Raw genomic sequence first — 144,179 nt, 5'->3', positions numbered from 1 at the left:
GTGGGGGTGAAAGGGGAGTTTCTGTAGGTGTCTTGCTGGCTGGACTCCGGCTGGGGTGATTGCCTATGCTGCTGGGATTGCATTTACCGAATTGTTAGTGATTGGTTAGGGCACCTAGCGGCTTGGATAGGCCGTATATTTTGTATTCTTTCCCATCAAAATAAATAAATAAAGTACACTGATTGATACTGCGGCCCTGTGCCAACGTGTCTCGGCTTGTGAAAAGAGGCCTTGTTGCCAGGGGCTGAGTGCGCTGAAAGTCCATCTCTGAGGGCGCCTGGATGCTGCATTGTTGGGAGCTGAAAGAAGGTGGCCTGTGTTCTCTGGGTAACCATTCCAGCCGTGCTCTCATTCTGAGTGAGGCGCTCAAATTTGTAAACATTAATAACCATTATTATTATTAAAAAGGAAAGAAAGTGAGTATCCCTGTAACTAATTACTTTAAGTGTTTTCAATGAGCCACAGTTCAACTCCTTTATAAAATCTCCTGCTGTGAAGACCAGATTGTCATTATGATCAGATCTTTCCTTAGACCTATTAATTTTATCCAGAATAACAGCAGAACAGATGCAGGGAGAAGGCTAGTCTGATTAACATAATTCTTTTCAAAGACCATTTCCTCCCTAAAGGCCACCGTACCGACTCTTCTATCGGGTCTCGGATCTAATTACATTCAGGAGAATTCAGACTCTGATCGGCGATCTCAGCAGATGTCACTTCTCCGATATGAAGCCCCCTTCAGGATATGAAACCTTATCAGAAAATCAATTGAAATTAACAATCCTATCACTTCCCCCCCACCCTCTTTTCTGTGGCCAGATTAAAGTTGTTTCTACAAAGCGACCTTTCTCAGGTGGAGGAGCTGAATTTTCAGAAATTCATTAAGTTTGAAACTTGATACTTTAATTCACTTTTTGAAGTATTTTGCTCCTTGTGCTTTCTCTGTGCTTCGGTCTATCGATCGATCTATCTATTGATCTAAAACACTTTGCTCTACATACATCAGCAGCTATAATAAACAAAATGAATAACTCCCATGAAATGTTTTAGATCTGAACAAAGCCACCATACTGTCTTATTACTATAGGGCCTGACTTACAGATATATTTAGGCAGTAAAAATGCATGTGGGTATTTACATATCTTTGGTAATCTGACCCATAAGCCTTATCTTCCCATTCTCTTGCCCCCTATTGATAGAGCTCAATGTCATTTTTGGCACAACTCTCAAACAGAGTTTGTCTCATGGGCTACTCCCCCTCCTTTCTGTGGTCGTTTAACCTCCCTGTGGCAACAACAGCAATTGCTTATGTGAGTAACATTAGCAAGGGTTTTGAAATCAGTTTACCAACTGGAAATACAGAGGAGCCATCACCATGTAGTGGGCTGTGCTATGCAAGAGGTCAGGCTAGATGATCTGATGGGACCTTCTGGCCTTAGACTCCATGTCCATATGACCAGCCAGTTCTCCAAAGACCATCATCAAGTGCTCTGTAGACCATCAGTGGTCCATGGACTACAGTTTAAAAACCTGTGTTAGGTGCTGTGCACACAAGGGAAGATACGCCCCCCTGCCCCGAGGAGATTAAACTCTGAAAGGAGCATTTACAATCTCCCCTAACATAGCTAAGATTACTATTATTATGTGGCAAAATACATTCATGCCCCTGTGTGTATATGTGTATTTGCCATTTAAATGAAGCTTTTAACTGAACATTGCATTGGCATTTCACATGGGGAAACTGCTTCAGTATTTACTGCTATTAAATTAATTTCTCAGCAGAGGATTTTAGACTTATAATTCATGAGGATATTTTAGGTCCTGTTGACTGTCTAGTGCTTAAAAAAATTGTCTCGAGCATTTGTTTGCTGAATATAATGTTATTACATTAACTTTCCCTCACAGGAGAGACGAAGGTTCATTACTGCTGATGCTGGGCTCATTGTATTGCTGAGGTCTCTGAACAGCGGGTAATTTTTCATGCCATATGTGCTGCAATATGGAGGCACATTGGGATGAGCTAAAGATAGGGTTGCCTTAAATCAGTGGCCGTACAGACCCTGAAGGGGTGGAGCTGGGACTGGCGCATGTGGGAAATGCCTTGGAGCGACTGCAGGCTCCCTTGTGTGCTAGGGAGGAGGAGGAACTGGATTACGGGGTTTTCCAGGCATGGCCCCTTCCTGCTAATTCACTTTGGTTTTTGCACGTTGATTTCAAAAGGAAAATAATAATGATGATGCCGGCCTGGGTGGATCGGCTCTGGCCCAGCTAATTTGTGGCACTCAGAGCCCAGCAGGCTGCATGCTGGTGATCTCTGATGGGGTTGGGGTAAGGGGCATGGAATCCTCCCCCCTAGGCTGCTGAAGCATGGTTCCATCACCCCTAAATGCAGCTCTGAAGTTTCAAGACCCCTTAGGCTGTTCCAGTAGATCCACTGAGCCCCCAATGTCCACCCCACAACCCAGCTCACGCACTGGACCTGCTCTGGTTCTGGAGGACAAGGGCGTGAATGAGACGCGAGATGGGGCTGCCCCTTGACTGTGCAGATACACATTCAGGCCATTTTTGAAATCCACGTCGTCATTTACTCAGTAGACCCAAGCAATAGCTGTGCCTGAGTTTTCATAGGGTCTCGACTGACTACTCACTGTACATTTATGAGCATCCCCTGGAAGAGCCCTCAGGAAAAGGGAAATTGCTGTCTTGCACGGATTAATCACTCACCAGAGCATGTGTCTCAACAAGAAGTTGCTTTGTAGAGGCTTGAATGCATGGAGGCGGCTTTAAGACAGGTGGCATCTATTTTGGAGACACAGAGGTGAAGTGATCCAGCCTCACCCATACTGCATGAGCGTCTGTGCTCTTACGCAGAAACCCAGCTGTCATTCTCAGCTGTCAATGTGTCTCCTGTCAGTGACAGCTTCCAGTTACTTCAGCTGCTGGCGCTGCACAGTGCACAGATGCACACGAGGCGCCTGGAAGCAGTCAGCATGCAAGAGAAAATGCAGTTACAGTGATGGGCTATTTAAGAGACCATGCATGAAAGGAACTGTGATCTGCTGGCTAGGACACTGGGCTGGTATTCAAGAGATGTGAGTTTTAGCCCCAGCTCTATTTAACTTATTATATGATTTCAGGCAAATCACTTCACCTCTGTTTCTCCTCTCACCAGTGGCTTTTCTTTCTTTTTCTTCTTCTTGAGTTCTTTATTCAGATTGTAAACTCTTTGGGTCAGGGACTGTCTCTGTCTGTGTCCTGCACCTTGGGAGCTCCATTTCTACTGGGGCCTCTAGACAGTACTGTAATAAAAGGAAGTAGAAGAACTGAGATGGCCTTAATAGAATTTTCCAAAATTACAAATGGGATGAAGAAATCTGATAGATAGAAATTGTTCCTAGAGGGACAGAGTTGGACTACATGCTTCATCTGTGTATTCCCACAAAGGTTGTTGAGTATCTGGATTAAATGACCAGGTAAAGCAATTGAAGCAATGAAAATAACTGAGTTTAAGAAACGCCAAGATTTTTTTTTTCATAGGATTGAGGCGTAAGGGTGCCAGTGCCGTGGAGTGGAAAGTGCAGACGAGATAAGCCACTGGGGAAATGTTGGAAGCTTGCAATGATGAGATCATTAATAAAATTGCTGAACTCTTCAACAAAGTATGGGACCAAGAAAAGCCTCCAGAACAATGGAAATATGGCATCATTTTCAAAACACCAAAGAAAGTTGACATATATGAATGTAACAACTGGCAAAGTGTTCTCCTTCAGTGATAGGTGTCTTCTACAGTATCTTCTTAAATAGAAAAAAAGAAAACAGTTGAGGAAAAGCTTAAAAAAAAAGAGCAAGCTGAATTTCAACACAGAAGACTTTGTGTTGACCAAAATAATCTTTGAAGCAAGCACTGAATGGCAAAAACCTCATCGATTTCAAGAAAGCATTTGGCATCTTCCATTGTAATTCATGTTGGAACATCTTGAAGTGTCATGGTATGCTATTAAAAATACATAATCAAGGCCTTATTATCAAGGTCCAACGTGTACAGTTAAAGTAAATGCAGACTCAAGCAAATGGTTCAATATAGACGCTAGTGTCGAACAAAGATGCATTCTCTCACCTCTACTGTTTGGCCATTAACTTCATTAGGAGAAAAAGTGTAGACAGATGCAGCACAGTAATTGTGTAGCTCAACAAAAATAGGCTAGAAGATCTAGATTTTGTTGATGGCACAGCACTTCTAAGTGACAGATCAACCAATTGCAATTCAAGGCCAAAAGACCACCCAGCATTACAAAAAATACAGGGTTAATAATCATTTATGAAAAATACAAATCTAATGACAACCTCAGCAACTCCCAACTCAATCATTACTTTGGAAGGCAAAGGAATACAAGTAGTGAGTCAATTCAGATTCCTTGGCAGTAAAGGGCAAGTCAATGGGGATGTCCAGAAGGGAATAATGCCCCCAAACGGCAAGGCAGCACATGTGTTACCTGAGTGAACAAGAGTTGATAAACAAAAATCTACAACTTAAAGACCGTACTTTGAATCTTCAACTCAAATGTTATTTCCATCTTAACGTACAGATGTGAAAGCTGGAAATCCACCAAGGGTATAGACCAGGAGTCGACAACCTTTGAGAAGAGGTGTGCCAAGTCTTCATTTATTTACTGTAATGTAAGATTTCACATGCCAGTAATACATTTTACATTTACAGGGGCCGGCGGATGGAACACCAGACTGGCAGCGGGTTGAGCGGGGCTGGCGGCCGGGACCCCAGCTGGCAGGGACCGGTGGCCAGAACCCCAGACCGGCAGTGGAGTTGGCAGACAGAACCCCACACCGGCAGCGGGCTAAGCAGGGCTGGCATCCCAGCTGGCAAGGTACCGGCGGCTGGAACCCCAAACTGGTAGCAGGCTGAGCGGCTCAGCCCTTCTGTCCGCTGGCTCCACTCAACCCGCTGCCAGTCTGGGGTTCTGTCCACCGGCTCCTGCCAGCCGGGGTCCTGGCCACTGGCTTCACTCAGCCTGCTGCCGGCTGGGGGTTCCATTAATCCAGGCTGGCAGTGGCCTGAGTGGGGCCAGCGGCCGGGACCCCGGCTGGCAGCAGAGTTCCACTAAAAATCAGCTTGTGCGCCACCTTTGGCACGTGTGCCGCAGGTTGCCGGCCCCTGGTAGACAGACATCTAAAAGCAGATTAATTATGATTCTTGTTCCTCCCTGCCACACCTTGAAAAAAACAAGCTTAAGAACCTAATGGCCAACACAACCGAAGTGTCAGCAGTGCTACTGAGTACCACAGCAATAAGTCCACTGACCTTTATATCACCATCCTTTCCCGATGCCTTCCAAAAGTCAGCTCATTGGCTGGTATCCAGGGGTCGGTTCACAGGAATGAAAGAGATGTACATAGCCCAGTAAGACTTCCTCCCTCTCCTACTAAAGCCAATGGCAAAACCCCCATTGACTTGAATGGTGCAGGCTGAAGGTCTAAAGGAGTGGGTGGCATATTAACCTTCCTAGTCTGCAGCAGGAGGAGGGCTTTGCCAGTGCTGTTGTGTTGTCGTGGGGAGGCAGAACAGCAGATTATACAGGATTTGAATGCGACAAGGAATTTCATTAAAAAGCCTGGGCATATCTGGCTCCTAACAGATGTGTTATCTACCAACTTCCTGATTATCTGAAAACTCTCATTTCCCTTCTGTCCAGAATGTTATTTCATTTCTAAAAATGGCTGGCCGGCAGGATTACTGGATATCCAGAAATGCAGGGAAAAGCTCCCCTTTTTGGAAGCTAAGGGTTAAAACCATAAAGGTCTCAGCTTCCCAGTTCCCAGAGAGGAGCAGGAAGTGCTTGGTGGCAAGGCTTTATAAACCAGGAGAACTTCCTCTTTACATATAGACATAGTGCATGAGCTTTGCCTGGAGCAAAGCACAACTCACTCTCATGGACCCCAGCACAGATCTGAAGTCAATAGCAAGCGGCTGAAATAATTGAGAAGATTGCCTAGCTCACAGGGATATGTCTGTCAGTCCAGTTCAAAAAGAAGATTGCTCATTTTTTCCTCACTCCCCACATTATTCCATTTATTGTTGCCTCGAAGTTGATCTATAGCAACCTCCTCTAACAGTGAATGGGGAATTGAGTCTCCATAGACAACTGTGGTGGTATTTTTCTGTGATGTGGGCATTTGTCCACTGGGTACAGGAAAATGAGGCCCAGCAAATTGGTTTCACACCAGCCATCTGATGGTAGCAACTTTCAGTCCCTTGAAAACATTCCGGTCAACAGAGCACAGCCTAGAGCAGGGGTAGGCAACCTATGGCACGCGTGCCGAAGGCAGCACACGAGCTGATTTTCAGTGGCACTCACACTGCCCGGGTCCTGGCCACCAGTCCAGGGGGCTCTGCATTTTAATTTAAATTTAAAAGAAGCTTCTTAAACATTTTAAAAACCTTATTTACTTTACATACAACAATAGTTTAGTTATATATTATAGACTAATAGAAAGAGACCTTCTAAAAACGTTAAAATGTATGACTGGCACGCGGAACCTTAAATCAGAGTGAATAAATGAAGACTCGGCACCCCACTTCTGAAAAACCCCTGGCCTAGAGGGTGCAGGCTCAGCGTTATTGCTTCCAGTTTGCAAGTGGAGTCAGGTATCTGGAAGGTGGTAGCAGGGGAACGAGTTCCAGAAATGTACAAACATATTTTTAAATAACAAAAGGAGCAAAGCATTGACCACATGGCACTAGAAGTCCCATAAACGAGTCTAATGCTTTGTACCTGCCCTGGCCAACAGCTCTTTCCCAGGCAGCATTTACTTAAAGGCCAAAGAAGAAATGGCTGTTGGTTCCTATCCCTGTGTTTCCTGTGGCTCTGATCTTTGGAGGAAATTATTTTCCCTTTGTTCTGCTTTTAAAGTTGAAACAGTCAAGTAGGAATGCGCAGCACTCACAATATGAAAAGCAAACCTATCCAGGCTGGAAAGTTAGCTCATCCTTTTGAGCACAAAAGCATTCATCACTGCTTTCATGTCTGGGCAGGAGGAATGTAAAAAACTGAGCTCAAACAGAGAAATATATATATACTTTCCCAAAGAACTGATCACAATCCACTGAAAAATACACAGCCTAGGGTGGGATGGAAAAAAAGTGCTCCATTTAAAATGTTATGAGTATCTTTTAGTTACTAATGCCTTTGCCTCCAAATGTCTATGTTTCTGCAGCTGAAATTGACAACAATCAGACTTACAAGTGTTGGGGAAAGATTTACTTGGACATATGAAAGAAAACCATTTCCTTCTAAATGCTGTGCCCAGAGCCAGATCATATGGCTTTCTCTAGCTATGCATGAGGGCGGATATGTTCAAAGGGCTTGTTTTGTCATAAAATATAGTTATTGAGATGTGGGAACAAAACAAAACAAAATCTAACCACTGTGGGTTTGCTTGGTTAAAATGCTATTGTTCAGGTAACAGTGTTTACATAGGGTGGTGATTAAAAAAAAGAAGGAAAGATTAAAAACATATCAAGGATGTGAGAGGTGGATAAATACACATTGCTGAGCAGTGGGGGGGGGGAATTACTGTCTATGACAGCTTTTCTGTGTCTCCTGAGTGCGCCTCTGCCCCTTTGCACGCCTCGTGAAGTTGTAAGTTGAAAGGGCGAGAACTCTGTGATGAACGGGACAGACTGAATGGCAGAACCTCGGGGGTGGGGTGGGGAAGGAGGGCATTTAATGATTAAAACTTCTGCCTCAGCAGTCTCCAACACATCCCTTTCACTTGCCATCAGCAGCGACTGCTCAAAGCCCCTCTCAGGTGCTATGCAAGAAGGGAAAGCTAACAAGGAGGGACAATCATAGGACTGGGATGAGTGAATGCATTGCCACACAGGATGAGGTGAACAAAACCAATGGGCCAGATCCTCAGCGGCTGTAGATCTGTGCATCTTAGCTAACACCAGCTGAGGAGCAAGAAGATGGACAATTCTTGTTGCTTGCAAGGCTCTTGCATGCTTCAGAATTTGTTTTGGAACACTCGGGGGAAAAAATCCAGAGCTAGCCCAGTTCAAGCCCTGGTAGGGGCATGCAGCAGGAGCAGGTGCTTAATTGTGGCACAAAGATCCATGCACGCACCAGTGGCGTAGCCAGCTTCTCAGTGCAGGGGGAGCAACCATAAAAAAGGCGCCCCCCCCTTGGCTCCTCCTCTGGCCACGCCCCTCCTTGGCTCCTCCTCCGGCCGCTCCGCGCCCTCCTCTTGGCTCCTCCGGCCACGCTGTGCCCCCCCCCGGAGGGGCTCGGTGGGGGGGGCGGGCGTGGAGGCAGGGGTGGCGGGCGGGCGCTGCTCGCTTCTCCTGGGGGTTGGGGGGAGCGGAGCAGTGGGGCGGGCATCAGCTGGTGGGCAGATAATCCCCCTCTCCCTGGCAGCTTCCTGATTCCCTTGCCCGGGCAGCCCAGCATTTTTTTTTTCCAAAAGCAGCGCCTGTGGGCCGCTGCTGGGGTCCTGCAGGCAGGGGGGGGAGGAGGCAGCACGGCCAGACTCCGGAGGAGCCATGGAGGAAGGTGGGGGCGGCGGGCACGGCCGGAGGAGCGAAGGGGCTGGCTCCTCGGCCATCGCGCCCCATGCTCAGCACGGCCACCTCCTGCAGCGGCTCAGGGCTCGGCAGCCGAGCGCTCCGCAGCTGGCGGGCAGATCCCCTCTCCCCAGCAGCTACCTGCAGGCGCCGCTTTTGAAAAATGAACTGAGGGGAAGCGGCTGCTTCCCCCTGAACCCGCTTAGCTACACTACCGGCACGCACCCCTAGTACCATAACCAGGGAGAAGGAGATGCAGAGGACAGTGTTCAGAGGCAGAACTGTGTCTGGATGGGCTGCTTTTCAAAGTAGCTTGAGACATCTAGTATCAGAGGGGTAGCCGTTTTAGTCTGGATCTGTAAAAAGCAACAAAGAGTCCTGTGGCACCTTAGAGACTAACAGATGTATTGGAGCATAAGCTTTCGTGGGTGAATGCCCACTTCGTCAGACGCATCTGTGGATTAACAAACAATGCTCAGCAGGACCCTGATCCAACTCCAATGAGCTTTGGTTCGTGCCCCCGGTGAGAAAAAGAGCCTAGATTATCACTGACTTCTGCAAAACTGCTTCTTCCATAACAGCAGGTAGAACCCAGCTAAATGTTGTTCTTGAAAGATGGTCCATGAGTGCTTAAATCCCCTGTTGAATCTGCCTGGATGATCACTTGTAAGATGCTGGGAGCAATCTTCTCTCTCCTTCACAACCCCAAAAGGTGCCCCCGAGCAGCTTGAAAGAGCAGCAGGGACTTTCTCTCAATGCATGAAGCTGTTGGTCTCTATAATGAAGATCCTAATTCTAAATTTCCATATGCACTTATCCATAGCGCAAGGTGTGCTGGAGAGGTGAAAATCTCCCTCCCCCATTCCGTCAGATGTGGATTCAGACTGTTTGCATACTGAGCACCCTGGAAGAACACCAGCTCCAAACAACCCATGTTTTGATACCTGCTGTATTCAGCCCCTCCAGCCTTTGCTTCAGAGACCTGCGCTAGGTGTTCTTTTCATCTAGTGATAATGAACAGCTCAACCGTGATTTCTTTGTCTGAGCCGTTATTTATCCCTGGTGTTTTGATCAACAAAAATGATACGATTCTGAACTACCCTTTTTTTTTTGGAAGTAAAATTATAACTAAGTAGGGGGGAGGGAAGCAAAAGCCTGTGAAAGATCAAAGGGGCTTCATAAAGGGGGAATAAAAACCCTTATTCCCCCCAAAAAGAGAACTTTTCTGTGAGCTCTATCAAAGCCGCACTGCATCCTTCGGATGAAAGTCCTCCCTGTTTAATTCACTCCTCTTAACACCTCGTTTGTTTTTAAACGCTGTGGTACCTTAATGAACAAACAACATAAGTCCATAGCATGGGAAAAAAAGATCTGCAGCATTCTCTTTGCTGGATTCCCTGTGGTCTTTGAGTTGCCTTACTGGAGAATTAAATCCAGCAAAAATAGACTTGGGAGCACTCTTTGATATTTGACTTATTTTTCAGTTTATAAACACTCAAGGCACTGCAACGAGTCTAAACACCTAGCTCACTGAGCGCAAAGCCCTCTTATCCCACTGAAAAACTACCAACACCATCTTCTAAGCTCCAAGAGCTGGGCCTGCACCTCAACCAGTTACCAAGAGTCACAGAGGGAAGGGTTTTGATCGCTGGTGAATAAATTAATTGTTGCCAGTCCCGGAAGCTCGTTCCTTAGTCATAAACCAGAGATTCTTGGAGGTCTGGGGACTGTCTCTGTCCAGTCAGAAGGCAGCCAGCTGTGATGATGGGTTCGGTGATGTGTGGACATTTGCCCATTAAGAACCAGATTGAGAGCACTCCTTGGCTAGTAAACAAACCTAACCAGCTTTGTTTAATAGACACTTCCTCCTTTGATGCTTAGAGCAGATTCCATACCTGAGTGATGGGAGGAAGCAGCTTCCTTTAAACAAATATGGCTCATTAGTTTTTGCAGAAGCTTCTTCTATTTCAAAGCTTCTCAAGGTCCCAGTTCCCAGAAGCTCTGGAGCAGACACCTTTAGGACCCGATTTGCTGTCGTCTTGCACCTTATGTCATCCTTTACATCAGTGCAAAATGGGTACAAAACCCAATAGATCTTACCCACTCTTGGTATCTACTTTCAGGCCTTGTTACAGTCTGTAGCGAGGCGGTGGGATACCCCACAGCCCCGCTGACGGCCGAACCTCCCCTAATACCAACGTGGGCGGAGCCACCAGGTCCGGCGCCTGCCCCTCCGAGGTCACAGCCCTGGCCCGGAAGTATAAAAGCCCGCCTGCAGAGCTCAGTGGATCCCAGGCTGGCAGAGAGAGCAGACGTCCGTGGCCGAGCTCCCGCTTGGGAAACAGCCGCAGGCCGCAACCGGCCTGCTGACTCACCGGGCCGGTCGAGCCTACCCCTCGCCCGGTACCCTGAGCAGGACTGGCCAAGCCTGCCCCGTGCCAGATACCCCAAGGAGGAGCCGAGCCTGCCCCGTGCCAGGTACCCCTGGCAAAACTACTACATGGTCATTCATATTTACATCAAAGGTGCTTTCCATTTCTCTGGCAGAGTGTTGCTCATTCTCATGGTTTTATTGCAAGTCTCTCTATAGTGGATGTTTTTCTTATAGCCTCAGCTTTAGGTCAGGTGATTACATGTGAATCAATAGCTTTGATTTAAAAACAAAGTACGTTTCTAGCCCTCGTGGTTAGGGAGAAAAGCCTGCAAACATGGCCTAAGTGTATCCTTCAGGCTCAGAAACCTGATGGCACAGAAAAATACCCCAAAATGTATTTTTAATTTTTTTTGTCTTTTAAAAAATCACCATCTTATTTTGGGGACCTAACTCGTGATTTATTAATGTTTGGGGCTGGTGATACTGTATTCTGATCCAGCAGCAAGTTACTCCCGTTTTGCACTCTGTTTGCACTGGTGCAAATCACCACAGAAAGTGCAAGGCAGTTGTGAATCAGGCCAGCAGCCTGCTGCAGGTGCTGGGGAGGGTGGGGTGGTGGTAAAGACTATAGCATTTCAATATTAACATACAAACAGTTTAAAAGGACAAGAAAGCTGCAAACAGATTTGAGAACCACTGAATCCCTTTTAAATAGGGTTACCATATTTTGTGCCTCCAAAAGGAGGACACTCCACGGGGCCCTGGCCCCGCCCCAGCCCCGCCCCAACTCCGCCCCCTCCCCAAAGTCTCCGCCCCCTCCCCTGCTTCCCGCGAACATTTAATTCGCGGGAAGCCTGGGCAGGTAAGGGGGGGGGTGTGGGGGGAGGAGGCGCGGCCCAGGCTGGTCCCCCCGGCGGCTCCAGCCTGGGTCGGCTCGGGCCCTGGGGTGCCGGCCCTGGCCGACCACCCCCGGCCCGCCCAGCACTGCCGGCCGGCCCCCGGCGGCCCAGCACACCCCCCCGGCTCCCGGCCCCAGCGGCCCAGCGCACCCCCCCGGCTCCCGGCCCCGGCGGCCCAGCGCACCCCCCCGGCGGCCCGGCTCCCGGCCCGACCCCCCGGCTCCCAGCCCCGCGGCCCAACGCAACCCCCCCCCGGCGGCCCGGCTCCCGGCCCGACCTCCCGGCCCCGCGGCCCAGCGCACCCCCCCGGCGGCCCGACCCCGCTGCCCAGCGCACCCCCCCGGCGGCCCGGCTCCCGGCCCGACCCCCCGGCTCCCGGCCCCGCGGACCCCCCCGGCCCCGCGGCCCAGCGCACCCCCCCGGTGGCCCGGCCCCGCGGCCCCGGCCCGGCTCCCGGCCCGGCCCCGCGGCCCAGCGCACCCCCCCGGCGGCCCGGCTCCCAGCCTGACCCCCCGGCTCCCGGCCCCGCGGCCCAGCGCACCCCCTCGGCGGCCCGACCCCGCGGCCCCGGCCCGGCTCCCGGCCCGGCACTGCGCGCCCGGCCCCGCGACCCCGGCCCAGCCCTCCCTCCCGATTTTCCCGGACATGCCCGGCTTTTGGGGGATTTCCCCCCGGACGGGGATTTGAGCCCCCAAAAGCCGGACATGTCCGGGAAAATCCGGACGTATGGTAACCCTATTTTAAACATCCAGTTCTGCAAAAAAAGGGACCGGTTACGGTGCATTAAGGGTATATGCTTTGGTGGTTCCTGCTGTATTTTCTCCACCAGTTGATCAAGATCGTCAGTTTCTTCCAGCCAGTTCAGCAATTCCAGATGGCAAAAATTCAGTGTATTCCAATTTTTTAAAATAGAAATAATAAAACAAATGGTAGCAACTAGCAGATGTTGCAAAATGTAATTACCAGCTAATCAGTTCTGGCCGTTTTTTTTTTTTTATATAATTTAAAATAGCTCCCAGATTTAGTAAACTGCAGTGCTGTAGGGTCGGCTCTGCCTCGTTACAAGAGAACACACGACACAGATCGAGGTGCCTGGGGAGCAGTGCAGCTGTTACAGCAGGGTGCAATGTCTATTGGGGTGTACAGTCCTACAGCCCAAAATGTAGCTACAGGGTGTTCATGAAGAGGGATTGTAGATCCAATAGATACAAGTGGGATCCCGGTGTAGAGTGTGGGTTAAAGATACAGATTCCAGATGGAATGGGCAAAAGTGCTGCAGATACTATAAATAGTGTGTTAATGGATTGTAGGTGCAGCATGCGTGTGTGGGTGTCCATAGAAATTGTGGGGTGCATGGGGGGGCATTGCAACAGCTCCTGGAGACTGGCTGGCTGGTTGGTTACCCTCCAACAGAGGGAGCCTTTCAGGAGTCCACCCGCGCTGTGCTTTCTCAGGTAGCTATAAGCAAGTATTGTATATCACCAGCAGGCTGAAACAAATGCCCCTGATTCGCTCAAGCCCCTGCTTTGATGTTAATCCCAGATGCTCACATTTAAAATGAGGCCTTAATGCTTCATTCTCCCCAAAATCAATACTTATCTTCTCTCTTTGCTGGTCTCTTAAATGAACTGTGTCACAGAGCAGAGAAGGTCAGAGGAGGCAGCATTGATGGAGGCTGGTGAATTGCTACATCTGTTTGCTATGAAGCTGAGCAAAATGACATGGGTTCACTCCTTATTCCATATGTATGTTGCATGCACACATTTGCCAAGGAGACTCAGTACATTTTCTTTCTTTCTTTCTTTCTTTCTTTCTTTCTTTCTTTCTTTCTTTCTTTCTTTCTTTCAGAATATTTTTGGGAGGACTTAAAGGGAGGAGAGAATTGGACAAAACACACACATTTATGTAAACAGCAAACTGGCTGCAGCTTTGCGGTGTAGAATACAGTGGACTACTGGAATGCCTCCAGAATAGTTCGCCCAGACCTTCATTCTTCAATGTAATGGATTAGAAAGTCACACTACACCATTATTCTAAGCAGCATGAGGACTGAAAGCAAGACAAAAAAGAGAAAAAACCCTCTCTTCTACACCTCCACTCTCCCTCCCTCTTCCAAACCTGTACAACGAGGCGCCAATTAAAGCAGAAATGGCAGTTCGGCATCCGAGCTGACATCTCTGGAATTGATGCATCTTTAGCACTTGACAGAAATCCTGGCTTTCTTACCTCTGATGTGGTGTTTGGAAGAAGGGGAAAAAATCACTAACCCCTGCCAGGGAAATACAAAGCCCCCTCTCCCCACATGCACAGCAATATTTTTCTTTTTAAGGATAGTTTTTTAATAAAACAAGCAGCATTTAAATGTGTTTCATTTATTTATTTTGTTATTCTGAGCAAACAGTGAGGGCTTATCTCTCATTCTCCTGTTAGAGAGAGGGAAGGAGCCTTTCAAGACGTGTTTCAATTAAGATTTTGAAGCTAAGAGATCCGAGTTAGATGAGAGTGGAGTCTGATCTCAGGAACTCCCCTCCATTCCCTGTTTGATATTCAGAAATGTCATGTTTTGTAATTTGGCATCTTTGACACCGTTCACTAATGATTACATTTTTGTGAATATTACCTGGAAAGATCTAACCTGTTTTCCTCCAAATGGCTTACTCTCTGTGAATGGGAGGTAGGAGAGGGTTTGTTAGAGAATAAATACAGATCCATGAAATTAGTCATTCAATTCCTATATATTTCTGTATAATTCTGAGAGGTGGGGATAGGGGAAAGGTCTCATCCTGTGACAATAGAGGTATGCTTTCTATAATTTATTTTTAACTTTAACATTTTTTGGAAGTTTTTTTGATACCAGATGTGAAACAGACAATAGTAATTAAGCCACATAAAATGTCCTTTTAAAAACAGCTGCAAGGTCTGAGTGAACTACAAGGAAGCCAGGACATTCAGGAAAGAAAGGCAGTCTCATTGCCTAAGCACAGGGCTAGAAGCTAGGAATTCTGGAGCTCTCACCCCCTCTTTGGGTTTGTCTTCACTTCAAAATTACGTTGTTACAACATGACCTCAAGGAGTTAATAACTAATGCAACGTTATATGCTCCAAGCCCGAATCTTGGTTGCCCTCCACCTTGTTCAGTTAGTTACACATAACATGATGCCCCGGGTAGATTGTCAGCAGCAAGGAATGAGCCCAAGACCTCTGCATCTAAAAGCTGGAACTTCTACTGTCTGAGTTAAAAGCTCCAGTTGTGTTAGCTCAAAGACGGTACCAACTCAGAAACCTCTGTGCAGTTCAGCCACTAGATAGGTACAGAGGCACACCGAGTAAACTGGGGTTGCGTATGAATTTAAAACATTAGGGTTCTGATCTGGTAAAACTTTGCACTCACTTTACACGGGTGTCAGTGATGACACAGAGTGCAGGGCAGTGAGGAATCAAACCTTCAATATGGACAGGAAATGCCAAGAAGCCTAGGGGTAAGCACAGCATTGCGAGTCTAGGCTGAGTGTAAAGTCAGGCTTAACATCATGGCTCCTCGAGGTCCTGTTTTAACACAATATTCCTTTCCAGCACAGACACAACACACGTAACATGATGGCCCTGGGCAAGTCATATAAATTCTTTATGGCTCCATTTTCTGGGCTTCTGTGGCCCATTTGTAAAGGAGGTGAAATGGCACTTGCCTATGACTCAGGGGAGTTGGAAGGAATAATTAGTGCATGAAGCACTTGGAAGATAATTGTACATTCTATTATTATCATCTTCATTAATTTATTCCATGGTGCCCAGTTACTGCAGCAAATGACGATAAGCTCGATAGATGGACCTTCATTTTGAGGAAGCTAGCCAAAACCACAGAACAAGCACAAAAGGACCAGAGGTTTTATTCTGATAAACATCCTGATGCCTACAAAACACCTGACAATGGCTATACATCCGGTGTGTTGTGGCCACTCCTTATTACAATAATCATAACTGTCTCACCATAACCTTGTCCACCCTCGTATGTTTGTTGTATTCACCTGTTGATCTCTTGTCTGATATTTAGATTGTAAGCATTTTGGGGCAAGTGTGTGTGTGTACGTGTGTGTGTGTGTGCAGTGCCTACAACAATGGGGTCCTGTATGTTACCGCTAGAGCTCAGCAGGAACCAGATTTTCCATTTCATGGGCAATTCCACAATTTAAAAAAAAATTCCAAACCACTTCTAAATTTCCCATAAAAACGGAATTGCAATAACATTTTTGTTTTGGGTGAATCAAAACATTTCATTTTGACCTCTTATCAAAAAGACCTCCTAAAACATTTCAAAACAATGATCGAAAAACAATGAATTTTGTTCCAAAATGTTTCAAAACAAAAACTCAAAATGTTATGAGTTGATTTCAATGAAAACTTTGTTTGTTGAAAAATTTCCAGCAAGGTCTAGTTATCACAATACAAAGGATAAATAACAGACTTTCAGAGCTTCATCTGATCCTCATCCAAACTGTATAAGCCTTTTGCTTGCAGAACTCTCATATACAGAGGCCTTGAATGATTGGGCCCTTGGGGTGGAAGTCTCATGAGAACAAGCTTTCTTCCTTCGTGTTTCTTGCTTGCAGTTTCACTTACCATATTTCAGTGCTTCTGCTCTTATCTGGAATCTGAAGGCACAGAGGCCACTATATAGATGTGTGAAATATATATTAAGTTATCCAAACAGTTTTGAACTTTTGCAAATGATTTGGTTCAGGGTGGACCTTGGTTTGAGTTTCAGGTGAAAGTTCCGGTCATTTCTCACTTCATTTATGTAAATGTTTATATTTTTTTATTCAGATGTAGTAATGATTTTTAAAAGGCTACAAAAATCTCTAAAGGCCCTAACAGTTGCTTAGTCTTACAATTGCAAATGATGATGATGGAGCAACAAACAGGGCCGGCCTTAGCAAGAGCAAGGCCTGATTCCTGGGGGCGGGGCTTGCCGCTGGCAAGCCCCGCCCCCAGGAATCGGGCCCCGCTCGGGCTGGGGTCGCGGGGTTTGGGTCCGGGCCGGAGTCGCTCGGCCCGGGGCCGAGCCGGCGCGCCGGGGCCCGAGCCAGAGCCGCCGGGGCCCAAGGGGCTCGGGTCGGGGCCGCTCGGGCCAGCGCCCCAGGGCCCGAGCCGGGCCGGGGGTACTCGGCCGGGGACGGAGCCGTGGGGCCCGAGCCGGGCCGGGAGTGCGCCCTGGGGCCTGAGCCAGAGCCAGAGCCGCCGGGGCCTGAGCCAGAGGTGTTCGGGCTGGGGCCGGGCCGGCGCCCCGGGTGCTCGGCTGGGGCCAGAGCCGTGGGGCCGTGCTGGGTGTGCTCGGCCGGAACTGGGGCCGCTGTCCCGGGGCCCATGCTGGGCTGGAGCCAGAGCCGCCAGGGCCGCTCGGCCAGGGCCGGACTGGGCGCGCCTCCCAGGAGCCCTCCTCGCGCCCGCCCCCCCTTACCTGTTGCTGCCGCCGCCTGCCCCTTTTCAGACTTCCCACGAACATCTGATTCGCGGGAAGCAGGGGAGGGGGAGGAATAGGGGGCGGAGCATTCAGGGGAGGGGAGGAGGGGGAAGTGAGCTGGGGGCGGAGTGGACAGCTGCGGGGCCCTCTTAGGCGCGGGGCCCAATTCAGCCAAATCGGCTGAATCCGCTTAAAGCCGGCCCTGGCAACAAAAACTAAACACACACAAATAACATTAACTCAGCCAGCCAATAAATCGACAGGTTAGTAGGCTTCATTTAATTGAAAAGTGGTTCTTGGTTTTACATGCAAACCATTCTACAAATGCTATGGTAGTGACCCAAAACACTGTGTGAACATTGCTGTGCGCTCTAAGCTCCTGGACTACTTCAGCTGGATACTGTAGGGCAGTGATACTCAGACCGAGGCTTGCAAGCTGCAAGTGGCTCTTTAACGTGTCTCCTGTGGCTCTTTGCAGCACATGATATTAAAACGCTGTATGATTTAATTATTAACCAATCAGGATACTTTTACTATATTAACTGACTGTAACTGATAAAATAATAATACTTGGTCCGTCATTTTGCTGTGAGAACATATATATATATATATATATATATATAGTTCATATATATTTAGTTCATATATAATATATATAGTTTATATATATATGAACTAAATATTCCCCTGTTGTACAGTTTAAATATGAATAGTACTATAGTAAATGAAACAATGAATTCCCACCACTGTGGCTCTTTTGGGTAATGTTGATCTCTAATTTGGCTCCTGAACCACTGAGGTCTGATTATTACTGCTGTAGAGTATTGCTTTAAAAAGGGAAAGGACTAGAGAGACTTCCTTTATGGGACACTACATCCTAGGGGATAGCATGAAAATGCTGTACTCTGCTTAGCGGGGAAATCTTTCTTTGCAGATGATGCATCTCAAGGGACAGCATGAATGTGTAGTACTGTGCTTAAGTAGGAATTAATCTGGATGGGGCCAATTCATCTCAAGGATGATATGAATGTGCTGTGTTTCTGTTTAGCTGGGAGTGCTATCCTTCGGGGCTGGGTATCCCAGGGGATAACACAAATATGCCTAAGTATGCTTATCTAAGAATCCCACTTTAGGGGAACAATTCTTCTCAAGGGATAGCACAAATGTACTGGATTCTGCTTAGCTGGGCCATCTCCATTTGTGATAGTCTCTCTCCAGTGATGACATCAAGTGCTGTTATCCACTTAGTACAGTGTAAATCACGCATGTTTACTGATTTGGAATCTTTGTTTGCCATCAGAACCTGCCCATTTCCTCTTGGCCCTTAGTTTGAGGCAGGCTTGAACTACAGAACCAATGTACCAGCAGGAACCTGGAGCTAGAGATTCTAATCTGAGCCTTGAATGAACATCTTTCAAAAATTACTGCACCGCCGCTGGGCGTCCCTGGCGGATAACAGATGAAACCTGTGATTACACCTCTTTGATTCTAACCATCAGGTTGATACAGTTGCTTTCTAAGGTATACATTATTCTTCCTGGCATGCCTTTCTTTGTGATGAGCATAGAAATTACCATGGAGCAGAGTGGGAATGAGGATCAGAGGATTCCATGGTCTCTAAATCCTCCCTTAATGATTGCTAGGAGATGGCGAAGTAGCCCGAAGAGCCTTTTCACAACAACATTGCCAGCAATGGGTGGGCGCCAGCACTTAGCACTCTGTTACTTTTAGTCTCCACACTGATATTTTAGATGATTACCTTTCAAATTTTAAATATGAGATCTACTTTATTGACATAGCATGGTACAAACTAATTGCAGGTTTCATTGTGCGTGTGTGTGTGTGACATAAAAAGCACACTGACTGGAAACCTGATGGTTTGAGAGAGATGCTTCCAGAATATCACACTAGAAATTGTAAGAGACCTGTGAAAATATATGGTTATATTTACAAAACCCCAAACAATGTAATTGGATGCTGCTGCCAAGAATGTTGAAAACTCCTCAGATCTTTTCTGTGAGGCTGAAACTTTCTTTGTCCTGGACGACAGATACGCTCAAGGAGAGAAGAGGTGTGGGGCTTCCCATCAGGGAGACCTTTGTCTCAGATTGAAGCTTGGGAAGCACAGTAGCACAGATAAAAAGGATAGTGTTGCAATTAAAACTCTAGACTGTGGCTCAGGGTTCAATTCACAGTTTGGCCACAGGAATTAGGCAAATCATTTAATCTCTCTGGGCCTGACCTCTGTCAGAATAGGTGATGATAATATTCCCTTTCTTCCACCATTTGTCTGTTTAGACTGGATGCTCTTTGAGGCCAGGATAGTGTCTTACCATGAGTAAGTTAGTGTTTGTATATTTTTATAGCACGGAAACATGAGATCCCTTTTTCTAACTTTGGTACCTTCAAATTAATTGCCTAAAACTCTCATCAAAAGGTCCTCAAATCAGCATGTCTGTCTCCTAAAAATTGGACCTATCTGTACTCTTAGGCCCTTTCATCTGCATTTTATGATACCTACCTTTAAACACCCATATTTGAATACTGAAGAAAACAAACAGAGCAAGTTAATGTCAAGCCTCACTAAAAAGTGTGGGGGAGAGTGGAAATCAATGCTCCCCAGATGAAAAAGGACATGGGGAGGGAGAATGTGATTTTCCAGTTTCTAAGAGGCTGTCTTTGTTACAGACAATAGAGAGTGAACCTGCAAAAAGAGCAGCGCTTAAAAATGTCCTGCTAATCCCCAGGGTGCTCATTGTGTTTCAGAACTTAATTGTAGGAACACATGAAACTCAGCGATGAAGATTGTTCTCATCATTACAATCGACTCCCGTTTTACGTGCTGCAAGGTTGCAGCCAAAAGATTTGTTGCTGTTTGCTGTAACCCAGCAGAAAAATCCAACAGAGATATATTTGATCTTTGTTGTGGGCATCTAAGCATGAGTATAACAGACGGAGAAATGATCTAGACTCAGAGGGATTCCTCTTCCTTTAGGATGTCTTAAAGGATCACTTTCTTTGTCATAAGGGTAATAGAAAGTAAATGGAGGATACTTGCCAAGTGCCAACGAGTGACATTTTTATTCTGCTCTAGAGGAAGGTGGAGTCACTCTAAAATCCTTGATGGATGAGCATGTTATCAATTCCTTCCTCAGAAGTGGAATAAAGAGCAGAATTCTATAGAGGGACGATTCCGTTGTTGACTGGAAAGTGTCTTTGTTCAGTCCTTTTAGAAGAAAAAAAAAGACAAGGGAAAGAAATCCTAGTCCCCTAGTGTTGAAAAGAGGCTTGAAAACAAAGGCAGCTAGAGTAGATTACAATGACATTTAATAGCCAAGTCACAAAGACCCTGGACTTTTATTCTATTTTCAATACGAGGGATATTATAGAACATATTGGCAGTAAACAATTATTTCCTATTAGCCCAATGGCTGGTGACTCACCTGTTTGCCCATTTATGTCACTCAGCAAAAGCTGATCCCAGTTTTTTCAAGGAGTGACTTGTAAGTGAGTATATGTTACTTGTATTACCGTAGCCACCAGACCCCCCGAATCAGTATCAGAACCTCATTGTACCACAAACATTCTTTGTCTTGTAGAGGCCTCTCCTGGGCTGTGGGGACTACTTGAAAGGTGCCAGGTGATCCATGGACATTTGGAGACAATATGGAGATGGAGCAAGTTAGGACCAGTTGAGTCATGGTTCTCATCAAACCTTTGAAAAGGACCTTGTGTTCATGTTATGGATGGGCAGTATTTCAGCACATTTCTTCTCCCAAGTACATTTACCCTTTTCTACTGGAGACCAGCATCTCATCTGTCTTCAGTATCACACTGACCCTGCGTTATTAGTGTTTTCTTTTGTCTTAGCAAAGACTGCATTGAATGGGTGCCTGGGAGGGGAATTTATTGGCCAATGAAGCTCTTGAATATCTCACTTCTCTTACCCACCCCACTTTGCCTTCATTCCTTTTGAGCCTTTGGATGGGGCAAGTGATTATACCCATCCTTAGTGATTTGCACTGAGCTCCTGGCAATGTGTGTACGCAAAGCTGCTGTTAGCTCCCATTGCCTATTGCAAATCACACTGGAAATACTCTCTATGCACTTATTTGTATTTCTCTTACCTGCATATTTAATCTCTTGGGTAAGAAGTTCAACTTCTTGTGCAGTCCATACTCGAGAGCAAGTAGACTCACTAACAGCCTTCCTACCCACCTTACTTTCTTTTCTTTATTCATTCCTAGCTGCAGGATGTCTATGTCTAAAATGTTGGCTCAGTCGTGATTTAGTGTGGAAAGCCAACCCACAGATCAAACAGGCATAGTCCATCTCAATTTTTGTCTGCCCAGCTTGGATGATGGTCTGCTTTTTCAAAAGTATTGAGTGCCTGCCCTCTGAATCTGCCTCCTATAGGGTCTCAGGTTGGGCATCCAAAATTTTAGTGATTGAAAACAAATGGTATAGGGTTTTTGTTTTGGCTGGGGAGGGTGGGGGAGGAATCTAGATTCATGGTGGGGGTTAGAGAATGTGACTATTTGGGGATGAACCTGTCACCTGGTCCTAAATAAAACAATATTTGTGTTTGGTTTGACACTCATCATATGTGGCTCTAATACTATTACAAAGTAATAATCCTCTCATTTGAAATTTATCTGAATGGTAGAAATTTAATAGTTTCTTTGGAATGTGCTATTCACATTTGTCATACCACATGAATATTTAAGATGAATTCGGAGGCTGTTTAATTAGCAACGTTGTTTGGATTTGTTTTTGCTAACGTTATATAGTTTGTTTCAAAGGAGAAATGTGTTCCCTTTGTTGTGGATAATAAATAGAGAGGATTCAAAAACCATTAGTTACTTTAGCCTAATATGACAAGAGAACAGGAGGTCATTGATAGCTTTATTAAACTGACACTTTCTATACCAGCCTCAAAAATAAATAAATACACAGAAGTCTGTTTCCTTACATCTCTGACAGCTTATGGAATCCCAGGTGTCAGATGGTTCTGTTCTATTCTGTGTAGGTTCTTATATTGTTTCCTACATAATAATATCTGAGCACTTTCCAATTTCCATTAAACAACATGACTCACATTACCAAGGGTCATGGTGGATTCTCCATCACTGACATGTTTTTAAATCAAGATTGGATGTTTTTCTAAAAGATCTGCTGTAGGAATTATTTTGGGGAAGTTCTATGGCTGTATTATGTAGGAGGTCAGACTAGATGATCACAGTGGTCCCTTCTGGCCTTGGAACCTATGAATGTATGAAACATCTGTCACATGTGGTTTGTTCTTTCTCTCCTCAGAGAGACAACTGTGTGAATTTCACATCATCTGATTGGATAAAGCTGGATGTCATGGTACCAAAGGGCAACATGATTTAATAAATGAATACTTAGACATGCTCTGAGCCTTTTCATATCTTCAGCGATGGTTCGGTTGGAGTTGCTTGAGGCTGCTTTGAGTTGGTTTGTGCTTTATCCAAAGTGGGTAGCTGCCTTCTTAAAATACAGATTCCCCCACCTCTTTGAAAGCACTCTGCCCACTTACATGAAAATTAGCCAAGACTGTCTTTCTGTGTATCCATCTGTCTGTGATATTTCTTAGGAACCTATCACAGTGGTAGCTAAGCACCTGGCCCGAAGCCCAGAGGAGTCAGTGGAAAGACTTCCCACTGGAATCAATCTGCTTTGGATCAGGCCTGAAGTGCTGGAAGTTTAGTAAAGTGGCCGCTCACTCCCGTTTTGACCTGCAATAGGAGACCAGCCGTCACCGATGCTCCCATCTCTGAACTGCCATTTAAACCTCATTTAAACCTTTCCTAAAGACTCTGTCGCTTTCTGGTTCTTAGGAGGAATTGGTCAATAATATAAAGAGGTTGAAATAAACAATCCCCCAGGCTACCCCATGCATCCTTTTTCCTCCATATCTGCTTAGTTTAGATTACATGCTATGTGGGGCAGGCACTGTCTGCATTTGTGTCTTGATCTACATTGGTCACACTGTCTGTGGCTGACAAATAAATAACAATAAACCATCCCTGTGAAAGGCAGATGGACTGCAGAGGTGAACAGAGCTACTCGGCTGCAGGGAGCCAGCTATGGGCAAAAACTTATTAACTTTCCCATTCAATCGCTCTGGCTCTGTGCGCTTAAGAGTGAAAAATACCATTGATTACAGCTCTATCAAATTAAAGCTGCTGGTAAGGCCGTGAGTGGTCAATTATTATCAACAACAAAATGCTGGAAATTGGTTATTAGCTGGCACCTCTTTGTTTCCTCTGACAGCTTCCTATTTGTCTCGCTCTGAACTATGGTACCCATACAGGGGGGGAATTCCCAAGGAGATACAATTGATTCAGCATCTCATGATGGGATGCAGCATGGAAGAGGAAATACTACTTATTTGTCATTCACATCACATACTCACCCACATGTGTCCTTTTTGTTTTGCTTCTAGGCCTGGCTCATTTGTGCCAACTTTGCGTGCTGCTACTAGCACAAACAACCTGCAATATGGCATCACATTGCTCTGGGGAGGCACAGGCCTGTGGGTGACCTTGGGCAAGTGACTTTCTCTCTCAGCCTTTTTATCCCCATTTTACAGATGGGAAAGTAAAAGTACAAACAGCATAGACTCATAGACTCATAGACTTTAAGGTCAGAAGGGACCATTATGATCATCTGGTCTGACCCCCTGCATGCTGCAGGCCACAAGACCCTTCCCTGGACTCTGCCGTTGAAGTCCCCAATCCTGTGTTTTAGTGACTTCAATCGGCAGAGACCCTCCTGCTGGTGATCCCTGCCCCATGCTGCGGAGGAAGGCGAAAAACCTCCAGAGGCTCAGCCAATCTACCCTGGAGGAAAATTCCTTCCCGACCCCAAATATGGCGATCAGTAATACCCCGAGCATGTAGGCAAGAGTCTCTAGCCTGACCCTTGTTGGCCATTATGCTATTTACCTACCATTGCTTGGTTTTCCTTGGCTACTGTGTTTTACCATTAAACCATTCCCTCCATAAACTTATCTAACTTAATCTTAAAACCAGACAGGTCCGTCGCCCCCACCGTTTCCCTCGGAATGCCGTTCCAATATTTCACCCCTCTGACGGTCAGAAACCTTTGTCTAATTTCAAGCCTGAACTTCCCCACGGCCAGTTTATATCCATTCGTTCTCGTGTCCACATTAGTACTAAGCTGGAATAATTCCTCTCCCTCCCTTGTATTTATCCCTCTGATATATTTAAAGATAGCAATCATATCCCCCCTCAGCCTTCGTTTTGTCAGACTAAACAACCCAAGCTCCTCTAATCTCTTTTCATACGACAGGTTTTCCATTCCTCTGATCATCCTGGTCGCCCTTCTCTGCACCCGTTCCAGTTTGAGTTCATCTTTTTTAAACATGGGAGACCAGAACTGCACACAGTACTCCAAATGAGGTCTCACCAGCGCCTTATACAATGGAAGCAGGACCTCCTTATCCCTACTAGATATGCCTCGCCTAATACATCCCAAGACCGCATTGGCTTTTTTCACCGCCACGTCACATTGTCGACTCATAGTCATCCTTAGGAATGTTAGCATGTTAGGAACTGTTAGGAGAGGGATAGAAAATAAGACAGAAAATGTCATCATGCCACTGTATACATCCATGGTGCATGTACACCTTGAATACTGTGTCCAGTTCTGTTCGCCCCATCTTAGAAAGGATATAGCAGACTGGGAAAGGTTCAGAGAAGGCCACAAAGATGATCAAGGGTATGGAACGGCTTCCATACAAGGAGAGACTAACAAGATTCGGGCTGCTCATTTTAGAAAAGAGAGGACTAAGGGGAGATATGACAGAGGTCTGTAAAATTATGAATGGTTTGGAAAATGTGACTAGAGAAGTGTTATTTACCCGCTCCCAAAATACAGGGGTCTTCTGATGAAATTAACAGGCAGCAGGTTTAATACAAACAAGAGGAAGTACTTTTTCACGCAATGTACAACTAACCTGTGGGATTCATTGCCATGGGAAGTTGTGATAGCCCAAAAGTATAACTGGGTTCAAAAAAGAACTGGATAAGTTAATGGAGAATGGGTCCATAAATGGCTATTAGCCAAGGTGGTCAAGGATGCAGCACCATGCTCGGGGCGACCCTAAACCTCTGATTACCAGAAGCTGTGAGTGGAAGATTGGTGGGTCACTCCATAATAGGTCTGTTCTGTACACTCTCCATGAAGCTCTGGTATGGGCCACTGTCAGAGACAAGATACTGCAAGATGGACCGTGGTCTGACCCAGTAGGGCTCTTACATTCTTATGCATACCTCTTTTGTAAAGCTTTTTGAGATGAAAAGCACTATATGAGAGAGATATTTGCTGTCATTTTCTGTGACATCACTGTACAACAGCACATATGATGATGGGGCCTCCCCCCCGCTTGGCTCAAGAAGTACAGCTTTTAAAAGTACAAAAATAGGAGTTTTCACTTCACTTATTCTCCTGTCTCTTTTGGGGGCTACTGGGCTACCTCTTGCTATATCGGATCAGACCATTGGTCTAGATCAGCGGTTCTCCAACGGTGGGTTGGGACCCCAAAGTGGGTCATGACACCATTTTAATGGGGTCACCAAGGCTGGCATTAGACTTACTGGGGATGAAGCCAAAGCCTGAGCCCCACCACCCAGGGCTGAAGCCAAAGCCTGAGGGCTTCAGTGCTGGGGAGGTTCAGGTTACAGGCCCCCTACCTGGGGCTGAAGCCCTTGTGCTTTGGCTTTGGCCCCCCTGCAAGGGGTGGTGGGGATCGGGCTTGGGCTTTGGCAGGGCTTAGGTGGGCTCAGGCTTCGGTCCCCCCTCCTGGGGTCATGTAGTAATTTTTGTTGTCAGAAGAGGGTCACGGTGCAATGAAGTTTGAGAACCCCTGGTCTAGATAATCCTGTGTCCTGCCTCCTGCCATGTCAAATCAAACTATTGGTCCAGCTATAATCCAGTACCAGGCCTCCTGTGCTACCATAACGGTTGTCTGGTCCGTCTATTCTGTTACTTTTGGGCTCAGTGTCTTGGGATACGTTAGTCAGGTGCGATACAGAATAAAGTTGCATTGTGTAACCAAGACACAGCACAACCTCCAAAACAGCTGGTTGTTTCCAGACTGCAGGGAATGCACAAGCACCGCAGAATGTTCAAGGCCCAGTCGGATCCCCAGCTCTCTGGGTGCCGTACTCTAATGCCAGCCGTCGGCGGGGACGTGAAGAAACTTACACCCTGTGCCAGAAAAGCATCCAAGCAGCTGTACAATTGCAGCAATGCCACGCATTAGCTGTCTTTGAAGGAGAGAGGCTGCCAATCAACAATCATCAGGTATCTCTCCACTATGTTGTCTTCCCCCCCATACACTTATCTCTCCCTAGCTAGCCTCTGTGTGAAAGGAGTTATTCAGTTAAGGAGACTGAGTGATCTGAAGATTCTCAGCTTCCTGTTGTACAAAGACTCAGGTCAAGAACCAAGTTGTCAAACTAAACAAAGAGAGGAGGGGGAGAAGAAAGGCAAGGAAAAAGCAAAGCCCCCAAAGTTCGGTAACAGCTCAGAGATTAGAATCACACAGCACAGACTGATGGAGTCTCTTTGGGGTAAAGTCTTGGCAGGAGTGAGAGCAGCTGTACCACTGGCTGGCAGGGTTTGCAGCGACATCACCTGAAAGACAGCTCAGGGCATCGGGGGTGAGAGAGAACATTGGAAGTGTGTCTGACACAAGGCTTCTGAAATGGGGCTGGGCAGGGGGACTGAGAAAATAAAGCAAGTTGAGTCTTTTCTACAAAAAAACGTGCATGCTCCCTTGCTGGTATATCCTTTGCCTTCCTTGCTTGACTATCGTGGAGATCATCAGAGCAGAATTGGCTGGCTGGAAAAGTCCGCTGTGGATACAGGAGTTATCCAATCCTGCCCTGTCAACAAAAAGAGAAAAAAATGCAGAGGCAGGATGTGCATGTCGAGGGGAGCCCCCAGGTGGAAGGCGGATTTGATGAGAGACACTAGCCTGAATGCACTGAAGCCAGATGGCTGGTAGTCACCCACTTCCTTATTTCACTGAATTGACAGAGAAGCTTTCTTTTCCTCGGCTGGGCTTCAAACACCTATTGCAGCACTAACCAGAGCAAAAGAGCAGTCTGGCTACCGCTCAGGAAGACATTTGGTATTCAAAGGAAAACTGCATCAAACAACCACACAAGGGGTGTGGAGCTCTGAGACATGATGCCAGGCTGGTCTAGTAGGCAAACTTGAGTGAACCCAGGCCAATTCAGGTTCCTGTTAAAATCATGCCAAATCCAGTGTGTTCCAGTGGGTTCATTCCAACCGGAGATGTGAGGAATGGAACCTGGATTGGTCAGAAAAAGGAGAAAACACCCCACCAAACTGCAGGAGTTTGCCCCAGACAGCTCTGCTTTCAATTCAATTACTTCCTCTTGGAGTTAGTTGACTTGAAAAGCACGTCTTGAAGCTGCCCCTCCATCCGCAGGACTCGTATTCAATTCAAGAGCAGGAAACTGAAAAGTCTTTTAAAAGAGTGAAAACCCAAAGCCTCTGTTTTCTTAGTGAAATCCAGCTGCCATTAATAAAAGTTGAATTAGGGAGGGTTATTTTTTTAAGTAAAATCATTCTGTTATCTGCGTTAGCAAAAGTTAGTCATATTTGACTGGAGACGTAATATGACAAGACATGTCCTAGCTGTCAGTCAAATCACAAGGATCTAGCACATGGCATATGCACAACCTGCTAGTGTCTGCCAATGCCATCTCTTGTTTATGTGAAACTGTCACCAGCCTAGCTTCATTCCCCTACCAAAAAAAAAGAAAAAGTATCCCGGTTCTGAAGGGCATATTTCAAAGATTGCAGGGAGACATTTAGTTCATTTAGTTATGTAGAAATAAAATATGAATTTTAATGAGAAACATTAACATGAGCTCTTTAGGAATAACTACAGGACTTTATGATGAACGTATTAGAGTACTGTTCTGCCATAGGTGCCTGCCAGTCTTCATAAATCAGCTCAAACAAGTTAATTCTTCATAAAGGAAGATGAATCTGAATTTCAGGCATGGATGAATGGCTACATAATAGAGGGAAGATAATTTAGTGCACACAGGCCTGGGCAGATGGGGGGAGTAGGACGATGTAGGACATATTGATCCCTGGAATAACCCAAAGGAAGTCAGCAAGCCAGCTCCTCAGTTGATGTAACTCGGTGGTCAATGGAGCGATGCTGATTTACACCAGCTAAGAACCTGGCCCAGCAGTGAAGCTATACTGATTTACCCCAACTGAGCCTCTATTTTACTAATGGCGTTACAACACAAGCGATGCATTTGGCCCTTTATGTCTACACTTCACAGGGAGACCACCCACATATTTCCTTAGCTCCGGATTCCTGCTGGTTTGCACTCACCCACCATTTTGCTTTGAATTGGAAGGTTTCCTTAATCTCCAAGTGAAGCTCGGTTGCAGCCACTGAGTTTCATGCGGAGGCCATGAATTTTCTAGAATTTCAGTGAGAAACCACAATTCAGCCCAAGGTTTGCTCCAGAACTGGGCATAGGTTTGTTTGAAAGCTTTCTGAACCTTAACAAATCCTTTGCCAAAGCAACTCGCACTGGGGTTTGAGTTTGCAATAAAACTTGACGTCGGGCACGTGTCCCGTGATTCTGGATTTTCACTGTGAGGAACTCGTGCAGCTTTGCTTGTGCTACTCTTGAGTAATCCCTTCCTGTTTCTGAAAGTCAGGGAATCAGAGAATTCAGACGCTTATTAGATCATATCTGGACCTTCTCCCTGAGAGTGCATGATTGTTCCTTACTATGTATTTATCAGTACAGGTGGGCACAATAGCTTCTTCACCAAAAAATGCAGTTTCAGGTCAACAGAATCTGTTTGCACCACCCCAGGAGGTGCTGTGAGTCAGAGACGCCCCCTTCCCCACACCCCCAAGTAAGAATTCCTGTCCTGCTTCCCCTTTTCTGCAGGGTGATAGTAATTGGCTGAGGATTTATACCAGCACCCTCCTGGCCCCCATTCTGGTTCAGCTTTGCAGGCCAGCACGATGTAAAGGTGAGACAGAGCCAATGTTCTGCCATTCTCTGACCTTCTTTGTCCCTTTCCTTCTAGCTGCTCTGAATGGGGAGGGATGTAAGCAGATGTTGTAAGCCCAGCCCAAGCTCCAACCAGGTCCAGGTCTGTCTCGACTGTCCTGCAGTTACACTCTAGCCCTTATGCTTTATATCAGGTTTTGACAGGACTTTGTCCTAATGTCCATATTTTACATTAAAGCCAAATGCTATTAATCTGCACAAGCCAAAGAGGTGTGTGTCTGAGCGGCCCCAGACCACGCTTTGATAGGACAGTCTTGTTAGAAACCCGTGGGACATTCAGGAGCTTGACTTTTCCCTGTCTCGAGACACAGCTTGTTGCTCTCTGTGCTTCCTTGGGACCTTGTTTCCTAAGTCTTTTGCAGAGACTTTTGATGAATGTCTTTATTACAGATCGAGTTATTGTAGCGTGTTGGTCCCAAGACATGAGACAGACAAGGTGGGTGAGGAAATATCTTTTATTGCACCAACTTGTGTTGGTGAGAGAGACAAGCTTTTGAGCTACACAGAGCTAACTACTTATGCTAAACAATCTCTTCCACCTCGTATTTAGCTGTGACACTGAGTACCTTTCTCAGACCTGAAGAAGAGATCTGTGTAGCTCTAAAGCTTGTCTCTTTCACCAGCAAAGCTTGGTCCAACAAAAGATATCACCTCACCCATTTGATCTGTTTATTACAAGGAGACCTGATGACTGCAATGGTCTCTAAACTGGACATCCTGCTATGACCAAACCTCCTGAGACCCTAGAAACTAGTCTTCATACAGGGGCCAGGTTAGTCAGTCCTGCCACTGCTGCATTATGCTCTTTACATATGCTAGTAATTCAGCTTCAAGACTGTGGGCCACACCAACCACCTTTGGGCTGGTCCCATTCTATTTGTCTGAGACTCTTACGTGAGTCATCCCTTCCCCTCGCCAGCCGCATCCTTGAGACTCTCTGATTCTGGTCTTCTTTTTAGTTCCGAAGAGCAGATGTAAATCTGTTAACGCTGGATCCAGTACCCATTGCAGTCAATGGGAAATTATTTCAGTGAATATTGGATCAGCCCTTGAGAGACAAGGGGTAATATTTTCAAAAGCTCTTACGTGACTTGGACTCCGAAGTCCCATTTTCAAAAGCGACTTGGACACCTAGAAGCCAGAGATCCATTGACTTTCATACTTGGGCTCCTGAGTGGCTAAGTTGCTTTTTGGAAATGGGACTTAGGCTCCTAAATTACTTAGACACGTCTGAAAATGTTACCCCAGGCCCCTATTCATTATTATTATTATTTAATATTAATACATAGATGTGAATGGCCATTTATCTAAGGTCTGTTCCAGTGCCCGTTGATATCAGTGGAAGGAGTCTCATTGATTTCCTTTGAATCAGAGAAGTAGTGAATGATGACAGAGTCCTGGTCCCACAGAGCTTGCAGTCTAAAATGAGAACACTGCAGAGATATAATATATGGGAAGTAAACATCAGGTAAGGGGGAAAGATGGAGGAAAGGAACTTAAAAAAAAAATCCTACACAATAACTGAGAGATTAGGGATGAAACCAATAGGATTGCATACAAATTATTCAAAAAACTATAGAATTTAATAGCTAAAGAGACACTTTCTACAGAATTTTTGAAACATCCTATAGAATTGAGTAGATGGTAATACTTCTTGTTATTTATCACCTGTCTTACTCTAATACCCAGAGGCTCCGGCCAGCAGCAAGACTCCACTGTGCTAGCTGCTGTATACACAATGTGAAGGACAGTCTTTGCCTCAGAGAGCTTGCAGTTGACCCAGACATGATGGACTAAGGGTGGGAGGGGAAACTGAGGCACCGAAGAGTGAAGGTGTCACAGCAGGTCAGTGGAAAACCAGAAATAAACCCCAAGTCTCCTGTCTCCCAGTCCAGTGCCAAGGCCTTTAGGCAATGCTGTCCCCTACCCTTAGAATTCCATAGTATGGTTAATAAGAAACTCCTATAGAAATGTTATCATACTCTGTCCAACTCCATAGGCGTTTAAGAGTCACAGGTCTGGGTGCTTTCGATTGACTTCAATGGACTTTGGATAGGCTTGTCAGTTTCCCAAGTGTGTGTGTGTGTGTGTGTGTAAAGTGCCTACCACAACCCTGCTGACTGGGGCCTCTGGACACGACTGCGGTATTGAATACTGCTCTCAATAAGGCTCTGAGTTGGCTAAGGTGGTGCAGTGTGAAGCTTCGTGTTGATTGTGGTAGCAGTGGGTGGCTGATATTCTTTTTTATGATTCGGATGATTTTCTGTATCTATTTATTTTCATTGCATTATGCTCCTCCTGGCCGTCAGCACATGCGCCACTAGCTCCTGGGGATGCTCCGTCACTAAAGCCTGTTTAAGAGGCAGCTTAAATGTTTCCTTTAGAACGTAGCTTGCTGCCAAGCTGTGCTGCAGTTTCTGTTGTTGATTTTATTGATATTATTGACTTTTTCATGGGGCACGTTGGGATGTTTGCATGATAATGTGCCCGCGCTTTATACAGTGCTTTGTGTTGCACAGTGTTTAACTCACACCCACCTCCAGCCAGAACACCACATTTTATTAGGGCATTTTTGTCGTAGCTGTTGCTCTTTGCTTTTATGATAAAATATATAATACAATCATCACCCTTGCCTCCCCACTGAGTTTTACAGTGGCTACCAAGTTAGGGAAAATAATGATGCATCATCTGAGCACTTCAGGTTAGTAACAGAACGTGTATAGGACAAAAAGGCACCGCCCCATTTTATAATGCCATTGCACAGGATGGACACCATAAGGTTGCATGACCCAGAGGCGATGCAATGACGCCCCATGAACATAGGGGCACCTAAAAGTTGATTATTCCTGGATCAGGCCTTTATGTGCCAGCTTGTGTCTTGCATGAGGGAAGGTGATTAAAAAGAGATTGGGAAATCAGATTAAAAAAAATTATAACATCAGGTTTAAGATTTCAGTGGTTTCGGAGTGCCTAAAGTAAACTTTACTGAACCCAGATCAGAGACTATCTTTGGATTTGCTCACCTCTTGGTCATGTAATTGAATTTATTTGTGTATCGGCACATCTATTGTTAAATGATGGAGCACGTGAGAGTCATCTCTGCAACATGAAAGCAGAAATACTAAACAAAGGCCAGCCTATCCTTCTAGATTAACTAACTACATCTTCAGTGACTAGCATTTTTACACAGCCCCTGTGCTGGGCCCAGAATAAGGGACATGACTCTTGCTGTGTGGTGTTGGCACTGTGTCACACCCCAGTGAACATGGGCAGGGAGACGACGAGAGGCATCATTCACCGATGCTGCCCAGGAGCCTTTTGAATGGGATAATTCACTGATCATCATGTGAAGACTGACATTTGTTTACACCGACACTAGCTGGTCTATACACCCCATCACAACCAGAGCAGTCAGCATAAAATAGTGACCACCAGAGCCCATACAAATCACTGATGCCAGGCCAGCTGGTATAAAACTATGACATCAACCAGTCCATCTAAAACACTGACATAAGCCTGGTATTTAAACATGCACTAATACCAAGCTAGTCTGTATACAACTGTTCTTTAACCAACAGGCTGGTCTATATAAAGCATTGATATTAGGCTGGCTGATATAAACTACCGAAACCAGACCAGTCAACGTAAAGCAGTGACATCAGGCCAACAACATGCTGGACAAAGGTTTAGTTGGGAGTGTGAGTGTAGTTTCGCTGTGTGGGTGGGTGAGTGAAGGTTCAGTTCATTAGAGTTCTAATTTTTTCCCTGAAACATTTCTCGTCCACCTATACTTCTTGAGTGTCACTTTTAACATAACGTTACAGTAGTGTCCAACTTAGAGCTTTGTAATGTTAATAACACAGCAAACTCTCTCTCTCTCACACACACACACACAATATTTCCATGTGGGGTGAGTAGTGGCATGCTACTTTCTGTAAATACAACAGGATCGATTGTTTTCTATACTCACACTTAGACCCCATCCTAGGCAGTAATATTTTAAAGTTGATTGGATCTTAAAATTGCAAAAGGCCTCTGGTGGCATGACTTTAGCTGGCATTATCAGCTCAGCCCTTGTCTTACAAAGCAATCTCCTACTGAATCGCTCAGCATTCTCTCATCCTTCAAAAACTTGCAGCAAGAAAATCGCTGAGTTCTTAGCAGCTCACTAAGACTCAGGTGATGGTGAAGAATGAGGCTGCATATCATCACACGTGTGACCTTGGGAGAACTGAACATTGTCCTTGGGGCTCAGAGCACCTACCTGGTGGGTTTTTATTTTTTATCCAGGCTGGTTGACAGTGTCATTCTTCAATATGAAAAACACTTCAATGGAAAAGAATTGGGGAAGTGTGACACAGAGGATGAAATAATTGCCGAGCACATCCGGACCGGGAGGCGGTAACAGGCAAGCCTGTGTTGCAGAGGGTTTCGGGGCGCTGCGGTATTAACCAGATGCTTCGGGGATGTTGTTGACATATTGTGGCACTTCTAGTCATTGAGGCCACCTTGCCAAGGCCCCAGAGGTGAAGCGAAGGCCCAAACTGAGAGAGAGATGGAGCCTGAGCCCAAGCCCACTAAAGCCAGCAGAATGACTCTCATCGACTCCGAATCAGGCCCAAAGTGAGCGAAGGAGACCACTCCCCCCCACCTTCATTTTCTTAGGCTAAACAAGCCAAGGTCTCTTAGTCATCTTCATAAAATAGAACCTCTATTTCTCGGATCATCCTAGTAGCCTTTCTCTGTACCTGTTCCATGTGAATTGCACATACTATCCCAGATGAGGTCTTTCCAGTGCTTTGTACAATGGCATTAATACTTCCCTATCTTGACTGGAAATACCTGGCTTGATACATCCAAGGATTGCATTTGCCTTTTTCACAGCCACATCATATCGGTGGCTCATAGTCTTCCTGTGATTGACCAACTTGGCCAGATCTTTTTCTTCTTCTGTTTCCAACATGATGAATCGCCAGCTTATAGCACAAATTCTTGTTAATAGTCCCTACGTGCATGACCTTGCCTTTTGTATTATTAAATGTTGCCCCATTTCTGTTACTCCAATCCTCAAAGTTAGCCAATTCTTCCCATACAATATTCTGATCCTCCTTTGTATTGACGATGCCTCCCAGTTTTGTGTCATCAGCAAATTTCACTAGCACACTCCTAATTTTTGTGCCAGCATCATTAATGAAAATGTTAAATAAAATCAGTCCCACCATCAGTCCTTGAAGAACTGCACTAGTAACCTCCCTGCAGCCCTACAGTTCTCCTTTCAGCACAACCCACTGCCAATCTCCCCTTTAGCTAGATCCTTACATACCTTACAATTCCTGCACTAATCCCAACTTCTCCAATTTAACTAACAATTTCCCATATGGTACCACATCAAATGCTTTACTCAAATCCATATAGATTAGATTGACTGCATTTTCCTTGTCTAAAAAATCAGTTAGCTTATCAAAGAAAGTTATAAGATTAGTGTGGCGCTATTTACTGTTGGTAAATCATTGGTGCATTTTATCCCATTTTCCATTTACTTCCATGTTTTTAATTAGTCTTTCCTTCAAAATTCGTTCTAATGCCTTGCATGCTAGTGCAGTCTGACTAATGGATCTACAGTTGTTTGGATTAGTTTTTCTGCTATCTTTCTTAAATACAGGTATTCCATTTGCTATTCTCTGGTCATACAGTAGCACCCCCAATTTGATAGATTTATTATAAATCTTTGATACTGGACCTGTAATTTCATGTGCCAGTTCTTTCAATATTCCCCTTTACTTGAATACATTAAGCTCTTTGAATTTTGCTTCCACCTCAGATGTGGTCATTTCCATTTCTATACACTCAGTCCCATTAGCCATCCTGCCTTTGCCTGCATGCTCTACATTATCATCCTTATCAAAAACTGAGGCATGAGACAACAACCATTAGAGATTCTAAAATGTTACTCTGTAGGTGGAAGCTGGTAATGATGTGAAATAGCTTTATATAACAAGGAAGCTGTTTGCCAAAGAATTTGTTCCTTGATTCAGCAGTTTGGTACCTGCAGAGTCAGACTCAGGCTTATCATGTCTAATTATGGAAGCTAAGTTTATGTGTGCACTATTGTCTATCTCTCTATTCCTTTTTCGAACAGATACACAGGCATTTTGCTACATTGCCAATTCAGATCTGCCTTTTTGCTGCTCCAAATCTTTGTCACATTTTATTCACAAGCAATTTTGCCATCCTGTTGGACCAAACTCCAGCCGAGTCAGCAAGAAAATGGGACAGAGGCACAGAAGATGTCCCCAGTGAAGTGGGACAGGTACAAGTTTTTCTGAACCTCTGACAACATGCCGATGTGGGGCGGCAGCTACATCCTCGGAAGAAAGATCTTGAAATCCCACTTCCCATGTGCTGTGTTTCCTATTTCCAGAAAGCAATGATCAGCAAATCCTGGAGAGTTTAATTGCTGATATTTATCTGAACCTCTCTGCTCTAGAAATGAGAGTTTTCTATCCTCTAACAATGAGGCATTAGAAAGAAACTTTGCCTATGGGCAGGTTAGTCCATAGTTGTCCAATTGGAGAACACTTTCACTTTTTACATGAAGAAGAGATTTCTGAGAGCAGATGGATCATTACGGTAGCAGAAGTCGTCCGAATGAGAGTTTATGGTTGGAATCTTGACAAATTCAGACTAGAAATAAAGTGCATATTCTTTAACGAGGGTACCATTTACCTAGCCACGTGGTAGATTCTCATCTCTTGATGCAGAAATTATTGACTGAGGTTCTCTGGCCTGTGTGTGGTACAAGAGGTCAGATTAGATGATCATCGTGTTTTTTTTTTTTTTTTTTTTTTTTTTTTTTACACCAAAAAGAACTATGCATCTTCCTCTGAAGCATCTGGTGATGGCTGGTATTAGGCACAGGGTACACAGCTGCTATGATGCACTGTGGCTATCCCTATGTTTCAGAAATCTCTGGAGCTGGGCATAAAAAATACTAGTGACTCCTTTAAAAACCATTATTTGAGAAAAAAATCATGGCTATACACAAATATTCACCAGTTATTTTCTCAGCTCTGCCAACTGGGTAATAACTGAAGGATTTAAAAAATTAAAACGAACTCAAATTTTGTGAATTTTTATTGCCCAGCTCTAGGAATCTCAACCAAATTCCCCATATTCCAGGTTCTAACATGGGTCAAAATGAGGAAGTAGAAAGGGAGGGGAAAATGTAAAGTGGAAAGAAAAGGTAAACCAAGCGCTTTAGAACATTCACAAAGCCCCTGGGCTTTGGTTGGGGGGCTTGAGGCAGACCCCATTTGTTATAAAAGACAGGGAATGGCTAACATACACACATATGAGGCCTGATCAGAAAACCCTGTGTGCACTGCATGACATGCCCACAAGGGACTGACAGATCCCGGATGACGGTGTTGGGCCTTTCATGGAGTTTGTGTGTGCCCAAGATATGATCCACATGTAAGAAACAGAATGAATGCAATTTAGTTTTAATATCACGGAGTAACTTCCTAATTAAAGGTGAGGACAAAGCATGGTCCTTGGGCCAGCCCTTTAAATTCTTTTCATATGACCTGTAGAGCCAACTTTAATATGATCAGACAGTCAGAGTAATTGTCCCAATGCTTCATCTGGATCTGTGAGGGCTCCAGCATTCTGGAACATGCTCCCTCACCTCCTTGGTCCAATGTAGCTTGAATAGCTAGGGCACACTGCAAAAGATAGGGTGTGATAGGATTTTCAGAGAGGGCTGACGGTATATCCCCAGACAACGAAGGGCTGGAAGGGAGTTTTTAAGTGGCAGGCTGGCTGAGTTTGTTTTGAAATGATTACTTTAAAGCTGCTGGGATTTTATTCCATTATTAATAATGTTAAGGCACCTGGAGCCATGGAGCGGCATCTTCTTTTATTATTATTTAAATCTAAATAAATAAATCAGTTCAGACTGAGGTTTGCGTCTGTTCTTATTGCATCAGAACTGGTTCATTCATTCCCAGTGGAAGAAGGTGTTCTGGATTTCACATGCAGTAAGCCCTTTCTCGCCAAATAAACATCAGTCCACATTGTCCACGTGCCAGGCTAAGAGTCCATGTGCGAGTTCTCAGTAGATTGATTTTAATGTTGGCGTATTTAATGTGATTTTATAAAATCAGGTAATAAATATTGTGCAATAATAGATCTGCTTTTGCAACATCCTTTACTTATGCTTTTCACTTAAACCCTGTGAGATTGGAATTGCATGTCTGAATCTTTACCCCTTGGTTTGTAAGAATCCCCTCCCTCTCCGCACATAGTCCTAGAATATAAAATTGGGGCCATTGCTGAAGTGTCTGTGGTATCCAGGAGACTGTCAGACACCTGTGCACCGTGTGATTATCCAAAGCAGTTGTCATACCATTCTGGTTATTAATTATATGTAATTATGTATTAAGACTCACACCAGGTAGAGCATCTCAGGGCAATTAGAACACACCTCGAATGGTGTGATAAAGAAACAAGACCAAGTGATTTTGTCTACCTGGGAAGTGAAATATTTGCCCCAAAATATACCTTCTGGATCATGCTATTTGTACTATAATAGGAAGGATGAAAATTCCAGTTTGTCATTGAGAGAGAAGCTGCTTCCTGGGGGAAATTTTCCTCATGTTGTTTTTAAACCTACTCAGATGCCGCCAGCTCCCACAATTGTGTTTGTGAGTGAGAAGCAGAAGTCATGAAAAGCCATTTGATCTTTAGGGAAAGTGCACCCTGAACTGGCCATTGGGCACCAGCTTTCTGATGGGTAGGATCTTTGCTTGGGGCAGCCATGCAGTTGAGGCAATGGCAGGGTTGTCGACATGCTTTGGTTCACTAGACAAGGTTGGCACAGTCAGTGGGCCCTCTTATTTTCATTCAGAAAAAAAGAAGTAATGCATTTGTTTCATTCTTTGGGGAATCCCCAATGAGAGATGCAAAGAAATATGACCTCATGGCCGGGAGAGGGGATCTATGCTATGACATTCTGGGGTGCAAACCTGGTCAGTGAGGGGCTGTCTCACCACCTGCCCTGTAACTTTGGGTGCCTCACAATGCTTTGCTGTTGTAGCTTCCAACTTGGATCACTCACAATCAGCCTGCCAGCACGCAGGTCACACCCTGAATATCTGTGTATAGCCACGGCCCTGGTCCAACAACTCTGATCCCAGCACACACCAGCCACACACTGGCTTCCAGCAGCCTTGGCTGCTACTTGCAGGGTGACCCCAACACACTCCAAGTCTCAAACCTTCCTCCAAAAACTTGTGTTCTGCATTGTCCAGCCCCTTCCTGGACAGTTCAGATAACTTAGATCCGTTGCCCTTCTAAGAGAATCAATAAACATGACGAAATGCCTAACACTGTTCCAAGCAACATTGCTGCCCAAATTTTAGGGCAGAATCTCTCCCCAAAGTCAAATGATTTGTTCCTTTTGTCTTCTTAGGTCAAGGATGGATAGGGAGAGCTGGAAAGAATGAATATCTGGGGTGTTTTGCCCCTCACTTTTATAGTCCAGTCTCCCTTTGAAGTGGATCCTTCTGAGGGTTACCCCTCCAAGCAAAGTTTATTCAAACAGTAAAGAAAGTGGCCCCATGCTATTTGTCCTCCCCTGTGTATGCAGAAATGCAGGTTTGCCTCCTTGCTGTCTCAAGGACCTTGTTTACTACTTGTATGTAAATTGAGATAAATACACTTTCCTTTGTTTAAGATAAACCTTCTTAACCGTTCCTGCCTAATTGGGGCTATATGGGTTTGAACATGTGCTACCAACATCATTGAGGAGGAATTTGTAACTTTACATATAATGTTGCTACATACATTTCACTATGATATTATTGACCAGTGAGTTTAGTTTTCAAATGATACCTCACAAGGCTTAGGTTGTACAAAGATTATTACAATAGTGTGTAGGGTGTGAATACAGGGGTGCATTCAGTCATATATGCACAGAAACGAGATCACCAAAGGAACCCCCAAGTGACCCACTGAGAACAATTGTCTTTGGCAAGATCAACTACAGGCAGGGTATAGTATGATCAGACCAATGATCCATCTAGGATAATATTGTTTCTTCCACAGTGACCAGTACATACCTTGAGGCTTCATAGGAAGGCAAACAAATACATAATGCCCCTTGCTAATTGTGCAATGCTGGGAACACATTGCTTGCCATCCTTCATACAGATAACCTTGTGTCCTGAAGTGGGTGATTTGATAGGCTGATAAAGTAGGGCCAATCTATTCATATTAATGGTTATAACATTAGCCAGTCCTTTTAAAAGCTGCCTGAAATATTTGATTCTGTGGATTCCCATGGCAGTAAATTCACAGGATTATTATACACTAAGCAAAGTTGAGCTGGTGAGATCGTTGAGGAGATGCTTGGTCTGGCTGCAGATGGCATGCTAAACTGCACTGGCCATGCATGGTATCCCGATTTTTAAACCCTAGTGACAGCTGTCCAAAGAACAAACCCCACCATTACACTCAAGAGTTCTCAGGAGGGAGTCCAAGAACTGAACAGACCCTGGAGACTGAACTCCCCTACTAGAATGGGGGTTCTTTCAGGCCAGAGAAGTTGGCGCATGGGGAAAGCGTGTGTTTTTTGCTGGCCATGCTGTACCTGCTCTGGGGTTATATAGGTTCTTTCTCCAGGACTGCTGTGGCTGAGAGAGAAAGAAACCCAAAGTGTTCTGTAAAACCATGGCCTCTCCTGTGTCGGAGATCGCTGTGATTCCTGCAAATAGAATAAGATCAAAACACGCAGTCCTTTTGCCCCCAAGGCAGTTCCCTGCTGTCTGAGAGGGAGGACAGGAGTGCAGAGAGGAGACGAGACACAGACGCCGGTTAAGCACCGTGCTGGAGGAGAGGGGTGAAAGTCAGAGGTGATGTATTCATTTTTAAAAAGCTTGGAGATAAATCATGACAGTCTGAAATAATTCCTTAAACAAATGGTTTGAGCTTAGCTTTTTCTCTTGCTAAGCCCTTTCCAGTTTGTCATCTCTTAGCTGAAGGGGGAATGCAGAAGAAGCTCCTACTAGCTCACAGATAGTATCTGTGCTACTGCCTCTAGTGGCTGTAATGTTTGCACACTTGATCTACAGTGGAACCCGCTTACATAGTCAGCTGAAACTGACACTGTCAGAACAAGACAACCGGGCTTCCCTTCACCTCAGCATGGTCATTGCTAACAGCTGCCGTGGAATGGGTTTGATTCAGAATGTTCCAAGGATTGTGGTTTGCTCCACCATCACGTTCCGGCAAAGTATTTTAGCCAAAAGCACGTCCCACAAAACTGTTACTCTGCCCCGTACAAGCTGATACACACACAGGCGGGGAAGCATGGTCTAGCCTATTCAATAGGAGACCCAGTTCAAATCCTGTTCTGCTACAGACATCCCGGAGTGACCCTGGGCAAGTCACTGAGCCGTTCTGAGCCTCAGTGCCCCTCTGTAAATGGGGATAATAGCCATGCCCTGTCTCACAAGGTTGTGAGGATAACTACATCAGGTACTACAGTAATGGGGGCTCCCTCGGTAGCTAGGACATACAGATGTAAAGACTGGCCAAGGTGTTACTCGCCTCCTCTGTGCCCGAGCCACAGGGATGTGGGTCTGTTACAGCGCTCAGCTCGAGATCCTGGATCTTTAGCTCAAGCTGTAGGCACTCGGGCTATTAGCCCTGTGGATTCCCAGTGTTTGCAATGACGGCAGCTGTCTCTCACTCCACACCAGAAAACCCCAGGGTCCTAGGTGACACGTCCACATGAGAGAAACAGACGACTTTGCTGAGGTTCTTTTGGGGTTTGTGTCTAGCTGAGATAAGATCCACATGCAAGAAGAGCGAATGCATATTTATTTTTAATATCACAAAGTAACTTCCTAATTAAAGGAGAGACCAAAGCAAGGTCCTTGAGACAGCTCTTTAAGTGTTGCAACGGGGCCTGTGGAGCCACTTTTAATATGGCCAGGCAGCCATCAGCGACAAAAGCAGGCAATGCTCCATTCGGATCTGAGCTGCTCATGTGAGGTCCTCTGACCTTCGCACAGCTCATGTGCTTCGTGTCCTCTGTCCTCAATAGCCAATCGGCAGCCAGTATTACACCAATGTTCTGAAAGCCCCTCCTTTTACCGAGAACGTTGTCACTTAGTGCAGCTCTCAAGATGGAAGCGGGGGGAATTCTGATTGGCTGGGGAGGAGTTTGCCACCTGGTGGTGGGGTATTCCCTTGCAATGGAGCCATGTAGAGGAGAGGTTTTGTCCGTCTGAATTTCCTGGTCAAAGAGCTTCAGATATGGCTAGATCCCGAGCCCCTTTAACTCCCACTGTCTTCAGTGAGGGTTCAGGATGCTTAGTGACTCGCAGGAATTCCCAGCCTGTTGGAGGATGGAGCCCATGAGCAGAGGCTAGAGATTGAGTAGACAGTGGATACTGAAATTCCCTAGTGGGGTGAGGCCTGGTGGACAGAAACCTGTACTGCCAGTACCCAGGCTGTGCCATTCTCCAAGAATGTTTCAGGTCACCCCCTTCCACAAGCTAGGCAGTCACTTCATTTTCTTTGTAATGGTTGTAAAGGGAAGCAGTGGAAGTAGCTTTGTTTGTGCTGTTCGTCCTCTGCAAACCTCCTGGGCACGCGCACGAAGCAGGGGCCCTGAACTCCTTTCATGAATGCCAACAGTGGAGCAGCTCTCCCCGGCACAGAACTGAGGGAAGCTTGTTCTTCACGTACAGAGCGTATCCTGGAACAAACACAGATGGCTGAGGGGGACTGTTCAGCAAACCAGCCATTGGTGGAGATGTGTAAGAAAGAGCTAAGAACAGGTCCTGGAGGTGCTGTTTTGAATCTACAGTGCTAGGAAACTCTGTGTAAACATGCTTCCCATCCATTATTAAGTGCCTGGGCTTCATTAAATATTGAAGGTGCGTGCTTGTGAAGATGGGGGAGATAAAGAGAAGTGGGGTTTTTTTTATTGTCCATCACATTCTGATTACGATGGGTGTGAGAACAAATTCTGAGCCTTTCCAGAGGAACTGGAGACTTTCCTGCTCTCACCATCTCCAGCGAGGTGGGAGACACATGGAAAAAGCTTGAGCCAAACACTGGCCTGCAAAGGGATTCTTACTAAAGAGTTTGAAACATAGGGCAAAACCAGGATCTGGCTGAGGGTCTGTCCCCACTAGGAAAGGGTCGGTGTGAACGTGTGAAGCTTGCACTGCTGCTGCCGTGCTGGGGATACAGATATCTATCCAGAACCTTGCACTCAATAAAAGGACAAGAGAGCCTTGTAAAGGATCACTAAGGGTTTCTGTCTCCCTCTGGCAGTTTCCAGGTATAGTAGGGACCATCCTCTTTCACCTTCTACAGGCCCTACGCTGGTCTTAGCCTCACCTTAACACGTTTGCACAAACACGCTACTCACTCCAAAGAGGCATCAAGAGCAGCAGAAATGGAGAGCGTCTGGTGGCGAGGTGACTCAATATGGGCTGAGGATCTAGTCCGTTCAAGAGTCTGCTCTTGAACCGGCACACAGAGTTGCAAAGCTCACATGCAGAGGGAACAATGCGCCATGTCTGTCACTCTCAGGTGGAGTTCTGCTGTTCTGCTAGTGCAAATTGAGCACGAGGATTTCATCCCTCAGTGCCAATCCATTCTATTGGCTTTTATGCACATTTTGTTCCATGGTTCAGGATTTAGAGAGCAAGATCTGGATACAGCATCGCTCTAGTAACTGGGAAAGATCCTAGCTCTGACCAAAAGCACTTCACATGGACACCCCGATTGCAGCCCAGAAGAATAGTAAGTCTGCATTACACCTCCAGACAAAAAAGTTGTTAGCTGAATAGTCAATCCTTGCATATTAATTCCAGCCACGCAATTCTCTGGGGCACCATAATCTCATTCTAAACATCCATCTCTTCACAGGCCCGTGGGCTGGGAGTGATGCATCTTTCCCCAGAAGCTCATTGATCCAATTTTCTTGGTTCTTCCCCCCCGCCTCATCTCTTCCTGATGTTATAAGACTCGCCACAAAGCTGACCCCCACATGGAATAGATGTTATGATCGTGTAAAGATGGGGGTGGGGGGTGCAGAGACCAAAGGTCAGGACTGTAGGATCCTGCTCTGGGATTGGGGCTCCTAGGTGTGATTGTAATATAAATAAATAACAATAATCTTCCATTTAGGCAACAGACGCCCTGGACTGCAGGCTGTGGTCAGCATCAGTCTCTGTTACTGTTGTGCTAAAGCTCTGTAATGTTCAAATAAATCTAAAGTAACTGTTAATCACATGCTCCCCATGCCTAAATAAGGAGACCAACATGACCTCTTACTGGCCAAAGAGCACTGATCCATCTCCCAAGCTCCAAGGGGCTTGATTCCCACTATGGCTGCTCAGGTGTTGTGCTGCAGTTAACTCTTGAAACTACAGTGACCGCAGACCGTGCTTGGAGATGCCATGGCAATAAGCGCTGTATAAATGTATTGTTGTTATTTACTATTGTCATTGCGCGAATGTCCAGAGGACACTGGTCAGTGATCACCTGGCTCCTTTGTGCTGGGCGCTGTACACCTGGATGATGAAAGGAGAGTCGAAGATGGTATGAAAACTGTAGATACATGCATGAAAGGCAGCACAGCAAGGGTGGGAGAGCTGAGCAGAAATGGAATTTTGCACAAGCAGCATCAGGAAACAAACGCTGAGACATCTGTCTCCTTCATCGACACAAGCCTGAAACCTCAGGCTGGCTCTCTCTGTGTGACAAACACTCGTGCGCATGCACACACTCACAGTCACAGCGGCTCTCTCTGTTTTGCAAACATGGGACAAAATGATATTCATTTCTGTAGGAGATTCTCATTCCATTTGAAAACCAGGGATTATACCTGTAAAAATAATACCTGCCTTTAATACCTCCGTTTGGGCCCAGGAATTCTGCCTTCTAATATAACTACCAAATAGAAACCTCTGGCCTATAAATGAGTTTCAATCCCAGCTTTGCGGAGCTGGCTCCTAAAAGCAGCTTTTCTTCTCCCTCTCGGTGGCTTCCGAGCTATTTGTGTTTGGGAGACACCTCAAGACCAACTACAGCAGCAGCAGCAGCAAGCCCATTGGAGCGCCTGCTGCTCCGGGCGTAAGGCATCGTTTGGTTGTTGTTATTTTTGGGCTCAGCTTGTGTGTGGTGGTTAGAATCTCATCGAACCACGCAGGGGCAATGTACAGAGGTGTTTAAAGATACGACTCGCAGGTAAAATCTTACAGCCTTTACACTTCCCTTAAATGGGCTCATGTATTTTTCGTGAGGGATCTGTTGATATGCTGTATACTCTGCGCTCTCTCTAACCCTGACCTCAGGAGCTCCGCGGCGGTGTGCTTTAAGAGCTGCAGTTATAATATGGTTAATGTTGATTGGGGATTGCAGAACAAACTGACTGGGGAAACTCTTAATCTCTGTCAACAAACTGCGCCCTGACCTTTTTCAGGGAAAGATAAAGATACCCCATCTCCCATTAATTCTAATCCCTCCTTGGTATTAACACCATTCAACCACTAGTAGGTTGTTATAATGTATCTCATCATCACCTTTGTTGTTTCTTACCCATATTTTGGCTTTTTAATCTTTCTTTGCAAATAGGTCCCTCCTTTATTGTTGTTGTTTATTATTTGTATTGCATTAGCTATTGAGAACCCTAATCATGGATCAAGACTCTATTGTGCTAGGCGCTGTACAAATACATAACTAAAAGATGGTCCAGGTCCCCAAAGAGCCGACAGTCTAAGTATCAGACGAGAGGGGGACAAAAGAGAGACAAGGGTAACAGCTCAGGATAACAATGAAGTGATATAGAACAGTAGGAATAAACAGTAGTCACATTGTCTAACCATTGTCCTCCAGCCCTGCCATATTTGTGCAGGCTGATTAAAGATCAGAAGGTTGGACGCATATCCCAGCCAATGGGGCACTGGGGCACTGGGGCCTGTTACACAAACAAACTGATATACAGATGAGCAATCAGATCTGACGTATCCCCCCGGCTAGCAAGGGCAAGGCTGCTATGTACACAGCACAAAGAGGGGAACTCTGTGCCCCAGCTGATCTGGAGTATTATGTTCCATATGTGAGCGTGGTATGTCTAATACTCGGCAACCTCTGAATGTTGCATCATGTTTAATTGGCCATCAGAGCTTATTGTTTCCATAACAAACAACGTTAGCCACAGGCTGTCCCCACTGGGAGCATGTATGTGCCTATCTTGCACAGTCTGGATTAAACTGAGCAATCAAAGCCCTCGTGATCTTATTCTTCCCGTTGCTGAGCCGTGAGTCTGCTCCCTCCCGTCACTCGTGCAGGCAGACTTTGCTTGTGTGATAGCACAGAGAACCAGAATGCTTTCCCCCCCCTTTGTTATCAGAGCGTTATTCCGACTGAAGTGAACAATACGAATAGGTACTATAGAGCACTGGCTGATGATGAGAAGTTTCTGAGACCCACCGAGGTTCACTTCAAAGTGGCCTGTGAAAAGGTTCCACTATAATTATGAGGAGGAAATTGCTATGTAACTTAATTAATTATATATAAAAATCCTTTAAAACTACAAAAAATGAAATTGCTGCAGAGAGAGCGAGAGTGAGAGGGAGCATCTTATTGATCCTGCAGCTCAGCCCGTTAATGATGTATGATTATCTACTGAAAAGTTGCATATGGTTAGAGTTTTGAACCTGGATTTTTAAAGGGGCAGTGTTCCTCATTTTACAAGGGGAAAGCTGGGTTTCTGGTGAAGGCACTGCATTAGACTCAGGATAACTGAGTTCAGTTCTTAGCACGGTCACCAATATATCCTGTATGAACTTGGCCAAGTCACTTCATCTCTCTGTGCCTCAGTTGCCTATCTGTAAAATGGGGATAATAATGTGTCCTTGCTCGTGACTTGTCTATTTAAGTAACAAGCGCCTTGCGGCAGTGGCTATCTTACTAAATGTCTGTGCGGCACCTGGCACAATGGGGACCTGATCTTGGTTGGGATATCTACTTACTGCCAAAAACCAGAGAAATAATAATAATCTAGACCCTAACATTAAGTTTGTGGGTTGTTGTTTTTTTACAAAACATTCTGAATTGGGTATAATGGACATTTGACTGAAAATGTTCTCCTCTTGCTAGTTTATAACTGACTTGTCGAGCTCCTGCAGTGTTGTTTCTGCAGCCTGGAAGGACAGAGCTGTAAAAAATAATATCTCATCTGCCTGAAGCGGGGAGGGTACCGCCCCTGAAGAGGCACAGAAAATCCTTTAAACATCCTCTCCGTACTCCACCTTGCAACAAGATACAGCACGTTATGAGCAACTGGAAAACTCACAGCCTCCTCTCTGCATCAATGGCAGAAACAGGCTCAGCACATGGGCAAGGCAACATAAGCTGCTGAAAATCAATACTAGGGGAGATATCCTGGTCCTCTTGGAGTCAATGGCAAATCTACCAACAGGTCCAGGATTTCACCCCAGATTTCTTATAACAAATGGTCAAGTCCTTTATCTCATTAATCTATTCCTATGTAGTAATGAATAGCTGAGAGATAAAATCCTGGATCATACAGTGTAAGTAAGGACTAGGAGACCTGTTTTCGACACCCAGCTCTGCCACTGACCATCTGGGCATCCTTGGGCAAGTCACATCCCCTCTCTGTGCCTCAGTTTCCCCAGTTGTATTATGCTACTTACCTCCTTTGTAAAGCGCTTTGAGAGCTATGGATGAAAAGGCTGTATAAGAGTTAGGTATTAGTATGTACCTATTTGGGATGCTTGGAACCTTGGGCACCCATCTATAGCTAGTTGAAGTCAATGGGAGTAGGCCCTATATTAGAGGAAAACATAGCTGAAAAATATCTTTCCATGAAAACAGGCACCACTACTGACCAGTTGTTTGAACTTTTTATCTGTTACTTTTAGGGCCCTTGCTAGGGTATAGAGAACTCCAGTTTGGGCTGCCCACTGTTGTGTGCTATTGTAGCTTAAGTGTCCTGCATTTCCCTGTTTGCATGGTAGGATAGGGCCCTAGTGTGAGATTGAACAGCTGCTTTTCCCCTGGAAATCTAAATCAATACAATATTATATCAGATTTGTATTGAAAATCCCTTTTGTTGTTCCCTGTCCCTTAACTCTGTTTTTCAGTCTGTCTGTCTTTCCTTAGACTTTGAGCTCTACATGATATTGATATACCTTCTTATATGTTTGGAAAGCCCCTAACAAATGGCGGACATCGCTGCACAAAATAAATGTACTATTAGTATTAGTATTATAGCTGATGAACATTTGTTTTCACCCCATAATGTACCAGGTGACTCAGCCATCAAGAGAGACCACGGTGCATCATGGGAAATGTAGTCTAGCTGGGGAGTGGGGCCCATAGCCAAGAATGAAGGTCTGAGGACCCTGGAATTACAACTCCCATGAGGCACCATGATTACTTAGACGGATGGAGAAATTAATAATGACCTGACCCAAAACAAAACATTTTATTTAGATTTTCTCAACAACAACAAAATTCCACCAAAATTATTCTTTTCCCACAGAAATTTTGTGGGAGACAAAACCTCATTTTCCAATGGGAAAATACTTCGTTCAGACTTTTCTGACTCTATTACATTTTCAGCAAGCTGCCTAGGCACTAACTCACTAATCTAACAACATAGTAACTTTCCTGGAAAAAAATGCAAATTAGGATGGCATGATACAAACTGAACAAATCAATTTCTTTCCTTGAGCCCTTCTGAGTGCCGGAAGATTAAAAGCAAACTTGCTTCATTGTTCTGATATTCTATTTTAGTGAGAATGCCAGCTTAAAATTAAGAAGCTTTGTTCATAATTTTTGTGGGGGGGGGGGGGGGAACTGACTTGCTATTCACCCAGGCTTCTATCAAAGTATTTTAAAAGATTTAAATGCTGCTGTATCTGAGGTCAAGCCAGGTAAGTTCAGTATCTATAACTGCTCATTCCATCACGACCAGAGATTTTTGTCTCTAGCAGCCATATCATCATCTGCCGAGGTGTAGTACTTACTGTAATTTCATACAGTTCTTTAGACAGATATTGAAAAGGCATCTGGAAAAATTGATAGCATATCAAGCCAAAGATTTCATAAAAGTCATTTTCAGAATGCCCAGCTATAGGCACTGGTATCTGCTTCAGAAAAACAGGGCCGTGGGTATTTCTTCTGATGTTAGAGCTCCCCCGCTAGAAATGCTTTGGGTACTACATCCAGGCTTAGAAATATTCACCTACTGGACTAGCCTGAAGGTTCTGGTACAAAGGAAGGGGCAAGAATATTACGTGTGTGTGTGTGTGTGTGTGTGTGTGTGTGTGTGTGTGTGTGTGTGTGTGTGTGTGTGTGTGTGTACACAGGGTCTTGATATCTTGGCTCCGCTAGCTGCTATTATAATACAAATAAAGAAGAAGACAGCTAAACAATTATAATTATTACCATTTATTTTATCAGTTTGTATTGTGGGAGCATGTAGGAGCATCAGTCATGGACCAGACCCCCATTGTACGAGGTGCTGTACAAATAGACAACAAAAAGACAGGTCTAATCCCAAACTGTCCTTGCAGAGGACAAATGTGGCAGAGCTGAAATACCCAAGAGCCGTATAGCATGTGCTGGTTTAACATGGGATGATTTAGGAAAGAAGAGAAATTCCGTGGTGTATAAAATAGAACAAATGAAATGGCACCTTTTATCCTTCTTCATAGGCAAAACAAAAAAAACAGCAAAAAACCCCGCACCCGAGTGATTTTTCCACCTGAATTTTTTGAATTGGTTTTTAAGTTATTTTGGGTACCGTTCTCCCCTGTGCAGGGGGCCCGTGCAATAGCTGTGTGATACTTAATAGTGTCTAGTCTCTACTGAAACATCCTTCAGTTCTATTACTTCATCCTTTCCTTCACCCTGCCCACTCACTTCTCACACCCACCTGATCTGTCTTCCTGTTTAGACTGTAAGCTGTTTGGGGCAGGGGATGACCCTTTACCCTGTACAACGAGATACCCAACTTAGTTAAGGCATCTAAGTGCTTAGCTTTGGTCCTCCTGTACCACTGACATATCCAGCAGTCCAGTTCCTCCACTGGTTACGGTCACGTGATAATTGTGGTACTTATTCCTATGTGATGCCAATACATTCAATACCCTCTCTCACTCTCTTTTTCCAGTTCTTCCTTGGCCTTTCTCTTTCCTCCATTGGGTACCCAATTCAGTGCTTGCTTAGCATCTTCCCTGCGGTATACTTGTCCCAATCACCTGAGCCTTCTTCCCTTGATGATATTTTCTAATATGTCCTGCTCCATCAGCTCCCTGACTCTCACATTTGTTATTTTGTCTATCCCTGAAATAGGTAATATCTTCCTCAGCCATCTGCGCTAGGCAGCCTCCAATCTCTTTTGGTTAACCGCTGTCATCGGCCAAGTCAGTTGCTCAGTATAGTAGCACGCTCAGTTCATTAGCATGGCATAATCTGACCTTTAGTTTGGTGTCGAGCCCTCTTTTTGACCAGGTCTTTGTCCCAAAGTGGTGTGGGCTTTTCCTAATGTCATGAAAATGTCCTTATTGCAGCCACCTTCAAATGCCATCATGCTTCCCAGATCGCAAGATGCTCCTGCAGTAGATATGCAATAGAAATAACTAAAGTCCTTGGGTCTTCAGTGGTGCTTTGGACTGGTGCTAGCCCCTCTGCATGGGGGTGAACTTCCTCCTTATTTCTTAAATGCTGCAACATGCTCTGGTGTGCTAAACAGCCAGGAGAATACGAGATACATAATCAAGGACAGAAAGAGAGAAAGAAAGAAGGGTAATGGGATGGGTGGCAAAATTTCTTTCATTTTATTAAGCTCTTACATACCCTTTTCCTAACTTTACATAAATAAATAAATAAAAGCTTTTAAAAGTGCATTTTGGCCAGTTCAGGATTTTGTGACTAGGACACTAGCTAGGTTGCCCTCGAGCTGACCCACTGCTTGCCAAGGCCAGGGTGATCTGTTGTTGCCTGTCTCAGTTACGTACTTTCTGGAGCACTGGCTCCTCTATGCCCCTGGCTCATCACTGGGTTAGTGAGTGTGCATCCACATGGCTGGTACTGCTGAGCTAGTGCCACTCTCTGTTGTGACTCTGCGTGACATGCCTAAGAATGTTGTCCCTACCTCCAGCAAAGGTGGGTGCATTTACTCACCGCCTCCACCCTTTCCCTCAAGCTGCTGCATGGCCTAATCTGCAGCTGTCCTCCCGGTCACAGCTTCTTTCCACTTGTCGCTGACCCTCCCCACCTCCTCCTTCGTGGTGTCACTTGACATTTGCTTGTCATTCAGTACCATGCAGGAAGCACGGAACACCCGCGCGGCTCCTTCAGCGCAGCAGATAAAGCACTGCTTCTGCACCCAGCAATTTATACCCATCTCGTTCACATCCATCACTCAACAGCCAGCCTCCAGATGCAGAGTTGCCAAGGGTGAGTGATCCTTTATGTTAGAAGGAAGCACCATCTCCCTCTCACTTTATGAAAAGCCCTTCCCCCCACATTTAAGTTGATCCGTATTCTTTCCACCATAGCTATATGCTTGGGGCATTTGCTTCTCCTCTCTAGCTCAATTTGTGGAAGAGGAGAGCTCCCCTCACTCTCCTTTGCAGGATTCTGGCATGAGGGAGTGTGTGCGTGTCCGTGTGTCCATCTGTCCATCCAAGAGTAGGTGCACAACCCCTGGCCAAAACAGCAGCAGAACTATGCTTCATGCAGGCATTGTTCTAACAGCATTGCAGGTATGGTGACTCCGTCATTGACCTTGTGAAAACCGAGGGGCAGATGCAAGCGTCATAATGCGCAACTACAGAGATGATGCTGATATCATGACTATCACCCCCAGGATACACTGCACAGCTGAGCAATACACAAGCTCAGGTCTCTCTCTTTAGACGCCCAGGGTGTTTCCCAGTCCTTGAGGTTTTCTCAGCTGTTTCCATGGTGTTGAATTGTGACAACATGGATGACTGTGGCGTCCTTGGATGTCTCGAGCCAAAGGAGCAGACAGAGCATGCAGGAGGCCAAGGAAGCGATTGCGCACACAGAGCGTCGCTGTGCAGTAATGATGGGATGTGCAGAGAAAGTGACTGAGGGTTTAGTGGTGCTTGTGTCATGTGAAATATGTTTTATTCTGATTAATTATCGAAAGAGTATGTGATGCATTAGAAAACACGTGGAAAGACAAACTCCCAGCCCAGAGCGGCTCAGACTGTAACTCAGACAAATGTAATACGCAGGCCCCAGGTCAGACAGGCTGAGCAGCAGTGGCAAGGTCCAAGAGAAGGTTAGTTTGCAAGAGAAGCCGGGGGTGAGGAGAAGAAAGGGGGTGCTCCGTAGGTGGCTTTTTCCAGTAGGTATTTTGAAGTCCTTCAGAGTACAGCTTTGGCTCTCCAGTGCAATGGACTAAATTCAGAGGACATGCTTGTTGCTACTCCCATGTACTTGACAAGTTGATATGGGGGCAGAGGCCTTCTACTGGTGGGTATTTGGGCTCAGGAAGACAAACAGTGGGCAGAGAGGACAGGAAGATCTGATGTTCCAGGAGACACAGCAGTGAATGTATCAGTTCAAGGATCGCTTCCTGCCACTGGTTCATCCATGAGGCTGACTCACCTATGACCTCTGCTCCTGTGGTCAACTCACCTATGCTACCCACTCTTGCGGCCCGCTGGCCCACAACCCTATCAGTTATTTATATTGCACTGTATATATCCACAGCATGGTGCTAATTGGTTGTTGAGAGGAAGCCCCTGTCTCTAAAGGCTGACAGTCTAAAGGCACGAGCCATGACAAACAGTACAAGGCATGACAGGAACCTACACAGACCATAAAATGGACAACAGAGCTTGAGTGCTTCCCGGAATGCTGGTGAGTTAATGGACTCCCGGAGGAGACCGAGGGAGTTTCACATATAGCAGTGAGCTATTCCAGGTATATGGAGCAACATGGAAAAAAGGCATGGAGAAGACAAAGAAATAGGAAGTCTCCTATTTGTTGCTTCAAAGAGCAAGGCTAAATACATGCTGCTGCAATCCAAGTGGTGGAAGGAAAAGCCACAGATAGGGAGAGCTCTACACTTCCCATATTGCAGCCATATGAAAAAAAGTCACAAACATCCCTCTGAGGAGCAAACGTGTACATACTGATAACCATTTCATTGGAACTGAGTGTGGTTATACCCTGGATTTCGTATGCTAGAGCTATATTCTTGCCTTGGAAGGATGTCTGTCTGTTGGCCATTAAGCAGAATTTGAGGGCTGAGACTTGGACTAAAATGCTGCAGAATGGGATAAACAGCCCGTGACTTATCCTCTAAGCCGGGAAACCTTTCCTATTTTACTTATTTATGTATCTCTCCCAGGTATTTGTAGGAGTTTAATCCAGTGCTTAATTTGTGCAAGGGCTTACCAGGGCTGAGTCCTACCACCTCTGGGCCTGACAGTTCATAGCCCCGGCACCTCTGGGCCTGGCAGTTCGTAGCCCTGGCACCTCTGGGCTTGCTGTACCAATTATGAATGTAAAAAAATTGGTTGAGCCCCGACACCTCTTTCATTACAAATTAAGCACTGGTTTAATGATTGCAAAACCTGAGCATCAAGAACAAAGTGTACAAAGCAAGTAGTTATTTGCAATGGATTGTACTCTTGTCGTCCTAGGGTTTGGCTACTTCCTTATCTCATACATTTTCCACTTCTTTCTTTTCTTCCTCTATTCTCTACCCCTTTCGCCTTCCTTCCTTGCTTTCTTCTTCAGCATCTGTTCTGCCTTCCCCCCTTTCACAGCTAACCATGGCAAGGACAAAGCATTGATGGCACTTTTAAATCTCTTCTATTTTAACTGGTGAGAAAAAGGGATACCACTCATCAGCGCTCCACGTCTTTGGAATTTAATTAGATCTAATGACCAGATAAATGGAGAATTTTGAATTGGGACCTGTAGGGAATCAGCAATGTGGAGAGGATTATGTGGTGTTATTTCCTTATTCTTGCCTCTCAATTCCATCTCTGGCGCTGCAGTTGAAGGGAAAAGCACCTGATGAGGGACGAACCATCCTCCCAGGGGTGAGAGCCAGAGAGGGAGCCCAGGTTGAAGTCACCTCAGAACTCTTCTTCCTGAGATTGAGGGAGAAGACATCCTGGGAGGGGACAGGCGGTGCCAGTCTCTGAAGACCTTTTGCAGGTGATCCCTTGGCAGTGCTGACAATAGCTTTTGAGGAAATGATAGCCCCATGGAGAGGGTGGGTAGCTGGCCCGTCATTAGTGGGAGCTGCGATTCTAAAACAGCACATACAGTTTTGACAAGTGTGCTTTATCAAGTGTGTGCAGGATAATTTTGCACGTCCTTGTATTGTCATTTAGGGCACTTAAGGTGTCACTGAGATTTCACTATCCTAAAAGCTTATCTGTCAGTGTCAGAGAGTTATTCCAGTAAAAGGATATCATCAACAGCAACAACAAGAAAAAAAAGATTCTGAAAGATTCGTATTCCAGATTCTCTGTGGCCCATTTTAAGTCCCTAAGGCTGCACCCCTCCACCCACCATATAGGTAGACCCCCTCCAAAGAATGGGGGGCAGGCTAGGGGCTAGTGATGAGTTGCCAGGAAAATACCGGCAACTCTCTTACAGTTTTGAAATTCTGCCGAAATTAATTGATCTAGGGATTTTCACCCAGAGCTCTGCCATTTCTCCACCTGCTTTACCATGGAGGGTGTCATTCAAATGCCGGCAGGCTGTAGATGTGCAGTGAGGTCTTTTAAAATCATTATTGAGCTGGAGGTTGCAAAGATTTTCCAGAGGGGAAATGAAAACATTGAAACTAACCAGTCTAAAGCTAACCAAGAGTGGGAAATCTGAGGATCTACTTCTCCCATCCCCTGCTCCCCTTTTACCAAGGATGACATAGCTGGGGTTATGATTTCTCATTTACACTGGTGTGAGTGGGGTGACTAGGGCACATTGTACACCCTAGATACATGCACTTGAGGAGCCCCTCTCTCTAGCCACATCCCAAATCCTGGACACCCCTCTGTGCAGTCCGGAACCTGGAGGAAGGGGTAGAGAAAGGGTAGGGTTGGCTGCACATCACTCCCCGCTGGCCCCCAAAGACAGAAAAGGATAATACAACTCCAGGCTGCATCATCTTTACCACATAGCCTCACCTCAGGCTGGGGAACCTACCAGGCCCCAGAGCAGGTATAGAGGCATAGGTTCTCCACACACCCAGTTTTGGGGGTGGGCTCTGCTGCCTTTGTCTTGTGTGGGAAGAAGGCGCAAACCTTGCCGCTCCAAGACATTCAGTGTTGGAAACTCAGCCAGGAGAAGCTCTTCCTTATGGCCTCCTCCTTTTGGTTTTTCCTCAAGAGGGCCAGAACCACAAGCAGTAAATGTTCCCTGAAACCCCTCTTGGCTAGAGGGAAGTGAACAAAATTAAGTACCTATAACACCTGGATACCACGGTGACTGAAAGATAGATAGATATGTATGTGGAATGTATGGGCTGGGAGGGAGGAATGGATAACCATACCTATCCATCTGCCTGGGAAGGCAGCCCTCTTGTACCCAATAAGAAAGATGCTTTCAAACAAAAAGTCACCCAGTCTGAGGTTACATTTAGCCGCAGGGCCTCTTTTCTAAACAGCGAGCTGGAAAACAAACCTGCTTTGTGTGGTAAACAGATTTTAATGTGCTGTTAACTATATTTATATGACTTTCTGTCCAAGGAGATGGATTTACATATGTATTAAATGGGTTTCACCCTGGTACATGACTGCCCTGCCATATTTCATTTACATTGGGGATCCGGTGGCAGCCCAGGTCATTAAAAAAACATTGTATAAACATGCATAAAATATTTTTTGCAAGCACAGAAGTGAATAAACAGGAAACGAGATGCATTGGAAGCCCAGGGGCATAATGATCCAGGGAATTCAGAGGCAGATCACTCAAGTGCCATTTGCAACTTGCAATCAATATAAATATATTTTATTTTCCTCCCCGATCACACCACGTGCTGTTTCTCACTTGGACCAAGGACTTTGACCACCTGTTTATCAATTTATGTCATCCTTGTGACCAAAATAGCTTTTGGAAGCAAAATGAGGTTCTAGTTTCTTTTTGTGGCATGAACAATAAATCTTTTGGAATAGATTCTAAGATGGTGAAAACTGATGTCGTTCCAATGAGGTCAGTGGAGCGATTTCAACTTACTCCAGCCGAAGATCCAGCTCATCATTTTTACTGCAAACCTGGGAAAACCTTGAGGTATTTTCCCCACTGAATCAGGCCTGCACTGAGCTTTCCTCTTCTCAGCACAGGAATTTCCCTGTCTTTCACCCGATGGGAAACCTGAATAGCAGAGCGATCTGGAGAGTAATCAACAAGTAAAGAAAGAACTTGTCTGAATATAGGAATGGGACATTAGCTTAGCAGTGACCCTGTACGGGACCCCTGCCTGCTGCATGGTGACCTGACACTTACAATGATTGATGTACTGTCTGACTGTGTTCTAAGTATTTGGGAGCGATGAAGTGACCTCTTACTGTTCACACTCTGTCTCTAGTTATCTGCCAGGGGCGAGTGCTAGATTTGTGCCAGTTTGAATCTTTACATCATCTAGCAAAAGCTCTATGTGAGCTGACAGTGGGTTTTCCTGGTTAAGAGCATTGGAAGTTTCTTTAGGTTTGCAGCACAGAGATGGTGTGATGTTGTTTCAAACCAAGGTGATAACAGCAGGAGTGGCACTGAAGGATACAGGGCACAAATGTCTTCTTACTTTCATTCTGTAAAATGTCATCCACATCTATTGGTCAGAAAGTGCTTTTAGTACTAGAGCTGGCAAAAAAATAGTTTGAAGCTTTTTATTTTTTTTTTATTACTTTTTTTCCAATTTTATTTAAAAAATATCTCTTGGGGGGAAATAGTCTGATTTTTTTATTTAAAAAAAAAACCCACAAATCAAACCCTCGCCCAAATTTTGAATTTTCAAATATGCAAGTTATTTTTTTTTCCAAATTTTTTGTCTAGATCCCATTTTTCATTTTTTCCTCCTTTTTTTTTCCCAGGGGCAAAATGGAAAATGTTTAAAAAATAGAGAGAGAAGGGGCAATAAAGGGAGAAAAGGGAAGGGAAAAAACACCCCCCGAAAATTTTGGAAATAATGTTGAAAAAGATTTTCGCCCCAAAAAATTTGTCATGAAACACACCATGTTTTTCCACTAGCTCCAATTATGACATTATGGGTCCTCCAGAGCATGTTGGAGTACATGTCATAAGTATGTAGATGTACATGTGAAAAGGGACACTTGGGGACGTTGATGGCCTGGGTGTGTTTCCTGAGCACTGATGAGATATATGGCCCATTCAACTTCTTATCATAAGACAAAGGTGTGTCTGTGATGAGAAAAAAACTGATTGCAGCAGAGCGAGAGAGAAATTCCATTTGGATGCTAGGATCCATTACTGCAAGTTCCTTCCATGGCTTCTCGAGCTCTTGTGTGTTTTCATTTGGGGAAGCCAGCAGAGGTCACTCCAGTACAGAGATCCCTCATGGAAGTGTTCCTAGAAAACATACAAACAGATCTGAATTGCTGATTCATTAAAAACATATTTAAAAAAATGTAATGGCAGATTAGCTTATGAGGGGAGCTTTTACAAGCACTTTGCAATGAGAGTACAGAGAAAACAATTATTCCCTAGTAAAATCCTCCTTTTAATCTCCATTTTATTTGTCCCCCTATTTTGCGTCTTAAATCCCTCTCCTTCCTTCGCATTCTCTGTTTGTTGCATGTGTGCACACATACGCACTCCTAATTCCTCCGTACACTTAAACAAACATCCCTTCCCACACACTTAACCAAGGTATTTGGTTGGTGGTGTGTAGAACAATTGAAGAGTGAAATTACACCAATTTACACCAGCTAAGCATCTGGTCCAATTAATACACATTCCCCTGTGGAGGCTAATGGTAAAGATGGTTAAAAATAGAGCTGGTTGGATACCCCCAAAACTTTTCATGGCCTTTTTTTTTTAATCAATATTTTTATGATGATATTCATGGAAAATTTCTCCCACCTCTATAGCTGGTCAAATACTATGAATTTTTCAGTGACACCTGTAACTGTAGCCATGCCCTTAGTCTTTCCCAGTCTTTCTAGATGGCTTGGACTCCCCAGGCATTTTGGCTCAGAACCACACAGAGTCTGTCTGAATACTGCAGCTTGCATAGCCCTCCTACCCCCTTGAGTCTCTCCTGTAATTTGGGCCACACTTGTATTCCCCAGCAGGGTCTGAGTCACATGCTCCCATTACGTGATCCCTAGACTCATTCACCCAGACAGGCTAGACCTGGCACCAGTGAGGCTGAGCCCCCAAGCCTCTTAAAGGGCCATGCCCATAGAACGCTTTGAGTTAAACTAGCCTTCGTAGAGCGCAGTAGGGAAAACGCTGCAATCTGTCCACAGTGACAGCTGCAAACGCACTGTCATGGCCACATTAGCAGCTCTTGCAACGGCCACAGAGAGCAGTGCATTGTGGTAGCTATCCCAGCATGCAAGTAGCTGCAATGTGCTTTTCAAAAAGGGGCAGTGGGGTGGAGTGTGACAGGGACTGTGTTGTGTGTATGTGGGGGGAGAGAGAGTGGGTTTTGGGGGAGCTGAGAGCATGTCAGCAGGCTGTCTTGTAAGTTCAGACAGCCCCCCTCCCCCCTGCCTCTCTTTCTCACACAGCATTCCACAGTAATGGTTGCTTTGTCTTGCAGCAGATAAGCAGCCGGCTATCAGAAACGGAGCTTTCAAAGGGCATATCCGCATTCCTGCAGCGATTCCAAAACAATGCCAAGAGTGGCCACTTGACTTAAGGGGATTATGGGACGTTTCCGGAGGCTGATCAGAGCGCAGTAATGCAACACCTCGTTCACACTGACACCTGGGCGTTTCAGCCAATGCGCACCAAGCGTTATGCTTCTCACCGAGGTGGCGTACCAGGAGCGCTCTACGTGCCTTGCCAGTGTGGACGGGTAGTGAGCTAGTGCGCCCAGGGCTGCTTTAATGCACTGTAACTCACAAGTGTAGCCAAGCCTTGCACCGATGGTTGTGAGCCAGCTAGTAATGGTGAGTGGGAGTTCTTGTGGTGTTTTAACCAAACACTCAAAATGGGGCAGTTATTGAGAAAACACCTAGAGTGTGAATTTGGATTAGCTGTGGAAGAAGGGAAAACTGCCGCACCAGTGGGGAGCAAGGCAGGCTGGGTCAGCCATGCTATGGTTACATGCACACATAATTGTGGCAGCACATAATATACTGACAAGACAAAGCATGAGTTGCCATGTGGAATCTGGAAAGTAACAACAATGGGAAAACTTTCACTGCCTAGAAAAGAGGTAGACTAGCTACCCAGTCCCCTTCCTATAAACATAGTCACAAAGATAATACAGATATAGCAAAAATGTACCTCACTGCACAATTGAACACATATGTATCCCTAAGTCTGTTGTTCCTTGTATCCATGGCATAGAAATAGGGAACTGTTGGGAAAATAATGGTAACAGATATTCCTTGCCTAAAGAAAAAATCAAAGGGAAACCAGTAAAAACATGCCATACAGTTATCGTTGGTTAAAATGTACGTGTAGTAAAAAGGGGAATGCTGGCGTAAGCAGAATGTGAATTTCACTGATGAATCAAAAGCTGCTGGTGTGTTTAAGACTTTGTTTTCCTCCCTCTTTATTCATATAGCTGGCAAAGAGTTACCTGATCTGAGAAGACATATGTAAGGCAAATAACATAGTTAAAGCTGGAGGATTCTTTTGTAATTTGATTAGCAGTAAGAGTTCCATAAAGCTTTGTTTGGTTAGTTGAAATATGTAATAAAACATTCTAAATAAAAGAAAAGAGAGATGTGTTGGGGTTTGGATGAAGGATGGATTTGATTATTTTATGTTAAGGGGGAGTAGGGTATGGTTAAAGGGTTAGAGCAGCACTGGCTTGGAATTTCAGAGGTCTGTGTTCAAATTCAAGTTCTGTTATAAACTCCCTCTGTGACCTCAGGCAAGTCAATGACTCTCTCTGTGCTTCAGTTACCCATGTGTAAAATGGGCATATACTTAGGGCTAGCCAAAAAACAATTAGAGCTTGTAAGGAAAACAAATTTCCCCATGGAAAAATTTGATGAAAATAAAAAATATATAATTTTCAGTAGTAATTTTTGACTTTTCATTGAAAAGCAGAAACATTTCTGCAGACTCTCTGATATGAAAATTTTCATGTAACTGAAAACCTCTTTTGTTGAGAAAAAGATGGTTTTGCTTCCGATACAGCCCAACATGGTGAAAATCACATGAGGACCATTCCATGTGAGAGTCGTGAACATTTTCTTGTGAGCCTTCTCGTCATTTGAGATTTCCATGACATGTATGACAAACCTAAACCTGAGCTCTCATCCTGATTAGTTCTTGAACTCCCAACCAGGAATTTCAGCCTAACCCTAATCCAGATCCAAACAATGTCTCATTGGACCATCTCCAGTAATTATGCAACTTTGCAAATTAGTGTAACTTTAAATAGGGTTTGTAGCAGAGTGTGCCAAGCCCCACTAACATGCAGGATAGTGACATCTGTGCGTAAAGAGTCCACCATGATCTGCTACAGGGACAAAAAGGAACTGGCCTGAACCTTCAACCAGACCTCAAACCAATGGCCAAACCTTTCACTGAGTGAATTTCACCAATTCCTCCTTAAAACACCCTTGTCCTGCAGAGTGGAACACTACAAACTGTGTGCACAAAAACGGATATCTCCATTGCTGGCAGCCCGGAGATCTGCACTGCTTGTGTCTAATTTAGACCATGAATGCTTTGGGGCAGGGATCGCATCTGCTTCTTTCTCTCTTCAGGTCCTCAAAGGGCCAGGCGCAGGGTATCTAAAAGATTGACTAAAGCTGTGGGATGAAGACCATGGTTGGCAACATTGCTCCTCAGATACAATGGAACTTTCTACAATATGGGCAAAGCTCATCTGTGCAGGAGACAAACCTTTCCTGGGAGTTGGTCTGAGATGGTAGAATGAACTCCCCAAGGATCTAAGGTCCATCCAAAACCTTGCCTCCTTCTGCTCCAAGCGAAATGTGCTTTTCTTTGAACTTGACTTCTCTAACGTGTGTAGATATTTCATGCAAAAATAAAATCCAAAACAAAAGACTTCACTGCAAGTGCTTCTTCCCCCTGGAGAGAGGATGAGAAAACAAATGTCTGACAGATGTTAGTCACATTGCTTAATGCATCGCTGGAAGGTCTCAGATATGACAGTGATGGGCACAGTATAAGAACATGGATAGAACAGAAGTCAGTGACTAGCACCCTGATGGCACTCAGTCAATAAGGATAATTAATAAATCACCCTGGAAAATGAGCAAGTTCTCACTATCAGATAAAAAACCAGGGGAAGTTTCTGTCAGCTCTGTTACAATAGTTATCCCCTGACAGGAACAGGGTGTAGTGCATGGGATGTTCATGAGAAGTGACAGGGCTTTGGCTCTTAGCTCGACAAAGCAGAAGTAATGTACCTACGTTGGCCATTTGATGGAATTTTTTGGCAACTGCTTAGGTAATTTTGCTGCCCCAGCTGCGCCCCAAGGCAGGAGATTCACACAAGCAGCTCCCTGTAGAGGTGCGCTGGAACACTGACTGCCTTTCAACAGCTCAGAATTAATTCATCTGGAAACCAACCAGTTCAAGCCCATGGAACACTCCTGAGTGCGGGGACCGATAGCTCAGGTGCTGATAATGTGTGAGAGCCTTTCTGGGCTTGTCCTGACCAAACGCTTTTCCGATCTAGTGGCTGCTCAGGGGCCTGTGTGAAGAGACTAATTTTCTACTGGACAGGTGTCATCGAGAAAAACCAGACTCGTGATTGGCACTAATTGTCCCTGGGTTTGGAGTCTCAACTGAGGGTTCGTGGATGGATTAGACCATGGAGACGGAGGACTAATTCTGATCTCTCTGGTGTAAATCCATTGACTTCAGTGGAATTACTCCTGATCTACACCAGTGTAAATGAAATAAGCCCTGAATTCCCCTTCCCCACCAGAAGGGGAGTCTCTCCAGGTCGGGACATTGATGGGATGGTGAAGAGACACTGACACGGCTGCAGCTCAGGCTGAAACAGATCTAGGGAGAAGCAGAAGACTCACTACACAAGAGATTTCCAAGAGAGAAGTGAAGTTGCGAAGAGAGTGGAGGCACCAAGCGGGGATGATGCACCTTTAGTCAAAAATCATTATTTTTTTGCACATGAAGTCGAAGTGGCAGGAGCCAGAGACGCAGAGAGAAATGTGAGAAAGAATGTGAAATTCCCATGTTAAAATCTTCACCCCAAAGGAGTCTCCCCCATAAACAGTCGAGCTTCCTAAGCAATACCATGTGATTAAACCAAAATAAAGCATCAAAGACCTGGAGGAAGAAGGGAGGAAAGAAGAGCTTTTCCTCACGTGAGCTTGTTCCACACCTGCTATTTGAACCAAGCTCATTTAATACTAAAACAGGTCCCTGGTGATGAAGCTACCCAAAGCAGTGCAAAAGAGAGACAAATTTTACCATCCGAGTATGTAAATATGTAGATGACAATGATTTATATGGTGATTTGGTTGCATCTCATTTGTTAGTAACTTATGTGTGTCTATTTAAATCAAGCTGTTAAAATCAGCGTGTGTATAGATAATTTTTCACAAAGTACCTTGAAGATTACAAATCATAAGAAGACTATGTAAGGGCTAACAGTTATTTTATTACCAGGAAACTATGTGACCCATTATTATTGCACAGGGAACTTTCAAACTCTTATACGTGTGAATAACTTTAATCCTGTGGATAATACCATTGAAATGAATAGGGTCGTTTGCATGAGTAAAATTACTCACATGCACGCGTCTGTGCAGGAATGGAGCCTTAGTCAGTTTCCTTTCCTTGCTGTTCGTGTGGAGCTTTCACACAGTCACAAGAGATGTATTTTTTTTTAAATAGGGAAATGTGTCTGTAAACCCCACAGAAATGATCCAAGGGGACTCCAGAGTAGGTATACTTGAACTGCTTTTTACCTCATTGTTTGAAGCTGACAAGTTTGATGTTTAATGTTTTCAAATTTACACAAATAAAAGTACTCTCCGAGGAGACAATCCTACAGTGTATGCAGGCACAAAACTCTCACTGATGTTGGTTGGACTTACAGGCTACAAAACTGGGCCCTCAGTGAAAAGATAATGTATAGCTTTGGTGTTTTTATCTGCCTTTTGCCAAGATGCATGACAAATTTGTACTAAATCAGAACCTCAAAATAGTCCAATACATAAAAACAGGAACTCTATTGCATAACACAGGAAAAACTAGACAAAATTCACCATACAACAGAATTGCTTCGGAAGCAAGAACAAACATTATTTAAAAATGTATAAAAACAGATGGAATATTTTTAAATGTTCTAAGAAAAAAAGCCAATTAAGAATGAATAATATAGAAAAAGGAGAGAAACTAGGACAGTTCATAATTATTTTTTGCAGATTAGGGGGATAAAAGTAAAAATAAACTAAAAAAACAAAATGAAAACGCACCAAGACTGTATATTCCAACAGTAACTGCATGTGAGGTTTGTGCTGTTCTATGTTAGCATCTGCTGGTGCTGCAATGAATTGCAGTCCTCAAGTTTCAGAGTAACAGCCGTGTTAGTCTGTATCCGCAAAAAGAAGAACAGGAGTACTTGTGGCACCTTAGAGACTAACAAATTTATTAGAGCATAAGCTTTCGTGGACTACGAAGAAGTGGGCTGTAGTCCACGAAAGCTTATGCTCTAATAAATTTGTTAGTCTCTAAGGTGCCACAAGTCCTCAAGTGTAGATAAACATTTCTTTCCATGCTCCTAATCCAAGTCCATTGAGATCAATGGTGCTCTCTCTGTGGTGCACTGGCATGGGTCAGCTTGCCAGATCCAGGCCCAAGACTGACCACTCTTTGTGGCCCCAGTCCTGCCATTGAGTCCATGTGGGGGCTGTCCGGGGGCTGTTCACTTTCAGTCATTTGCAGGGTTGAAGCCTAAGGAGGGAGTTGTCTCTTTACTACAAAGGTCAGTTTCACTCCTCTTAAACACACCCACACGGACAATGAGGAGTCCAGTGGCACCTTAAAGGCTAACGGATTGATTTGGGCATAAGCTTTTGTGGGTAAAAACCCCACTTCTTCTTTTGTCCGTAAAAAAACCCACTTCTTCAGATAAACCCACTTCCTCTTTCATGGGTAAAAAAACCCGCTTCTTCAGATGCGTCTGAAGAAGTGAGGTTTTTTACCCACGAAAGCTTATGCCCAAATAAATCCGTTAGTCTTTAAGGTGCCATCGGACTCCTCATTATTTTTGTGAATACAGACTAACACGGCTACCCCTCTGATACTTTGTTTGCTTATGTTACTCCATCAACTTTCAATTTAAGTTAATCTGACTATGCAGAGGTCCCTTTTATGAAAGACAGGAATTCTGCTTGCTTGGGCTGGTTTTCCCAGAATCCCCCTTTCTGGTAGCTGCATTTTAGCCATTGCTACAACCAGGTAATGCACAAACTGCAAGAGGTTTAGTTCACAAATGTTTCTGGGACTGGTGAGCAAGAAGAATTCAGAATACATTGAAATTCCATTGAGAAATAAACTTTAAAAAGTTGGGGCTGAATCTACAAAAGTGTTTTTAGTTTTTTGTTTTGTTTTTTTGCTAAGTTACTATTTGAAATCTTTACCTATGAAATTAACCTTTCTTTGAGAGACTCAGTGATAAGGAAATGAATTAAATCTTATACCTCAAAGGGACTGAAGAAACATGTAAATCTTCTACTGACCTTGATTTTGTTTCATCTGGAAATAACAGCATACAGCCAAGGTTTTCAAAAGTGACTGGGGATTTCAGATGCCTCAATTTTCAGGAGCTCAACTTGAGACATTTTCAGGGGACGGATGTTCAATACCTTTTGAAAATCAGGCCCTTTTAGGGTTCTCATAGATTCATGAGGCCAGAAGGGACCATTATGATCATCTAGTCCGACCTCCTATATAATCCGGGCCAGAGAACCTCACCCAGTGATTTCTGCATCAAGCCCAGAACTGCTCTCAGATCTTTTAGAAAGGCGTCCAGTCTTGATTTAAAGACTTCAAGTCTTCTCTAATGAAGAATCCACCACATCCCCAGCTTAATTATTCCAATGGCCTGAATTTGTCCCACTTCAGATTCCAGCCAACGGGTCTCAAGTTGGGAACCCCAAACTGCTAATCACTTTTCAAGATTTTGGCAAGCATTTATCTAGCACCTTTATAATTATGTTTATGCCACACTGTGCAGCCTTAGTCACCGGCCAGCATATGCTGTTCTGCCCAACGGTGGCAGGAGGTGAAATGTTAAGCCAAAAATATCAGGGCAAGTCAGTGCCCTTAAAAAAAATTCACCCCAAAAACAAGGTGAACACGTGCTTTGCTCAGTTCATCTTTGGCCAATAGAGTTAGGGTGCTGGGGAAAAGGCAGGAGAGCAGCATTCTGGAACACTGTATGAACCCCAACACAAGAGAAGGGAAGAAAGGGGAAAGAAGTTGGTGACTCCCTAGGAATAATTATGGAAGGAAGGGCATGCGCTCCAGAACCTAGTTCCCTACAGCTTGTTGAGTTCTAGGATGTCAAGGCAGAGGACCTCATCATATGACGAAAAACTTAGCAACAGAGTTCCCCAAGGAGTTTGGGCAAGAGAGAGCCATTACTGAGTCTCACTTTGCACCTGCCCTGTAAAACCCTCTCCTGCAATTTGTTAGGTTGGGTCAGGAGATTCCTATTTGGAGGTGCTAACTTGGTTGCTGTATAGCAGAGCTCACTCTTCCTCCTTGCAATTACCAACATGAGCTGTATAGCAGAGCTCACTCTTCCTCCTTGCAATTACCAACACCCCTAAATCATGTCCCTTCCCCTCTCGTCGTGACTCTCCCTCCTGTAGAATCCTTCTGCTCCCCCAGGTACTCCCTTCCAGCTCTGGAACATTACATGCCGTCTTCCCCACTCCTACAGCAATAACCTCCTCACTCTATCCTAGGCACTCAGGTACCAAGGCACAGTTATGAAAACCTAGTTATGCTAATCATACCCTACATATATGTAGTTTTGTCATTTTGAGTGAGAGAAGGAGCCATGTGTCATTAGAATGGTAAATATCCTAACAAGTTGCAATACAAACGATACATAATGATCAGTTTACCGTCTACTGAACTGCTGCCACATCTGGGATGAAAGACAGCAGCTTGTTAAAAGCGAGTAGAAACAATATACAGCATGTTAGGGTAGGAGTGGAAGAATACCCTAGTCTACTGAAACACCAGGGAGTTACAGTACAGAATATAATGACCAGTTTGCAAACTGGAATTTGAAACGGACACTGGGATTAATGTGTCTGGTTTTGATGAAAAATGAAAAGAGTGCTCCGAAATTACTTAGGCTTTTCTATCAGCACAATGGGTAAAATTTTCATAAGCACCTATCTTCACAACCTTAGTTTTACATGCCGTGTGAATTCCTCATAGAACAGTGCCCCTGAACAACCCTGTGTTATTGAGTCAGGACTAGCACAGAAGTAAGAACACCCTTAACGCTGCCCACTGTAGCACCAGGGTGTTCCACGGTGTTTCACCCATGTCTAAGGTGAGATATCCCACAGTCAAAGTACTATGTGTCAGAAGCTCACAAGAACCAGTCAGGGTTTAGCTTTGATTGCCCCTCATGTTATTCGGCAGGATATTTGCACACCATGAAAACATTTTTAGCACTTCAAAATATTTACACTGGCTTAATCATTTTAATGATGTGCTGTGATCACAACAATCGCTATGCAGGTCATTTCTCCGAGAGATAAGTGAGCTTGAAGGCTTTATGTGCCTTCATCTTCAGTACATGATAATAACTTGCATTGTGGTCAATTATCTCACAGTGGAACCTCAGTGGTGAGAACCTATGGCTTAATTAATTCCAGTGATTCCTTTTGGTGATGTTGATTTAAAACCATTACTATTTTTCAGGAAAGAATAAACAGGTGCATGGCTCATGAAAGCAATGAGGACTCCATCGCATTTATTCTTTTTTTTTAAGCAAGGTGAACTGATCACACAGTTTAGAAGCGCCTAAACAGGGAGAACATCTCTGATATGAAGGGGGTCTTTAAGCTAGAAGACAATGGTGTAGCAAGATCCTGGAACTGGAAGATTAAATTAGAAAAAATCAAATTGGAAAAGATAAAAGTGAGAGTAATTAAACCCAGAAACAACTTATCCAGGGAAGTAGTAAAGTCTCCATCATTTGGAGTCTTTAAATAGATACCGCACATCTTCCTAAGAGAGATGTTCTAGTTCAACCACAAGTTATTGGGCTCAGCAGTATTTACTGCTGGAGCAGAAGGAGAAATTCCCTCCACTGCAGGAATCACTCAATGAAGGACTCTGGCCTGGGCTATCCAGGAGGTCAGACTAGATAATCAGCATGGCACCTTCTGGCCTTTAGACCTCCAAATATAATTTCTCGTTCTAATTATTTTTCTTGTTGCACACCTGAGCTTACCAACTTTAGAGGTCAACATGCAACATAAGAAGAACATAAGAATGGCTCTACTGGGTCAGACCAAAGGTCCATCTAGCCCAGTATCCGGTCTTCCCACAGTGGCCAATGCCAGGTGCCCCAGAGGGAATGAACAGAACAGATAATCAAGTGATCCATTCCCTGTCGCCCATTCCCAGCTTCTGGCAAACAGAGGCTAGGGACACCATTCCTGCCCATCCTGGCTAATAGCCATTGATGGACCTATCCTCCATGAATTTATCTAGTTCTTTTTTGAACCCTGTTATGGTCTTGGCCTTCACAACATCCTCTGGCAAGGAGTTCCACAGATTGACTGTGCATTGTGTAAAGAAATACTTCCTTTTATTTGTTTTAAATCTGCTGCCTATTAATTTCATTTGGTGACCCCCTAGTTCTTGTGTTATGAGAAGTACCAATGTCACAGAGAAGCTTGGCAATAAATCTTGCTGCCATTGAAGTTAATAGAGGTTTTTGGTATCAAGTCCAATGGGAATCTGAGCTAGCCATGGAAGTATTGTGCATAGCAGTCCGCAATCTGACCGATGGAAACAGAACAGGAACTAAAGGATGTCCTCAAGAAAATGGATGGGCTAATATCTCCTATCTCTTTCCCTGACGTGCTAAACAGAGCATGGCTGTTGTATTGAACCACATCACCACCTACTGCGTTGGAAACCTCTTAACTGTTGACTTAATCTGTATGATTGCTTAGGCAAAAGGAAGGAATACGGAGCAGATTTGTTGAGAGCAAGAATATATTTCTTTAAACTCCAGGCTGGAATGTCTGAACACATTGACGATTGTAACAATTGGTTAATTTCACTTGATTTTGGGAGGGCAGAGTTGCAGTTTCCCTCTTGCTCATCCACCCCCAGTAAAGGACAATTTCTGTCCTGCAGAGAGCATGGAAGAAAGGGTATGAAAAACATACCTTTCGTGGTCCTGATTGCCGGTGGAACATTGGCTGTTCACACTGAATGTGGTCTTAATCTAACTACAAAGGCTGAATTATGTCAATGGCTAGACCAAAGAGATCCAGAGGTATTCTACTGCATTAAACCTCACAATGTGCCTTGTAAGGCTTTTACCTACCTGAAGACAGCAAAAAGCCAGATTCATATCTCAGCGTCTAACAGGTATTTATATTAGAAAATAATTCACTGCATTTTCAAAGGCTTGGAAAGGGTTTAGGAGTTGGTGAGATCAGTGCAGCTAATCCTTTGAAACCCTTTGCAAATGGAAGCCGTGGGTAATGTCTGAGTGGGGCTAGGAGATCCTGTTTTAGATTCTGTGGGAATGAGGCTTTTAACAGTGCAGGAGATACTGATGGGGGAAACCTCAAAGGGTTTTGAGAGCCAGTTCAGATATTGAAAACTTATTCAAAGTTTGAAAACATTTTGTTCTGGAAATCCTGCTGAAGAGCTCACGTGGTCAGGCTATTTGCATTCTCTTCTGGTTCCTGAGATCACACAATGTCCCTTCATCAAGGCTGAGAAACTATTTGTGAACCTTAAAGCCAGTAACTGGGCCACAGTGAGTACAATGTTCAAAAGAGCCCTCAGCTGATTTAGGAGCCTAAATCCCATTTTCAACAGTGCCTTGGGGCCGGATTTAAAGGTACTTAGGCATCTAAATCTAAATTTATCAAATTAGGATTAATACCTTTGGGATATATTGTAGTCAAAATGTGTGTGGGGTTGGGGCATTGTATGTACCTTCTCCAGCAGGGACGGGGGATGCTAATAAACCATTATCAGCCTCTGAGGCCACTTCCCGGAGAGAGATGCATATACTAGTTCAACCTGGATTCCCCAGCAGATACTCTTGGATAAATAACCTGTGTTTAGACTGGCTCAGGGCCCTCTTCCTGATCCAGCAAATGGGCAAGACTGCTGATCCACGGAGGGCCCCAATCCTTAGGGCAGAATTGGAAGGCCTGGGCCCACTTAGGCCTCAGACTGGCTGCTTGTTCTGAGCCGAAGCTGTGATGAACTTGTTACCACAAAGAAACCCCTAGGGTGGAGGGGGCTGTTGAAGGATTTATCCTGCCAGAACCCATGTCTGAGCTGGGCTGAACTCTGGTAGGAGTATTAGCGTGCATGTAGGTTCTCTTAGTGTTTTCTCTATTCTGAAGGTGAAAAGCATTATAAAGTAGGCTTGCTTAGAAAGAGCTGTGTGGTAACTTATATCTGCAGCAATCCCTCGGTGCTCAGTCTCTGAAGAGAAAGCAAGCAGGCCTGTTTAGGCAGACTGTCTTTGTAGGGAAATACATAGTGAAGGCAGGGACCTTTACAGCCTGGGAATCGTCCGCTCAGAAGGGAGAGAGACACAGGTCAGCCCCAGAAAGGCAACATCTGTGGGTGCCCTGAACTACAGAGGGGAATGTCAAGTGCAGGTGCCCCATGCAGCAACTGAATGGCTGGTTCAGAGCTCCTCTCTCTTTAATGGACACCAGACTGGCTCATCCAGACAATCCTTCTGCTGCAGTTTGATGTCTACAGAACCGTCACATCTACTGTCCCCTCAGATTCTGCCCCTACTCATAAGAACCCTCCCCCATTTTCATCCGGCCACCCCATAGTGTTAGGCAGGGTTACTTTTGCACTCAGCTCTTCCTCACCGGAGCTGTGATAGTTTCTCTAGTACATGTGTGTCTATGCCACTCCTCAGTCTACACTGCTCCCCTGCAGGTGCTGGGTTGTTTCCTCCTAGCACCCACATGGAGGAGCTGTCTTGCATCCCTACTCCCACTGCTACTCTACCTCACTGCACAGCAGCCTCTCAGATACCTGCTCTCTGCTAGCTTTTCAACCCAATCACAGCCACGCTGAGGGGCACCTGTTCCCATGCCCAGCCCAGCAGTAGCCTTGGTCCTAAGGAAGGAAGCAGTCTCACTGGATTGCTGGCTGTGCTCCCAAGGAGGTAGGTTTTCCCCCTTAGGAGCAGCTTCTTCAGGGTCTGCTCAGCTCACTGAGTTGTGGGGGAGTCATACCTTCCCCTGCACTCTCCTAAACTTTTAAGAGCTGGGGAAAGGGTTCCTGTAGCTCACCAGACTCACAATACCTGCAAAGGTATAGTATTTCAATCAGCCCTCAGACAACCTGGAATAAGTAACCCACGCCTTCTTTTCCTGATCTAATCTGGACTGGCTAACATGGCCAGAACTATATAGCCCAGCCCAGCCCTGCCCTGCCCGCTTCTGATAGACCCACTGCTTTGGGAGGGGAATTAGTCTATAAATAGACTGCCTTCCACACACACAGTTTTTGTTTGTTTGTTTGTGGGTAAAATGAACACAGCTCTTGCAATAGAAAAATTGCACCAGTTAAAGAAAGGGAGCCAGGCAAGAAAGAACAGCTTGAGATAAGGGCTGTTAAATGCTAGGAGAAAGAAGTCTGCAGCCTCTCTCTCTCTCTCTCTTTAACCAGCCTAACAAGTTAGGGTGTGTGGTAAGGGGAAAACATGAAAGCATTCTAGCTTGCTCCTTCAGATAAAAGGCATTTCAGGTCCTGCTTCCTCCTGCAAGGTGCCTCATGGCATGGGTGTAGACCAACTTTCAGGATTAGAACTTGTGCATCTTTTGCTCTTTATGTAGCATAATAGGTAGAAACTGCAGGGAAACACAGGGGTTCCAAATCACCACATTTACTTAATACATGAAAGCTACTGAGGCCTAGTGCTTTGCCTGGTTTCTAAAACCTAGAACACGGGGAGTGGCACTAGAGGGCTCCCAAACTATTTAAAGGAATATTATCCAACTCTTCTATGGCCTAGGACTATTGTGAGGCTCTTGAGAGATTTAACACAAGATCCTCCCTCCCTCCCTCCAGCCATGATTGTTCCCCAAATATACAGAGAACAGACACGAATACAGAACTAGGAGGGGAGTTTCCAGGAGTCCTTCTGCTTTCAATGGCCAAAAAAGGAAAATCACCTGAGAAACACATGAAGGAACATGGAGTAAAAAGCCAAATATTAGATTGTTTCTAAAGGAACTATTGCAGTAGCTCTAGCTCTACCATATTGCCTGTAGTTAAACTGGCTAATGATGCCAGTGAGGTGTGGCTTGTTGGAGAGTCATTTAAAATCTCCTGCTCAATTCTTACCGGAATCAAACAAGGAAGAATAAAAAGTAAAGCCGGCTAATCTATGCACCCTTGTTTTGAACCGGCCCTCTTGCCATGGCACTCCCTGATCCATGGCTTGTCCTCGTTTAGACCATAAGCGCTTTGAGGCAGACATTGTCTTATATGTTTGTACGGTAGCCAGAAAAATGGGGGCCTGCTCCAAACTGGGGCCTCTGGATGCTACCATATTGCCCATAAAAGCTTTGCCTGGCCCTTTACAGAGAAGTGCAAAAGATGAGCTCCTGCGCTGAGGAATTTACTATGCTAAGGGGCGAGTGAAATGCGTTGACCCCAGATTTCCCTTCATGTAGGGTTAAAGGAAGCAAAAACGCATTCTGGCTGATTCTGATCCCATTTATACTAGCGTAGACCCGGGGGAACTCCACTGGAACCAACAAGATGACACTGGAATAAATGTAGACTGGATGAGAGCAGCTTTTGGTCCATTAAGATGGATTCAGTTATATCCCCTCCAGGATAGTGGGCAATGGAACCATTTACTCCGATTCTCTGGTAGGAGAAGCCGGGCTCTTTGTCAAAGCTCATTATGTGACTAGGAGGCTCATTAAAATGAAGGACTGAGTGATGGCACTGCCTAGGGCTATGTATCAGGTAAGCAGCTGATGTGAAAGCCACCTTACTTAGCCAGAGCACCTCAATCCTGACCTGAGCTTTCTAATTCCAGGCCTGGGTCCTTCCTAAGGTAGCTCTGAAAGTGCGTCTCAGTCTCATCCCTTGTTCTTCCAGGCCTTAGTTCCCACAAAGTAGCTCCAATATAGGTTGCTCCTGAACCATATCCCTGTTATTCCAGTAAACCTGCGTATCAGTGGATCTTCTTAGACAGAGACCAGACTTCAGTGATGCTTAGACCCCCACTAATCCTGCAAAGCTGACCAATTAGGAGAATTTGTGCTTGACTTTTTCCCACTCTTTGCAGCAGAACATCAGTCTCATGGGAGATTTCCTTTCCAGATTTGCCTCTTCAGCGCAGGAAGCAGCTACAGAAGACTGCCTCGAACACTGCACACACCGCCTCCTCTTCATGTGTGGCAGATTGAGAGGAAGAACTGAAGGGCTAGAGACTTACCACTGTTTCCCAACTCTTCAGATAGTTTTGGAAGCTGTATTGCCTGCAAAGGGTGGCTGATTTGGACCGTAAGGTTTGTCTGATGGATTGAAAAGACATGACTTGTGGCGGACAGATTTTGTTGGGTTAGGGAACTCAGAAGAGTCATTCCAGCTACCTTCAGAAACGAAATGCTTCATGACAGCCACTTAGCATGGGCTATATTGAACAAAACTACTTAGACCCCAAATTCTGGTCTGATGTAGATTTCCTAGTAGCAGCACCGGCTGTCCAGTCAGTGTCTGTATAAATGTTAATGGGAATTGTGCATGCAGGGGACTAATCCCAGACGTCTCATTAAAATGAAGACTATCACCCAGATAGAAATAATCTGACTTTTGCTTCCTGTACTTAGCAAATCACAGTTATATATATGCATGAGGACAGTGATATGTGAAAAGCCATTTTTAGATTAATTCATGTAAGTCAATACATGATCTCATAAAAGTCCAGTATGTAAAACGTCTGCTGCTTACGCAGTATTAGCATATAAGTGACAGGTTTTTGTTCTGCATGGGAAGTTCAGGTTGACAATCTTTCCCTGTTCTTGTAATTCCAGGAGTCTCAAGTCAGCACCTCGTGTTACAATAGTGCATGTTGCAACACTCTAAAGTGCTGATTTCCTCTGAAAAATGACAGGATGGGGCTCCACATATATTTTCTTTCAGTGATTTTCACATAATATTTACTCTGTTCACACGTCAAAAAAAAATTTTTTTTTCTGACCAGCTCTCAGGGCTGAGCCTGGGATTTGCAAAGCTACCTTGCTCATCACCAGTGATAGATTCTTCAATTAGAACTGAGCGGACAGCTCTGATGATGGGAAAGGTGGTGCAGAGCTTGATAATGCTAGTAAAAGCTTGTTTTTGTCAGTAACATAAGAGACGCATGGCACAGTTGTGCTGAAAAAGGCACAACCATTTTTAGAACGTCACTTTTCTGACCCAAGCCAACAGTGTTCTAGCACAAAGATCAGGTCTGCTGCTGGTGTAAATATGTGTCGCTTCACTGAGGCCAATCTAGAAGTGAAGGATTATTATAATTATTATTCGTGTTGAGGTAGCACCTAGGAGCCCTGGTTATGGAGCAGGACCCATTGTTCTAGGAGTCTCTACGCAAAAGAATTAATGGACACAAATCTGACATCAGGAATCAAAATACTCAAAAACCAGTGGGAGAACACTTTAACCTGTCTGGTCATTCAGTGACAGACCTGCGGGTGGCTATATTACAACAGAAAAACTTCAAAAACAGACTCCAAAGAGAGACTGCTGAGCTAGAATTGATATGCAAACTAGACACAATCAACTCCGGTTTGAATAAGGACTGGGAATGGCTGAGCCATTACAAACATTGACTCTATCTCCCCTTGTAAGTACTCTCACACTTCTTATCACACTGTCTGTACTCGGCTAGCTTGATTATCACTTCAAAAGTTTTTTTTCTCTTAATTAATTGGCCTCTCAGAGTTGGTAAGACAACTCCCACCTGTTTATGCTCTCTGTATGTGTGTATATATATCTCCTCATTATATGTTCCATTCTATATGCATCCGAAGAAGTGGGCTGTAGTCCACGAAAGCTTATGCTCTAATAAATTTGTTAGTCTCTAAGGTGCCACAAGTACTCCTGTTCTTCTTTTTGTTCTAGGAGTGACAGACTGGCCATATGCTGCAATGTCCAGGACAAACGTTACGGAATTAAGCTAAACGTTTTTGAATTAAGTTAAACCTAGTGAACTAGGTATAATAACTTTGGGTCCATTGTATTAAAAATACAATTGTTTGAGCTGTTGTAGGATTGTATGTAACTTGACTAATGTAAACATTAGGAACCGCAAAGGACTTTTGGGGGAAATGCATATAAAGTAGATTCCCTAGGAAATGTCTGGAGGTGAGGGGAATGCAAACGACCCACTTCAAATCCATCCTTTTTGAAGCTATGCCCTGGGGAGGAAAACCAATTGCATGCAATTGATCTGTTCTTGGAAGCCCCAGCTGAAAGACCCCAGAACCTTATGAAATGGAGGTTAAACCTGTGAGGCTGCTTGTTCAGAGCTGAAGCTGTGAGGACTTTGAACCCACAAGGAAGCCCCTTGAGTGGGGCTTAGAAGGCCTGCTCCTGCCAGAGCCCAAGTTAGAGTTGGGTGAGCTCTACTAAACTTATAAGCAAGCATGTACTGTGTTCCTTCTTTGTTTTTATGGTTTCTCTTTAGTGCTTTTACCTTAAGAATAAAATAGGCTTGCATGGGAAGTGCTGTGTGGTACCTTATAATATGGGTGATTACTCTGTTAGTCTCTGAAGGGAAGGGAAGAGAAGGGAAGGAAGCCTCCTTAAGCAGAGTCTGTTGCTGAGAATAATCCAGTGAAGGCAGGAACTGTTCAGCCTGGATGCACCCTGATCAGAAGGGAGAGAAGTGGGTCTCCACGCAAGAGAAGCAACAGCAGGAAGCCTGAGAGTGGATGCTCTTGCTGTACCAAGTTGCCCTGAACTGTGACTCTAGGTGCTGTGCAAACACGCACACAAAGGCAGTTCCTGCCCCCAAAAGAGCTTACAATCTAAGAGACAATGGGTGGATAGAGACTGAATGGTGGGGAAGCCCAAGTAAACAGGTCATACATGGGGGGGCAGTGATCTCAGCACACCGGTAGCCTAGAGGTTGTTAAGTTTTTTGTAGGCATCGCAGCAAAAGAGAGTTTTAAGGAGGGATTTGAAGGCATGATGAGTACATTCTTCCTAGATGTTAATTTCAAAACACGTGCTAGAATTTTAGTAGCATTCTGGTCTCTTTGACCTCTTCTTTCACCCACTGAAATTTGCGGGGGTCTTTCTAACTGGTATCGATGAGTTTTTTAAACTATTTGCCCTTACATGAAGTACTTGGAGGCTCCATTATTCCATTCTGCTGCTTTGTAGCTTGCCTTAAATGAAGGATGATCAATTGGTGGTAAATTCTAGATACAGTTCATGACATTTAATGACTAGGAGAATCAATGTTCAAAGTGGAAAGGGAAGCCAGAAGGGGCATCTCTTGCAGTGCTGCAGCACAATAGAATGCTAGATGGAAAAATAGGGAAGTACTGCCGTGCAGGTCTGAAACCGTGTCAGCTGGAGAGTCCAGCTGGTAGGAGCAGCTTCACAACCAGCCAAAGCTGAGACTGCCGCATTGGAGAGTGGGGGAAGAAGTGGTAAAATGGGGCACAGGTGGGGCCACACTTCTCTAGACCCATGTGCATGATAGATCACAGACACACAAACACCCTACAGGGACTGTCTGCGATTCTGTGTCTGTACAGCACAATGGGATCTTGTTCTTTGCTGGCTCTTAGACACTGCCGTAAAACATGATTATTAATAATAATAATAATTAATAATAGAATTGTACTCTTTACCCATCCAAGGTTTAAGGAAATTCTGTTTGAGGTCTGCACAGAGAGGCCAACCCCTCCAGGGCAAGGGTGAATTCCTCCCGGTAGGTGAAATTCTGGCCCCTTGGAATCAATGGGAGTTTTGTATTTAAGTATCAGGGTGTAGCCGTGTTAGTCTGTATCCACAAAAACAAGAAGTTGTCTGGTGGCACCTTAAAGACTAACAGATTTATTTGGGCATAATCTTTCGTAGGTAAAAAAACCTCACTTCTTCATATGCATCTGAAGATGTGAGGTTTTTTACCTACAAAAGATTATGCCCAAATAAAGTTGTGTTTAAGTGGTGCATACAAGCCTTAAGCTGGCCCTCTGCACAAGGGGTGAATTTCACCCACTGTGAATAGTTGAATCCATTCTTTAAAATGAGGGAAATGGTGACAAAATCAGTGGTTTAAAGTTCCACCCATTTCTCCTTTGTTAGCTCTCTGAAGGTCTTTGAGCACCACAGGAATGGATGGTTCAAAACCCATGTGGCAATAGATAAGGAGAGGAACATTCAAATTCAGTAAGAGATTCATGGGCACCCCTTTGTGTGTCTTTCTCATAAAAAGATGACTACATCACACATGAAATCAACAGGCTAGTGGGACAGAAAGACAGGGCCATAACACTGGGCCTGCACTTTAGCCCCTGCCGTATTGATGCTTTCATCAGGAGGGTGATCAATGTTCACAAAGCCATCCCACGCCTTTTACTTAGATGCCCAGACACAAAAGTAATCATCAAAGCAGAAAATACCAGGGAGATGCACATAGACATGGAGCAATTCAGTGACATTCATGAATATGTCCAATATATGGCAATGACGGACATTTTTCAGAGTCTTAAGGTGGGTATCATTGATGCCTGGTCTATGACTATAGCATATGCCACAAAATTCACCCACCCGATCATGTGGTTGGGAACCAAATCAGTGTGTGTTTAATGTACGTGTTAGCTGATATTTATCTAAAATGAAAAACAGGCTATAACTTGAGAACAAAGCACTTGATTAGAGCTGGTTGGGAGGACAAAGGGAAATTTCACCAATCCCCTCCAGCCCCCCCAAAATAATCTTCCCCCCCAAAAGTTGATACTTTGAAAGTTAATCAAAAATATAGAAAAGTTTGAAATTTGTGTAAAAAAACAAACAAAAAACCCTACACAATTAAAAATCATCACGATTTCAAAAATCTTTGCTATCTTTCTAGCAATGACACGATAATTTACTCATTCCAAAAAGAATCAGATTAAAGATATCACTCTAGTACACTGGGTCTCCCCCCCCCCACTCCCCCCAGCTTCTGTTAAGCAAATGTCTTCACCAGTTCTAAGATTCAGACTGGCCGGAAGAATTAGTGGTTATTATCTTCTCTTTCTAGCCTTTAGTGGCAGCCTTTGAAAGAGAGGAGATTGGTGAAAATGTGTAAGCAAGCATCCTCACAGCCTTTCTATAGTAGTGAATAAAGAGCCACAATGGATCCAACCCAGAACAAAGTAGGTTAATTCCCCTCTGTTGCTCTGAAAACCTGAAATATTGCCATCCTAAACGTATGTACCGTATTTATCCTCACCATACCCAAGAGGAAAGGGAAGTGCTAGTGTCCTTGTTTACAGATGGGGAACTGAGGAACAGAGACTAAATGATTTGGCCAAGGTTGCATGGAAAATCTGTGGTGAACTCAAAGGTGGGTCTCCTGTATCCCAGACTGTAACGGCTGGTCACCCCCCCCTTCCTCTGAGTTGTCTCAAATATTAGCAGCTAGTGGTATGCCACTAACAGCATCTGTTTGGTCTTTAGTGCTATTTATGCTGCCAAATTGACTAACAAAGCTCTGGACAAGAAGTTCGAGTAGCAGCATGCTTTGCAGCCCTTAACGCTTGTCCTTATTTCACTTCTATTGTTTAATGGATTTGGAAAGGAAGAGAAACCGTTCCCTAATGGCCCAGGGATGCTGCACTCCAAACAAACTGATGTCATGTGGTAACGTGCAGCTTTGCTTCCATGGAACGTTTTACAGGAACAACTCTAAACACTGTACAGCAAATGTAATCAATGGATGAGTGAGCTGTCGGCTTACGGTGTCGGTGCATATTTGGGGTGTATATTGCAGTGTCAGAGTACAGTCAGGGGAATCAAGGTGGAACATGACCCTCCCTCAAATTAACCATGTGATAGGACAGGCATCACGCAAGACTCTGCCAATCAACTGCCGCACTGTTGTCATGCTAAGAGCCTAAAGACTTGTTCTGTATGAAATGGATCAACTTGCAGCCATCTCCATCTTCTGTACTGAGTAGGGTGACCAGACAGCAAGCATGAAAAATTGGGACAGGGGTGGGCGGTAATAGGCACCTATATAAGATGAAGCCCCAAATATCGGCACTGTCCCAGGACATCTGGTCACCCTTACACTGAGGCATGGCTGGGAGAGGCTCCAGGTCCCTGCATACAATGTCCCATCTCGATTCAAGCAGCCAGTCTACTTGCCACAAGGCAGTCTGCTGAACATTGAGCCAAACCTGAGAAAAGGGTGCATGGGTCAGTTGGATGTCTCTGTGGGGCTGATTGATATGAGTACTAAGAGTTAATACAAATAATTTGATGGTGCAATTCCTTCAGAGTTTAGGTGTGACCATCCCTTTAACTCACTAAGCGGCTTGTCTTGTTAACAACAGACCTCCCAGAGACAGATCATAACATATGCTAAGGGTTACAATGCCACTCGCCCAGTCTGCATAAGGCAACTTTTAGTCATAGTCATTGATTAACATTACAACAGTTTTCCTGGAACAGTTTTTCTTCTTCTTTTCACAATTTAGTCTTTCCTTACTAAGTGCATAGCAACTTCCTAGAGCCAATGACTATACGAACCCCCAAACGATCAAATTAAAGGTGGAAGATGCATTATTTTGATTCCTGAGGGTTTGAGTAAATTAAACAAATACTCAAATTAACCAGTACTTAAATTATCAAATAAATATTACCATATGTTGCCCATATAGGGTTTTTGTTTTGTTTTTTTGTAGTTATCCGTTAGAGTAGTGAACCTACTGCTTTCTAAGGGCTTGATCCTTAAAACAAAAATCCTTTAGGCAATAAATAATCCCTTTGACATCTGTTAAGCATGTGCATACATTTTTGGAGGTTCAGGGCCTAAGCCATCCATTTGCACATGCCAGGAGTAATGGCAAAGTCACATGCAATAAATGGAATTGAAAAAGGGGGTGGGAAATCTAAGTGTGCAAGTGGAAACGTGCATGTAGATAAGGGACAACAGTAAGCCACTCTCAGCTTCCTAGTCTGCACATGACCAGCAATCTGGCTAGCCTGCATGTCCTAACAGGTCAGACAGTGCCTGGATAATCTGGAAATGAGCAAGTTACAAATTCCTACAAAGAGCGAGATCTTGTCTGTCTTTAACTGTTATTATTCTAGGAATCCTGCACACCAGTGAAATGCCCCCACCCTCTGTATTTCACACAAGCAGCAGAATAACCACTGATCAGTAACTTTATACTTCTCTAGAGCGCTTTACAAACATTAAACCTTGTGTGATGGGTTAATACTCATTTTGCAAATGTGGCAACAGATTGACAGAGAGGTTAAGGCCAAAATTTGCAAACTTTTAAGTGCCTCAAGTTAGTCACCTAAATAAGTGGTTTGATTTTTCAGAGGCTCTGATTCCAGTCCCTATGTGTGCTCAGCAGCTCTTGAAACCAAGCCACATTTTCTGCAGGAAGGTTGCCTCATTTTAGCCATTCAAAGCGTTGTCCGAAAGCAACTTATCAACAAATAGGATCTGGGAGTCCTGACTTCCACTCCCCTGCTCTGAGGGTTCCATCTCATGAACCTTGGCACAAATGCTGAGTTATAGTATGATCTAAGTGAATGTACATGCTGTAACCTTTACATAAATGCTTGAATCAACTGTTTTTACTAATGTATTTTTGTTACAGTCACACATTGTATGGGTCTCCCTCCGGTGGCTAATTTAATATCTACAACTTCATGGGGTTTTCTCATTTGTAAGACTTCCATGTAGACATGAGAAGGTGCTAGGGATTGTACTGCCACTAAAATTCTTATTAATGCCTATTTTCAACCATAGACATGACCTGCTGACATTTGTCACTCATTTTGTCAGTCAGTAAGATATTATCAAATGAAAAATGCAAGATTAGAAGGAGATCCCTTTCCCCAGTGGCTTTATCAGGCAAAACAGGTGGAAGCCTGCTTTCTGCAACATATCTAACTTCACAACTATGGCTCAAATGAATACTTGTTTGAAGAGAAAAATTGATTTACCTGATGGGAGATTCAACAGTGTCAGTGGATCAAGTATTTCACAAAGACAGCAAACAGTAGGTTTTCCCTATTAGGTTAAATGATATCAAGCTTTGTTTTCTTAGACTCAAAGATATAGCAGTGGCTCTTTTTGTTTTACCCTGTTTACATTTCCTTTCAATAGCAAAACACCTGGCTAGGGAATATTTATTTTACTTTCCATTAACTACTTATTTGAGGTGACCAATTTTACCATACTTAATGTACATTTATGTATTAGTAAAGGTATGTGACTTGTTCAGTAGACAACTCAAAAGCATGACAAATGCATCTGCTTAGAAATTTCAAGAGAAAGTTGAAATCAGACCAGGCCCGCTCAAAATTTTGTTAAAAGTTGCTCACCTTGCGTAAACCGAGAAAGAACAAGGCATATGTCAACTTGAGTCTGTGACCTTGTGGTTTCAAATAAGTTTCATTTATTGAGTATGTGTCTAGTGTAGCAGGGCTTGATCTTGATTGGGAGCTACCAGAATACAAATAATACAGATATGGAACTCAAAGCAAAATTTGGAGGTAAAGTAAGAATTTGCAAATTGAAACAGAAGGAAGAGTTTGCACCAGCCCATGAAACAAAACCACCAAAGCTAGAAAGAACATAGTTAGGAGAGTACAGAGACTCTAATTTGGTACATTCATCCATGGAGTGAAAGCTGCAGTTATTTATTTTCTTTAATAATTTAAAGATAATCTTAGTTTCTTTTTCTCCATCAGCACTTAAATATTTTGGTCTCCATGGAACTGGGAAGCTTTGGACTTTGCTTGGTGTGGATATGGATTGAAACAGTCAAGTTCAATGGAAAAAATATTGACATCCCACACTCAGAGACCATGAGTAAGCAGTTAAAAAAATAAATATGTTGCTCATGAAATTGACAAACTGGCAGAGGACTGTCATAGCTCTGGGCCAGTACTTCAGATCCTTCCCCTTTGATACTTTCATTAGAAGAGTGCTTAAAGTCCACAAAGCCCTAACCTCTTCTTTAGAAGCCTAAAACTAATCATCAAAGCAGAAAGTGCCAGCGAGACACACACAGATCCAGAGCTATTTGGGGACTATGGCTATGTCCAATACCTGGAAATGAAGGATGTTTTTCAGTATCTAAACATTGGTGTCCCTGATTTCTGGGATATGACTATCGACTATGCCACAACCAGTGTTCACGCACCAGATCATGTAGTTAGGAATCAAATGAATATGTTTAACACACATCTGTTTTAAATAACACCCTAGCTTATTTATGGGTTAGCATGGACTTGTGGTCACGTTGACAAGTTAAATGGCAGCAGCGTCCTCTTCTAGAGCCTGATCCAAAGGGCAGTGAAGTCCATGGACTCATTTAGCTGTTTCCTAGCCACAGGAACAGCCTGTGAAAACCGGACACGTTCTAACCATAAATTCTTTTAAAGTGAGTATTACAGGCTGACCCGTTTGTCATGCCAATGCACTTCATTCCTGGCCTGCAGCCTTTACATTTTTTATATTGAAATTTCATCTGCTTGATCACAAATCAGCTTTTTGTGCAGTTCCTCCCTAGCATCCTTTGAGCACAGACTGCTGCCTGCGTGAGAGTTTTGTAAAGTGGATACATGTCCACCATGGAACTAAAAAGAGCTTGTTACTTGAATTAGCTGTCAAGAGCTAAGCTGATCATACCTTTGACACCACAAGCAGAGAAGGCCACTGCTCATCAGGCTACATTAAGTGATGCACATGTTCAGTCTGTCTTCAAATGGCACTGTGTATTTTACAGAGGAATTCTTGTTAAGTACACACATATATGACCACTGTAGGATGCAATAGATTTCCCATAACATTTTATTTTGAAAATCTGAGGGAGGCGGGTTCATCTTTTAGATGAACATTATATACAAATATATACTTATAACCAAGGCTGCTGCAAAAGAAAAGAGAAGGTGTAAAAAAAATCTTTCAGCAGGACTGGTTTTATTTTGTAACAAAAGAGTGCATCTAGAAGTAAATGAAGAGATGTATCAAAGAGCAAAAGTGATCTGGTACATAAAACAAAGGAGCTGCTGAGACTTAAATGGCAAATTCACAGCTCAAACATGTTAAAGCAGACAGAAGTCTGAATTACTGCTGCTTTCCTAATGGTTAAGAAACAAGGAAACTGAAAGAAGCCTCTTCCTTAAACACTGGTGAACAGAAAAACAACAGGAGATACATCCAGTGGTACTATGGGATGGCATTGTGAGATGGAAGATCAGCTCACAGTTTTATCACTTTCTCCATTTTCTATTAATTTTCTTTTCTTTTCATCTGTTTTCCTCTTGAAGATGCTATTTCTGTAGAACTGAAGTTCTTTGATGCTTTCCCTGATGTCATCGAGTGCTCTGCAAGAGAATTAAGGAAGGTTTCAAAATGCACAAACACTCAGGCTACATTTGGATTCTGATGCATTTCACAAATTCCAAACTGTAAAAAAAAAATAGTAGAACACTGAGAAATATATCATGCACAAATCTGTCAGTAATAAAACCACCTTATCTAGACTGAGTAATACAGGAAACAGTAAAAGTTCAGCAGGACAGGCATGCAAGGAAGTAACACATTACTTATTGGTTTGTGCTATTATGCAAGCCATAAGCTCTAGCAAGCCAATAGATTCCATGACTTCAGAGGACTGGACTAGATAACCTCTAGAGGTCCCTTCCAGTCCTATGATTCTAGTGTAGTTGAGGGCAAAGGCAGGTAAACTGAGTTGAGCGTGTCCATGTTGATGAATATGGAATTTAACACTACCTGGCCTGAAAACCAAAAAGGTTAGTTTACCCACTTTTGTTTTTTAAAATCACTGCACGACTTCAGCTATTAAAACAAGTATCAGTATTAGTCTGAGATGCCTAACAATGGTCAAGGACTCAAGAGACCCGGATTCTATTCCTGGTTTGGCCAATTAGCTGCTGTGAGACCCTGAGCAAATTGCTTTACCTGTCTGTTTCTCCTCCCACCCTTTGTCTGGTCTATGTAAACTCTTTGGGGCAGAGACGCTTTCATTATGTATTTGTACAGTGCCTAGCACAAATGGACCCTGACTTCAGGTAGGGCCTCTAACGTACCATAATACAAATAATTATTAGAAAAGGACAGTTGTCAAGAACAGTATTTAGTAAAAACCAACAAACAAAAAATCAAATCAGGACCTAGATTCTGGTCACTCTGAAATCTAAGTAAAGCCATCGCTAAATACCAGAATCCAGAAGATAGTGCTTCCTGAAATCAGGGCATCATCAGCCAATCTTTACTTGATGATGATGATGTTTCATTCCAACAAATGCGTCCTGAAACTGTGCCAAAAACATGCCAGCATCCAGCAAGCATCAGCAGTAACCAAATGTCCCTATAACCTCCCTAGCCATCTTTGTATTTTAATGCACAACAGTTTTAAACACCAATCTTTAGCGGTAGGATGGAATGGCTGGGAATCACTGTCTGCAATATGCCAGGCTTTAGAAGGCAAAGGCCTGGCTATGATGCAGGCTGCCCCCTTTGAACCCTGAGCCTTCATGTGCCCATCTTACAGAGCCCATGGATCAGAGAGCTAGGGAAAGAGGTACTTGAAGATTCAGTTACTCCTTTCCCCAAAGATTCCCATGCAATTAGCAACAACTTTTCTCCATCCCTGCATGAAAGAACTGTCCCTTATCCTAAAACAGGAGAGGTTTCAAGAGGCCGTAAAAATAACTTATGCTCATTTTAACTTTTGATGTAAAAGGGACCATCTGCCAATGGCGTTATGCGCCCAGAGGGAAGGCATCTCAGTACTGTTCCGGTTGGCGTCGTATTTATGCTAAGTCATTGTTGCTTCGTTTCCCAATGGGAATGAGTTAAAACCGCCATCAGTCCTGTTGAGCCGATAGAGCTTTATTGCTCCACTTTGGATAGCAGCAGCAATCTGCCAGACAAGTTCTGTTTTCCAGATCTTTATTTATGAAATAAACAAAGTAACTGTTTATATTACAATACTACCCAGAGGCCTAAGTCAGAACTGAGGCCTCGCTGTGCTAGGCACAATATTCGGAAAAACAGGGGGATCAATCCTGCCCCTCTCGAGTCAACGGCAAAACTCATCTAGACTCCACAGGGCTCTGGGTCAGATTCCTGGTGCTGGCCCTGAAACGATCTAAGAGAAAGTTTTAATACTTTCAACTACACAGCACCTTTCATCAGAGGATCTGAAAGCAAGTTATCAATGTTAACTATGCCTCGGAACATCAGTTAGGTAGTAAATCAAGGTTAACCCCACTTCACAGATAGGGAAACAGGCATCAATACATCACAAACCCAATCTCCCAATCCTCTGCTTTCACTACTGGTCCTCTGGTAACAGCTTTGCTTCAATACAAAACTTATGAATGTTCTATCTTAGTTTTTTCTGAGATGCTTAGCTCTGTGCTATGTAAGTGCTGTGAACATGTATTTGTCAGGACAAATATCTTGGCTTAGTAAACTGAGCAAGTCATTAATGGATAATAAATTACTTCTGTTTTCTGTATTTTTACAGAGTAACTTTTTTTGCCATAATCAGACTTTAAAGAGAGAGAGATGGCAAGGAATAGAATTACACAGACTTCCAGTGCCATTGCCAATAGAACTAACATGTCAGGTTTTCAAAGAAATTGGTATGCTCCATATTCTAGTAGAAGAGAGTACTGTAGCTTAAAGATTTGACAAATGTACTACATTAAAGGCAACAGTGGAAGTCTCACCTGTGAGAAGCCACCTTCTTTGGTGCAAATTCAAATTCTTCTGGATACCAGCGCCTGTATATGGAAGAAATTGAGTTTTAAATCCATACATCTTAAATACATAGTCAGAGGTCTCTTTGGGTTTGCTACAATGGGAAATGTCTCTTCAGTGCAAAAATTTGAATTTCACTGTCATTCAGAAAAGTTACTGTTATAAGCATCAAAATAATATAATCCATGTGAGAGCTAAACACCTCCCCACTCTGCGTGCAGTTCAGTAAGTAGGTCCTCGTCCTTTTTCTGTTTGAACCTAGTGGAATATCTGAAAGAACTAAATGGCTGCACACTGCTCTTTTCCTGCTGTCCTCCTCTCTTGTTTTAGAAGAAAATTAGTAAAATATAATAGAGCTCCTTAGATCTTTTTACAATAACTTTGTATGGTATTTACCTGCAAAGCTCTTTGACAGTGCTCACATCAATTATCCTGTAATGAACGTGCCTCATGAACTGAGGCATATATTTGTCAAGAAACTTCTTATCTGCATGAACAGAGTTTCCTAGAAAAAGACAAAACAGATATTTCTTTCAAAGACTTTACAAAGCTACAGTGAATTACATCTGAACTAGAGGTAGGCTATGCAGACTGAGGAAATCACATATGACTTCTAAATGTTTTCAGTCAGGTCATAAGTCTCATGTTCCAATAAATATGATTTTAAAGGTTTCTGTCTGATTTCCATTCTGGGATCACTTCTGTGTGGTTTAAATATATAATCTCTCTGCATTGAATTCTTCAATTACTTTGTCTACAATTTCTGCATAAGCTTTCGTGGGTGAATGCCAACTTCGTCGGTCCCATGCATCCGATGAAGTGGGCATTCACCCACGAAAGCTTATGCACCAATACATCTGCTAGTCTTAAAGATGCCACAGGACTCTCTGTTGCTTTTTACAGATCCAGACTAACACGGCTACCCCTCTGATACTCTACAATTTCTGTGTCACAAACATAATTATTTCAATAAAAATAAAAATATTACACAAACAACCAGGTTTTCTACTAAGGGTAAATAAGCTTTACTGTTTGTTTAATATATTTTCCTCAGGTCATCCTTTTGACCTCTGTGAGTCAGGGTTCTGAGTCACCATTAAGTAACAGAACATTCAGAATAGCGGCACTTAAAGGTTGATTGGATTCATATCAGCAGTTAGTTCCCTATTTTTCTTTTGCATTCACAAAAGGCTAACAACACTAAGTCGCACCAATAATGAAATATTACTAGTAACAGGAATTTAAGTTTCCTGCAGATCTATGGGGATTTTCAGAAATCCATACATAATATTTGCTTCAGGCAATTTATAGAATGGATGATACCTATTGCTGAACTTCCCCTGATTAATGAAATTTGATTGCATGCAGATCTCCAGGTAGGAGATGAAATCACTCCTACGTTGTGCATTAACAGGCTTTTCAAAGCCCCACTGGGAACGAAAGGAGGATTGATTTTATTAGTATTAAAAATATAAGTACACATTTTACCTGCAAGAGGACAGAGGCCGGGTGGTGTTTGCTGTCGTACAAAGGACAGAAATTCATACTCTGCTTGCTGCAATGAAATTGTACTTTCTTTCACTGCCTTAGTAAGGCCAGACTGCAAGAAAGAGGCATCCATCACCAATCAAATATTTACCATTATTTAAAAATACTTCTAGCATATTTAAGTAGCAGTCAAAACCAACTAATGGCACATTTAATGCCCAGAAGCATTAAAAAAGATGACAACTTAACGCTTAAATTTAACCTTTTGGAAGGTCTTAACGTTTTACCAAGTGCATCAGTGTTTATCCACTTCAATCCTAGCTAAGGGACAGATGACAGCATTGTGGTCCAGACAAGATGCTGGTCAGTATAGCTGCTTAAATCCAGAACCCTGTGAGCATCAGTAGAACTAGTAAGAATCATGTCAGTTTCACACTGCTGCTCAGAGCTTTCCCAAGCAGCAGTTCACATCAGCCATTGTTGGTAGGTTTATTTCTCTAGCTAGAAGGTGTCTAGTAAAATTTTCAAGGCCTGTTCAAAGTTGCTGCAAGTCGAGGTTGTTAAGGCCCTTTGGATAGTCTGTTTCAGGTTAGTCTTGTGGTTAAGGCACTGGATTGGATCTCAGAAGATCTGGATTCAATTTTCAGTTCAGACATGGACTTTTTGTGAGATCCTGGGCAAATCACAACCTCTCTCTGCCTCAGTTCCCCATCTGTAAAATGGGGATATTTCCTTTCTCCCACCTTTTGTCATCTACATTTAGAATGTAAGCTCTTCAGAACAGGAACTGTCTCTAAAGTGTTCATATAGCACCTAACACAATTTTGAGATTAAGAATTATAAAGTTGCTACTAGTTACACGGAAACAGTGATTCTGGTACTATTGCTCTAGAACCTTTACCTTCCCATGATGCTCTTTACACCATTCTGACATGCCATCCAGCAACTCATCTGGCTGGTTTATAATCAGGTTGGGACCCTGTTAATGAGAAAAAAATAGTAATATAATCATATCCTAACAAAAAAATCATTCTAAAGCTTATCAGAGGAATCTGTCTACCTCCTGTTGACACGTTTAGCTTTAAGGAAATTACGAGAATGCTGTGCAGAGCAAGATGGGCAGCTATCTTAAAGCCCATGTGGTGGGAAATGCCTCCCTGACCTGGTATAAACTATCAAGTGTTTCTGTATGGATAGTACATGTGGTTCCAGTTCGTCTCTCAATGGCTTCTAACATCAAGTTTTCTTAGTCTACAAATGAAAAGGCACAGTGGTGTTCTTTCTTCCACAGTCAATAACTCAATCTGGAATGTGAATATCAAGTCAAGTTCTTTCAGGCTCATGCATCATTTGATTGGATTCTGTAACTGGAACTTATTTGACAAACGATGATCCATGAGTCAGAACTGAATCCAGTTGCCTCTCCCAGCACTGTGTTGTATTTTGCAGCGCTAAGTAGTAGTGAAACCTTATTCTTGTCACTAAAGCAAGAACATATGACTCATAATGTGTAAAAAGGAAGCACAGGTCTGTTCAGTAAGATACTGCCAATTTTACAGGGACATCTTCCAGGTTATAATCACATCTTAAAAACAGGCATTTTGGAGTCAGCAGCTGGCAAACCTTACAGTACTAAAAAGTGACATACTACACTGTCAACAAGGTTGTTCAAGAATGCAGGATATCTGCCACTAACATTTTACACACAGCCACAATCCAAACAGCCCTCAAAAGCATGTACTATAAATTGTTGTTTGACTCGTTTTGCATTCCACAGGCTGCACACATCTGGAAACTATATTTATGAAATGGCACATACCACGCTGGCTGCTTGTTAGCCAGATGGTTCACAAAACATCAAAGATAAAAATATTCCACTCTAACCTAATGGGCAGATGCACCTTCAAGTATAACAAAGTAGCAGTACCAGGAGCTAGTAATCAGACATACATCAGTGCACATTGACTCCAAACTCTAACCTACCTCAGCCAAAATGTTTAAATCAGGATCAGTTATGAGACAAGCCATCTCAATGATCTGGTCCTTCTCTATGTCCAGTCCGGTCATCTGCAAACGCACAAGCAACAATTGTAAGAAGAGAGAAGAGCTATGTTTTATACTTTGCAGGGAATGTATGTCTTAACAACACTTTAATCCCAGAGTTGGGCTAACACTGCTGTAATGTTTGGGTTTTTTCACAAACGCTTTGCACTGATTTCAATCACCAGTAGAAGGGAAATAATCAGTGTTTGCCAAACTAAGAAAGGAAACGACATTTTCCAAAGCTTCTCAGTGGGCTGTGCAAATACTTGGAGAGTGAATTTAGAGCAGAACTGCTCAGCCATAACTAGAAAAGAGAGCTCGACTGCTGGAACCCCCCAGGGCCTGAATCTGAACCGGATGCTTCCCTGCCAGCTGAAGCAGCAAAGTGCAGGCCAACCTACAGCCTGGCAGGATCAAAGAGAGGGAAAGGCTCTGTTAGTGCAGGGAGCCGACCCAGCCCAGGGCTTGGTCTCAGAGGTGTGTTTCCCTACGCTCTGTGCAGCCTAGTCTTAAACACCCCAGGCAATGCCACCCCTAGGCAGTCCCTAGGGGCAGGGATCTCCTCCTGACACCCAGCCTGGCTTTCCCCTTGCACACCTCCCTCCAAGTGCGACCCCCCCCAGCACCTGTCTGACATGGGGACCCTTCCCCCCCCCCCCGGCACCTGTCTGACATGGGGACCCTTCCCCCCCGGTACCTGTCTGACATGGGGACCCTTCCCCCCCCCCGGTACCTGTCTGACATGGGGACCCTTCCCCCCCGGTACCTGTCTGACATGGGGACCCTTCCCCCCCCCCGGTACCTGTCTGACATGGGGACCCTTCCCCCCCCCCCCGGCACCTGTCTGACATGGGGACCCTTCCCCCCCGGTACCTGTCTGACATGGGGACCCTTCCCCCCCCCCGGTACCTGTCTGACATGGGGACCCTTCCCCCCCGGTACCTGTCTGACATGGGGACCCTTCCCCCCCCCCGGTACCTGTCTGACATGGGGACCCTTCCCCCCCCCCGGTACCTGTCTGACATAGGGGACCCCTCCCCCAATCCTGCCCCCCTCAGCCAGGCACATCCCCATGGAAACATCCCTCACAGCCGACCTGCGTCCCCCCCCCCCCCGAGGGGGGTGCTCCTGCCCCTCACCTCCAGATCCACCCAGACCATCCTCTGCCCCATGCTGCCCCCAGCCATGGCCGCTGCATCCCGGCCCCCGGCTCCCAGTGCCGCCAGCAGCCGGCCCCCGGCTGAGCCCAGCAACCAAGCACGCATCGCGACAGGCCGCAAAGTGTCAACCTGGGGACTACAATTCCCAGACGCCCATGCGCCATCTCCCCACTCAGTCCTGTGGCTGGGTCTGGCCCGGGGCCTGCTGGGAAATGTAGTCACCCCTCCCCCGGGGCATCACAGGAAGGACTATTTCCACCCTCCCAAACAGCAGTGCATGCTGGGGCTTGTAGTCTCCACACGTCCCCTAGCTCCACGTCTGTACTGCTGCTAACTCTCAAGGGCAGATGCTTAGTTTTTATTCTGCTCCAAGCGCGCCTCTACAGGGAGTATTTTACACTGAGGGCTGTTTAGGCTGCAGGTTCTAGTCCACGACTGGGGCTCCTAGGCACTAAGATAATACCAATAATTTAAAAGAAGTAAATTCCATTAGAGGCCGGGACCTCTAATATTGCTCATTGACGCAGCTGCATCATCAATAGCCTAGTCTCCCATAAAACACAAATAAATAACAAAATAATTCATAGACTGAGCCACTGTGACATGAATGGGACAGTCAGAAACCTGATTAGTTGTCACTTATTTGTAGTATAGTTAAGGCTAAGATTTTGTCACAGATATTTGTAGTAAAAGTCACGGACAGGTCATGGGCAATAATGAAAAATTCACGGACGCCCAAGCCCTGTCTCTGACTTTTACTACAAATATCCATGACAAAATGAGGCACCTGGGCAGCTGTAGACAGGTTGGGAGCTCCAGGGTCCCCTTCTGCTGGTGGCTCTGAGCAGTGGGGGTCCCACTTGCCGCCCGCGGCGGCCAGGAGCTCCTGGGATTCCCCCTGCTGCCCACGGCATCCAGGAGCAGCGGGGGGTCCGCCTGCTGCCGGCAGCTGCAGGGGGCTCCCACCACCTGGGGCAGTAGGGGTACCCCGCAGCTCCCTGCCTCCGCAGGCAGCAAAGGACCCTGCTGCTCCCAGCTGGCGCTGGCTGAAATCACGGAGGGCTTTGGAAGTCACGGAATCTGTGACCTCCATGACTAAATTGCAGTCTTAATTATAGTACCTGGACACCACTGCACCAGGCACTGTGCAAACAAAGAAGATCCCTGCCCCAAAGATCTCTCAGCCAAAACAGGGAAAACAGACAAAAGGTGGGAGGAAACAAAGTGATCACAGTTGCCCCTTAATCCCCAGGCCCATCTTTCCTTTCCATTTGCTCTGGAAAATAATCATTCCCTCTCAAATTTGTATTTTGTGCTGGTGAAAAGTGCCAAATTGGCTGAAGCTGGAAATTGGATAATGAACTCCTCTGCGTCTAGGACAGGTACAGTATAGGCACTGCTCCCAGCAAATGTGCATCAGCCTTCATGTAGGAACAACCTCCAGGAGCGAGGGGGGACTTCAGACTCTCCTGAGGCTGCCAACAAGAATGCCAAATGAGGATGGTGTTTTATAATGCAAAACTTGTCCACTAGAAAGTGGACCAAAACCCACCAAGTCATTTCATGTAGGGGTTACGGAACAGCCATTAGATAGTGACATCTGGTGGGAAAGCCATTCCCAACCTGACCTGCACTCAAATGAAGAATCAAGAGGAGAAAGGGTCTGTGCCCCATTGTCAAATCATTAAACCCTCCCCAACCATTTTTAATTTCATGTGTAAGTCCAACTTTGTTTGCTCACCTGAAGCACACAGAAATGTTCTTGAGGCCCTAAAGTAGCCAGTTAGGAAGCAGAAACTACTGCATTGTGGTTGTAGCATAGGCAGCAGAGAGAAGTATGAGCCACGTTAGGGTGTTCAATTTTAAAAAAAACATAGTGCTGCTTGGATTTCCCATCATGTAGCATATCACCATGGAAAAAGCAAGCTTTATTTTAAATAAATAGAGCTTTCCCCCCTGTGGTTAGGGCTGTCTCATTGCATCAAAGCAATATCACAGCATGGCACTGGAGTGATGGGCATAGCATTTTTTTTTTTTGACAGCAGTAATATGACCCTTAATTTACAAAATGAATTCACCGATATGCCAACAATGGCTGGTAATTTTGGTGCTTAATTGCAAATATATCTTGTTTTCAAGCACAGCACCAAGAAGTTATATTCAAGCTGGTTTCAATAACGGGAGCTTAGGTACACACATGTGCACCTTTCTCATAAATGTGTTTAAATGCTGTTTGGTAAATCCAAATAACAGCTTCTTGTGGCAGTTTCTCCAACTTCACTACAACTGTAGGTGGCTTGTGGCCCCTAACGAACTTGTACTTTTACTGATTTCTTGAAACTAAAAACTTAGATGTTTGCTGAAAGCTGCTCTCAAGGTTCTCAGTGCTTTCCAGAGAGGGAAGTGCTGAATTTGTTTGTCTTGTTTGTCAATAGACATCTTAACCCAAAGTTAAAGTAAACTACTAACAAATTTGTCCCAAAACAAATTTGTCCCAAAACAAACTTTTTTGTAAAAATAAACTTTTTAAAGCCTACATCCACTAGAAATGTTTGTATTTTTTTTAATTCCAGGGGAAGCAGTAATTCTTTAAAGAAAACATTTGATTTATTTCAAAACAATTTTTCAGAAGGAAATGCATTTTTAAATAAACATTAAAAGTTTAAAAAGTCAATTACAAAATTTTTTGCCAGAAGCTGAGGATGGATCACTTGATGATTACCTGTTCTGTTCGTTCCCTCTGGGGCACCTGGCATTGGCCACTGTCGGACGACAAGATACTGGGTTAGATGGACCTTTGGTCTGACCCAGTTTGGCTGTTCTTATGTTTGATCATTTCAAAATGTTTGGTTTTGTTAAGTTTCAAAACAAACTCAAAACTGCAGAATTTCTCACAAAACAGAAAACCCAGGTCCTATTTAATGGCCCTGGCATTCTAAAATCAGAACACCTATTCAGCACACTTGGTGCATAAATCCAGGTGATTTACAAGCAGTTCAGGGATATATACATAAAATACCAATGGTACTTTTAATTTTTACATTTCTAATTTCAACTAGCATCCTACAGAATCAATATCTAAATGTCCAAGATGTCTTACGGATATGTTTTTAATATGGTAGTTTTCTGCTGTTGCAGTCACAGATCTTACAAGTCATGAAATATCTCATTGTGAAATAGAAGGTGGTATGTGAAAAATATTTTAGAAAAGGTAAAGAATTCTAATATATTTTTCATAGTAAAATCTGGCGAGTGTTTATTATGAAATTGTCACATTACCACATCTATTAAAATCTAATTTATGAGGACTATTTTAGCACTAGATCTTATTGCCTGGTACTACTGCTAGCATTTTTAAGTAAAAAGAACATTAAGACAAAATACATGATTTATTAAACTAACTTGTAGTTTTTACATTGAAACTGTTATCCAAGCAAGAAAAGTCAACTTAGCTATGTCTACACCAGTTTAAAAAAATACTTTTCCAGAATGTATACTGCACAAGGATCACAAATGCTAGTTTTCAGTGCTACAAGAAATAAGGGAGTCTGCACTTTTTCAGCAGTTTCCCAGATGCTATCCCAACACTTCCATTATGATGTGTGCTTCAAAGAAATTGGTGAACTAGCAGAGAGAGAAAAAAATTACCTGCATCCTGCTAAACTTCCCCTTCTTATTTTTCATTCCAAAACTTTTTAAACAAGCGTTCTGAAACTGTGACAGGATGAACCCACTTATATTTACTCAGCTAAAACCTATCTTTTCTTTCTTATTTACAAAATAATTGATATTTTCTGGCAAATTGTATGGTTAGGCTCATATCCAAAGTTTGTAAGCAAGATGTGGTTTTCTGTCTTCCCTGCAGCTCATTCAGCTTCTAATTAAATTCACTGCACCTGTTCTGAAAATCATGCCCACTAACTTATTCAGAGAGCAGAACAGGTCATGCTAACTCGGAATGTGAACAGCTTAACTTTCTAGAACTAGCACTACACAGAAGGAAAAGGTGAGTTAAATTATGATTGATATTTCATTCTTTGCATGTTTTTATTAAATTAAATGGATCAGTAAGTTTTTTTAAATTTGAGTGTTGTACTGTATATCAGCTAGGGAAAAGGAGACAGCAATTAGTTACTATTTGCAGAGGATTGGTTTTCTGATTGATGTACTAACACGTGGTAGTAAAATGTCAACTTTGCTGAGTATCTACTGTATAGCCTCCAATTAAAAAAAAACAAAAAACTCCCAAAGGCCAAGCCAAAATGGTTGAGTTCTGTAAAATTAAGGATGGAGTCTTTAAAAGACATCCATTTGTTATTCCAAAAGTCTTCTGCCAGAAGTATTTTTTTAATTTATTTTTTTAAATCTTCCAATTAACATAAAATGAAATGTTAGCTACCATATCATGTATCAAGTCCCGCATCTTTGCTTCATCGGAGCCACAGGAGGTGACCAGCCCAACTGACCACGGAGAATCCGAAGTCTCATGGGAGACCCCAACACAGATACTGGTAGGACCTCTGCCCTTCTTCCCCCCCCCCCCCCCGGCTGAGTTAGTGGCAAGTTGCTACTGTTACAGAGGCAGCCACACCCCTTAGTGGGCGCCCCACCCCCATTGAACTCTGGCTGCTAGGCCATACTGCCCTGCACCCAAGGGCTGGTCCATTGACTCTGGCCGCTAGGCCGCGCTGCCCTGACCCTAGGGGCGTAGACCGTCACACATGGTGGAGAATGTGGGCAACGCCCGGGACCAGCTGAAAGGTCCAGGGGAAGGAATCTAGACGATGGGAGCCCCACTGCCACCCAAGGTGGATACCGAGAAGCTTCTAAAGTGGATGCTGGAGAGTCAGCAAGAGCAGGCGGCCCAACAGCGACAGCAACAGGCTCACATGATGCGGCAGATGGCGAGCCAGCATCAGGAACAACAGCAGCAACTCCTTCGTGACGTGGCTGCCCAGCAACAAGTACCACAAGAACGCCTGGTCCAGCAAGTGGCAACTCTACTACGCCCACCGGGAGCCCCAGCCGCCACGCCCACCGGGGCGGGATCTGGAGAGACTTTGGCAGGGCTGCCAATATGCCTCACTAAGATGGGGTCAGGGGATAACCCCAAGGCGTTCCTGGTCACTTTCGAGCAGGTCACTACAGCCGCCCAGTGGCCCTTGGAGCCGCCTCCTGAATATATGGACACTCCGGGCGTCAGTTTACTACTCACAGACTGTCTAGTGGAGTGCTTTAACGGTATCCTGAAGTCCATGTTGCGGAAAATCGTGGAGGAGGACCCCAGCCATTGGGATGCACTATTGCCAGCCCTGCTGTTCGCTATAAGGGAGGTGCCCCAAGCATCGACTGGATTCTCATCCTTTGAACTCTTGTATGGCAGACAACCCAGAGGAATCCTGGACCTCCTGAGGGAAAACTGGAAGGCGCAGGAGACACGAGTACTCAGGACCACCGAGTATGTGTTACACCTCCAAGAGCAACTGAGCCTTGAGTGCTTTCGCCCGAGAGAACCTGATGTGGGCCCAAAAGACACAAGAACGAATCTATAACAGAGGAAGTAGGGTGCGGAGTTTTGACCCGAGGGATTGGGTGTTGCTCTTATTGCCCTCTGCAGAGTCAAAGCTCCTAGCCAAATGGCAGGGGCCTTATGAGGTGACCCGGCGGGTCAGGCCAGTAGATTACGAGGTCCGGCTGTCAGGATGACGGAGGGATAACCGTACGTATCACATGAATCTTTTGAAGGCCTGGAAAGCAAGAGAGGCCTTGTTCATCACCCCGTCACTGCCAGCCCCAGAACTCGGACCGCTAGCAGGGGAACCCCAGGATCCAAGGCAGGCTATGCTCGGGGCAGGACTCACCCCAGCACAGCAGGAGCAAATACAGCAGCTCATATGGGACTTCCCCGATGTTCTATCAACCTGCCCGGGATGAAACAACCTTCTGAGCCATCACATTGTGACAACACCCAGTCAGAGAGTGAGGGACGACCACAATCTGCTGCCCCGGAAGATGTGGGCCGCAGTACGACAGGAACTGGATACAGTGCTTGAGATGGGGGTGGTCAAGGTGTCAAGAGTGAATGGCGAAGCCCAATTGTTCTGGTCCCAAAACCCGATGGGACCACTTGATTCCCAGAAGGTCAATGCTATCTCCTGGTTTGATGTGTACCCAATGCTCTGTGCAAAAGAGCTCATAGAACGACTCAGGGGAGCGAGGTATCTGTCAACCCTAGATTTAACTAGAAGGGTACTGGCAAATCCCCCTAACACCAGGGGAAAAAAACGGTCTTTCCAACGCCATTCGGCCTCTTCCACTTTGTAACCATGCTGTTCGGGCTACACGGAGCCACAACGACTTTTCAGCGGCTGATGAATAAGATCCTGCTGCCTCACTATCAGTATGCAGTGGCTTATATAGACAACACTGTAGTCTACAGTAGTAACTGGGAGGACCACCTTGGACACCTCACTGGGGTGTTCCAGGCCCTTAGAACAGCTGGCCTCAAAGCCAACCTGGCAAAGTGCGATCAAGCAGGAGGAGGTAACATACCTCGGGTATGTTGTAAGGGGAGGGAAAGTGCACCCCCTAATCAATAAGGTACAAGCCCTTACGGATACACCCACACCCAAGACAAAAAAACAGGTATGCCAGTTTTTGGGACTGGCTGGGTACTATCGCTGTTTCATACCAGACTTTGCAACCGTAGCCCGCCCCCTTTCGGACCTGACGAACTCTCAGCTGTGCCAGGTGCAGTGGTCTGACCAGTGCAACGAGGCCTTCCAAGACTTTGAAAGAGCAACTCACACAGGAACCAGTCCTGCGACACCCCGACTTTACAAAGGAGTTCATAATCCAGACACCTCAGAGGTGGGCTTAGAGGCCGTACTCTCCCAAGAGCCAGAGGGGGAAGAACACCCAGTAATGTACCTGAATTGCAAATTATTTCCTCGGGAACATTACTCAACAAAAGAGAAAGAGGCCCCCGCTGAGAAATGGGCTATTGACGCCCTGCGCTATTACCTGCTGGGGAACACCTTCAAATTGATCACGGACCATGCCCCCCTCAGGTGGATACACAGCATGAAGGAGACGAACCCCCAGATTATGCGCTGACCTCTCACTCCAACCTTACGACTTTCGCATATTTCATCATTCAGGTAAGACCCACGTTAACGTAGACTTTTTTCTAGACCACCCTTGGGGGCCCTTCTTAAGGGAGAGGGTGTGTGACGGGGTCTGCTTACCCCGCACTAGCCCAGACAGGGTGAAGTCCCGCCTCCCCAGCAGGACTGGGCATGCTCCAAATACTCTAGCAGTATAAAGGGAGGAAGCCCAGCTCATTCTGGGCTGAAGACTGCAGAGGTAGGACCTTTCTGGGAAGCGCCTGTGGAGGGCCAGCTACAGCCCCTGACTACACCAGGAATCAGAGCCTCCCCAGGCCCGCTTGAACCCTGGCAGCTGGAGCAGCCACAGGAGGCAACCGGCCCAACTGATCATGGGGCATCCAAAATCTTATGGGAGACCCCAACGCAGGTACTGGTAGGAAATGACCCAGAGACGGTAATGGAGTGGTACCTTCCACCCGGGAAGCCTCAGTGTTTTGATAGGATGCCCCTTCTGAGTCAGTGGCAAGTTGCCATGCCACTCATAGGGCCCAGTGGAGTCAGGTGGGCCTGGGTCCCCCTACAGGGGCAACCACACCCCTTGGTGGGTGCCCCACCCTCACTGAATTCTGGTCGCTAGGCCAGGCTGCTCTGCACCCCAAGGGTGGCTCCATTGAACTCTGGCTGCTAGGCTGCACTGCCCTGACCCTAGGGGCACAGACCATCACACATACGTAACAGAAAATGTTCTAAGAGCATCACAGCATTAAAGTTACTTCTCTTCATATCATTTGCACCTTGCGTAACTGATTACAATATTTTATTCTTGTAGTTGGGTGAATTTTTGTGCTAGTCAAAAATGGAGTCTGATATTAAATGGAAATCCTCTTTAGTCACACAATAGTACAAGTTCTCAAACACACATCAGTTTGATCTGAAAAGAAACTTTATGGAACGTTATATTTAAAAAAAAAAAAACTAAATGAATTATGGAGCCTGACAATTACAATACATGAGAACAGGCAAAGACTAGGAGACAAGCAACTAACAAATTTTATATAGGCCAAGTAGATTTGAACTATTAAAATCTAGAGTTTAGTCTCCATGGCTCAGTACTGCAACTTGTCATCCAATGCCAAGCTTTAAATAAAGATAGGGTCTTTAGTGATATCTCAGTTCTTTAAATCTTTCAGGAAAACACTGAGCATATTCATTCCTCTTGACAGTACTGAGAGTACTGGCTCTTCTATTTTCCTTACTCTGACTAGTTTGGTTTTGAACAAGTCGCTGTGACTTAGAATGTTTCTTATGTAAAAGACATTAAATCAAAAGTCTGAAAGAATTAGACTCTTCAGTAAGTCCTCTAGTTGGTTCTGTATTTCTAATTACCACTCAATTCTCACTCAACCATCAGTTTGACAATCACTAGCTATGTAGGAGAGACACTAAGATGCAAGCTGAAGAGAAACCGCTTACTGTAGAGTTTACTTCTCAACATCCTCTGAAACTTTTCACTGAATATGCTTTTATAAAAAAGTTTATTGCTATACTGAAACATAGGAATGCATATATTAAAAGGTGATCTGGGCACGTGAATAGAGTTCAGTTATTTAAACAAGATTTCAATACATGTGAAATTCTGTCACACTAACAGCCTCTTAGTTACTAATCTGAATAAAAAATCAACCCTTATTACATTTGGATACTGTACCTCAGTCATACCACAATTTTTCAGCAACTGATTTAAAAGTTAAATAAGTAATATTGCATAAAAATTAGGGGCATACATCGAAAATACTTATAAAATAGGCACCCCTGTTTCTCCTATGCATTAAACAAAAATTCTTTACATCAAGAGGTACAGGCTAAATTTAGATTTTCTAAAATATAGACAACCTACTTCAAGGCATGCAATCAGTTCCTGAGTGGTTTTAGTTACATAAACATAATTTCTTCAAACATTTTAGGCTACTGCACATAATTTTAAAACAATTATTAAAATCAAAAGGCTCAAGATTGGAACAAAGGAGAGCATATTAAGTCCTTAAATGCAAGAATTTGGAACACTGAAATTGTTTTATCCACAGATTTTACAGGGCAATTACATTAAATACTATTCTTCAATACATTTTCAAAAGCAACATTTATTTCAGTATGAAAACACTGTCTTCAATATTTAAACTGCCACATGTATCATATTACAAGGAATTTGTTTAATGGGATTACCACCAGACCTGTTGCAGAGACTACTTTTTTTTTAATTACACTAAAAAAATACAAATTTTCTTTATAATACAACCAAGCTGTACAATTTCACCAAACTACAATGATTTTTTTTTTAAAGTTGTGGCACATTTCTCTACATAAAACCCTGAGGTGAAAGGTTAATACAATAAAAATGAAGCTGCTTTTTCTTTTAAAAAAAGGTAATGCAGGTGACTTTACAAACTTTTTTAAAAGGTAACTTACGATGTTACTCTATACACTGTTAAAATCAATTTGAGACCTGGAGGAGAGAGCCCATAAAAGTTCTTGAGCCCACTTTTAATACTGGCTAATGCCGGGATGGGCGCCATTTGCCATCTCTGTAGTTCTCTCTTCGGTTATAGTCATGGCTCCAGCCATCATGGCTCCTGTCTTCATAGCAGTACTCATCCCTGTTCCCTCTGGAGTAGTGATCAGATCCAGGGTCATGAGGACTCCTGTCTTCATAGCTGTAATCATCTCTGTTCCCCCTGTAATGATGATCAGAGCCGTAGTCTCCAAAACGCTGCTCACGGTTAAAATGTCTGCTGTCCATATGATAAGGATGGGAGTTCAGCCTGTTCTTGCGTTGTGCTGATGAGCCATCTGGACGACGCTGCATTTGTGAGCCTGAAGACTGATTAAATGAATGACTCTGCTGCTGCCCCAGTGAGGTATAAGTGGACTGATCTGAATGCGGAGAACCATACTTTCCACTGTATTGTGACTGCTGCCATGTACCACTATTCATCTGGGGGGGAAAAAAGGCTAATCAAGAAAGAAGTCTAGCTGAGTTGATGGATACTGAATCAGCATTTGGTTCTGCTGAGACTGGATGATTGATGGAACAGCTTAGCAGTCCATGGTGCAAGACTTAGGACAGTTTTTTAAATAATTATAAAGGGGCTAGGAGTTCTGCATTATATAAATAGTAAATACAGGGGGAATACCATGCACTATGTGCATCAGCATTCATGGCAGCCACACTCTCTCTACTGGACACTAACGGCATACAGCATTTTCATCCCTCTAATGAATTGGGCCTGCTTAACTCCTCTCTTCTAAATGATATACTAAATAAAATTCAGGATAAAAAGCAAGAGCATTTAATTTCTTTGAGATGGTTTTGGTTGAAGTGATTACACTGAGCTAAGAAACAGATGACCCAAAGGAGACAAAAAGAAAATCTGTAACATACTGACCTATTTTTGGCTAGTGAGCATTTGTTTTCAGAAGTTTACACTCAAGCAGCATGAAAGAAATCAGAGCTGATGGTTTTATTCATATGGATGCTAAGGTGTCCTTTGTGGAACCATATTTGCTCCTCAACTGAAAAGCTTTGATGTGAATACTTACTAACAACAGAAGGACTGGATGCAGGTTCACAGAATAAGTTTAGGAGTGTACACTGATTGCTTTATCTATAGTTACTCTTTGGTTCAAAGAGTTTCCAGGCACTAAACACTTTAGTGGCAGGAACTGCAATCGTACTTTCAACACTCCATAAACACATTCCTGTGAATCGGTATCTGTTAAATAAGTATCCCTCAGTAAAAAGTACTTAAAATTAAAAAGGAGAGAGTTCTTTCATGTGTTATCCACCTACTGCTTGTGACCACTAGCTTTAGATTTTCTGTTTCTATTAACTTAACAGCATACCACTTGTCTCTGAAGGTTATCAGGAGATGAGAAAGACCTCTGCAGCATCTGCACGGATGTGAATCCTGTTGCTAACGTGTTATCTGTGCTCCTATCATATCTGCTGAAGAAAGATTAGGAATTTTAGTCTTTAGTGTTTAACTTGCACAATGATGGTATGAAAGGTGCATCAGCAGCCTAATCACATTAGTTGTTTTGTTTTTTTTAAACCAAGTAGTGCTGTAACTTTGTTTAAAGGCTTGCTTATTGTGTGCATTTGACAGCCCTTTGCCCACTTATTTCCCCTTTTCTGTGTGGATCTTTCACACAGCAATGGAAAAACATTCTTAAACAGGGAAGTGACTCAGACCACAAGAATTGGCAGGTGGACTTTGAGACAGGAGTGAGAATACCTGAAAGTGCTTTTAGCTTTTCTCAAAAGGGACTAGTCATCAAGGTAACAGCATACCTTTAACATTCTCCCATTGGCATAATTACTCCACCTTGGCGAGAAGTGGAAATATCAGTGGGAGAGCATCTTCTGCCAATATAACACTGGTGTGGACAGCACGAAACTTGCATCGCTGAGGGAGTGTGGGGGCCTTTTTCCACACCCCTGAGTGACGTAAGTTAGATCAACTTAAGCAGTAGTGTAGTCCTGCCCTAAATAACTACAAATTTTCACTAGATTTTCCCTAAAAGAACACCGCTCACTAGAGCATATAAAGTGGAAAGCTTTAGAAAGTAGTGTTTCACATTGGGCATACATTTTTCAAACTTGTTTAAAAAAAAAAAAAACCCACACCAAATACTTTTCCTCACAGTAGGTTCCTAATTTTTATTTTGTTGCCCAGGAGATACAACTGTGCTCTACCTACAAACAGTATAAATGACTAGGAAGAGGCCCTCACACTGGAAAGAAGGTACAACCGCTACTCTGCCCAGAAGCAGGACAGCAACTACAGCAAAGTCCCCATATATTAAATGACTAAAGTATCTATTTGATAAGCACTTGCTGGGAGGTGGGACAGAAGTCTTTACCTGTTGGAATTTGGTGTTGAATGTGGTGTGCTGGAAGGACTTGTATTAGCAGTTCCATGCTGGGAATAAGATGAATTGCCATCTTGAGATGCATGACTACTCCCTGAATTAAAACAAACATTTTTAAAAGACAACCTAAAGAACGAATGGAAGTTCGGATAAGAAGTGAACATCTGTTAGAAGATGGAAACACTTTTGCACTGCTTAATTAGCTTTGCGGTTTCATCAGTGAACCGCCAAGGCACACAATCTGGTTTACAAAACAGGGTGTTGCAACTATTTTAATACCCAGTGGTAAAGATGCAATCAACTTGCAACATTCTTGCTAGTCAACCTAGTTTAACTGCAATCAGATGCAACTGTTACTAACATGCCAGTAACAGTAATTTGTTTAAAAAAAAAAATAATCAAACCAATACCCCTCTACCCCCCACAAAACTAAAGCTATGAGGAGTTTACAGCAGTGATCCTCAACCAGGGGTACATGTACCCCTGGCGGTACTCAGAGGTCTTCCAGGGGGTACATCAACTCATCTTGATATTTGCCTAGTTTTACAACAGGCTACATAAAAGCACTAGTGAAGCCAGTACAAACTAAAATTTAATAGACCATGATTTGTTTATACTGCTCTGTGTATTATTCACTGAAATGTAAGTACAATATTTATATTTCAATCGATTTATTTTATAATCGTATAGTAAAAATGAGAAAGTAAGCAATTGTCAGTAATAGCGTGCTGTGACACTTTTGTATTTTTATGTCGGATTTTGTAAGTTTAAGTCAGGTGAAACTTGGGTGTTACACAAGACAAATCAGACTCTTGAAAGGGGTACAGTAGTGTGGAAAGGTTCAGAGCCACTGGTTTAGAGTATCTCTTGGAGCTATAAAATAGATAATCTAAACATATAGCAGAAAACCTTTAGAGTGAGCTCTCCTTATCTTGTGGGAAAGCTTATGTTTCTTAAGGCAACTCATTTCACTAATGGTTTGAGCCTCACCTCTTGAAAGCAATGGACTCATCAAGGCAGGGACCATCTCTTGTACTATACAGCACTAAGCACAATAGGGCAGTAATCTTAGTTGCAGCCACTAGATACTATCAGAATGTATTAATAATCTGAGCTTTGCCTCTGACTCCAGCGTATACTGTATTACACTCCAAATGACTAAACTGTGCATTCACTGAACTCCATTTTTTTCACCGATGTAATAAGGCATGAATATATTTAATAGATTGTTTACGGACCCCACTTATCTGGTACTACATATATAAACCTTTTGCATGAAACCCAAGAAAATAAAATGAATGAATTCTATGGCCCACGGGCTATACATGGACCACCAGAGCATTTCATAAGGCTCGCAGCCTGCTTCAACACAATACGCTAACAGCCAATTTATTAGCATTTTGTCATGCTTGCATCATTTTAGTTTGCACAAGTGTGTTAAAAGGTTTTCTATGTACAGTATTGTGTATCTAAATACATACAAAACATGCTGAACTTAAAATATAAATCAATATAGGTGACTTTAAATCTTACTAAAATATGGAGAATCTGTTTGACCCACACAAAGTTGGGTTTATGTGGCCCTCCTGTGTAATAAGGGTGGGCACCACTGATCTAAAGGATTACCACCACTTTTTGGGCACTCTTAACCAAGAATTCCAATATTTATTTCCTTCCTCTTTTCAGGCATCACAGTCAGTCCCACTGACAAACCCAGGCATTCACTCAGACTCTATATTGTTTCCTCCAGAACATTATACAACCTCATGACTGTGCCTCTTCAAAACCTCATTAGCATCACAGGGGGAAAAAAAGAAAAAAACTAAAACCAAAAAGATTCCCCTCTTTCTGAACATACAAATACCAACTCTCTTGAATTTGTTCAACAGCAGCAATTTATACCTACTTGAGAGATCTTAGTTTGCCATCCTATCCATTTCCAAAATATCTTCAATAATTTGCACGCTCTGGATCTTCCTCTCTGGCAAACCTTGTTACGCCCTGTACACTAATACAAGACCTCAATTCTTGGTCAATCAAAACTGAGGTGAGAGACTAGGACTTTTGTGAAAAACAAATCCCATCATTTGAGTCTGAGCCATTTCTGGTGTTTCAATGCTATTAAGACAACTTTGGGTATATACTCAACTAAATCGGAAGGCTGCCCCCCCCCCGTACTATGAATCTGAACAGCCTTGAGAAAATGTAGAAGTTCTCTAGATACATACATGTAGTTGACTGATTAGGATTACTATAGTCACCATTCACACAATATTTGCAGTGTAAAAAACAAAACCTGAAATCAAAGTTAACACACACAAAAAAAGCAACTTATGTTCAGGCAGAACTGACAGACAAGTCTCTTGCTTCAGGAAAAGTATAATAAGGAAAGGCTAGTGTACCATCTGTTCTGACACCTTCATTTCACAAATATACCAACCATTAGAAAAGTGAATGACAATTTGATATCCTGCAATGAATATCCTTTTTATCTAAAAATATTAAATATAAATAGTCAAGTTTTTTTGTGAAGGGGGGAAAAGATAACTCCACTTTGCCTAAAACAACTAGATTGTTTAAATGTTTATTTCATGGATACCTGATCGGAACTGAATTTTGATGGGCCTTCCAAAAAGTTTGATCCCATTAAGCAGACTCATTCCATAAGGGACAGATTCTTCATGTTTGAAATTCACAAATGCAAATTGCTTTGGTTTACCATCTCTATCCTTAGGTATTTTAACTTTAATTACTGGACCTGCCTGCAAATCAAGAAACAAAAAATGTTAAATAAAAATGGAGCAAGTTCAGAAGAGTTTTACTCTTACAAAGAAATGGAAAAAGGGAAATCAAGAAACTCATAAGCAAGCACACAAAGACCACCACACCCATGCTCGTTCTGCAGAGACAGGTTACATGCATCTGTATTTAAGTGAAGTTGTTTGGGGCAAGGAGTATCTTTTTATTATGCATGCATACAATGTTGAGATAGTGTCCTCTAGGCACTACCACAATACAAAGAGTAATAGTAATAAGAAGCAGTTATAGTTATGCAAGCCACCTATGCCACTCTTAAGAGCAAAACCTGTACTGCAATAGAAGGGTAAGACTACATCAAATTAGAAAGGGAAGAAAGAGACCAGGGAATAGGCTTGATCAATACTGCCAGCCACAAGCAATCAAAAATAGTGACATAGATGTCATGATTTTTAAACCAAACAATAATAAGTTTTGATTTCTACGTTTCCTGGTTTGAGCCTTTAGGTCACCACCAGGTCACATTTCAAGCTTTCCTTCACAATTATGATGTTTTTTTTTTTTAAAGTGTTAGTTGATGGTTCAGTGGTGAGGCACTGGCCTATCCTAATAAGTGGGATATTGGAGTTCAAGACTGGTGACTTCCTGTATGATCTTGGTTAATTCATGTAGCCTCTCTGTCCCTCAGTACTTCACCTATAAAAATGAGACTATTCCTCCATCTCAGAGTATTGAGGACAATACATTAAAGTATGGCAAAGTGCTCTGAGATCTGCTAATATAAAGTGCTGTAAGAACTGTGGTATTATTCTTCAATCTACTTCAGCTGTTGTGCCTTCACAAAAACATACATAATATCATGAGCGTGGCAATAAAACTGTAAAAGTTTAACGGTGCTGATACAGGATTTGACATGCAAAATGCTCTGATCTGCCTTTTGCAGGAGGTCAGACTAGATCAGGGGCTCTCAAACTGTGGGTCAGGACTGCAAAATGGGTCATGACCCAGTTTTAATGGGGTCACCAGGGCTGGTGTTAGACTTGCTGGGGCCCAGGACTGAAGCCCAGGGCTTCAGCCCTGGGCAGTGGGGCTCAGCCCACAAGTCCCCTGCCGGGGACTGAAGCCCTGGGCTTCAGCTTTGCTCCCCACCTGCTGCATGGGGTGGTGAGGCTTAAGCTTTGGCCCCTCCACCTGGGATGGTGGTGTTCAGGCAGGCTGAGGCTTTGATCCCACCTCGTGTGTAGTGATTTGTGTGCAACCAAGTTTGAGAATCACGGGACTAGATCATCAAAATGGTTGTTTCGGGCTTTAAAATCGGAGTATGTCTCCACTGCACAACTAAGCCCAAGCTCTGACTCAGGTTTGAGCCTAAGACCCCCCTGACCGTGGTCTAAATCAATCTGACTGAAGCCAGCACGCATTCCGGACCCTGCTGGAGGGGCGGGTCGGAGGCCGAGTCCCGCTGTAACATGTTGCAGGGTGGCTGCAGCTCAGAGCCTCAGGCCAGGCGTGGCCAGTGCCGTGTGGACGTGTTAGCAGGGCCGCGCGACAGACCCGGCTCCAGGGATGCTGGCCCACCGGCTCAGAGCGCGGGGTAGCGCGCGGGGGAGACCCGTCCTGCCCTCCGCCGGCCTGCCCCGGGGCGGAGGGGGGCTGCGTGTGCGGCCCCCTCCCCGCGGGTCTGGTCACCCCAGGCTGGGCCAGCCCGTGCGGCCGGGCCCGCGGGCGGAGCCTAGCATGGGGGCGGGGCTGACACCCACTCGCAGCGCGCGCGCGGTGGGGGAGGGGAAGGGAGGGGAGGGGGGCGGCTGCTGCCGGAAACCGGCCGGTCTCTTCCCGCCCTCTCAGATCCCGCCCCCAGGGGAGCGCGGCAGCCGGTACCTGGTGGAAGAGCTCGAAGATCAGCTCCTCGGTGACCCGGGGGTCCAGGTTCCCCACGAACAGGGTCCGGTTGGCCTCGGCCGCCGCCGCGCCCATCTCCACACACGGGCCCCGACTTACTGCGCAGGCGCCGGCCGTGTATTGCGCAGGCGCAGCCGTTTGAGGGCGAGGCGTCGCTTGTCGCGCGCTCGCCAGGGCGAGACCTTTACGCCTTCCCGCGAGAGCTTCATGGTGGCAAGAGCATGGGTGGGGGGGGAATCTCCGCTCTGCGCATGCGCAACCCTAGGAGGCAGGGTATAAAAGCCACATGTTCCACTTTTGTGAGGAGAATGGTTGCTGCTAAGGCGGGAGAGGGAAGGAGTGGGGCGGGAGATGGGCTGCAGCTGGACTGTCTGTTAACCATAGTCCTGCAAACATCATGAGGTTGATTTAATAAAATTCCAAATCTATGGTGAATTGGGGGTGGCTTTCTTTGCCTTGCAGATGTTGTGCCTTTAGGGCACAGTTCAAGCATTTCCCCTCAACTGTCAGGGCTTGGAAACCTGTTTTTCATTAAGTCTCATATAATCATATGACTCCAGAAGCTGGGGCTTCTAGAGAAACACCTCATATTGTGAGAGTTGGCAACACTATAAAATGATACAGGAATCAGTGGGTGACTTGCTTAGCAGGAGCTCAGCCTAAATGATCATTTTGGACCTTTAAAATCTATATGTCTGGGATGTGCTGTATAAGCATATGGGGGGGAAGGAAAAGCTGTAGAAAGCACAAGTTCCAGTATGTGCCATGTTGTTGAGCGAGAGAGCGAATGTTTCCCAGCAGCGGCAAGGGACATTTGTTTTGCAAGAAACTAACCACACCGATAGCTGAGGGGTGTGACACAAAGTATTATGCCCAATAACACCAAATATGAGAAAGTGTAAGAAAGATACTACCAGGAATCCCAAGATTTATCATAAAACAAACAAACCTGTGCCTTACCTTGAAAGATGGCATTCTGCTGTGTAACAACCTGCCAGCTGATCCAGAATGGACCGTAAAGACAAATGGGCAGAGAAACTCATACCCCAAACTCAGTATGTAATCCTATTCTGGGTGGGTGGTACCCACCTCTGACAGATACCTGAGGGGGTCTGACTTTCTCTTGCAAAGTGGCAAGAGGTAAAGCTGAAGTCTCATTGAATTTAATTCAATTGCTCAGTTCTGGGGAGCGGAGGGAGAAATGCCTAGCTCTGGGAAGAAGGAAGGGACAGAATAAAAGTGAGGACCACCCATAACCATATGACACAAAAGAAGGCAACGGGCTGATTCCCTGCAGACTCAGGAACACAGCCGGGCATTGAGGCCTGCAGAAGGATGTTAATCAGTCGAGGTGAAGTACAGTACACCGGGTAGAAATGAAAACATGGCTGCTTCCCCCAGGGGCATACAATCTAGGAAGCAAAGATCAGACAAGGTGCTCCAGGAGATTCTGGCAATGGGGGTAATTTTACATATTTTCTTATTTATAGGAAAGTTCAGATTCTGCAGGAACTGATGGGAGTATCATGGCAAAACCAGTTCTGGTAGAAACTGATCACGCACGCACATACACAAAAAAACTTTCCAGTGCCTAGATAATATGGTGCTGGGTTGTACAAAATCTTAATGTCCTGGCTGTGATGTTTGAGGTTTTTTTGCCTCCCCCTTTCCCCCCCCCCCCAGTGGTGGTACACTCATGCACCTTCAGGGATGCAACCCTCAGTATAGATATGCTACAATGGTGTAACACAGGATGTGTGTAGTTACAGCAGTTTAAATTTCTCCACTTTAGACAAGCCCTAAGGTAGTTTTGTAAATGCTTGTTTCTTTCTAGCGTTAAAAGTTTTCACAACACTAGGGGGCTTTATAATCATGGTTTCCCCAAAACAGTTAAGAATGATAGATTCACCACCAAAACTTCTGCTGAGAGTATTATAGATTGCTGTACACAGAAACTGCTGTGAAATTCAGTCTGTGATCCATGCCTGAAGTTTACTGGAAACTAGTCTATGATTATTTAAATATTTTTTAAAAATAGCCTTGCATGTGTTGTTTTTCAGCCCATCATTCTGAAAGGACAGATGTAAAGTTGCCCCATACAGGAAAATAAGCGAGTGCTGCCATTTCAAATATAACTTTCGGAGGTTTCCTGCTCCCCTTCTCTTTTTTAAGTCTTTATTTTGTATTCAGTGTGGTTTGTATTTTTTTATAACCCGAAAAATATGTGCGAGTGTTGTTGTGACCTGGCATATGAGCTCGCAGCACCAGTCACTCAAATTTGCCCCAGCCGGTCCCAGTCGTCATGACAGAGGATTAGCTGGGCCAAACCTGAGCAGTGCTGCAATCCCATGAAACAAGTTGCACTTCTTAGAATGTAGAGCCAACTCCAGCCAGTCCTGGGGGACTAGAGCCACACAGTTTTAGAGTAGGGCGTGGGAAACATCAGTTGAACCGCTAAGGATTGTTTTAAAATGTATTTCTGATATAGATTTATAGAATTGGGTTTCGGGCTGTGATTTTATTTTATTTAAGGTAGAGGATGAGAGCATTTATATTGTGAATATACAAAAAAACTAAAAGGTAAATGACAAAAGCAATCACGGAAGTAACAAGCTCTTGACCTGATCCAAAACCCTTTGAAATCAATTAGGCTTCTTTTGCCCCTCTGTTAACTCAGCCTTGCAGAAAACTGTTTTCAGCTAAATGACAGCTGGGCAAAGGTTGAGGACTTACTCCATCCACTTCATCTTTCTGAGGTGAGAATTCTATCATCCCAGGAGCTCATTGATCTTACTGAAGGGTTATTTTCAAAGCCTAGTTAAACTATTGTACTTCAATTGACTGAAGGGAAAAAGGCCAAAATGTTGCACTTCAAGAACACAAATACCCGATAAATATAAAAATAACTTGCCTAGTAAAATATTATTCAAAAGCCATTAAAAATTTCTACAAGAGGAAAACAATGTTGCTACACAATTATAAACCTAAACTGATCTTTTTTTTAAATGAGACATATTTCCTAGTCCAACTTCCCTCTCAGAAGCCTTTCAGGCCTTTGGCAATACCATTATTGCTTTATGACTACGGTTGGTACTAATTTCCTGTAGGTGAACTTTTAATTACTGTTTTTAAAGGGTCTTAAATTTTAAATTGAGTGAAGGCTGCAGCATATTTACAACAATCCTAACGTACCGGGTCAATATAAATATGCAATTACTGACCATTCTAGACATAGTCTCATCTATAAATATGTCCTGCTAACCACCCTAACACACCTGTAACATGTCATGGGGAAGAGCCTTGGTGTAAATTGTCATAATAATAATTGTCATAATTGACCTTAATGGAGCTAGGACAGTTTACGCCATCTGAGGATTTTCCTCCATGTGCCCACATTCAAAAATACTGCCAAGTGATCACTGTTCACCTTGTCAATCCCCACAGGTACTATAGCAATGTGGATGGGAATCATTGGTCTGAAAGACCCCGTGATGGAAACAATCATCCCACAATCTACTCCATAGGGGTCAAGTTTGCCAGATGCCACTTAGTTGCACAAATAGTGCAGCATGCACTGTGGAGCTCATTTGCATGCTATTTTGCCAGTGATTGACCTTTCTTGCCAAGCCGGGGCAAGAACTTTGTGTGTATCCTGGTATCTTGGAAATGGCCCCTGTTCCTGAGAGTTGTGAGTTTACCGGAGGATTATGGAAGCTTGGTTGCTTCTCCCCTGGGCTTTCAGAAAGCCTTTTAAAAATCTCCCAAAAGGAGTTGTTTCAAAGAACTCTTCTGGGAATAGATATCTCAAGAGTAGTGTAATGGCAATGGTATAATGTAATACAAAGCCCAAATCCTGCAAACATGTATGTGCTTAATTTAGATTGGGGTCCAAGTGTGGACATGGGGCAAAACTACACCCAAAATTGCTAGGGTACACACACTTCTAACAGCAGTGCTGTCTCGCCAGTTCAATTATCATTAATTCATTTCTCTGGGCATGGTATACATCTAAACTTAGGTCAACCTAGCGACATCTCTCAGGGCTGTGAAAAATTTCATGCCCTGTGTGATGTAGTTAGGTTGACCTAACACCCACTGTAGATGGAGCTAGGCAGATGGAGGATCTCTTCAATTTACATAAAAGGAATGGATTTACTACAGCGACGGAAAACCCCCTTCCATTGCTGTAGTCAGTGTCTACACTACAGTACTACAGCTGGGCAGCTATAGAGCTTGTAGTGTAGACATACTCCTAATCTAAATGTAGCCAGAGAGTCTTGTATAATAAATAAGGAGATGCATATATGCAAACAGCAAGAGAATGGAGCATTTCATTTCTTCATTAGACTTCGTTGGTGTATATTCCTTTTGATGGCCTCCACCATTCACAATATTGCCTCGTGCAATGACACTAATGAGGAACATGCGACTTTGTGTTTCTACTTTAAACAGCTGGGTTGCTCTTTAATGTGAATATGCTATCTGTGTTTTTATATTCGGGCAGAGTTCTGAACCGTCAGATCTCTGACTTAATTGAGGTTTCTTTTGTGCTTTGCAAAAACAGTTTCCCTTCCTACATTTGTTTCATTAAATGGTAAGTACAGTTCTTGACAGGAAATTTAGCCCTCTGGATATTTCAGAACATGTAAGAAGTAGAACATTTCTTTCCATGTGGAAGAAAATTTGAAAGGGGAAGTTAAACCTGCATTTTTCATTGGATTTCAATGCACTATGGAATATCCTATTTTCTTGTTAATTGTTCCCTTTTCATTTCCTTCAGGTCATTACTTATTATTACCAGACCTAGAATTTATATTGATTTCTTTTAATCATGTTTGCCTGGTTAAATTCTAAACAATTACTCATTCAAAGCGGAAATTATTAACCAGCTCTGCCACGACTTTCAGTTTGGCTTAATTTCCCTGGAGACTCATTTAGTTTTCTCATTGGATCCCCTCAGGTTTGCCTAGCAGAGTGTGCGTGTGATATTTATATCAATAATGATTTTCTCCATGTGTGATAGAGACAGTCTTAGAAGCGAGCTGCCAGAGGACTCTGTTGTCACTTAGTCTGATGTCTCGTCTCATCACCAAAAGTAACGTTCTTGGTCTCTTGGAGTCTGACCCAGTCCCAAAGCTTGGCATCTACAAGCTAACGTCCCGATGCTGTAAGTTACTCCATATGGTGCTGCTCCCATTCGGAGCCCCACTGAAGTCAATGGCAGTCTGCCCAAGCAGAGGTAGTTGCATAATCAGTTGGTCAAAAAATAACAACAAAAATTCATGAACATTTTTGAAATTTTTAAAAAGGATTGATTTTTTTTATTATTGTTTTTGCAAACATTTACCAACTTTTTTTGGTTTTCATTATTTTTATTTTTTTCTCCTTTTCTCCCACTTTTTTCATTTTGCTACTGAAAAAACAGAAAAAGGAAAGAAAGGAAAATAAAAAACCATGTGTTTCCCATGGGGGGAGGAGAAAATTTTGATAAACAATTTTTTTAACAAACTTAATTTTCAAAAAAGGACATTTTTAAATTTAAAAAAATTATAAACAAAATTATAAACAGTTCTACTTGTGGGAGCCTTTCCACTGACTTCAGTGGGCTTTGGATCAAACCATTAATGATTTTTTACAGTATTGCTAATCACCCTTTCCCCCCATTAATTATCATTTATGATGTTGTGTGAAAAGATTTGGGAAGACAAGCCCAGTAAGGCAGTACCTTCCTGATTCGTGCTGGCTCTGGTCTTTATTGTTCTGAATACCACTCGCATACTTCTTAGCACTTATGGTCATTAATTACGTAGAATTTGGGCACAGATTTGAAGAACTACATATATTTCTGAAGAGCTGTTGGAGCTGAAATCAGCAAGTAATTCATTTGAGGGAAATGCTCTTCTCAGAATTTGAATTTAGACTATTTTTTGTTTTAAGTAGTTCAGAAGTTTGTTTTGTTTTGCTTCTAAAACCTTTCCAAGTTCAGCCGTGAAGCGCTAACAGTAGAACAGAGAGGCTGGCCCAGTGGTCAGGACACAGACCTGGGACTCCAGAGACCAGGTTCAATGTCTTGTTCTGGCAGACTTCAGTGTGATGTTGAGCAAGATACCGAAGGTGTGTCTACACTGCAGTCTTGGGGTGTGATTGCAACTCCTATACACGTTCCTCAGCCCGATTTAATCTGGTACTAGAGCAGTGAAGCTGCAGATAGCCACCTGAGTAATTACTCAGGATGCTAGGCGGGATTGTACAGGTCACGCTACTGCAGCTTCACTGCTGTGGTACTCGAGCAAGCTAGATTAAAGTTAGCTCAGGTATATCTACACAAGTTGCAGTCACAACCCATGACCGCAGTGTAGCCATACTTTTAGTCTGACATTAATCCCCATATGGAAAAATGAGGACAGTAGTACTTTCTTACCTCGTAGGGGTGTTATGAAGATAAATGCATTAAAGATTGTGAGCACTCAGATGCTATTGTAATCATAGAAATGCAGGGCTGGAAGGGACCTCGAGAGATCATCTAGTCCAACCACCTGTGCTGAGGCAGGACCAAATAAACCTAGACCATACCTGACAGGTGTTTTGTCTAATGGGTTCTTAAAAACCTCCAGTGACAGGGATTCTACAGCCTCCCTTGGAAGCCTACTCCAGTGCTTAAATATCGTTATAGTTAGAAAGTTTTTCCTAACATCTAACCTAAATCTGTCTTGCTGCAGATTAAGCCCATTAATTCTTGTCCCAGCTTCAGTGGGCAACCGTGAATTGACTATTCACAAACACACACAAAAAATTGCCTAGCTCTATTAAGACCTAACCATACTCCCAGAGCTATTGTGGATAGCAACAATGCCATCAACTATGCTACTAACTAAACAAGGAGGTTAAATAAACTGTGGTGGAGACAAAAATTCTGCCCAAATTAGGGTGGAAACAATTCTAAGTGAGTAGAAGAATGTAGCTATAATGAAAAAGAGTAAAAAGTATTTAAAATATTTGACACTGCCCTTGATGGTTTATGTTTATTGTGGCCTTTGCATCTGATGGACTGTAATTGTGATTCGTTCTGGTGAACAAGAACATATGGTCATGAGATCCCGTTGCACAACTTTCCACTTGTCATCTGTTTATCATGCTGTGGCCATATGGATTTCTTGGACATAAACAGGGTTAGAACTTGGAACACTGCTCCAAAAGTTGTCCTATTATTGACCTCTCTATTCATTAGGGAGCTGGTTTTAAGGACGTGCAGATGGATAAGAGCTGGAACAAGCTAAGGTTTTGTTCTTTTTTTGGCCGCGTCTGTGTTCAAAAAGCTGCTTTGGCTGAACATGCCTACATACGGGTTTTGTGTTTAGTAACTTTAATTTTGGGGGAGGGCATGGATCATATGTAAACACTCATCTATAAACAAATGCTTATTTGCTTCAGGAATCTACATAATTTGATTAAATTTATGCTCAAAAGCCAGAGTCTTGACCTAGCTATCATGGAATTCAGTGGAAAGACTCCCATTGACTTCAATATGGGACTTGTCTAGATTTCCCATCCTTGTTTTAAAAAAAAGAGTGAGAGGTCATTTTAAAGGCCTACTGCCAGTAACAGTATAGTACAAAGAGTTGCTTTCACTAATCACAGACTCGAAAACAAGAATGAAAATCTCTGTGCCTTTTTCTTGGAAAACTGAAACATAGTTTATAGTGATACTTTGGCAAAGCTCTACCACATCCTCCGATGACTTGGCTCTAACAAGTGCAGCCTTCTTACTTCTGGTAAAATAGATAAATATTAGACTGGTTATAAAGGTGGTAAAACAAAGAGACACCAACAAGTTATGCACCTTCCCCAAGGACCAGAATCTATGGATATGTCTACACTGCACACTAAGCCCGGGCTCTGAGTTAGTTTTGAGCCTAAGCCACCCTTATGTCCACATACAAATTATTCTGACTTGGGTCACCAAGCCCCCAGGACCTGAGTCCTAGGACCATACTATGGGGGTGAGTCAGAGTATGGCTCAGGTCCAAGACCTGTCATTTTGCAGTGTGGACACAGGTCAATGACAGACCCATGTCAGAAGTTCTGTGCAGTGCAGTATGAACACATGAGCATGGCTGTGAGACCTGGGTCCTTGCATTGTAAACCTGGGTTTACAATGCAATGTGGGCGTTGAAGCACTGGCTTGGAAATGCTGAGTTCACAAGCCCGGGTCCCACAACCCATTCTTAGTCCCTTGCACTGACCAATACATTTCAGTCCCAATCCATATTTGTATATTATGTATAGAGAACGCAAAGTCCGGTTGCTTAAGTGCACTATTTTTAATTGTCTGTTGATCTTACACAGGAATTGTTATGCAGGATCAGACCAGTAGTTGACTTAGTCTGATGATCTGTCTCTGACACTGACATTATCAGATGTTTCAAACGATAGTGTGTGAAACTTTGTAGTGGACAATTATGTAACATTCTGCCCAATAGGAGACTTTTCCCTAGGCCCTGCGATTCAGAACATGGGCGTGTTCTGAATCACTGTCCCTTCAGACAGTTTTATTGTCTCTAATGTATCTGTGGATATTGTTTGTTAAACATCCAGTCCCCCTTTTATTTTATTTTTTTTAATCATACTAAACTTTTGGTCTCAATAATACCTTGTGGCAACAAGTCCCACAGGCTAATTATATGTTAGGTAAAATGCGTATTTCCTTTTATCAAAGGTCGAAATTTTTCAGGCAAAAACACTGATTAAGTAAATGCATCAGAGAGCTTCCAGGCTTGTACATTTTATTGGGTTGTTTTACAGGTCAATATTCTAAAGTTATTGATTCCCTAGGTACTGTCTTCTACATGTAGGTGCTAGACCTCAGACTGTCTAGTATTCTAAACTTGGCAGGCATTCAACAGCAAGGCCTGTCATTTATATTACTGATATGCAGCCTCTGTCTTCAGAGCTGATTGCAGATGTCAGCTGTATCTTCCTGTCGTCTGATTGCATTCACATTCCACAGGTTATTCAGCTGCTTGAATGACTTTCCCATCCAGATGACAATCTTTTCAGCACTATGGTAATGGGGACTACACAATCAAAAGTGGATACTTGAAAATTCTCTGGGCCCTGCTATCCTACCAGAAAACGGTTACCCATAATTACACTAAATGATAGAGAGATCAGTCGGGCAAAGCCACTGCAAATGACAGTTATTTCACGAGAGAGCCTAGAAGAACGGGTGACACTTGCTAATACAATAACAGTCCACCTTACCCCTGTTCGCAATTTTCATTACTGCTATTGAACATCTGTGGGCTGATTGACATCTGTACAAAGAGAGAGAGAGAGAGGCCGAGAAAGATGACGGCTGCCGTCTCTGCTGAATAAACTGCACGCAAATGGTCTTTCTGCCTCAATTCCTCAGCTGCATATTTATATGTGCAGGGGGGGGGAGCGACTAGGAATAAGTCATTGAACTGAAAATGGAAGAGACAGAATATAACACAGAGGGCAAGGAAGAGAAAAGGAGGCAAGAATGATGAATATGAAAGCAATAGAAGAGAGAGAGATGGGGGAGTTCTTGCCCTTGTATTTCTTTCCCACAGTTAATGCTCTATTATAGTGAATATTGTTTGAAAGTCTAATAACTTAGCCTTGCTTGTTCCTTTCTGTGGACTTTTACTACTCTGTGCCATTCCAGCACTCTGGTGCCCTCAGTCTTTTAGAAATAACTAACAAATAAACCAGCCCATCAGTTACTCCACTATCAAATCAAATAACATCTCCCTCACCAGCAATATAAATACAACAAGCTAATTAAGATCCCTCATAAAGTCCCCATGCCACCGCTACTCGGCTCTGCCTAATGCCCATCCACTCATGGCCAACAGAGAAGTGACTTTGTAGCTTGCCCTAAAGGGTAACAAACTTGAGCTCTTACAAATCAAGGTGGGGAAACACAGTTCAAAGGCCTGTGGTCCTAGCAGCGAGTATCCTGAAAGCCATCCTTTATATCCAATATAGTGGCATGAAAGGAAACATTAGTGTATCTGTATTAGGTACTTGTATAGCCTTCATCACGTAGTATCTGAGCCACTGTAGTCCATAGGGCTAGCTTGCCTTTATTATATTCACTGCTTCGCATTATATTCAGCAGTAATGCAAGGAACCTACAGCCCTGTATCCTGTAGGACATTGGCTTCAGCAAGTTATCATAAGGCTTGAGGCCTATACATTTTGAACAGACCAACGGAAAACCCCAAGTACTGGGGAGCTGACAAGAGAGTGTTTTAAGGGGAATTTCTGACCACAGGAACATGACCCAGCCACATGAGTGTCATGGTATCGAATTGACCTATATAACAGATCCACAAACTACATCTGCACATACCTAACCATCAGAGGGCTGTGGTAACAAATTGATGTCTATGATAATAAGTTGAAATCATTGTTATATTAACCTATAGGAGAAAGACCCTCCAACATTAGTAAGGTGAGAATATACACATCAAGAAAAGAGGAAAAACCTCTACTGAATATGCGTCAAACATGGGGGCATCAGCGTATCCTAATATAAAAGTTGCATCCCAGCCTAGGGGCAGTAAGAGAAGGAGGTATCAGAATGATGGACACTGGAGATGAGGGGGAAGGTGATGGTGATGAAGAAGATGATGGCTAACAAGGGATGGTGTGAGTAAATGGATGTGCAGATGTACATTCTGTAGTATCTTTATCTACCTTATTTGAGTTGGGATATTTGTGGCTGTGCGAAATGTATTAATAAACTATTTGTAAATATAGAGGATTTCCTATAGTGGAAGTGTTGCAACTGTGCTTCTTGGGGTTCCCAACTATATAATAAGTTGAATAATACTGTGCCTGGTCTTGGGACAAGAACCTGTCAACCCTCAAAGTAACTGGGGGATTCTTAAGTTATCTATCTATCTATCTATCTATCCATCCTCATACACCCCCACTAGCTAGCTATCGATTGGGCTACACCCTTCACAATGTTTAATGTATATATCCTGAGGTATGAAAGTTCTATTATCCCCACTTCACAGCTGAGGCCCAGACCCTCAAAGGTATTTAGACTCCTAACCTTCATTGATTTCAATGGGAGTTAGGAGCCTAAATATTTTTGAGGAGCTGGGTCAGAGGGACCCAGGGTATGTCTGCACTGCTCAGGTTAGCCAACCTGAATTAGCTAACATAAGTTAAAATAGCAGTGAAGACACAGAAACTCACTGTCTTTGGGTTAGCAGCTCAAGTTCAAGCCTCCAGGGGTTTGTCTACACTGCAGCTGAGAGGTATAAATTTCCAACATCGGTAGACAGACTTGCACTAGCTAGCGCACTAGAAATAACAGTGTGGATGTTGTGGCTGTAGTAGTGGCTCGTGGTAGCTGTTCAATCTCCTGGATCCAAGCTTGGGTGGCTGGCCCAAGATGCCATCCACACTGCTCTTTTTCGTGTACTAACTCGAGTTGAGCTAGTGCGAGTCTGTCTTCCTGTGCTGGGAATCAGACACCTCCCTGCTGCAGTGTACCCGAAATCGACCTGGGGTTGAACTCCAGCAGCTAGCCTGAGTTAAAAACCAAGCTCCTGTGTCAGTACTGCTATTTTAACTTGTTTTTTGTGTGCAGAGTACGCATATCTTAAGTGACTTGCCCAATGTCATACTGGAAATCTGTGGTGGACTTGGACATTGAACCTGGTTTGAACAGGATTGTTGTGAGGGTAAATGCACCAATGATTGTGAGTCGCTCTGATATTATGGTAATAGGTTTCATATAAGTGACTAGACTAACGTGTCTTTCTAATGGGCAGGGCCTGGTTGTCCTCTCAGGTATGCTGGTTATGCATTGCTAGAACTCCACTGATTGCAGTGCAGTCACCTCTACTTTACTATACACTGATGTAAAGAGGGGGAGAAACAAACCCAGTCTTTTGAGCCATTCTTCCTCCTTTGCAGTATCCCTGATTTGTATCCTTTCTCCCTGACTCCAGCAGGAGCCACCCCCGATTTCTGTCAGAGAGCTCAAAAGGCAATCAGAGTGCCTCCCAGCCTACTAGCTGGAAAAGAACTCTCAATTACACCTGGCAGCCTGCAACAGAAGGGTAATTGTAGCTACACACTTCTCCATGTAGGGAATCATTGTGCTGTTTAAACAGACCATAAAAATCTCCAGCAATTCTGATGTTCAAACAATAAACAGCCATTAAAGACACCAGCAATACAAGACCTAGGCATGTTTTTTTCCAAAGGAAATGCCTGCAACAACTATGTTCCTGAATTTATTTTCCCACAGTGAAGTCCACGACGGCCTTTTTGGAAACAATAACATTATATACAGGCTACGTAGTGAGTGACAGAGCTGCCAAAGTCACCACCGTTGATATAAGAGACAGAGAGAATCCCTTCTAATCCATTTTGGTTTTCATCTATTGCCAAATCATTTCAGTGGGTATTAGAGCTGCAAAACCCTGCTGGAGTCATCCAACACAAGGAAGAGGGAAGGCAATAAATAAGTTATTTACATTAGAGTAATGCCAAGAAGCCCATTATACTAGGTGCCATGCAGATCATAGCAAGAGACACCAAAAAGTTTCTAAAATCTAAACTGAGAAGCCAGACAATGGGAGCATTATCATTCTCGTTTTACTGGTATGGAACTGAGACACACAGAGGCTAATTTCAGAGTAGCAGCCTTGTTAGTCTGTATCCTCAAAAAGAACAGGAGTACTTGTGGCACCTTAGAGACTAACACATTTATTAGAGCATAAGCTTTCGTGGGCTACAACACACAATACACACAGAGGCTAAGTGACTTGCTCAGGGTCACACCGGGAGTCTGTAGCAGAGATGGGAAATGACTCCGTACCTCTTATCTGGTTCCTGGATCAGAAAACCAGCCTCTCTCTATGTGACTTCGCCATGTTACTTATATGAGTAAAATCTTGCAAAGATTTCACATAGAGGCTTGCTCCTCAAAGTCTTTTGTCATGGAACCAACAGTGAGAGTTGAGCAAAGTCCATAAGCCCCTTGTACCTTGGTGGGGGCACGAGCTCCCCTGACAGTCACTAAGTGGAGTAGCTATCAGTGAAAAGCAGGATTCCCCTCCCCTCCGCCTGTTTTTCCTGAACAACAGAAGAAATGTTGTTTCCAGACCACTAGTGCTGGCAGTGCTGAAAACTAAATGTTTACTTTCCATAATTTGTCCAAGGTTCTGCTTCCACTCTTACAAATAACCCTTGATTCCAAGCAAGAGGGAGTGCTGTTCGGATCCAGCAGCTCAGGGTATTAAAGACTTTGCTGTGAAAGTCAGTCGAACGCTGGGAGGTAGAGAGGCGCAATGAAATGGTTTTTCTGGATGTCTTGCACAGGACTTTTCACATAGCATTGAGAAAAGGTTGCACCAAGTCATTTTAAAGAAAAGAAAAACAACACCCTTGTGCGCCCCACAGCCATTTGCAAACTCACAGACACCAGGCCTGATCTGGCCAGCGTGTCACAGCCAGCCCATTGTACTAGTTAGGGTTACCATACATCCTCTTTTTCCCGGACATGTCTGGCTTTTCGGCAGTCAAACCCCCGTCCGGGGGGAATTGCCAAAAAGCCGAACATGTCCGGGAAAATGGTGGCTCTGCTCCTCCCCGACTCTTCGGCTCTGTTTAAGAGCCGGGCTGCCCGAGCGCTACCGGCTTCGGGCAGCCCCAGTGCCTCCGGACCCTGTGCCGCCGGAGCCCGGGAGGGGAAGTGCCCGGCTGGGGGCGCAGGGTCCGGAGGCATAGGGACTGCCCAAAGCCCGAGCGCTACCGGCTTCACGGTTTGCCGGGCAGCCTCCAGACCCTGCGCCCCCGGCTGGGCGCTTCCCCTCCCGGGCTCCAGCTGCGCTGGGGAAGCGCCGGCCGGGGGCGCAGGGTCTGGGGGCTGCCCGGCAAACCCTGAAGCCGGTAGCGGTGGGGCAGCCCTTTCCCCGTGGCTGGGAGTGGGAGGGAGGAGGGGGCGGAGTTAGGGCAGGGAAGGGGCGGAGTTGGGGCGGGGCTAGGGAGTGGGGAAATGGGCGGGGCCAGGGCCCGTGGAGGGTCCTCTTTTTTTATTTATTAGATATGTAACCCTAGTACTAGTGCAAGTCTCCACTTCGCTCGGATCTGAAGCACTTGATGGCACAGCCTGGGGGCTAGGAGCCAGGCGCTCCTAAGAGTTAAATCCAGCTCTGCCTTGTCTGACTGAGTCACTTTGTGACCGTAGGAAAGTCATTTAACTTTCTGGCTTTAATTTCATCCTCTATTAAAACTGGGATAATATACATATAATTCATAAAATAGGGAACTTTTTTTCCCATTAGTTAGTAGTATTTACTTGCCTGCTGGCTGTTTATGAGAGGAAGGATGGCTTTGTAAACAAGGCAGGAGCTTGGGACTGCAGAGAGATAAGGTCAGTTCCTCCCATACTTGGGCTAATGGCTTGATTTTCCTCTGCTTCAGCCTGCATGTCAATTAAATGCAGTTAAAAATGCTTCCTGTGACGGGTTCAGTCACAGAGACCCCCTTGGGACTGCCACCTGATGTGCTGAGACTACCTCTGAGCCCATTTTCTCTGCCAGTTTGGGCCTAATCCTTTTCAGACCAATGTTGTAGTTTATGGCCTGGGTCCAGCAATCACTCACACCCCCATAGTTACTATCCTTTTTTCCAGTTTCTTTCAGGCATCTTTTTGGGGTGGAGAGGTCATCTCTTGAGTCAGCTGAAGACAAAATGGAGTGGTTTCCAGGGCCTCTTATATTCTCTCTCTTGTGGGCGGAAACCCCTTTGTTCTCCTGTGCAAAATCACAGCTACAAGATGGAGTTTGTAGTGACCTGGGCAAGTCACATGTCCATGAATGATTCAGCTTTTTGCAGGCCGACACCATTGTTTACATGTTAGTTTGAACGTTCCCAGGAAAGCTCAGATGTGGATTGGCATCTCCCAAATTGTCAGTCAGGTCATTCAATGACAGACCTGCGGGTGGCAATTTTGCAACAGAAAAGCTTCAGAAACAGACTCCAAGGAGAAACTGCTGAGGTGGAATTAATATGCAAACTAGACACAATCAACTTAGGCTTGAATAGGGACTGGGAATGGCTGAGCCATTACAAACATTGAATCTATCTCCCCTTGTAAGTATTCTCACACTTCTTATCAAACTGTACTGGGCAAGCTTGATTATCACTTCAAAAGTTTTTTTCTCTTACTTAATTGGCCTCTCAGAGTTGGTAAGACAACTCCCACCTTTTCATGCTCTCTGTATGTGTATATATATCTCCTCAATATATGTTCCATTCTATTCATCCGAAGAAGTGGGCTGTAGCCCACGAAAGCTTATGTTCAAATAAATTTGTTAGTCTCTAAGGTGCCACAAGTACTCCTGTTCTTATTGTCAGTTAAGTGTTTCTTGATTGGGCACTTACTGAGAATAGTCCTTTTCTCAAGAAGCTGACCAAATGCTTCACTGAGGCTACTTAGAATCAAACACATTAAGATACAAGTACATAGCCAATATTCATAACTTCAAATACAAAAATGATACACACATACAGATAGCAAAATCATACCCAGCAAACTACAACCTTTCCATAGACACCCCATTTGACCTCCTCTATACAAGACCTGATGCAACCATAGGACCCTGGTTGCAACAATGATCTATACAGTCACAGTTGATGTCAATAACGTCACACTTCCTTTGTCCCATCCAATGGCTGTCTTGTCTGTTATCGTTGTGGGAACCAGGCTGCTATCATGGAACTAGATGACACTTTAAAATATTCCTTCTTTCAATTTGACCCTGCACCTTGTTGTGGAGAGCCTCATGTTACCCGTTGTACTCCAGACGACTTTCTATAAACATCTCCTCATACCGCCCTTTGTAGGAGTCAGTACACTTGGCATTTTAAAAAAGCAACAATCATTTACACATTTCTCTAACAAATTGGGATCTGTCTCAGCCTAAAACCCCATCGTGGACCAAAATGTGCCATAATGAGGATGAGCATTTAGCACAATTTGAGGCTGAATTCAGTACACCACGATATATCTTATAACAATCAGTCCAACAGTCAGTTTGCCTGCTGTATTTGTAGTAATTGTTTTTTAGATGATAAACTCTTCAAGCCAGTGACTCTCACTGCATGTCTGTACAGTGCCTAGCGTAGTGCTCTCGGCATTACTAATAATGAATTAAGCAAACCAAAATATTTGCAAAGAGAATCCCATGTCTGGGAGAAATCCAGGGTCTTGGGCTTACATTTTTAAATGTACTTAGGCATTGCTTCACTCAGCATTGCAAGGCCTAATGGTATGTCTATACTGCAATATAAGACCAGGGTTTAAACTCAGGCTCAAGCCTAATCCTGCTTCTATCCACACACAAATTGTGCTAACCCAGAATCCCACAAGGATGGAGGGTCCAAGCCTGAGTCAAGCTGGGACCCAGGGTTCAAGACCTGTTGCTTTGCAGTGTAGATGCAGCCCCATTGGACTCACACTCTAAGAGTCTGCCAAAAATATCCCACAATTCCATGGGCTGCCTTTCCTTGTCCTCTGGTCAGGTCAAGTTTGGTGGACAGTCAAGTTTTCCCACACTGCACTGCAAACAAAGGGCTAGAGTAGCCATATTTTGATAGCGTGCTAGGAAGTCTGGGATATGGGTGGGTGCATCCATGTGGAGTGTGAGGGGCTGCCTGCACTGGAGGCAGTAGAGAAGATACAAGGGCTGAAAGGCGGCTAAGTAACTGAAAACTGCCAACCTGCTTGCAGTGGCAGTGAGTGGGTCCCATGCACTAGGGAAAGGGTTAAACAGTTTCTTGTGAGCTGAATGAGCCTGCCAGGTGTTGGCCATTATTGCAGAAATTTGCCTGAGGGCCCAGCCAAGAAGGGGAGTATGTGGTTGAACTCAGCTGAAGCAAATTATCTGTGAGACCATAAAGAGAAAGGAATGTGTGCCACTTTTATTCTGGGTTTGGATTTAGCTGGGGGGATTAGACTTGTCTCAGGAGGATGGGTGTAAAGAATCTTATTTACTTTATTTGAGCCCTATGTCTCTTGGTTGTTGCTTCTTTTCCTGCCCCTGAATAACCCAAGCTGTAGTTTTTTGAGACCATGTGGCTCATGTTTGTAGTATGGATGTGTGGTAAATGCTTCAACTGGGCTGGGAGAGGGGAATCTTGATGCAGAAGCAAGAACATGATTAAAAGGGAAGAATCCTGTAGGTATTGTTAAGAGGAGTAGAGCCGACTGAGCAACAACATAAACTATATCAGTAGTTTCCCTTCCTAGCATGCAATGAATAGCGGGAGGTTAGATAAATTCTCCAGGGGCCAGAGGGACTGGGTGAGGAGGAGAAAGGAAAGTGAAATGCAAACAGAGGCGCTGAGTGATGATTATGGCTATGATCTTTGCACGATTGTGCTCTCAGGGGAGACAGAGCTGCTACCTACAAGTACCTGAGGGGAGTAAGCCCCAATGAGGGAAGGGGAATATTTATCTAATTATACAAAAGAGGGCAATGAGAAGGCAAGGGAAATTGTAGGAGGAATAGCAGAGCAGACCTGAGTTAGAACAGGCAGTGGGGGAGTCTTTCAGCAGAAGGAGAGGGAGCCCTATCAGTGGCAGCCTTAAAGCATCAGTGCTCGTGCTGTAGAGAACAATTCTGTCCTGGCTTGAGGATAGGGAGAGATGGACTGAATGTTCTGTTACTAGCTGCTCTCTTCCAGCTTTCCTATAGTTCTGTGCCCATAAAGCTCTTGCATTTACGTGCTTCTAATGTGAGCCAGAAGAAATCAATGTACATGGCATGTGCTTACTGTTCTTTGTGACAGAAACAAATCTTTGGAGCGGCATGTATTTAAAAATACTCTAAATGGGCAATAATGGGAAGCACGGGGACTGGGAATGGGGTAAAGAGCCTTCCACTTCGATACTGGTAGTGGTGGAAGTGATTTCACCACCTCCAGAGCTGTGAGGCAACATGTTGCCACCTGCTTTCTGTGTGCGGGATTCTTGTCTGTGTCAGCTGAGTGTTAGCCCCTAATCCTATCAGCCACTCTGGGCTATACCAGCCCTGCCTTTCCCCTGTAGGTTGACAATAGGTGCCCCTTAGCCTCTTCAAAATGTCCTCTGGTGGTGTCTAGCTCCTAATCACTGGATACCCACAGAAATCCCAGACCCTCTGTTCCCAAAGGAACACTGTACCCCAGTTTTACCTTAGCCCACCCCTCCTGTATCACATGCAGCACTTGAGTTCAATTCTGTTAAACCAAAAGGAGAGTTATTTAAGAAAGAATAGAGATTCAAATAGAAAGGAACAAGTGTGGGGGATGGAATCAAATGGTTACATACAAAACAAAATAGAAAACCGCAACCTAGGGCCTACCCTTTACCTTTCCAGTCTAATAAAGTTGATTCTCACCCCACAGTTCAGTGTTTTGCTGCATTTGCTGGCCCCAAGGAGTCAGAACCCAATCTTTCATGAAGCACCCCACTCCTCAGTGAATGGACACAGAGTGTGTCTGTCTCCACCATGATGTACTGAATCAGCCTTTTGTCTTTTATTCACAGACAGGGGATTCCACTTGCTTCTCGTCATTCCTTTTCATTGCCAAGTGACTTTGATATTTATAGTTTCTCTCTGATGATTTTCCACTGTTCTGGGTTGTTGCTATCGTGGACAGTTGAGCAACAGGTTACAAAATCAGCTGGCCAAAGAGGGGTGACAGCTGCCCCCCACCCACTTGAATGGGCCAGCAATGAGACATGTGATGCCCTGTTGACTCATTTTCATTTCCAGGTCCTAAGGCATAATTTCCAATACAGTTACATTATTCCTTAAATATCAACCATGCACACATCTCACAGTGATTTTGAATATTGATAAGTTACATGCTTTCAGGAAAGACCTCACATGCTACCCTTTAGGGATAAATTCCATGAAAGCCATGTATTCCATGTAGTGAGTTTGTCAGGTCGGAGACAGGAGTTGCATGTAAAGCACAATGAACCTTTTGCCAGTTGGCACCCAGTTGGACCTGTGTGTCATAGGAGAAAATCATTTACCTTCAGATGGCTGTTGAGCAGCCTCTGTGAAATGAGTTTGGTGGGACTCAGTAGCAAACAGATGTCCGTATAACAAAAGCTAGTGCTTCATCAGAGTGGCCAATGATCAACTCAGCCCTGGAGAATGAACTTCTCCTTCACTTTTTGTAGTGGCTTTTTCATGGCAGGACTGATGCACATCGACTGGAGGAGCTTGCACTGTGTTGTAACTGCTCTGTGGGTGAAGAGAGGACTGCAGTCACTAGGGTTGTCAAATTATGGCCTTTCATAAATGAAACACACCAGAAGCTCCAAAATGAAATAATTACAGGGTTCAGCTGTTCCAGAGGGAAGGGGTGTTACCCTCTATTCTTCACAATCAGCCCAATGCTCCATAGCCTTCTCTTTTGTCATCTCACTCTTTGGTTTCTCTTATCTCCTGTATTCTGCTGTGGGGAGGATGTCATGTCTTACCTATAGTTCTGGTTTTACTGAAAGGCAGACTTGTCTTTCTGAGGCAGGAGCCTGGGAAATTGCTCCTATTGGCACTGGAGTTTGGAATCGAGATAGCCAGGATGTCTGTCTTTGCTGTTTCGACTCAGATAGGAAAAGTAGACACGGAAGGGTTGCAGCTGTGTTTGAAAAGTCGCTGGTGTCACAGAGGCAAGGAAAGGAATGTGCAATTTTTTGTTCCCCTTTATGCAGCAGATTGTAGAGGTTTCTTGTGCACCAAGCCCTGCAGATATATGACTTCATGGAAGAGACTAATTCTCTATATTTTTTCAGGAAGAAGCCCCTGAATTAACTGGGTTCTTTTGTTCCCATGTGTTTTCTGGCTAAAGTCTCCTATTCCCCATGTGCTGCTCCAGTTGATAAATCCCTGTCTTATTGAGGCATGTTTTATCTGATTAAGAAAAAGATTATTGTCTGGACAAACTTGGGGCTGGTATGTAATAATGTTACAAATACGGAGATTTAACGATTTTATAAACACTGTATTTGACCAGGTCAGTGAGGGGGCGTTATTGTATAATGGGCTATTAGAATCTTGTGTGTGAGTGTACTGGTCTAACTTGTATTGGAATGTTTATTATGTACCTACAATGCTCAAATTCAGTGGGAATCTGTGCAGAGAAGTGACACAATTGCTTTCCAAATAAGACCAGCAAAACACACGCTGGAAAAACAATGGGGCAAACTATTAGCGTCTAGGATCCCGTTTCCAAAAAGTTGCAAACCTTGCTTTGCGAGGGCTGGGAAAGGCTATAAAAGGGCTATAAACAGTGGGAAAAGTGACTAGATTCCTGTGAAGGAGGGTGAGTTGCCGGGGCGGAGCTCCATCAGGAAGAGAAGCTGACACCAAGGCGAGAGGTTCTGGGGAAGAGTTAATAAGGATTAGTTCTACGAGGATCCCCTTGTGGAAGATGATTAACCAGCCACACATATAATCTGTTTAATTGTTGTTAAGATCTGTTTTCTCTGAAATGCTTTGGTTATAAATAAATGATTCTTGGTTTTGGTCATGGATTACTACTGTTATTGCCTTGGAGGGAACAGAATTGCAGGGTTTGGACCTGAGTTGGACCTGCTGAGGCAATCACGGTTATCACCAGGGCTCTCCCATTGTAAAAGTAATCCCTGTTTCGCTGACCTGTCTGCATTTCAGCATGGGATACAGCAGGCCTGGTTCCCTGGTGAGCAGGTAGGTGGTGTGCGGTCTGTGAAGACTTCTATGTTTCCATCCCTTCGGCACAATCAGGGTTGAGCAGAACCTGAGGCAAAACCCTAACGGAGAGTCGCTTGGCCTGCTTATACCGGGGACTTGCACAGATGCAGCTACCATTGTGATGAAATCTCCAAGGCCTTAGTTTCATTTCATTGCTTCAGAGGGGAAATAACCTTATGAGGGTTACAGTATCAATCCTTGCTGAGGCTACAGCCTTTGACGGACTCCATGGAAGTGCTGACCGAGCAGCTTTTTGCCACTACAAGCATTCACACAGGCATGTCCATGTATTATCACTCCTAGATCAAGCTGCAATAACAATGCCTGCAGCCAAGCAATGTTCCCAGCATAAGAAAGGGAAGAGTCCCCCCAGAGAGGGGAGTGTGCTGACTATGGGTCACACAGGCGCACAGTAGGTTGCCAACACACAAATCACATTGGAGAGATGCAGGCGCAGCTCAGCAGTGAAAGGCAGGACAGAGCCAAAGCACTTCCTTAGAGTCCATCACAAAAATGTTCCTCAGGCTTTACTCAGCCATCAGTAGCTGCACCTGTGCAAACCCCTAGTTCAGACAGGGGCTTGCTGCATTGTTTACAAGTTGTTTCCTCCTGCTTGGAACCCATTCTTCTCTTGGGGAGAGCAGAGGGGAAGAGGTCTTAAAAACCTGGGTTCTGTCTACTCTGCATGGACTTGGTATGGCTCATGGGCACTTTCATGGAGGCAGGGATCTGCCCCAATATCCTTGGCCAACATTTGCCCTTCCCTTCACTATTGTGCAGGGTTCTGATTACTATGCTCCACTCCAGAGGAGGCTGCATTTTGTCGGTGAAATGGGGAACTCAGTTTTTTAAGTTGTGAACAAACTCACAGAGTGTCATCTGCCTGGAATTCAGGTCCGTAGCACTTACAGCTTGTTTAGAAATTTGGGATGAAAGGGGTTATGGACATTTAAACTAGACTGTAATATATAATATATGAATATAGCAGCCATTAGCCGATTCCTGTTACATTGACTCTTTCAGCCAACCAAGCCCCTGGAAAGAGGGGTCTGCAGAACTTCCAAGCACAGCAAAATCTCCACAGTCCCTTCCCTGTTCTCCTCGTTCAATGTCAGAAAACTCCACCTCGCACTGTCCTGGAGAACAAATCACACAAGGGAATGTGTTGAGTTCAGAAGACCACAGCTCTTCCTAGAGCCTTGGGCAAATGAATCAGGAGTCTTGCCAAAGCTGGGGGCTGTAGGGTTGTCCCCAGTGCCTATGTACCTTGTGCAGTGGTTGCTCTGTTATATTCCTCTGAGCACTGCTTTAGCGGCAACCCATTTTGTCCCCTCCTCTGTGAGCAAAAGGCATGTCAGAGTGGCATTTAAGACAATGCTAGCTTGTGTGTGCTTTTATTCAAAGGGTTGGGATCAAAGATCACTTGCACTGGGTATGCATGTCCTGAAATCCATATCCAAGTGTGATCTGAGGGCAGGCAGCCAGTGAGGTGTTAGGTCATTTAGTAAATTCTCTGAGGGCTTGAGGAAGCGTAGGGGGCATGCAGGTGCGGTGCCGTGTTTGTAGGATTTGTTGTTGCTTTCCAAAAGACAATGGGACTTGTCAGCCTCGTTTGGACATGTGCCATAATGCAGCAGCGGTTCTGCTCAGGCTGGCACCCCGAGCGCTGTGAATGACTCCACACATGTCAGAGTTAGGCATGTTCTTTCTCCCTAGCTAGGCCAGCGGGAGTCCGTGGGTCAGCTGGGAGGAAGAGCAGTATAACTCTCGTTGCCTCCCTAATATAAACTTACATCCAGCTCAGCTGCACAATGAACACAACAGCCAGGTTGACCTCCACAGGTGCAAAACTTCACCCCTGCCCGCCTGAGGGTGAGCCCCTTTGCTGTCACATGGAGTCAGCGGGAGCCCCTATAAAGTACAGTTACAACCTCTTGACATCTCATGGTAGCATCTGCATCTTAATGTTGCGCTGCTACAATTCAACATAATCATGTACTGGTGCATGAGCAAGACACGATGTTCTCATCTTGACTGCCTTTCTCTTCCTGCTGTTAAGTGGTTGAGGAACTCTTCTGTTCCTCCTCAGGGGCATAGGGAGTAGCAGAGTGGAATTGAAGGAGGAGGTGGGATGATGACTGAGTGGGAGGGGAGTAACAGTTTTATGGGTAGGGCACTAGACAGGGACTCAGGAGATCGGTATTCAGCATCTGCTTTGCCACAGATTTTCTGGTCAAGTCACTTAATCTCTCTCCAACTCAGCTTCCCCTCTGTAAAACGAGAACAATAACATTTCCTTTCTTCCCTCCCTTTGTTTTATCTTTTGAGATTGGAAGGGACTGTCTCTCAGCGTGTGTCTGGGCAGCATGGAGCACAGTGGACCCTGATCTCAGTTGCAGCCTCTAGATGCTACTGTAATATAAACAATAACTCGTGGCTGCTTGAAACTGATACTCCCCCGCGGGTTGCGAAGTGCCCGCCCCCAAAAGAAAAAGAAATGCTCAAGCCACAGGTGATGGTTGGTGTTGTAAACCAGAAAAAAAAAACCCTATAGAAAAAGCCCCCGTAAATAACTTGCTGTTAGGTCTGTGAGGAGCATGGAAATTCCATTTTGCAAAGGGGTTTTGCGGTGTTGAAATTTGGCTTTCATTCAAACTTTGAAATTCTCCACAAAAGACAATTCTTGACTTTTTCAATGTATATTATAACACTGGTCTACAATTTTTGAGAAGTCGTCTGCTTCAGAGATAAAATGTGCTATTTATTATGTATTTTGATGTGCTGAATTCAAATATTCAATTAAAACAACTGATTGGCTACTGTTTCTAAGATATTTAAGTTTTTACATTTGATGTCTATGTATATTGTGTAGATAGTAGAGTTTTAATCATAAATTGTAAACCTAGGTCTTTTCATGTGTTTATGGTTGCTTTACATGATAATATTTCACCTGTCCTGTTTATGTAACACTTTAAAAATCAGCAAAAGGGTTATATAAATAAAATTGATTATGAAACAAAAGGCAAAAAACTATTCTGTACATAGTTTAGTCCTATTCAGTGTCTACTTGGCACTTCTTGGCTTGTCTCTTGTATTCATTAAATGGAGCATCTCTTGTCACTGTCCAGCAATAGTCTGCAAGCATTGATGGGCTCCATTTGCCCTGATAGTGTTTCTCCATTGTTGCAATGTCCTGGTGAAATTGCTCACCGTGCTCGTCGCTCACTGCTCCGCAGTTCGGTGGAAAAAAATCTAGATGAGAGTGCAAAAAATGTATCTTTAGTGACATGCTGCAACCAAGGCTTTGTATGCCTTGAGGAGGTTTTCCACCAACAACCTGTAGTTGTCTGCCTTGTTGTTTTCGAGAAAATTTATTGCCACTAACTGGAAAATTTATTGCCATGCCGTCTTTTCCTTGCCACGCAGTGCCTGGTCAAATGCATCATCTCGAAGAAGTTCACGAATCTGAGGACCAACAAAGACCCCTTCCTTTATCTTAGCTTCACTTAACCTTGGAAATTTTCCACAGAGGTACTTGAAAGCTGCTTGTGTTTTGTCAATGGCCTTGACAAAGTTCTTCATCAGACCCAGCTTGATGTGTAAGGGTGGTAACAAAATCTTCCTTGATTCAACAAGTGGTGGACGCTGAACACTTTTCCTCCCAGGCTCCAATGACTGTCGGAGTGGCCAATCTTTCTTGATGTAGTGGGAATCTCTTGCACGACTATCCCATTCGCAGAGAAAACAACAGTACTTTGTGTATCCAGTCCACAGACCAAGCAAGAGAGCAACAACCTTCAAATCGCCACAAAGCTGCCACTGATGTTGGTCATAGTTTATGCACCTCAAAAGTTGTTTCATGTTGTCATAGGTTTCCTTCATATGGACTGCATGACCAACTGGAATTGATGGCAAAACATTGCTGTTATGCAGTAAAACAGCTTTAAGACTCGACTTCAATGAATCCATGAACAGTCTCCACTCATCTGGATCGTGAACGATGCTGAGGGCTGCCATCACACCATCGATGTTGTTGCAGGCTACAAGATCACCTTCCATGAAGAAGAATGGGACAAGATCCTTTTGACGGTCACGGAACATGGAAACCCTAACATCACCTGCCAGGAGATTCCACTGCTGTAGTCTGGAGCCCAACAGCTCTGCCTTACTCTTGGGTAGTTCCAAATCCCTGACAAGGTCATTCAGTTCACCTTGTGTTATGAGGTGTGGTTCAGAGGAGGAGGATGGGAGAAAATGTGGGTCCTGTGACATTGATGGTTCAGGACCAGAAGTTTCATCCTCTTCCTCTTCCTCGTCTGACTCAAGTGAGAATGATTCTGGTGCATCAGGAACCGGCAGTCCTTCTCCGTGGGGTACTGGGCGTATAGCTGATGGAATGTTTGGATAATGCACAGTCCACTTTTTCTTCTTTGACACACCTTTCCCAACTGGAGGCACCATGCTGAAGTAACAATTGCTGGTATGATCTGTTGGCTCTCTCCAAATCATTGGCACTGCAAAAGGCATAGATTTCCTTTTCCTGTTCAACCACTGGCGAAGATTTGTTGCACAAGTGTTGCAGCATATATGTGGGGCCGACCTCTTGTCCTGATCTCCAATTTTGCAGCCAAAATAAAGGTGATAGGCTTTCTTAACCATAGTGGTTATACTGCGCTTTTGTGATGCAAAAGTCACTTCACCACAAACAGAGCAGAAGTTATCTGCACTATTCACACAAGTACGAGGCATCTCTGCTCACTTTGGCTAAACAGAAATGTGTCCCTTTGCAAAATCAAACACTGACAAATAAGAGAGCATGACACTGTATGATTTCTAGAGCTGATATAGGGCAATTTGTTCAGCAGAGTGATGTAAGCTTCGTTATGATTGTATCATCCATGACTTCTAGGAATAACATGATGCAATTCATATCATGTATGACGCAATACCAGCTTCAGATTGCATCATTCATTGTTTTGCCTAAAAAGCAAGTACTGTCCAAACCCAGTCATAGATTTATTCATAGATCCAGTCAAAGATGTATTTTAGTCATTTCTGGTTTAAATTGAGATCTCTTCCCTTTATAACTCACTTATCCTCCGCCATTCCCAAGTCAAGGGTCGTATATACTGACCCAATAGCATATCTTGAAAACTAAAGCCAATCAACAATTTTAAGCATCATTTTCGTTCTCAGTGACCCAGAATTAGTAAAGTTTGACTACATTTGTTTCAGAGGCATTTTGGCTGTAGAGCGGTGTAATCTATCTCAGGGGTAGGCAACCTATGGCACGCATGCCGAAGGCGGCACACGAGCTGATTTTCAGTGGCACTCACACTGCCCAGGTCCTGGCCACCGGTCTGGGGAGGCTCTGCATTTTAATTTAATTTTAAATGAAGCCTCTTAAACATTTTAAAAACCTTATTTACTTTACATACAACAATAGTTTAGTTATATATTACAGATTTATAGAAAGAGACCTTCTAAAAACTTTAAAACGTATGACTGGCACGCAAAACCTTAAATTAGAGTGAATAAATGGAGACTCGGCACACCACTTCTGAAAGGTTGCCGACCCCTGCTCTATCTTATAATACAAAACAACAAAAAATATTGAAATGGAAGCTAAAAGTATTTTGTTCTACAAATGTTGAAATGGGACAACTTCCCCCCCCCCTTCCCCCAGGTTTTCTCCAAAATGAAATGTCTGTGAAATAGGCATTTTGAGAAGTGTTTCCTTTCTGATGGCACTGCCGTCTCTGATGGAGAATGGCTCAGCTGAAGTTTTTCTGAGCAGCTCTACTTTTTTATATCATAAGACAGCTGGAAGCTGAATTGCCCACTCCTCAAGAACAGCATTCTGGTTTACACTATCAAGCGTTTATTAGCAGTCCAGTCGCACCCCCTCATACAGAATTCTAGTCTGAAAATCCTACTAGATTCATTACAGAAATTTAATTTGAAACAGGTGTGTAGCTTGGTTACAAACGCAGCCAGTAGTTTATGGGATGGGATTGGGAAAGGAGTCTGTAAACCATGCACGCAAGTGCATGCTTTGCTCAGCAGTGTTTCCCTTGGTTACTCCCCCCTCCCCATTGCAAGATTTAACAGAGGAAGCAGTGTTACTATTCTTCAAAGCCTTCCTAGCTTCAGCAATAGAGAATTTAAACAGGAAGCTTCTGAAGATGGAGACAACTCAAAGAAATGTCCCTACTTACCTTGCCCTGTCGATCTTTAACTTGTTGTGTTGCTGCCTCCCACTTGGAATAGCTGCTCTCATCTATTCTCTCAGAGTAAGTCTGGCATTTATTTAAGCGTATTTATTTTTTCGTTGATACATTTCCAAACTTTGATTTACAAATATGGTCTTAAAATGTCTGTTACAGAGAGAGTTGGAGAAGCTAACCCTAATTTTCAATGCAAAGGTGTTGAAACATTTGGATTTTCTTCCCAGAAGTTATAGGGAACAGTGCAATTTTCTAGGGCTACTTTAAGCAAGTTGTGGGAATTGTTGCTTCCAAAGTTGAATTGACTGGAAAGAGACATTTCTCTTGAACTGTTGCTTTGGTGGTGGTGTTGGGTGTAAATGAAGGATGTGTGTGAGCACTGGAGTGTGGGCTGTTTGTGTGCCTTGTGAGTGGAGAGACGCAGCGCTGAGTTCTGTGTCCAGTGTTCTGACCATTAGCTTGAGGATGGGGATTTTCGCCTCCTTGGGACAGTAGCTGAGGACCTTTGCCCTGGAGTGATCAAATTCTGCCATGAGTTTCATTGTGACCAATGCATACTTAATCCTCTTTCTGTTTATTCACATCACACAACTAACCATGTAGATAGAGTCACAGTTATGAATATGTGCTGGGACAATTCTGGGAGTAAACAGAGGCCATCAGTCCCTGACAGCACTGCCTCTTTCATGAGGATTCATTAGGAATTGCATTTTTCCATCTATACAAATCATTTGTACTGGTTTTTTCCCAGCTCCCAAAGATATGGAATTTTATAGGCAAATCCATCAATAGGGTTAATGTGCTGAGTAGGAAAATTCCTCTACTTGAAACCTTTGTCTGTGAAAGGTCGTTTTTTTCCCAATTTTATTGAGATACCCAGCTGATGTGTATTTTCTTTTTAGCAATAACCAAGTGGCATATTGAAGCTGTCATTGCTCTAAGAAACTTGTTGCTCGATGAAGTAAATACACAGGGATGACAGCATGGCCACCACCGATACTCGGATGAGGAATGTGGCTCCACCTTAATTAGCCATGCAATCTCTTTGAGCAAAGACGAAGTGCGTGGCTGGGTTTCAATGCCAACATGTGTCCAGTCTGTGACAGGGTTGGTGACTGGCCAAGTGGAGAGGGGGCATGTGACCGGTGCTTAGACAGATCTGCTTCTTCCCACTAGAAAACATGGTTTAAACTGGCAGCAGCCTCTCCCACCAGACTGGGAGTAAGGTTATCTCATCAGAGAGAGGTCCTTCCCATGGGGAAGACCACAAACCAGATGACTATGGAATTTGAGGAGGGAATGGGAGTGGAAGAGGGTTAAAGGCATTTGAAAGGTTAGAAGTCAAGGAGGGCGAGGGGCAATATTTCCAGTCACCTTCATTTTCTGCTCTTTTCTCACGGCTCGTGCTTGGCCTTATCAGCTGCCATTACAGTTGTGCTAAGGATATTTTGCTGGGTTTGATCTCACATTCTTTTCCCAGTATTAAGGGCCTTTAGAAGGCCTTTCCCTGATATCTAATCTAAGGTCACTTTCCCAGGAGAATCAGTTTCTCTATATGCCTGGGTTTCTTCCTCCTTCGTGGATTTTTAGGGTTTCTGCAGTGGAGAGAACTTATTCCTTATTTAATTCCAGTGATGGAAACAAAAGTTCCTTTTGCAGATGTTGATTTTCAGAAGAAGGAATAATTATGTACATAGCTCATGAAACTGGCGATGACTCCATAGCATCCGTTGTTGCAAGGTGATACGTTCACCGTCGCTAAACGCCAGATTTACAAACATATTTAGGCACCTAAAGATTCAGATAATCGCCTAGTGGGATTTTCAGACGCACCTAGACACCTTATTCCCATTGAAATCCTAAATATTTTTTAAAATCTGCCCTGAGTACTTACACAGCAAGAAGCTATCTGACATTAAGGCTATCTTTAGGCTAGCAGAGACAGAACAAGGTCCAATGGCTGGAAGCTGCAGCTAGAAATATTCAAATCGGAAATAAGACTCAGTCTTTTAGCAGTGAGGGTAATTAAACACTGGAACAACTTACCAAAGAAAGTGCTAAATTCACCATCGTAGGAGTCTTTAAACAGACAGTGCACATCTTCCTAAGAGAAATGTTCTAGTTCTGCCACAAGTTATTGGTCTCAATAGTAAAAAGCGACAAAGAGTCCTGTGGCACCTTATAGACCAACAGAAGTATTGGAGCATAAGCTTTCGTGGGTGAATACCCACTTCGTCAGACACACTGGATTCTTATGCTCCAATACATCTGTTAGTCTATAAGGTGCCACAGGACTCTCTGTCGCTTTTTTCAGATCCAGACTAACACAGCTACCTCTCTGATACGGGTCTCAATAGTGTTCACTTGTGTACTGAGAAGAGCAATTTCTTACACAGCAGGAATGACAGGGTGAAATTCTCTGGCCTGTGTTATACAGGAGCTCGGACTAAATGATCAGAGTGATTCCTTCTGGCCTTAAAAGCTCTGAATTCTTTAGAAAACGGGTAGATCACATTCTGAATACTGCAAACATTCAATAAGCTGCCTACAGAGGCACAAGCCACCACAAGTTATTCACAAAACTACCCACCCAGTAACTTCCAATAATGAAATAACAGCCAGTCAGTTTGCAGGCCAGTCACAGACAGGAGGAGTAAAATTTGGGAAATAAATCGTATTACGACACTACTTCCCCAGCTCTATCCAGGCATGCTTGTTCTGTGGAGCAAGGGTGTTAAGCCCTAATTCTGCACAGGCCTAACACTGTGAAGATGAGTAGTTCTACCGATGTCCATGGGGTTACTCAGACGTGTAAAGCTATGTGCATGCAGTAAGGCTTTGCAGGATCGGGGCTTTAGTCTTGAGGCCTGTCAAATTTACTTATAAAAAACCCAGAATCTCTTAACCTTTTCTTTTCTTTTGGTGATTGAATGATTGAATTTCTTGCTTTGTATTATTCCACCCTCCCTTCCTCCCCAACCATACTGTGTAATGCAGCAAACAGGGTGTGACAGGAAGATCCTGAAGAGAGCTGATTAAAAATAAAAGGAACTCCCCAAAAAAATCACAGGAATGTTGATGAATTTTTTTTAATGTTTTCCATTCACACTTTGACCAGCTCTCGTCCTGCATGTCACTGACCTCCATCTGGAAACCTAACCCCCTTTCCTCTGGAGTGTTCAGCCTCCTCCCATGATGGTCAGATGGAAAGGATGCTAGCCACCTTGTGACTTACTTCCCTACCTGTAAAATGGGCATAGCCGCTCTCCCCTACCTCACTGGGGTGCTGTAGGATAAATTCACTAGTGACTGTAAGGGGTTCAGTTACGATTGTGATGGGGACGGATAAGTACCTAGGATAGATGGATTCCCCCAGAATTTGTTGAACCTCAAAGCATGGTGGAAAGCCCATCTCTTTGAATGGGTATGTCCAAAGGCTAAAACAGCTAATGGTGGGATTTCTGACTGGTGGAAAAATGCAATATGGGAGGAAAGATCTTGGAGACATCATGGATAGTTTGCTGAAAACATCTGCTCAATGTGCAGCGGCAGTCAAAAAAGCTAACATTGTTAGGAGACACTAGGATAGGGATAGATAAGACAGAAAATAATGCCAGTATATACATTCATGATATGCCCACACCTTGAATACTGTGTGCAGTTCTGGTTGTCTCATCTCAAAATATATATATTAGAATTAGGGGTCTGGAACAGGTTCCATCTGAGGCGAGATTAAAAAGACTGTTAAGCTTAGAAAAGAGACGACTAAGGGGGGACATAATAGAGGTCTATAAAATCATGAAGGTTGTAGAGAAAGTGAATAGGGAAGTGGTACTAACCCCTTAACACATAACACAAGAACCAGGGGTCACCCAATGAAATTAATAGGCAGCAAGTTTAAAACAAATATGAGGAAGTACTTCTTCACACAACACACAATTAACCTGTGGAACTACTTGCCAGGGGATGCTGTAAAATGCCAAAAGTACAACTGGGTTCAAAAAAGAACTAGATACGTTCATGGAGGATAGGTCCATCAATGGCTAGCAGCCAAGCTGGTCAGGGATGCAACCCCATGCTCTGGGTGTCCCTAAGCCTCTGACTGCCAGAAGCTGGAGTGGACGACCGGGGATGGCTCACTTGATAATTGCCCCGTTCTGTTCATTCCCACTGAAGCACCTGGCACTGTCAGAAGACAGGATACTGGGCTAGATGGACCACTGGTCTGAGCCAATATGGCGGTTCTCATGCGTTTTAAGCTACGTTGGTCATGTGACATTTAATCAACTGACATGTGGTAGGTGAGAGGAAGACATGCAGCTGCTTTTTGATTGTTTCTTTGTAATTCCTATGTCCTTGCGTATATTGACGTCACACAGCACGTTGGACGGACGCCCTTTGGGGTGGGGTTTTATTAGCCTGGAATTTAAATAACTGTTTTGATGGGTGGGGTGGGCTGTGCTTCCCTTCCAGGTAGAGAATGCAGCTGGGACAGGTGACATGGAGCGAGCGTCCCAAGCTTCCCGCACTGCCCGCATACTGAATATCATCGGGATTGTCATAGGAGTAATTTTCCTCATCATTATAATTGTCGTAGTGGTAGTGGGGAGAACTGCCAAGTGATAGAAGCCAGCGTCATCTTCGAAAAACTCACCGGCGCTGGACAATAGCCATGTATCCAGCGAGCCCTCCTACCTACTCAAAGAGCCAACTGGGCGCAAAAAGGGGAGTCCTCGGCACCACTGAGACTGCCAGCCAGAAGCTGCATCATGCACAAGCACCAGCCTGTCCTTTTAGAAGCATTTCTCCATAATTAATTGCTTTGCGCTTTTGAATTAACCAGATTAACATGTTTTTCTCTATTGGTACGCAAATATACTGTAACAAGATACAATAAAAAAGGATTTGTATACAAGTGTCTCCCTACAAGTTTGTTCCATGTTGCATTAATATACGGGGCCAAAGAATCAAAGGTGTTAATGTAACCATGAAACTACCCAACATTAAACAAGGTTCGGGTTTTTGTGTACAGAGACCTCAGCCTGTTTAATACCCTGGCCAACACACCACTAAAGATGCTTTTAAACTTTTATTAAAGATACAGAAACAAAAGGAAAAGTGTTGCAAAATATATGGTCTTGGCCAGCTAAGCCATACTATTATTAGACAGAAGGGAAAAGGAGAGGGATAGGAAAGAAAAGAACTAAGGTGCGGGAAAGGAAAGGGCACATAGGAGTATGTGTCTATGTGAGGCACTAGTTTCCCATCCCAGGTAGTGCTCAGGGGTTAGCCAGATCTGGTGGGCATGGTGAGGTCATCTGAGGTCCCTCTCTTTGGCCTGGTCTGGTCAGGACATCTCTTGGGATTAGGACAAAAAAGGCACAATGGAGTCACACTAAATCCCAGGAGACTGCTTGTTTAGAAAGAGCTGTGTGGTAATTTATAACTGCGGGAAGTTACACAGTTGTCAATCTCAGAGGCGGAAGCAAAACAGGCCTTCTTAGTTAGACTGTCATTTGCTGGAAATAACACAATGAAGTCCGGGAACTATTCAGCCTGGAAATACCCTAGTCAGGAGGGAGACAGAGGCAGGACTCCACCCAAGAAAGGCAACAGCTATGGGAGGGTTAGGGGTGGAAGCCCCACATCCTTTCAGAAAGATAAAAATGAAATAAACACACTATCATTTTTTTGCAACATCAGCTTGATGCAGCTACATTTTATTCCAGCTCTTCTTGCATGGCTGCCAAAGAGAGATGCCCGGGGCAAAAAATGGTCAGATTAAAGTGACTGCACGCGGTGGAATATTGCAGCTGATTCTCCAGCTGCCTTTACAAGGTGTGGCTAGGCCTATGGTATCTGCACATTCAAAAGAGCCAGAAACGAGCATTTGCCACATGTTTGTAGCTTCCATAGTTCAGAGTCAGTTAGAGGATGGTTGGCTTTTTTCCATACAAAAATCCTTATTTTTAATCAATATGCAAGGTGACTTGTCTAACCAAGAGACCCCTTCTTAGTGGTGCTCTCATGCCCTAGGATATATAGAGCTGAAGTAAAGAACCTGGGATCCCACAGGGTCCAGTAAAGCTCTCCCTGCTCCTGCCATCAATGGAAAAATCTACTGGGGTCAAGTCTTCAGCCTCAGATCCATTTTCTTTTCAGGGCTTCTCAAAACCTTTCACTCTACAACATTTTTCTTCCAGAGGGCAGAAAATCCCTGTGCTCTAATGGAGCCCCTGCTGCTTGGTAAACATTCAGATGGGGAAACTGTATCTCTGTTGCAACCACTCTTTCCTATGCTCCAGGAAGCGTGTGTATTTCTTTCTTTCGTGAAGCATGAGTTACTGTAATTAGAAACTAGGGGCCCTAGTCTGTGTGGTGGGAATGGCCTGACTCAGTTGAAAATATTGCACATAAGAATCTCCCCATTCCCATTACTTGTCCTTTCTTTTCAGGCCATTGAGAATTACAGTAATGTGGAAGAGGATTCGGGTGCTGGTGTGTGTGTGTCAGGGAGGGGCCTCCCCCATGCAAGCTTTTGAAAGGGTATTTACACAGGCTGGAGGTATGTGTGTAATATTTTCACAGACCCTTGGGACTGTTTGGGGCTGCTCCTTGCCTTACAAGCCTGATTAACCTAATGAAAAAGCCCCCTTGTGGGCAACTGGCTGGCTCTGGGGATCGGGAGTGGACCACGGAGTATTTCCCTAGTATGATTCTGTCTGCCTCAGGTCAACAGTAACCAAAAACTGCTGCTGTTTGGTGGCGCCCTCTGTGAAATCATTTGATGGATCTCAGTACAGTTACCAGCAAGCAAATGTCCAAAGCCAAGGGCCTCCTGGCTGCGAGCCCTAGCACAGAGTGTTTCCAGGACTGTTTTCTAAGTTCTTAGGCAGGAAGGAGAGGATGTATGTATGGGGAAAGATTGTCTTACTGCTGCTCACGTTGTCCCTTTTCCATAGATAGAGAACTCGAGTAAATACCCCAGCACTATTGCTCCTTTGCCCAATCCCTCAACCTACTGGCTACAGTCCTGCACAGATGGAGAAAGTGAGGCATAGGCTGTTTTGAATACAGCAGTTTCCCTTCAGGCTAATCAGCTTTCCTGTAACTCACTCCCAGCCGAGTTAATGGGGGCCATGTGCAGGCACAGCCATAGCCCAGTGGACCTGGTCCAACTAATTCTAAACAAAGCCGTCGTTTCTCTCCAGATTCCACCAGTCCGGGTGACACCACTTTGAGAGTGTCACGCAAGAGGGTGGGGTGGTTTCCCCCCCACAAGTTAGCAATTGTAACTTGGAAAGAACAATCTGCTTTTGATTGGATAGAAAGGGAGAGCTTTTCTGAAGCTATTCGCATCTCTGGTGTCAACAACCGCTCAGACTTGCAGCCGGGGCTTAAAGCAGCATGAAAAGAATGTGTGGGGTTGGCGGCTCTATCATCATCTGCAAGTAGCAGTGCTTAAAGTACATCCCCAGGTTGGTTTCAGTTTTTGGTTGGGGTTGTGACCCCCTGGAGGCACCCACCCCCACACACACTTTCAGCACTGAGTGTAGCTGAGCTGTGATAGATTGTGACCTCTTTAGGTCTCATAAACTAAGCAGGGTGGGGCAGCACTGTCCTTGGATGAGAGCCCCGTAAAGACAAGGAGAAGCTGCAGGGAGTCACCTGCCTCCCCCTCTGGGTTATAGAAGTATTTGTTTAGGATGAATTAATAAAGGTCAGATGAATCTTGGAGCCTGGATTAGGCAGTGATTTTGAGCCCAGACTATCTGCTTTTTGTTGATCCTCACCTTGGACATTCCCAGACCAGTGCTCTTCGCCATGCCCTGAAACGCTTTCCAGGTCTGCTCAAACCAAATCTAAGTCTGTCCCTCATGGCATTGCAGCGCACTACTGCTCAGCCACCCCCTTGCTAGGTAGCTTGTCTAAGATCACCTGTTGCCGCCAATGGAAATAGCCAACCGGTTCCGTTCAAGGCTTGGCTCCAAGTGTTGGCATTGGCTGCCTACTTTCTGTTGGAATCCCAGTTCCAAATAATGAATGTTGGGGTTCTCTGGCCATGCTGAAATATTTTTTTTAAACATTCGTTTGAGTCGACCTGAAAAAAAATATTTTGCTGAATTTTTGGTGAATCAAAAAGTAAAAGAAAATTCATTTTGGGTCAAATGAAATATTTAGTTTGACAGGAAACTGTGTTTTCTCTAGATTTTGAGTTTTGTTGTTTTTTGTTTTGTTTTTATATTGCTGTATTTTTAAAGTAAATTGAAGGACATTTTGAAATGAAAAGTCATTAAAACTTTTCATTTTGAAAGTATTCCAGGGTTGGAATAAGTCAAAACAGCAGATATTTTGTTTTTTTCGGTCAAAACAATTCAGTGAAACCAACACAAATTTGTGACATTTTTGGTATCACCAAATCTGTATTTTTTTTCACCAAAAACAATTTTGGCCAAAAGTTTTTTTGCCCAGCTCTAGCTGTGAACTCCATCACTTGAGACATTTAAACCTGGACTGGACACAGCATGGGAAACTGTACTCTCGAGAGCAGCCTGGATTGGCTGAGGGGGCTGGAGGAATAGGATAGCTGGTGCTTGTATTGTGACACTTCCTTCGGGTACCAGGGTGTTCAGGCACCTTGCCACTGCCTGCCCTCAGCATGAGGAAGTCTTGTCTGTGCACGCAATGTGAAACCACTAGCCTCCGGCAGCAGAAGCACTGCCTTCCTGCCCTTCGTAGGCCTCACTGTCTCGGTACAGATTACCGCTGGGCACATACCTCCCGCTGAGTTCTCGGAATGGCCTCTGGTACGCCCAGACCATGTTCCACTGAACAGTCACAGAACTCTGAGCTGCTACTCCCTAAAGGAAAAACACACACCAGCTTGCAAGATTCAACTGAGGATCACCACTCAACTCAACACACTTCAATATATACACAGAGTGAAAACAGGAATAAGTTTATTATCAAAACAGAGATTCAAGGACAGCAAGTGAGGATATTGCAAAGCAGTGGTTACATATCAAACAAAATCATAACGTGCTTTCTAGAGCCGAAACTCACCTAACCAGGCATTCTGCTATCTCCTACGAGATAGCTTACCCCACATCCTTTTCTCAGAATTTTCAACCAGTTTAGCTGAGCTCCCTTCTCATCAAATCAATCCTGCTGGCAGTGCTCACAGACTGAAGGAATAACTGGAGGTTCATCTGCACCCCCGATATAGTTTCAAAAGTTCATTGCTTTATGCCTAATCAAGATAACCCCTGCTGGCTTATTTTTTCCTGAAGCCCCTGCAATCAATTGATTAGCATTTGGCTCAGATTGTAAATGGGTGTCCTTTGGGAACCACACAATGCTCAGTTTGCACATGATGAGCCAGCGTGACATACGCATCACTGTCTTGCATGACAGAGGTATGTGGATCACCTGGTGGCCTGCCTTAACTCACAGTCCTAGGGAACATCATTTTTAGTATAGATCCATAACTATTCACGTTTTCCATACATATATCTTGCAATGATTATGACGATCAGTGTGACACAGGCTTTCATTAGAGACCTTACATGACCCCTTTTGACGAACCCAGGAGATCCCTCTACACCTATGTACCCTGGGGCCATCTGCCAGTTGGCGTCAAGGGGTCCTTGGGTTACATGTCCTATCTATCAATTCTATATTCTTTGATTAATGCACATGCCAATGCAAAATCACGTGCAGGTTTGGCTCTGAGAAGCCCCCACCCCAGCTCCCTGTGCTCCACGCCTCCTACAACTCCCTGCCCCTCACAGAGCCAAAATACAAGTTTGCCCCAGGCGCCTTTTTCCCTAAGGCCGGCCCGGCCCTTTCCCTTGCGCCAAGGCTCTTTCCTGCTCATTTTCAGCAGGACTAAGCAGGCCGCTTGCACGCAACCAGACTCAGCACAGCCTCAAAATCTGAAAATGTGCGTTGGGAACGGTTTGGAGTCACCTCCATACATTGTACATCATACCCGGCCTCTCTCAGGGCTTCCTCCACCGACTCCCGCTCCAGGTAGAGGCAGGAGAACCTGCGTTGGTCTACCATGTAGTAGGTTTCTTTCAGGACTATCACCATCACCAAGTGGCCTCCTGGCTTTAACAGAGAACTGATGTTCTTCAGTGCTGCACGATAGCTGTTCAGGTCTTTGCAGGCAGCTTCCAAGCACAGTGCGGAGAGCAGGCAGTCGGCCTGGGGCAGAGACACAGGGGCCAAGATGTTGGATTTGGACACATCGCATTTCAGAACCTGCTTGACTTTCTTTCTCAGCTTCTCTTCCTTCTCAGCCCAGTTTTCCCTGCAAGAAATGTTATATTGTGTACTATTGCATGATTTTCAGTCTGTCCATTAGATCGCAGCAAGGGGATGTTCAATGGACTCGAAAGGCAGCATATTTAAAACTAATAAGAGGGGACGCTTTTTCCATACGGCACGTGATTAACCAGTGGAACTCATTGTCACAAGACACCGCTGAGGCCAAGAATTAGACAAAAGGATCTGATATTTACATGGATAATAGCCAGTTACATTACAGTAGGGATTAATCATAACTGAGCCCTGAAGGGCTATAAACCCTCCTGCTTCAGGGCATAAGCGAAGCCCTGACTAGCTGGAGTTAGGAGGAAACGTTCCCTGGGTGCTAGGCATTTCACAATTGTCAAACTGCAGAGCAATGCAGCAGTAGCAAGAGAGGATATTGGTGTGACTCTCCATTCCTACTGATCCAGGTGCATGCGGAGCTTTGGGCAGCTCAGCATTTTCTCTTTGCCTCAACACCTTCTGTGCTTCTGATCTATGCCGGGAAGAAGGAGGCTCCAGTGTTTAGCATGCTAAC

At 44.2% G+C, this 144,179-nt stretch overlaps 3 protein-coding genes, 1 long non-coding RNA gene and 1 pseudogene across 5 annotated transcripts in view; 2 read left to right on the top strand and 3 right to left on the bottom strand.

The window, feature by feature from the left end:
- Nucleotides 1-55,655: 55,655 nt before the first annotated feature.
- LOC128823391 (NXPE family member 1-like) lies at nucleotides 55,656-76,794 on the top strand (annotated as a pseudogene).
- Nucleotides 76,795-82,081: 5,287 nt separating this feature from the next.
- REXO2 (RNA exonuclease 2) lies at nucleotides 82,082-89,754 on the bottom strand. The gene is made up of 7 exons (XM_054004872.1): nucleotides 89,594-89,754; nucleotides 88,395-88,478; nucleotides 87,313-87,390; nucleotides 86,412-86,523; nucleotides 85,320-85,428; nucleotides 84,893-84,946; nucleotides 82,082-82,516 (listed from the first exon to the last, which is right to left on the bottom strand). The coding sequence occupies exons 1-7, from the start codon at nucleotides 89,717-89,719 to the stop codon at nucleotides 82,387-82,389; spliced, it is 693 nt and encodes a 230-aa protein (XP_053860847.1). The 5' UTR covers nucleotides 89,720-89,754; the 3' UTR covers nucleotides 82,082-82,386.
- A 7,890-nt stretch (nucleotides 89,755-97,644) lies between these two features.
- Nucleotides 97,645-106,420, bottom strand: RBM7 (RNA binding motif protein 7). 2 transcript variants are annotated; one of them, XM_054004870.1, is made up of 5 exons: nucleotides 106,291-106,420; nucleotides 104,252-104,414; nucleotides 101,644-101,746; nucleotides 100,624-100,726; nucleotides 97,645-99,715 (listed from the first exon to the last, which is right to left on the bottom strand). In XM_054004870.1, exons 1-5 carry the CDS (start codon nucleotides 106,384-106,386, stop codon nucleotides 99,275-99,277), a joined length of 906 nt encoding a protein of 301 aa, XP_053860845.1. In that variant the 5' UTR covers nucleotides 106,387-106,420; the 3' UTR covers nucleotides 97,645-99,274. The 2 variants fall into 2 exon arrangements, with proteins under 2 accessions (XP_053860845.1, XP_053860846.1); XM_054004871.1 differs by having other exon boundaries at nucleotides 100,624-100,723.
- A 26,643-nt stretch (nucleotides 106,421-133,063) lies between these two features.
- On the top strand, nucleotides 133,064-138,242 carry LOC128823501 (uncharacterized). The gene is made up of 2 exons (XR_008441767.1): nucleotides 133,064-133,393; nucleotides 137,801-138,242. It is a non-coding gene; the product is annotated as an uncharacterized LOC128823501 (long non-coding RNA).
- Nucleotides 138,243-142,270: 4,028 nt separating this feature from the next.
- Nucleotides 142,271-144,179, bottom strand: part of LOC128823500 (nicotinamide N-methyltransferase-like) — a 10,064-nt gene continuing 8,155 nt past the window's right edge. Inside the window, exon 3 of the mRNA XM_054005821.1 lies at nucleotides 142,271-143,642. Coding sequence (XP_053861796.1) covers nucleotides 143,216-143,642 — 427 coding nt within the window. The 3' untranslated portion in view covers nucleotides 142,271-143,215. The remainder of the gene's footprint in view (nucleotides 143,643-144,179) is intronic.

Source organism: Malaclemys terrapin, chromosome 15 (genome assembly GCF_027887155.1).
Source record: "Malaclemys terrapin pileata isolate rMalTer1 chromosome 15, rMalTer1.hap1, whole genome shotgun sequence".
NCBI classification, from domain to species: Eukaryota; Metazoa; Chordata; order Testudines; family Emydidae; genus Malaclemys; species Malaclemys terrapin.
The sequence above is the reverse complement of the archived record's forward strand: the minus strand, read 5'-3'. Positions and strand labels throughout refer to the sequence as shown.

Coding starts and splice junctions, on each gene's coding strand:
- REXO2 (XM_054004872.1), bottom strand. CDS start 89,719: ATGCGTGCTTGGTTGCTGGGCTCAGCCGGGGGCCGGCTGCTGGCGGCA. Junction 88,479..89,593: donor TGGTCTGGGTGGATCTGGAG/GTGAGGGGCAGG, acceptor GTGCGTTTGCAG/ATGACCGGACTGGACATAGA. Junction 84,947..85,319: donor ACTGTCAAAGAGCTTTGCAG/GTAAATACCATA, acceptor TTCCATATACAG/GCGCTGGTATCCAGAAGAAT.
- RBM7 (XM_054004870.1), bottom strand. CDS start 106,386: ATGGGCGCGGCGGCGGCCGAGGCCAACCGGACCCTGTTCGTGGGGAAC. Junction 104,415..106,290: donor TCTTCGAGCTCTTCCACCAG/GTACCGGCTGCC, acceptor CTTGATTTGCAG/GCAGGTCCAGTAATTAAAGT. Junction 101,747..104,251: donor CAAAATTCAGTTCCGATCAG/GTATCCATGAAA, acceptor GTTTTAATTCAG/GGAGTAGTCATGCATCTCAA.